This window comes from Chelmon rostratus, chromosome 18, assembly GCF_017976325.1.
Source record: "Chelmon rostratus isolate fCheRos1 chromosome 18, fCheRos1.pri, whole genome shotgun sequence".
Lineage (NCBI taxonomy): Eukaryota > Metazoa > Chordata > Actinopteri > Chaetodontiformes > Chaetodontidae > Chelmon > Chelmon rostratus.
Window position 1 is genome coordinate 15703564 of NC_055675.1, and position 117431 is coordinate 15820994.

A 117431-nucleotide genomic window follows, 5' to 3' on the forward strand; every position below is an offset into this window, starting at 1 on the left:
GGCTGCTGCAGCAAGAGCTACATGGCTTCCCATCAGGAGATCTCATCAGTCATAAAAATAAATAAAAGGCAAAGCAGCTCAGTCACATCATGTTACCCTAATTATAGGCTGGTGAAGTAATTAAATGAAAACAAATCACACTTGTCTCATGCAAATGATATAATCTGCAAGCAGAATAGATGTTCTCCTTTTTCCATGAGACCGAAGGGAGAGGGGTGAGAAGAGGGGCCTGTGGCTGTGTGATCATGATTCAGCATGAAACCAGGCAACAAACAGCACTGTCATTATGATCACAGCTCCCAGGGGAAAGAGGACACGCTGGAAATTGGGTGCTTTGTCTATGCTGGCTCATTACAGTGGGTCTGTCTAATGAATTAAAGCCCTGGCTGCTGCTCAAAAAAACTTCAATCCTGTGTGACTGAGAGTAGACGTGTCATTTTTAAGGCGGCACCCTAACAAAAATAACCTGAATATTTCTTGCTGGCCAGCTAGCAAAGACAAGATTGGGTCAGACTATGAGAGCAGCATCTGTCTTAAATTGGTGTTTTTCAGGAGGGTCATTCTTGCAGAAACACCATGTGTTGCTTTTCTAGGCCTCCCTTCCATCCTGGGACCTGTGGCCCAAATCACATGGTTGCTCCAAAAAAATATATAGCTTTGATCTAATTTCATTCAGTGGTCCTGTAGAAAAGGCTGTCGATATCAGACTCAGACTGTAGCCCTTCCTCAGGTGCACTTCTGCTGTCTATATGTCTTTTTTGTATTTGCATCTTCCTCACCTGTTTTTCCACGCATCCGTGAGTCTTTTTCTCTCACCAATCACCTTTTTCCTTCTAAGCTCTTCCCAGAGTCAAACAAGCAATTAGCAGATAGCAGTCTCCAGATACTTGGCGCACCGCAGCTGAACAGCGAGCCTGCGGTGATGCTGGGCATGAATGGCCACTCGCTGCTTGGATAATGATCACACAAGCCTTGTTTATTAATATGCAGCTTCTTCTTCTGTGCCACGGCGGACAGAAAGAAAGGAGGGCTGTGCACCACCACCTCTCTCCAGCTGGGCTCTGAGATTATATTTTTAGAATGAACGATTGGTTTCTCTCTCTGGAAACTGCCCCATTTTTTTCTTGAATAGGTCAGATGCAAGTACAGTGGATACTGACCGTGATGTAGAGAAATCTAAAGGAAAGGCTCCTTTACATGTGTCATCCCTCTTGGTTTTACATGGATCTAAATGGTGTCAAATTAACTGACTTTTCATTCCCTGCTTTTGAGAAAAAACTCATCCTTGCGTGTTAGCAGAAGAATATGTGTTAAATGAGTGAGACCTCCACTACTGTGGCCATATTATGTGGAGTGTTACTGGATTTGCTTCTTGGCATATCCCTTTGATGAACATCAGTAAACATGCATTCACAGAGGGGAGTCAGACAACAAACAGGACCAAAACACCTGGAGCAAACCGGCTCATTATCACTCTATAGAAAACGGATGAATATACAAGTTCAAGTATACTCGTACATAATTTATCATATGAGTTTGAAAGCTTGAGTGATTTATTTTATTATGTATTTGTATGATCTCATATCTTAAAATGTACTTGGACCCTAACTAATAGCCGAGGCTGTTTTTATTTACCAGTACATGGAGCTCTCAACTAATGTACCTGAAGGGTTTGAAAGTAATGGAAGGTAAAGTCTCATGCAAATACTTGTACAAGAGAATATGCACACCCTTACATTTTAAAACATTGTAATACCTATTTCATACTTAAATTCAATTTAAGTTTGAACCCTTTGGGGCTCCATACATTATCATGAGTTTCCCAATAAAACAAAAGCATGATTTAATGTATATCAGTGTCATACTGCTCTATTCATTGGGTGCCTTCACACACCATGGCCAGTCCAGCACAGTGACACAGGAAACACAGTGTGCTCTGCCGTTCATCTCACAGATAGCATCTTATCTACAGGCTTCCTCCACACTGGACGGACAGCAGTGGAAATATAATGCACTACTGAGTCTCTGTTTATTCTGGGGATTAGGGGATACTGTACATGCTGACATCAGAGCTATTGCTGTCAGTTTAAACTTCGGCTTAAACACTGCTGTCCGACTACACTCACAATGGACGTTTTATCTAAAAGAAGATATAAACAACCTGAGAGAGTCACGGAAGGATTGGCAGACAAACATAGCAATGAGTATGTCCATATTTTCCAATGTTTTTTCATGTCCTCATGTCATGGACACTATAAATCACTTTTCTCTAGTATTTAGCCTCTTTGTTTCTTTTATTTTACATTCATATCAGATTTAGTTGCAAATACTCAGATGATGTTATAGCAGCAGTGAAGGGTAGGAGAGCTGCAGCTCACTTTAAATTAGATATTTAAATAAAGGGTAGGCTATTTAATGAGGTCTTTCTGATGGTTTCAAAAATCCACTTGAGCATGACTTTATATTTATGCAAACTTCATTTGGTTTTTCAGCAATGTGCATAAATATGTTGATATGTTGAATTTAAAAAACAAGAACATAAACACCTGCCAAAAACAGTATTTTCTGAACATGTGTATGAAATTTTAACCCAAGTCTGTTTAAATTAAAAATATATATAATGATATAAAGCTGCTGAATGGATGAGCACAATGCATTGTATTTATGTAAGTGTATGTAAACGTACTTCTAACTCACAAAGTACATCTTACATCTAGGTTTTATTTATCCTTTACTGCTAAGCTAATGTGCTGCTAGAAGTAGCTTAATATTTAACAAACAGTGTGGTGCAGATCTTCTCATCTAACTCTCCACCAGAAGTCAAGCCATTCCCCAAAATGTCGAACTGTTCTATTAAGATTTAATTTCAAAATAATGCCAGGGTGAATGGGACAGAAAGCAAATACGAATGTTGTTATTTAAACACATAAAAATCTCATCCTTTTTGCTTGTGAATCACAGCGGGGAATGTCTTTATCAAACAATACCGCTGCTTTTTTTACATTACAAAAATTCTATAAAGCAACTGCTTGCACCACATTTAATATACATTACACCTGCAGAGATTAAACGTAATCCACGCAGCTCTTTTGCCCTTTCACAAATACAACTAAACTTTCTCCATGGTCCACAGTGTCTCACAAGTAATTGGGCAGCCGTCTGATAAATGAACCGCATTCATTATACAAATGTCAGTGCCTGCTGGTGGAGTGTAGGACGAAGAGAGGGCTGGGAGGACGAGCGGAGGGGCTGTAAGTCGAGCTGACAGGCTGCTAATGAGGTATCGTCAAGGAAAAACTCTACTCAGTCCATTTAAGAGCCACAATTTCTACCATAGTAGTTGGGTGTATGATATAATGAGGCACACTGAGGAATAACGGTGTGTAACTTTGTAGTTTTTTATAACCAAAAACCTTTTCCATCTCCATCATTATATGTCCTCGACAGCTATTCATACTGAACAGGATCAGTCTCTGTCCCGCGTTTCCCTTAAACACTCTGAATATGTTTAAAGGTTTTTTTGCTCCTTGCATGACATCCCTTTTTGCTATTCAAATTCACTCATCGTGTTCGCTGTTTACACAGCAGCGGTGGGTGTGATGTGTCGCCGGGAACAGAAAAAGGTCATATCTGATATCCATTTCAGTCGGTTATCGTAAGGGAAGAATAGATCATTTAGACAAAGTTTTACCTTTGGCCAAAAAGCACAGCAGAGGATATCTTTACATAAATATGATGTGTAACTCAATAGCGACAGGTAAAGTGAGTAGAGGAACATTTGCAAAAAGCAGATGGCATTGGCTGCGTTTCACACTGTGCATTAAGTCCTTAAGCATAGATACAAAGACAGAATAGACCCAAATTAACACCAAGCATTCACACCATCACTCCTCTGAAACATTTAAAGGAGTAGTTTAATATTTTTGGAAATATGCTTACTCACCTGTCTGCTAAAAGTAAGGCTATAACCAGCAGTCGATTAGATTAGCTTATCTTAGCATAGAGAGCATAAACAGGGGGAAACAGCTAGCCTGGCTCTGTCCAAAGGTAACAAAATCCAACTAACACCACCTCTAAAGCTCACTAATTAACAAATGATATCCTATTTGTTTAATCCATACAAAAAAGTGTAAAAATTACAGTTTGTGGTTATATAGATGGTTATGTGCCAGACCTCCTGGAATGACCACTGGTTGCCTGGCAACCTCTCTGTGACAAGAAGACTAAACAATGAGATATAATGTGTGGTAGATGGATTATATTACATTTGGACAGAACCAGGCTAGTTGTTTACCCTATGTCTAGTCTTTATGCTAAGCTAAGCTAACTAGAGGTGTTAAATGCATGTATGGAAAAGAGTTTAACAACAAATCTTTAATCTTAACTGACCATGATGAATCAACATTATCAGTGAATGAATTGGTAGCTTTTATCAGTGCAGCTCCCCTCACTGGTGACTATGAGTGCTGTTCTCACTGCTCCTAATACTGAGGATGGGTTAAATGCAGAGAATGGATTTCCTTGGAGATGTGCTTTCACAGCAAAGCCTCAATCAGCTCAACCAGTTGTGGAAATTGATCCACTAAAGTTTACACTCTCTGTGCCTACACACGCCACTAGAGACGGGGGTGAAACCTGGTTTGGGGCCGTGGGACAGTTCCAAATTTTCAGTGCAAATCTGTGGCTGACCTTGTAAACGTTATACAAAAGAGTTTATAGAAGTTCACCATTACACACAAGGATTGTGGGAAGTGGGAGTCATCACTTCATCCACTGGCAGCAGCGTCAGCAGCTCTTTTGCCAAAGTTTCCTGTCGGCCTCTGCTTTGGACACTGTGGTCGATTCCTGTCGCTTCCTGCACAAGCCATGTGACTCTCACAACACAGTGGTGCAGCACCGGGAGAAGGCGATAATAACTGATGAGGTTGAAACACACATATTCAACATTTAGAATATGTAACAAATAACATGTCAGAAGATCTTGTAAGCAACTTTTTCCACAAACACTCATCCATTAGTGTGACTTGCAGGGAACACTTGGTGGCTTTTTAAAGTAGCTTCATATTTTTTGAGATTTTGCCAAATTCTGGGACAAAATGGTAAACAACACAATACTTAAGGCAGATGTGACCTCCATGTTTTTCTCAGCTGCACAAAGCTGAAATTCAAATAACTTTTTACTAAATTTCACAAATAGCATCAAGACAATAAAACGGCAGATTTTCAGCTACTTTTAATGAGATCCCCTCAGAGATTCTTGGCAGGGAAACCAATGTCAAGTGTGTGAAATTTCTGTGTGCAGCTTTCAACTTGTCAGATGTTTCCGACAGGGGAGTGCGGCTTCAGGAAAAGGCATTGATTCTCTGTTGACTCGTAGACCAGATGGTACTGAGACACACTGTCTCTCTCTCACGCATCAGTGTATTCAACAGTCCTTGTGTGCAGGATTAGTTCATGTATGTTGTAGGTTTCTGGCTGGGGCTTCTCATATAGCCTTCTTTCGACACACAGTGGGTGGAAGCTATCCCCGGCAAACAGGTGCCATCATGTGGCATCAGGTGTCCTTCCAAAAGGTTAGACAGAGAGGGGAGGGGGGTCTGTCCCAGATATGCAGTTAGTTAGATCAGAGCCACTCTCGGAGGACTCTCTGGGTTTGGTAGCCACCGACAGCGGGGACAGCGGCGCCGTGCATCTGGGATACAACCTGATTTTGCTTATGAAATCAGGTTAGCTCTGTGGGCTCCCACTCCTGTCATGTTAAACAGGTCGCGCGAGGCTCACAAAGGGATGAGACTTTGCATGACAGCAGTGTGAATATTAATTCACATCATCAGATTGCATGTGAAGTGTGCTCTGTTAAAGCCCCACCTGTCTGATCACGCAGGTGCCCCTGATTGCGTCCAGCATTGATAAAGCAAAGAGAAATCGGTCACAGGATACTCTTAGTGAGGGCACATTTGCCCGACAGGACATATTTCCAGGATTGGTGTCAAACATCTTTCTATTGTTTGGTCTCCATGGCGACCGCAGCCTCTGTACATGAATCACTGAAACTGCAGACAGGAACAGAGGATCCATTTATGCACCTAATTTACGAGCTACATGTGATTAGTGAGAATGAGAGAAACCAAACAGCTTAATAGAGGTCTGCCTCCATAATTGATCCACTTTAGCTGTCTGTTGGTACAGCAAAGGGGAGCCTCATTGTGTCTAAAAAGCAACAAGCTTCCCTAACAGAGGCAGGGCAGAGACTGTACAGCTGACCATCTGGCAGGATGGACCTTTCAGCTGATTTACAGCCTCTTGTCTGCCTTTTCCTTTTTCCTTCCTGTATTTCACCTCATTAAGGACATCATGTTACCGAAATGTTCCTGTTGCCCCTTTTTAAGATTCGTTTACAATTGATTTCATTTCACACATCACAGAAAAGTTGCAGTCAGTGATGTTTTCTTTGTTGTGTGCACAGTGTGGTTTCCAGGCATAATCAGCGCTAATCAAACAATTAACAACCAGCCATCAATCAGTCAACACATAGCAACAAATTTTACATAATCAAAGGCTGCATTTAAACCGGAAGGCACAAATGTCGCAGATGTTATTTCTTTGAAAAATACATTCTTCCACTGTGGTGAAGGGATAACCTTGTTCCATTAGAGTTTAAAAACGAACCAGCTTTGTTCCTCTGTACTTCGGTCTTGTTTGGCAGCTCAATCAGTGAAAAAACAACCGAAGAGCTCGGTGAAATAAGCTTTCTCGTCGCCTGAAGAGGGGAGCAGCAGTTTGTGTCATCCCTGGTCAGCGATGAGTCTGGCCAACGCCCTCTTGGTGCTGCAATAAATGCAATTAAAATCGAGCGTAAAAAGATCCAGGGGCTCATTTATGCCTCAGCACGATCCGCGTGTTTTGCAGTGATGAGATGATTTAAATTACTCTCTCCTGAGCTGTTAAACGCTCGTCTAGCCCATCAGCTAATGCTTGCTTTGGCTGAATGATGTCTTTATTATTGTGGTTTCAATATAACATATTAAGGGGGGTTTGCTGCTTTTTGTGTTTTTTGCAAGTCATTGTTTCTTTCTACTGTTCAGACGCATTAACACCGCAGAGAGAAAATCTCACAAAATGCGATTTATTCAATGAATTGCCGGTTACAGCCTCATTAGCCTAACCTAGTAATCTGAACAGGAACATCCCAAGCAACTAATTTGAACTTGTCGAAACCAGAACAAGAAATTAAAATCATGTAATGTCTACGGTCTCATGAGCTGTAACTTCTGTCTTCTGCCGGCTGCAATCTGCCTGTCAAGACTGAGAAGATGAAGAAAATGTCCCCACGGACAAGAGCGGCAACAGCTTGTTCCAGACGTGAAAGTCAAATGCTGACAGGAACAGATGATTTGCATAAATAGAACAGACGAGTGATAAACTGAGAGAGGATCAGGATAATCTCATCACCACATATCTAACCAAAACAGCCCTGAACCACAGAGCACTTAGATTAAAAGCTTTTTAGACCAAAGGGTATGAACTTCCACGCTACTATGCTATTAATTACTGCGTTAGAGTGCTACATCATTAAACATTACATTTGAATTATGCAGCTTTGTTTTCCATCATCACGTGCATTTCCTTTTGAAGCGTGCTTGACATAAAAGCTCATTGCTGATGAGGATAACACTATTCACTTTCCACCTTATTTTGAATAAATCATTTATATGACAGTGAAAGATTATAAACTTTAATTTATTAAGGATCATCTTCGTGAAAACTTGCAAATCTAAGAGAGAGGGTTTGCAAACAATGTAAATTTGTGTAAATCGTCTTGGTCCTCAGGAGATGCTTGATTTTGCCTGTGACAAATTTGTTTCCTCAGTCATTCAAATCACAGCGAGACCTGTGATTTGAATGACTTCGGCTCTTCTAAAAACACACCTGTTGCCACTTTAAGGACGCTTTCATCTCCTTCCACCTTCATCTTGTCGTGCGTCAGTTTGGGTGCAATTCTTAAACAGAACTCATTTTGCCGGATTCCCAAATTGTTCTTATCTCTGAATGAGACCAGCGTGATTTTGGTTCAGTCTTGATCTGATGGATGCAGAAAAGATTGCTTTTTGTCTGTTGGATTTCTTCTCTTTACAAAAATTTACAAAAACAAAACAAACAACAGCAAAAAACCCCCCCCGCAGATGTTAAAATATTAGTTTGGCAGGCTTCAGTGTTATTTATATATACACCTTTCTCTCAAAGGGTTTATAAGTTGTAACTAATGGCTTTATCAATTGTTGATAAATAATTCAATAACCCTAACCCTAACCCTGTTATAAGCCATTAATAAGAATTACTTTTGGGTTGTCAGGATCATGAAATATTCTTCTGCCGGATCATTATGCACTTTTCTGAGTTCACTAATGGCCCCTTACCGTCTGGAAAAATCTGCAGAGAATCTGGACCAAAATCCATTTTTTTACAACATGTTAACATGTATAACTGCAGGCTCGATGGTTCATTAGTGTGAAAACCACAAGCATTCATAATGGTATTATTACCAAATGGAAAGGGCAAGCACTGTCCAGAGGGATCTTTCACAACCTGGCAACCCACATTTTGTTCTTATTAATGGTTTACTGTATAAATGAGCATTATATTATGAAGTATTATGAAAATATAAATGATCTATCAAGAAAACGATTGGTCAGAATTTAGAATTGCTCTGTAAATGGTTGCAAATGACAAAGTGGTGAGTTTATATAATTGCTTATGTAGACTGAACAGTGTGTCTCCTGTATAGACTCTATAGCTCCTGCATATTTACAGGAGGACTATTTTCTCTTAATGTGTTCCCCAGAATAGGTTGTTTTGAAACAGCTCACTGCAGCTGCTACCTGTTGTCTTTTCTTCTCTCTAATAAGCAAATTAGTTGAGCTGTACAGAACACACTGTGAGGACAGCGTGTGAGCAGCTGCTGTTAGCTTCAGCAGCTGATTTGACCATCTGAGAAGTCAGAGGCCTAATTTTTACCCATTTTTACTTCAGTCTTCTCCCATCCGTGCGTCAGCCAGTGCAGAGGGGGTTTTGGGCACTAGGCAACAAGCACGGTGTTGGACAGGCGTGACACCGAGCCTCACATTTGTCTGAGGTGTGAACTGGATTATTCATGAGCACAAAACAAACCCCTGGACAGAGCGGAAGCTGAAATCTCCAATCCAGAAGAAAAATTTAAAATTTGTGAGTGAAGAAATATAGATTTTACACCACATATATCCGTGAATTATACAGATTAATAGTCTAAAAAGCTGTCGTACTTTATTGTTCCTAAGCAACCCTGCAGTCAGTCGTGTCTTACTACAGTCCTGAAACTTGACACAAGTCAGGGGGTTTAGCACTTAACGACAGAAACATGACTACTGTATATCAGGTACGTTATCACCACGCAAACACACTAAAATGCCCACCTTGACTTATGTCCGCAGAGCAATAGTAAAAATATACACACAAAAACGCCTCTCTCCTATTTCACAACATAACGTATGAATAATGGTCACGTGATCACATCACTTGCTTTTGCACAAAGAAACTCATGAAAGGCCCTCAGGAGAAGGGTGTCCATGTGGGTTGGGAGTCATTGTATGTGTGTGTGTGTGTGTGTGTGACATTGTCCCTGCAACACTGGTGGCCGTGTGAATAATTCATAAAACCAATCAATGATTAAAGGTCTTCTGGGTGTCACACCTTACACCAGAGGAGAGGTGACTGTATTTCACTTGGGGATCTGGAGACAGTATGGATGTTTAGGCAAACTGTCAGTCGAGGTATACTTGAGGAGAATGGAAGTAAAAGTCAGGGAATTAGAAAAAGATTCAGCCGAAGCTCCTTGTCAGGTACATAATCAAAAATGTTCCTTTTCTACTCCTTCTTTTACTCAAATCCAGTTGACGTTTGGCAGACTTATTCCATTTTATGACTTATCATATAGAATTTTTATTGCCAGCTCGGGTAACATAATAGTGACTTCAGCCATACCAACAATCATGAAAGCTTATACGAGTGTTGTCATTGCTAACAGCCTGAGTCTAATGAGTCCTTCCAGGAAAGAAATCTGGCACACGGGAAGTGACGCTCCTGATGTTACTGGAAGCAGCAACTCTGCCTTATTCAGAATAATCAGAGTGGACGAGACACAATGGATGAACACATAAAGACAAGCCCCATGCAGAATTTCATCAGCAGGAAAAAAAAAAACAAAGGCTTTGACAAGTCAATGTGCTCACATGCAAATAGCCATAATAATTCTGGGTTCTACTTGATCAATCAACCATTGTGTAAATGTATTAACAGGAAAATAAGATTTTAAATGTAGTCAGACAGCAAACTTAGGTCATTATAATACTTAATACAGTCTAATCATGTATTACTGTCAATTATGTTGATGTGAACATACAGTATATATTTCAATAGAGGACCATAGGTTGTTGGCTCTTTCATTGAAAAGTGTCTACGTATGCTGATGACACAGCTATCTACTAACATAATGTGCCTTTGCAGCCCTCTTTAAATTTAATGTTTATTGTTTCGGGAGGTGGGTTTCAGCCCCGTACATGTACGATGTAACCTGGTACATTACTATAACACAATACAGCCCTGCAAAATATTAGTACCTCAGTGTTGAGTTTCTGTTTTGTTACAGGTCAGTGGTAGTAGATAATTGTATGGGAGTTCAAGATGTTGACTGATTGAAATGACTCAGAGACTACCACTGTAGCTGTCAGCTTGAAGCAAGTGAACCTCTGAGAAGACATTCACCATTTACACATTTGTTCTGAACACAGAACAAACGTTCTGTGTGGGTACAAGCTGTACGCAGGCGTTTGAGCAAAGCCTTCCCTTCTGTTTGAGATTGTACTGATGTCCACATGCAGCCACCTACACTCTTAAGCCCTCGCCTTGCTTGTTTGGCACAGATAATTAATGCATTACTAAATACCTATTACATTTGCCCATCTATTTTGTACCAGAGAGTAGTGGAGGAATGTAACTGAGTACATTTATTCAAGTACAATACTTATAATATTGAGGTACTTGCACTTAAGTATTTCCATTTTTCTAATGCTTTATATTTCTATTCTACTACATTTTCAAAACCCATATTTTACTTCTCACTTAATTACTCCTATATTGATAAGTTGAGGTATTATTTATTTTGCACATTCAGACTATTAGAACAATATTATTGTATTTAATTTAATATGGATTAAACTTAGTATGGTAAGTAGTTAGAATTAACATTTTCCAGCTGCTGTATGTTCACTCATGCTTACACATTAATGCATCACTAATTAAAACACACACACACACACACACACACACACACACACACACACACACACACATATCATCATCATCATTATTGTAAATGTGGACTCATTTGCATATATGCATATCTATTATTGGATATATATTATTCTAGATTTTTATATATATTGTTAAGTGGGACATTCTGCATAATGAGTACTTTTATTTTTGGTACATTGGGATATTTTGTATTTATCCTGATCCTTTCTATTTATGCAATGATGAAGGTTTTTGATGAGGTAATTACACAAGGAAAGGTTGGATTTTAGTTCAGGTTTCCTTTTGAATGGAATTGAAGTTCTCCAGCGCTCTCTCAGGACTGGCTGGTGCTCCAGATTTGTCAGGTTGGCAGTGAAGCAGGAAAAACTGCTTTTAGGATTGCGGGCTCTACGTACCTGGAGTAAATGGCATCATAACCTGAGGCACTGTCATTTCAGTGCAGTGGGAAAAGCAAACCAACTATTCGGTGAGTTATTATCTCTTATGGGTGAAATCAGGTTTTCAGCAGCACTTAAGAACATAAACCCCTTGAAAACCCACACCCATACAGTCCCTTCAGATCAGACTGGTGGAGGACAGTACATGGATTGATCCGGAAAAGGGATGTTAACAGGGAGGGGAGACGGAGGGGGGCTAGTGGGGAGTTGGCGTGGTGTGAGGAGAGGTTAATAGTGCAGAGAGGATTGAGAGACAATAGGGCGAACTAATGAGTCATGAGGCTGGCTTTGCTGGTGCTGAGGCATTTCCGAGCTGCACGCTACTCACTATGCCATCACAGTGATCACCCAAATCACACATACATCAGTTTGGATACTTTTGCTTGACTGATTAAAAAGTGCTGTTTAAAGTAACCGCAAAAAGAAAGCAGATAAATTAAAGTTTGTTACTGTACTGCCTAAAATCATTCCTTTGAGTTAAACTACATGTAAAAATATTTTCTTTTGTCACAAATTGTACTTTCATACTAGCAAATGACTATATGAAAAGTTTTCCCAGTAATGCATATTCAATTCTAAGGTAAACTCTGTCCATTATGCATATCTCAAAGACATTATTTCATTTAAAATCCAATCCAAATTTAATTGAGTGTGCGTCTATGCAGATATTTTTCCATCCTCTGCAGCTGTTGTGCAATTAGGCACTGGGACACAGACAGGACTAGACAGTGTCGAGTAACAGCCAAAAGCCAAAGTTGTTTGAAAACCTAATCAAAGATGACATTGCATTCCCTTGAGGGCTCTTTAAACTCATCTTTATTCTTCCAGTAATTGAAAGATGTAAATAATGGTATTCAAACTCCTGAGTGAAAAAAAAAAACAGGTTCCTACATGCACGCAGCTTGTACAAGGCTTCTCTCCTCCTCCTAGAGTCAAAATGAAGGATGAAGAATCATATCGATCTAAATGCTACACTCAGGCTTGTTTAGACTTTGTACATCGCTAGAATACCACAGAGGCTGGTACTGTTTCCAGTCAGTGCTGCTCTGGCACTAATCCAGAGGAGATCAGTGGGGGCATCAGGGAATGCTGAGTCCATCTCTGGCCTGTAGCTCAGCAGCTGCCTGTCTAGACTTCCTGGCAGCTCAGTCATGATGAATGCAACATCACCGCACCCTCTAAATCAACCATCGGGGTGATTTTATGGGTAGAGATTCATGCAAATTTGTTGGAAAAACAGAGAAAACGGGAAGCAAAGAAACAATTACAGTGGTCAGTTTTCATAATTTATTGTACATTGTAATTTCTTCCATTATCTTATACCCAAACTAATAAACAGTACATTTCCATTTATACAAAATATAAACTATAAGGGGGAAATATAAATCTAACATTAACCCTTCCCATATGGTTATACATACAGTCATTTCCTGGGTCTAACCCATGGATGAAGGGGGGAAAGGTGTCAATCAAACCCTCATTGTAAAAGACCACAACTCTTTAAAAATCACAAGGCAAAACTGACACAAGTCCTGCGGCAACTGATCTGCTACATACATCTCTTTGACATTTCTAATAAAAAGACCAAAGAGCCAAATTATGAAAAAAAAAACCAACTAAAGATGTCATCTGGCTTTTCTTTGTTTTAAATCTCCTACTGAATGTGCCAAACTTCACTTAACAGACAAAAACCATTCTGATATTGATTGCCAGGTGGATGTGAATCCACAAAAAGAACCTCTGTACACTCAAGTGGTCCACATTTCAATCAAGACATGTGACATGACAACCGCAGCCCTGAGCATCTCCAAAATGTGATGGCGTGACTATGGAAACGCAAGCCAAAAGGGAAGCTGGGTGCACCGCCATTCCTTCTGATTCTGTGCAAGGGGCTGACGGGGTCTTGTTGATGATCTCCAGCTGAAAGTTAGACCCCCTTTATTGAAAGAAATGTCTTGAATTACATTTTTTTTATCATTACTTAAGGAGGACAAAGAAGGTTGTGGAGTCCATCCATGTTAGTCTTGTGGTCTCTGTGCAGTGAAGGGGAGAGGAGTAAGGCTGGACTGAGGGGGATAATTGGATGGGAGGTGAGGAGGAGTGTCGAGGCAGAGAAGAGGTGGGGGTGTGGGGATCCGGGCTTCAACAGTAGCGCTGCAGGAGAGAGGCTGCCACGACGACGGGGATCAGGAAGGAGAAGGTGCCTGGATGCAGCGAGACCCCCGCTCCGGAGGGGCTGGTGGAGTTGGCCGAACTGCTGTAGGTGCCTGTGGCCATGGTGGTGGTGTTGGGGTTGGAGGTGGAGTTTCCCCCCACTGTGGGCTCTGTGCTGTTCTGGGAGAGCACCTGTTGGAGGACGCAGAAGAGAAGCAGGATGGAGGGATGAGGAGGTTTTTGTCAGTGCTGGGCACAGACGTCATTTGAGGAAATACACCGATGATAACGACCCAATCATTTAGATGTAATGCAAATAAACTAATCAAGTATCACAGCAAGGGATCAGCTGGACTAAACTTTATTAAAGAATTCTGAGATCATGAACAATTCCAAAATCAATTAAAAAGTCAATCAGTGTTTGCCAAGTTTATGATCATTACACCACACTGTTAATTCTGACAATTCAGCCAATAAGTTATACTTCCTAACAAAGTGGCCGACTGATGAGCAAAAAAAGATAACAGCGACCTCATTTGCATCGCGTGCGTGTCAGGTTTCGTTGGGCAGACTGCACCGAAGAGAAACTTAAGATTCTCTCCCCACCTTTGCACAGGTAGACAATACGCCGCACCTGAATCATTAATTCTGGCTGGAGTGTGCGCTAATCAAGGGCTGAAGATAAATGTGGAAAAACACACTATGGCTGGGGATGAAGTTTAATTAAAGACACCCACCGACTTCGAAATGGACCGACTAGAATTCAGGATCATGTTAATTTCCCAGGAGAGCATGTCTAGCCTGCTGTAATCCAGACCATCACACCGCCCCATTATTAACGTGTAAACCCTGTCTCCAAACATCATTAAAGTCAAATAACGCACCACCACGCAGTTCATTTCCTTCCGCAGTAAATTAAAATAATCCCCCCGCTTGTACTCAATGAATTCCAACCGCCACCTAATGAATAAAATTAATTTTACAGGTAAAAACATCGGCTAAACGGAATAAACGTCAGCTTACCTGTGTTGATAAACATATGGCGAACATAAGCACTCCGAGTTGAACGATCGTCATTTTGGACATTTTTTTTCCCAAAAAAATTTGGCCAGACGAAGGAGGCTGCCCACAAACGTTGCTTCTCTCTAATGTGGACGCTGCATCAGACGGTGGTTTTTATACCAGCTGCGGGTCTGTGACGTAGGCTATAGGGTCCGGACAGAGTCCCGGACATGGTGGAAATAAAAAATTACACAGAAATGCGATATTGCTGTGAAACTTAGTTTGACCACATGAGCATTAATTAGGGAAATATTGGCACACTTTAGGATAAGTGTATGCATTAGTAGTAGGCTATTACAATATTTGGGAAGTCATCCGAGCGCGCATGCTCCATCCCAGCCCTACATTCTCCACCTTCCTGCCTTAACCTGTGTTGAAATGCCTTGCTCAACGGCACGACTCCTTGTTGAGCAGTATCCACTTTCACCAACACCCAGGACGACGAGCCGGTTGCCATCTATGAACATCTGCTCCCGCCGATATGTTGCCATGGTGATAATGCTGCCTTGGTCAGGCTATAACAGGACGTATGATAATTGAGATGTTTGTTACAACTGATGAACGCTTCACTTCATGTTGTGTTGGCAATAGAGTGATATAAATCGCATAAAAGATGTACAAAAGGCAAACTTAAAAGTTAACTTGTTGAAAGTCCCTCGTGTCCGGCTGTAGCTATAATCGTGGCAACAGCGACACCTAGTGTTTGGGGTTGGGTTGCACCGTGTTCATAAAGTCATTCATTATTCCTTATAAAGTATTAGCCATTTTCAAACCAGTCATTTACTAAAAGTGAACTACAGACTGCATCATTAAAGTTAAATTAAAGTATCTTGGCTTTAAAGACTTTTCACGGTTGTTAAGAGACAGCTATGGCAGATGCCCAATCAGAAGCAACCAACTATGTAAACAGGAAGTCACTGTAGCATCACAAGCTAGCTTAACTTTCACAAATGACAGTTTTAGGGGCACAAAATATATATGTTTGCAAGTGCCGGTGTTGCTTTGTTTTATTTATATTTGAATGTACGCGGAATGTGTTTCAGAGTGAGTATCTACCGTTATTATTCACACAGTTTGGAATAAGTGGGCAATATCCGATTTATGCTAATTTAAGTGACGTTATTTACTCATTAAGTCAAATGCTATTGGCTAATGATGATGTGACGTCTTGTATTATTTGTGTGTAATTTGCAATCTTCAAGTTTACAGATTTACATTAGGCCCATAATGAAACAGCATTTGTCAAGTTTCGTGTTGACGTGTTCCACATTTGACCTCTCCTACGGTTGACTCAGCGGTCCTAGTGAGCTATAGTGCACTCAGATCCTTAGAATTCTTAAAGCACTTTTTCATTTTCATTTTCCAATCCACCAACACATGAGCTTACCTTAAATAAGTTGTTAATCATTAACTTTAGTGGTCTTTAATTTTAATCAGTGCTTGAAAAAAACGTTTATTGTGGTAGCATTTGTAATTTGACTATATGATTTAGTATGTTGGCATGAGCAGACACCTAGGCTAAAATTGCATCCTGCACTTGCACATACATGCATACTCTTAATCATACACAACATACACATACATCATATGTGGTACTTGGAGGTGTGCACGTTTATGCATACATACATACATATGCATGCATAACATGACAATACTGTATGTGTGTATGAGTGTGAGAGTATGTGAGTGTCAGTGTGTATGTATGGGTCATATGTTGGTTTTCAGCTGAGGAAGATGTCAAATCATTGTTGTGAAATGTAAACCCAAATTGAAGGTAAAATTGTTTTATATGCTACATCTCAATTTATTTGATCACTGGGCCAGAAACAGATGGCCTCAACATGACTGTATACGCATGTAATTTGATGCAGGGAAAACACTGGGCTATACTGGTACAACTAGGCTATTCAAAACCAATGGATAGACATCGCCCCCTAATGGTCAAAGCGCATTACTGTAAACCACAGGAGCTTACACTGTGCGCTTCTCTGTTAACGCTGAAGACTAGACTACAACATTTTCAATCATCTTCCAAATTGACAGGGTATGTTCACAGTAATCATGTATCCATGGACAGTAATGCAAATAATGATAGGCCTACACAAAGTGGCCAATTTTTTTTGATTCTGTCCAGATGTTGGGGATTGTAACTTTAGACCTATAAATAGCGTCTATCATTTGTTTAAGTGGATTTCTGAGGGAATTGTGAGACGGTCTTATCCCCGCTTTCACCCCCCCAGAGGAACCTAAAGGGACAGCGCTCCCTGCAGAGGCACCAGATGTGCGGCTGTTATGGAGAGCCGGAGAGAGGGGCCTTTTGTGAGGCATCAGATAAGCCCTGTTCCCAAAGCCGGGCCAGATCGGGTGTCATCAGCGGGTGTACGAGGGGGCGAAACCCAAGCCCTGCACACTGGATCGGGTTTCTGTTTACACGAGCCTGGTCCCTGGATTCCTCCAACCAGAGTAGTCTGAGGACGGCTGGAGACAGGGAGGAGAAAGGTTCTGAAGCAGCCCTCCTGGCCTGCCTGTCTGTCTACCTGCCTGTCTCTCTGCATGGGGTTTAGTGACCAAGTGAAAGTTCTGCAAAAGAGACATTTAAGGGGGCAGCAGAGCCATCTGAGCCCAGTTTGCCTACATATTTGGTAATGACATGACCGACTTTATCACCTAAATGCACCATAATAAGTAGGATTGATAACCTGGTGCTAATTAGAAATGTGAGTTAAAAATAAAAAGAATAAAATAAAGCAGTAAATAGTAAAATAGTGGTAAAATGAAGTTGTCCGGCTTCTCTGAAATAGCCTTTATGTTTGTTTATGTAGCTGAATGCAACTTGATCATCGCCACCTTTTCCTCACCGGCCAGGAAACATGATATTGTAATAAAGCCTCTGGCCTTTACCATCAGGAATAACCATGGGACAAATATTTATGTTCAAAGCTCTTGTTTGCGTGCAGGCACAGGGACACACATCTCCCTCATGTGTGTGAAAGTAAACCCTGCCCTCAGGCATGTGGTACTTTTCCTAAGGCGAGGGTAGCTCAGGGCCAAAATGTGGCAATTTCAGGTGTGTTTTTGTGCAGACACACACACACACACACACACACTGATCAAACAGATGCCATGCAAGAAAGCCCCATACATTCTGCCATGGTATCACTTAACTCACCCCGCTCTTTTCATCTCTTTATTTTAAGACAAGAGTATTCGTACAGTGTTTGTACTGTGTCCCCTCAGATAAAACACAGTCTTTGCATTCCTTATGAAATGTATCTGTTGAGATTTGGGAGGGGTGGGCGCCAGGTGTTGGGTTACATCGACTCCCTTCCCTATCCGGAGAGGACACGGTCAAGCTGCACATACAGAGCACGAATTAGACAGGAAGACAGGCCACTCTGCTTTCATAATAAAAGCTGAAAATATGTTGCGTCAAAAGGACATCGCAGAGTAGCAAACTTTATATATGCACAAATAATGTAGCTTAATGGACCCCTTTTATTTCGAAGTGTGCTTTCACTAATTTGTTTTAATACTCAAAAACAAAAGAGAGCGTTAAGCATTTAATTGTAAGCAACTCTCAGAATATTCACACAATATGAAAATGAGTAAATTCAGTTCTGATCAGAGACGTTTTACTAAGTTTTTACTTAAGTTTTTGTTGACAGGGAGCGATGTTTACATTTAATTAGGATTCAATTGAGATTGCTATTTGACATAAGTGGCTCACACCAGCAAAGTTTTGTTTCTAAAGCCTAGAGACCTAAATTGTAATGCATGCTGATCAAATAATTCTTCAAATCGTTAAAGCATTTTAATTTTTCTTCCACAATTAAGTTGTTGATTGTTAACCTCTTCTGTTCTAAATGTGTTTTCTGAGATCGCATTACTTCGAGTTGTCATTTAGAATTTACTTTGAAAGTCTTAACCGGAAGCCGTATCTTTGCTACCGGCAGACGCTTGACGGTGTTGGAGAGGAGAGAGTGGTGATTGTTCGGCGGCGGAGCCTCCAGCCTGGAGCGCACGCATGTTCAGTGGACTCGAATGGTGTGAAGCCCCAGATGAGGGACTCGGGCGCCCGGGAATGACAGCCGCTGTCACCGGGAGTGACAGCTTTCACTCTAAGCTACACCGCTAAAAAACCTCCAGCTGACACTCAACACTGATCCGGATCGGATCCAGCCAGAACCACGACTATGCCAGAGATGGAGAAAGGGAGACCGCCGGAAAATAAACGCAGCAGGAAACCTGCGCACCCCGTAAAGAGGGAGATCAACCAGGAGATGAAGGTGAGAGTGAGTCTGTGTGTGTTTCTGTTGGATGAGTTTTTACCCAGTGAGACGTGTTATTGATCGAGCGATAACTTCTGTGCGCGCACAGCGTCTTCCTACTCTGAGCCAACTGCGCACAAATCAAAGCTGGGAATAATCAGGCGCATACTGTGCGCGTTGTCAGTGAATGCTCTCCTTGTGTCTTTTATGTAAACAAGCACACTTTTTGACCTCACTTTTGTTGCAGTAAGAGAAAAAAAAACTTTTGTTTGCGCTCCTTGAAAGGCAATTAAATAATCTGAGTTTTTAAAAAATGTATAAATATAAAGTCAAAATGCCACACATAGAGACACACGACTCTTTAATTATAGCTGGTCGCAGTGAAGAAGACTCGGCTGGCCTTCGCCTTTCAGTGACGACATGTCAGGCCAGCTGTGGCCGGACGCAAATGTCCAGCGGAGATCCAGATGTGCGTCACTTCTTCCCCGCTCTTGCAGTGCGCACACTTGCTGTACCACAGTGGCTTGCCCTCATGCCATCCAAAAGAGAGAGGGTATTTATATCCTTTAAATAGCCTACCTCAGCCTTAGACTGGGGAAAAACGCTACCGCACACATTTAAAGGATGCAAACATCACAGCAAAACTGAAGTTCCCATTCAAAAGATAAGGCACGTCTTCTAAGAGTCTCTCCTCTGCTGCTTGGTGTAAAGGACAGTCACAGCACAGGCAGTAATAAGTTAAATCACAGTAACAGACATGATTCCCTCCCACCACTATGAGCCTATTATGGCACGGAAAATAATCCATGGATTGTGTGCTTTGTTTGGGTTTGGACACTGGCTATCTGTTGACTGTGGCGGTAAGGGATATCTGAAGCTCCTTCGAGCAGGAGCTCAGAAATCTAAAAAGACAAACGCTTTTTTTTTTTTTTTTCCGGGGGAGGAGATTCTGGCCTTTTCGTGAGAGAGGAAATGTGGTCTTTCTGTGTAAGTGGTTTGGATTGTAGCGTCTGATATCCAGGGGAGGTGTAGTGTTACAACTTAACTAATTTTAATCAAAACATGTGAAACGCTATCCTCGCTTGATGTGAGCCTGCCTGGGCTGAATCTCAGGGTCGGCCCCGGTTTGTTGCCTTTGGCTGCAGCTCTCTCTGTGGTTTGGGATATGGCTTGTCACTCTCACAAAGCAGATGTTTGTCTGAACTGCCAAAAAGAAACAAAAACAACATTGTGGGAAGTGGAGTGGTGGGTGAAAAAAAAAATTGCCCGTCTTTCGTTAACAAGAAAACAGACTAAATGAGACTGTTCGTGCAGCTCTCCTAGCTGCCATCTGTGTAGTCCTCCTGCAGACAATGCCCAAGTTAGACGTGATGTGAAGCACACATGATTTAATCCTAGAGATGTGCACCTTTAAAACGAGTCAAATGATGAAAGGATAAATGGAAGGCAGTGCGGAAAAAGAAGGCAGGCAGGCAGGCAAACTGATTTCTAGCTTAGCTGAGGTCCAGCCTAGTGTTGTCTCTGTAATACATCTGTTTCAACACCACATTCGGACCTACTCCCTCCACGTCAGCCCCGAGCGCAGCACCAGACACCGGATACTTAACTTTAATCATCGTTAGGCATATTTAGCTGGATATGATACTGCTGCTTGCACTCACCCACACACTCTCCCAGACACACACACACAGCAGAAAGTGAGCAAGCGAGGGAGAGATCCATTTCTTTGAGGCCCTAGTACAGAGCAGAGGTCGGAGTGAGGAAAGCAGGGGAAAGAATGTGCAGCCAGTACTACAGCGCTACAACACCGCCACAGCAGGCTGGCTGTGCTGGAAAAGGGTGAAACCTGAGAGGCAGCGCTGTGTCGGGTGTCAGGGCTGGAAGGTGCTGGGGTGGAGGGGAGGATGGTGAAGATGGGAGGTGAGGGGGGGGGGGGCAGAGGAGAGGAAGAGAGGCAAGGGTAGGGACAGGGAAAGCTGGGGAAAGAGAGAGAGAGAGAGAGAGTGGTGGACATCGGAGGGAGAAGAAGGGAGAGGAGTGGGGCATTTCCGAGAACCGTGGGACCTTGCTGCGGTGTAGGGTGTCCCGCTCTGATTTCTGCCCGTTCCGGATCAGGTTTCTCCTCCAATCCGGTTCTCCCAAAGCCACAGAGAGAGGTGGGTGGATAAAGAGAGAGACCTTTGTTTTTTTTTTTTTTTTTCATCTGGTCGTAATAAAAAAAAAAGGGACCACACATCCCATCTGCGGAGAACAGTTTTCTCTTCTCCCTCTTTTTTTCCAATTAAAAGAGATAAACAAAGGATGATTCATAGATTTCACACTGGTGTTAGGTTTTAAACCTTTCCGTCTCAGATTTAGCAAGGGTAAACAGCTTGAATACATCATGGAAAAAGCGTCATACTGTACTCCACTGTGCCCGTATTCATTTCTCCGACTGGGCTGGGGCTGAGAAAGAATCCCTTGCATTGATTCAGAGTAGGAAGGTCTGATTATGTTTAACCTAGGATAAAAAGTTCCACTAACAACCCTAAGATGTACGGTCACAATTTCCCATTTTTGCAGGCAGGCCATGGCTCAGTTGCCATATCCCTTTACATAGAACGTTAATCAGTGATTTCTTTCCTTTCCTCATGCAGACGTTTGCAGAAAGCACCATGAACGAGCTGCTGGGATGGTACGGCTACGACAAGGTAGATCTCAGAGACTCCGAGGCCAATGAGATCAGAAACTACAGAGAAAGGCGTCAGCATGTGTCTGTGCTAAAAGGTGAGGGGCAGGTGCCGACGGTTCACCGCTCGAGCAGAGTCTTCTTGAATTTACACCAACAGGTTCTGCAGGTTTCCGTGCAGACATTGAGTCACTGTTCAAATGTGCTAGACACACTCTCCTGTAGCTGCAACTTCTCACGTTTCATTCATTCAGATACATCCATTGTTTTCTCAACAGGTCTGTACCAAAAATCAACATGGGGCATTGTTACGGGTGCAAAAGTTATTACAGTATCATGTGAGGCATGCCGTGGATTTATGCTATTGTGTTGCATGAAAACTCTGAGTCATTCACTTTATGTTGTGTTTATGGCTTTCAGAAAACTCATTGCCAAAACCCAAGAGCCTGGACACCAAAGTCAGTCACTCGGTCCTCACCACGAAGAGCGGAGAGAGAGAGTCCTCCAGTGTCCCCTCCTCTTCACCCTCCTCTTCCTCAACAAGTTCATCCCTGACCACCCCCAAAGAGCACAAGAGTGCCCCTGTCATTGTCCCCCTTATAAAGCCATCAGCAGGTAGTGGGCTATGGGATTACATGCAATTCATGTTGATGCTCTATAGCCTTTCTTTGATACACTATGCAGCCCATTAGTATTTGTTCAGTGACATATTTTCTGTTGTTCTGACTTTGTGCTCCAGCTGAGTGGGCGCTGCTGCACTGTTTAGACAATGCACGCAGTACTCAATCTTGATGTGAAAGCCTTCAAACTTAAAGTGAAAGTCAGCAGTGCACAAAGTCAAACAGTTCAAAATGTGTCAGGGTCTGTATACCTACAGACTGCAGTGTACGTGCACAGAGCAGTGGAGCAGATAATAAGAAGCAGCAGGATCTATGGGCTCCCTGAAAGAATATTTCCCCAAGACTGGTTTAATTCATTCAGACAACCCCGATTCCAAAAAAGTTGGACGATGCATAAAACATAAATAAAACAATGTGATACTTAGATAATCCTTTTTGAGACATACTCAATTGAAGACAGCACAAACAGTATAGTTAAAGTTGTACCTCATCGTCATTGATTTTCGTAAATATCTGCTTTTTCTGAATTTGATGGCAGCAACATGTTTCAAATAAGTTGGGAGAGGAGCAACAAAAGACTGGGAAAGTTGTGGAATGCTCCAAAAACACCTGTTTGGATCATTCCACAGGTAAACGGGTTGATTGGTGACAGTGATAGTATCATGATTGGGTATGAAAGGGGCATCCTGGAAAGGCTCAGTCGTTCACAAGTGAGGATGGAGCGAGGTTCACCACTTTGTGAACACATGAGTGTATAAAGGATGTTACTACATGGACTCAGGGACAGTTCTTATGCAAATGATTGCATTCTGTTTGTATTTACATTATACACACTTTTTTGGAATTGGGGTAGTAGTAGCGTATATCCCACTGGACATTTTTGGGCCCCTCCAGCAGCTGTGGTCCCTACGATTCTCTAACATACTGACATTATTCAAATATATACTTGATTAGCTAATCGGCTAATGGATCAGTTCCTTGTCAAAAAGAGCAGAGCTCACTGATGTCTCTTGAGTAAGAGGGAGTTCAGTTGAGTTAAATAATTACAGTTAGTCCACTGAAAAGCACTTAGCTTCAGCTGTTCACAGATACTGAGAGGTAATAACTGTCCTCTATAACCAACAACAGTCTTTTTTTTTTGGGTGGTTGTGCCTTTTCAAATCACACTCATTAATTGCCCTCAAACTTTCTTTGTGCTCTTTCCCTGCAGTGGAAGATGTGCAGAATGTGCAGATAGTGTGTGTTTGGTGCCAGAAGGAAGGGGTCAAACGCTACTCTCTATGTATGGGTTCAGAGCTCAAGAGCTTCTGCAGCGAGAAGTGTTTTGCCGCCTGCAGACGGGCCTACTTCAAACGCAATAAGGTGAGTGTATACAATTCACATCAGCATCACTGTGGGCAGCCATAAACATTTAGTTGCAGCTTGTCCCTTATTTGGTGAGATGTTGTGCAGAAATCCTGATATCATGGTGATGACTCATCTGTAGATGTGTTTAGGCCAGTGGATTGCACACACACATACAGGTACTGTACATGGACAGTTTGTGCCAGCTGTGTCGCTTTTTATACACAGGAGACCCAAACATCAAGTGATTTCTGGCAGGTAAACAGACCTTCAGAAACAGATGCTCCCGGTCCTGCAAGGTCATAACTGATGGGTTAATTTACAGGAATTTAGAGAGGGGGGGGGGTCTCTAAGAACACACTTTCTTGTTATTATGGAGGAGCTAGTTTAGGAATGGTGGGAGGGAGGTCAAAGTTTGTAGAGGACACTTAGTATCAGTTTCACGTTAATGGAGGAGGGGCCGGCCATTAAGTGGCTTTGGTCTGGAGGACAGGCAAGCTGCAACTATGGTGAACCGCTCTGATGCACATTGCCATAGTTATTCACCTTCCATTACGACATGGATATACCCTCTTTGGAGGTGCGGTGTGACAAGCAGCTATATCCCCTTTCAACTTCACTGTTGTTTATACTGTGGTAGGTTGATTCACAAGACGACAGAGACAAAAAGGAGGGCAGAACTGACTGTGTGCAACAAGCCCTCTAGTTTTTCGTAGGCGGGGAGGAAGCCATTGCCGCTGGCTTGTCGCTGCTTGTCTGAGAGGAAAGCCGGGAGGGCCTGGGGCGAGGTGTCCACTTTCAGTGCATACCTTACCTTCAGCTGCCTCATGTTTCGTAACTCAACACGACTCAATGGGTCACAGAGATGGGGGAGCACTCAGATCCACAGCAGATCGGCTTACATGAATCAAAAGGAATTTCCTATATTAATACTGGCAAGACCATTAATAAATATGACAATACATCACTTGAATTATCTCTCTACTTGGTTGTAGGATTGTATCCATTTCACAACACAGTGATTTCCCTTTGTTGTGCTGACCTTTAGGGTTTGATCATGCATGAAGTTCAAACCTCAGCCTCTAACCTTGATGACAAGGCAATTCATTTGAAGCTATTTTTTGCACTTGTTATGTAAGAAGCTCAAATTTGGTTTAATGACTGCAGAGTGATTCCAGTATAGCGCTTTGATTTAAAGCAAGTGCAGCTACGTCATCACGAATCGGAGAGTGAATCCATCAAAAGCAGTGTGAACTCAGGTCGGACAAACTGCTGCTCAGTGGTTTATGTCATGTGTGTCATGTGGTTTTCCCCTGTCAGGCCAGAGATGAAGACCTCCACGCAGAGAGATCCCCTCAGCACCCTCACACAGAGGACTCGCCCAGGCTGGTGATGAAGATAAACAGCAATGTCAGAGTAAGACGACACTATCAATGTATCTTTTGTTTTCCAATGCAAACCATTATTATGAATATGCTATAAAATGACAAGATTAAAACTGCTTTATACACATGTAGCTCTCACTGTATATCTGTACAAAGGTCTTAAAGTTTTCAGCTAGGATCCATCACTTCAATAACCCCCCACAGTCTCTCTCCCCTGTGCCACAGGTGTGTGATTGGTGCAAGCATGTCCGCCACACTAAAGAATACCTGGACTTTGGATCTGGTGAAGAACGACTCCAGTTCTGCAGCACCAAGTGTCTGAATCAGTACAAGATGGATGTTTTCTACCGAGAAGCCCGTGCAGCGCTCACCAGCTCCAGCCCCAGCAGATCAAGCCAGGAGGGGAGAGCGGACAGCATTGTAGCCGGACAAAAGCTGCTCACTCCTGAGTCTTGGAACAGCAGCAGTTCAGGAGAGGCTCGTCATAGAAACCTTTCCCCTAAAGGGCCTACGCCAATCCATGGATCAGCAGAATCCACCTCCCCCTCAGAGGCATCCTCTTCTAATTCCAAGGTCCCTCTCTCTGGGCTGAGGACACTGGAGAGACCCATCCAGCCTCCTCCACATCCCCCTGCTATGGAGGGGTCACCCCACCCTGTTCCCCTTCATCCTCCACCCCCTCCTCGTCCCACTCTGGAACATCAGCCGGTACCACAAATCCCCATGCCCTTCATCAGACCTCCTCTACATGCTCAGGGCTTGAAAAGCCCCCTTGCCAACCCCACCAGACACCCAGGCCCCCCTTCCAGCCCTATCCACAGACCTCCTCACTCTCCTCACCTGCAGCCCCCAACCTCCTCATCCATGAATCCCCCTGGACTGGTGCACCCCTTCCCAGGAGCCTACTTTCCTGGCTTGCACTCCCCTCCTCTGAACATGATGCCAAGAGGTCCTGTCCCAATGCCTCCCATAATGAACTTTGGTATTCCTTCTTTTACCCCTCTTCTGCCCCAACCCACTGTCCTGGTGCCTTATCCCATCATTGTTCCACTACCTGTCCCCATACCCATTCCTATCCCCATTCCAGTCCCTTCTAAGGCAACCCCCGAAACTCCAAGTCACAGTGGTGTTATCCAGCCTGTGCCAGAGGGGGCAGACAGGGGTAGATCCAGGGCTACCAGGCCACCGTCTCCAGGGATCCCTGAAGGGGACAGCAGATTTGTAGCCAAAAAATTATGTGGAACCTTGACTCAAGGTCTCCCGTCACCAAGTGACCCCAACACCAGGGACACAGATTGGGTTAAATCAGAGAGGTCATTCCCTTCCCCAACATCCACACCCCACAGTGGAGCATCCTCCCCCAGAGCACAGTACAGTGAATCCCCCTGCTCAGCCCCAGAGTTGGAGGGGCTGACAGACTATAAGCAGCAGCAGTCGGAGCGACAAGTCATCCAAAGGGTTCTTCAAAGGACCCAAGTGAAGTTGGGGCCCAGTGCCAATGGAGTGGTGGACCTATCAGGGCTCGGGGAGTCAGGAACAGGGCAGGGTACCAGGTCAGGGCTCCACGACATCATCAGACCCACCCCTCCTCTCCCACAGTCCCCTTCACATGACACTGTCTACCACCACCAGGACACTCACACTGCATCTTCACACACCCCACCCAGCCCCACAGGGAGCAGCCATCCATATGATGCCACATCCTCTGCCCTGACATCTCAGGACCACAATCCAAATGGGATGTCCTCCTCATCCACACCCGCCAGTCCGGACTCCTCCCTACTCCAGAGAATACCAGCGCCACCCCCTGACCCTGCACTCAGTGAGCTGGAGGCTATCAAAGAGAACAAGTGCTCTGCTGTAGGCCCAGTGCGGCTTGAGGGCCCAGTCAGTCAGCCAGAAGAGCCCTTAGCAGTAGTCGGGGAGGTAGGAGAGGACCCCCATGTTCCCGATGAGGACCATGCCTATGCTCTGCCCACAGCGCCAAAGACAGGTGGGACCACCACCCCGCTGCTCTTGCCCAAACTCAGGGACAAGGGCAGCATGCGGAGCCCTGCTAATATGCCCAGTGCTGGAGACATGGAGCCAGTCCTGAAGAGGCGATGCCTACGAATCCGCGATCAGAATAAATAGAGGATGGAGGTGAGAGATTATATTACAAGGCGAGGCAAAGTATAGATAGCATTGCTTTCACTAGCTGTTCTATCTGATATGACTGAGTTGCACTTTGGAAGAAGGGAGAGAAGTACTGTCCCTCCTGATTTTACTCATACAACCACAGAAGACACACCACAAGCAGCCCATCGGTGGGATCTGCTGCATTAGAGATTGTTAAGTGAATTTAAGAGGACACCAAGTTAACTGTATTTGCAGAACCTTTCTAAATCCCATGTGGTATTCAGTGTTGGTTAAATTAAAAACCAGCAATTATTTGTCTTTTGACTAGGGATTGGAAAATGCGGACATTCACACATACACAGGGCAAGCTTAATCACAGGTCTCACAGTATGCGCGTGGTCACTAAACAGCATGGCGCCAAAGAGAGAGAATCCCAGTAACCTGGCACTCCTCGGGGCTCTAAGGTTACAACAGGGGAAAGAGGTGGAGGGCACAGGCAGTGAGAGTCACTTTGAAAGGCGATCGCTTCACCACAACCTGACAGTCGCAATGCATTGTTTGCATGGCGGCCTGTTTTATCAGCTCACTTTCGCCAAGATATGTGAGTGCACGTCTGCTTAAGAGGGAGAGTTTTCTGTATTTTAACCAATTAGCTGATGCTTTTATCTGTAGCAGTTTGCAGTGTGTGAGAAGGTAAACGGTTCATTGTCTTGACAAGAACAAATGGCTGCTGCTAAATCAAAGCCGTGACCTTGAGGTTATGTGATGGTCTGTCCAACGAGACTCACAGACGGAGACAGATCAAGTGAGGCTGACTGAGTGCGACCCCTAAGTCAAACTCTTGCTTGTTGTAGTACGAATAGGGAGGCAGCGCTGATATCTGAGTTCACTGCTGAGACGGAGGCGGTTGTCAGTCAGACTACAAGGCGCTGTGAATATGAGAGCCAGCCCTCAGCTGAGATGGAGCTCTGGGGCTTCACTAGAAAACACAGGACCAGAACCAGAGTGCTCCAATTACGCACATCATGGCTTCAGTGCGAAAGTGAATCCTGCTTTGTGTGAGCCTCCGTTGAGAATCCGTTTTTCCTATTGTTGTGGCCTCCTGTTGGCACACAAATGAGTACGTGCTTCAGCCTGCAGAGGACGTCAGATGAGTAGAAGTCCTTCAATGTGGCCATATTCGCGTATACACTGCTAAAAAAAATGTGGTCATATGTGACCCAGACCACCTCTGAATGTGGTATGAGCTATCGGATTTCAGTGCGTCCTCAGTGCATTCACACCTGTACTTGGAGCTGCACACCGGCTCACCCAAGACGCGTGTTAATGCCAGGTGTAAACAGGGCCATAATGGCACCCTGTTCTGGCCTCGGCTCGTCTCCCACGTATGAGTTTAGCGCTCTCCTCTCTCCTTTCAGTCCTTTTCCTTCTCTTCACTCACCACCGCTGTCCGCTGCCAACCAGATGTTGCTGTTACAGTGCAACAGAAAATCCCTCCTTACTTTGGACCAATCAAAGGGCCTCTTGATTTCACTTGCCTGATTGGTAGCCCAAACGGCTGTAACACCACCCGCCGTCCTCACCCGCCGGTATCTCACCACCATCTCACGTTACCATTTTACTGTATGTCCTGAGATTAACCGCTGATATTACAGAGATGGTTTAGATTTCACCTGGACTGCTTTCCTCTCCAAAGGTCGTGGGTCACCTTGATGATTATGCTTAAAAATGATGTTGATAGAGAAATCACAAACCTTTATCTTACCCTACATGTTTTATGTATGAGTTAAATGATTCCCTTTCACTAGAGGAGTTCCCACTGTACTCTTTGTCGTTTGTTGTGGTTTCATGCGTCCCCTTAGTAACCAATACATATGAAATCACAGCATGCTGCTTGTGTCGTGCAGACGGATTTATAGGCCCTGCGTTGTATGTAATGGGAGCTGGCTGCCGTGTGTGACTGACTTTAGCTTGCCACCTCTCTACTGTGAGAAGAACATTGCTGTCCTGCTCTATTGTCTCTAACTGCTAAAAAGTCTTTAAAAAAATCTGACAGAATCAGCAGCCAACTGGAGGATTTCACCTCAGGAAACGGCCCGTCTCAGTTTTCTTTGCCTTTATTTGGGATATTTTATAGCCCCGTGTAATCCGATCCCACCACATGGGTATTCGCTGAGCGTTTGAAACTAAAACGCAATGGGACAGAGGGAGTACAGAACCCTGGTTTGGCCCTTACATGTCAGTGTGTGTGTGTGCGTCTGTTTACGTTTAATATGCGTGTTTGAATGAAAGTCTGTGTGAGTGTGTGAGAGAGAGAAAGAAGCCAGATGTCCTTAGTTTGATTGTGCCCTCTGCGACAGTTATCTGAGTGTTGACATGACTAAAAGCCTCATTCTCAGTGTTTATGTAGAACGGGCGGATTAAGGAATGAGTGTCCAGGACAGGAGGGGGTGATATAAGATATGCTAGAAATGTAAATTACACAGCCCAGAATCTATAACATCTCACTACCCTTTCTCCTTCCTCCTCTCTCTCTCCCTCCACCTAATGAACAGGCTCCCTGTTTAACACTGTACGGCAGTGCCAGATTCTGTGCCACGCCCTCTTGTGGACAACGCCAGTGCGAACACCCTCCAGCCAGTCCCTCAGCCTGTCAGCCCACCAGAGTGCTGCTCTGCCTGTAGACCAGCAGGGCGCCAATCCAGGAAGCAGTCCAGATGGCCATTTTATCACAAGTCACCGTGGGGGAAGAACACAACACAGTCACACATTTTGTCTCGGACCAAAGAGTATTGCTGGCTCGTGTGTCATATTGTGTTCAGCGAGCGCTTCGTTTGGAGCGTCTCAGATCTTCTTCCTGTCTGACATTGCCCTGAAGTGTGTTTGTGTGTGTGTGTGCACGAGTTAGTGAGGCTGCCCAGATGCGCTCCTCCTCCTCCTCCTCCTCCTCCTCCTCCTCCTCCTCTCATTGCTGTACACAGCAGACAGGGCTCTGATCAGCCTTGTGTGGTCTTCTCAGATGGAGCCTGAACATGATCTCTTTCCAGGGGAAACGGTTTGTTTTCTCTGCCGGCTTGCACAAAGAGCCACATTGTTCCTCTCCCCATATCCCACGCTGACTCCCCACTCCAGGTTTTGGGTTACCTGGCCGACGGGGGCTCAGACTTCAGGACTTTTTTTTTTTTTTTTTGACCGACAGCCAGGAATATAGTATACCCTTCTCCCCTCCACCTCGCGCCCAATCTAAATACGGTACACAGTAACATATTAAGTCTGAGGTTTGATGCCTCACAACTGATTGCCTGTGATTCCCGACTCTTCTCACTTCCTTTAAGGGAGGAGAGAAATTCTGCTGAGATTAAGACTTTGGCCTCGGGCAGTTAACACGCTGTGTGGAGAGAGCCTGGCTGGGCTGTAAAGACAGATGACTGAGCAGTAGGAGAAAGGATGCTCCCTCTGCCTCCTCTAAAACTACATAGAATTTATGAGGGAACACCTACTGATATACATTAGCTGATGTGGTCTGTGGACGCTTAAGTCGCCCAGATAACGCTGGTCCATTAATGTTTGATTCGCAGACCCTCCCTCACCTTTCACCTGGCCCACCTGAGCACCAAGTGCTGTGCATGCTCTCTTTAAAATCCTGAACATCACGTTACCCGACAAGTTAACTGATCCTGAGTCTGATTTTATTTTCATGTCTCTGATCAGATGATTCTAAAAATCAGACTTGCAATCTTACCGAACGTGGTATTAAACTCAATCATCAAACGCTGTAGTATGCAGCGATCAGTATTACAGTTCCCACTGTTGGGGGTGAGCTGATGAGATTTGATCCAGCTTGATCACTTAGAGGCTTTCTCAACACTTTTGTCCCATTGTAAGATTTCAGTTTTTCTAGTTGAACTCTGCGCAGATACTATTTGATGTTATATTAACTTATGGATGATGCATCTGTAGATTTTCACAAAAAAAGTGCTTTATTTCTTTTGTTTTCTCTTTGATGATTGTATTTTTGTGAGTGCTGAAGCTCTTAAATGTCCCTTGTCTTTATGTTTATATACTGTATGCCCACTAGAGAGCAGTGTTTGCCTTTGTAGCTTTGCACCTGCCCTTTTCAGACAAGAAAGCAGCAAGAGGCCCATAGGCAGTCTGTTGAAACCCATACGATTACACAGAACACTGCACTCAGTGCCAGCTGACTGATATCCAATGCCAAGTAGATAGCTCTTCCTCCAGATCTTGCTGCCATTATTTTCTCATTACATCCTAATATTGCCTACTGTTACAGCCATGTCATACCAAGAAGACCCAGGGTGCCCTTCAGAGCCTCCTCTGGGATAAGAAGTCATCATGACCCACTCCTAGAATAACTCTAAATGTGACCCACCCCTGCCATCATTCCAAAACTACATGCCTATGAGTTTGTGTGTTTGTTTGTGTGTGTGCGTGTGTGTGTGTGCGCCCACAGCAGCGACACATTTATCCCCACTCATTCCAGCCTGCATCTTCACCACAGGTCATGCCATGATGTTGGTGTCATCCTCGGCTGGCCAGGGGACTTTGTCAACAGCTCCTATGAGTCACTGATGACATCACGGCGTGCATATAGCTGCCGTGTCAACAAGTGGTCCTCTGCTGTGACGCCAGAGGCCTAAAAAAAAGACATTGTTAAGACTGCCATTGTCGGTTTTTATTGCACATTTTAATCATTGCCATTTCTGACCTGATACAGGATGTGTGTTGATCCAATGTTTGGACAAAAAAATACTTTTGTATCAGATGTTTTTTTGCTGTTGTTGCCTGAAATTCATTGGTACTCTCTGACCTCCCCTGTCAAACATTTAGCCCACTGTTTGAGTAGACTAATCACAGATTGTTTGTATTTGAATATAGATTCAGTAACTGAGAGCTTCAGCGGAGACCTCTTTGTAAAGTAAAATAAATAAAAGTTATTCTAAGAGCAAGGAAGCGTCTGGTGTGTTTTCAGTTTTTAACTCCTCTTATGTCACTTCAGATGTTTTCCTTCTCATTTTTACCCAAGAATTGATACTGCGTTGGGCTGTAACACTCTAAATGTCAATGTTATCCATCATTATCCAAATTAATGTGCACACATAAAACAATTATGCAAATTTTGAGCTGTAGGTGTGGGTTGTTAACACACTGCGGTGCTGGAAAAATTCTATTCTTAGTGTCTGCAAGGCAGCGCATCAGCATTCCTAAAATACTGAAAGTTGGTCGAGGCCCTGAGCTGTGACGGTAAAACAGATGAATGAGATAAGAGAGCAGGAATTCCGGCCTGGTGAGGGCTTGCTGGGAACTGTGATTGGAGGCATTAAGGGGGGCAGCGGTTTTCCGGCCCGGGGCAGTTTTCCAGGGTAAGACAGCGACCAAAACTGCAGGACAGGAGTCCTCAAATACTTATCCGCACACAGGGAAAGAGGGAATAGATATGGGAATTCATATTTGTCAAGTCACACACAGTTAGGTAGTATAAAACCGGATGCAAGCTCTGCCTTGAAAATAAAAGCATTTATCGATGAGCCGTTTTATGGCAGTGTGTTTATTATAAATTATATATTATCGCTTTATTATTTGTTTGATTTTAAACCTTTTTTTTACCTCATTAATATGAGAGTGAAAAAGGTTGACAAAGGGGAAATCCAGTCCCAACAATACTTTATTTATAGCTACAACACATTTCATGGAAAAGATGCAGACGGTCAACAATGTGCTACACAAGTGACGTGAAACACACATGAAAGCAGGAAACAGCAGGAAAAACTTTTTAAAAGAGATAACAAAAGTAAGAGATGTCATATTTAAATATTTTTCATTTATATTCCACTTTTTTTTACCATTTACAATTTTATTCAACGTTTTATTGCATAAAATTGAATTTTACTTGAAGTGAACTTTTTACAGAATTTACAACTTAAATGTGATAAATATGTTCTTCATTGATAGATATGTATATACTATCTTAATGCTTATACCTATCATTTCTATTTCTATTCAATTCTGACTTAATTCCTTACTTAAAAAAAAATCTGTTGTTTCCCTCTTTGTTTATATTAGTATATTCAGCAATACTTAACATCTGGCTGTAGCATTTCTTTTGAGGTTTCATTGACTTTTTCTTTTACTTTGATAGTTCTAACCGGAAGTTGTGCTGTTTCCCTCTGCGTACCTTGACAGTTGTCCTTCCTACAGGTTGGACACGTTGTGGTCGGAGCAGAATTTGTTGTATCTACCTGTGTGCGGACGGGACTCACCTGAAAGTGACGCGCGGCTCCGTTCTGGTCTCAGAGTCCGCTCGGGTTTCACTTCTTGTGCGACACAGGTGAAAAAGGAGCCTGTCGGCGTACTTTGGGGTAAATAATTATCCCGACTGCTCCCGCCGCAGTTTACAGAGGAGCTGACATGAGGAGCTGAGCCAAGCGGGAGCGGAGTGCGCCTACCGCCCGCCTCAGTCCCGAGACGAAAAAGCAGGCCTACAGGTGTTTCTGTGTTTTCCCCGTCTGACCTGGAGCCACGGCGCCGTGATCATGCTGGGAGCGGAGAGCAGACAAGAGAGCCGGCTCAAGAAGCTGGAGTCCCTGGTGAGGAACCCGCAGTCGGCGCTGAACTTGGAAACCCTGCTGGTGAGTTTGCGTTTACCTGCGGGGTCTGACACAGGTAGGCGTCATAATGAGTGGCCCGCATTTATTCTGCCAGATCACCTGGAGGGACATGTCAGTTGTCTCAGAGGACAGCTGGAGTCAACAAATGACAAACCCGTCACACATTTAGATAAAGAGAAACACTTCCTGCTGTAGTTGGGTGAATAATTGGAGATAATTATCTTTATAACTAAGATAACTGCACGTGAAAAGCTCAGTTGTTTATCACGAAGTTGGCTCTTAATGAGGGAAACCCCACCCAGACTCAGTGTGTGCCACCTTGTGCTTTATTTCTCACTTTTTACAGATGTGCTGGGAACAAAGCAAACTGAGTTAATATTAACCAAACATGACACGCTTTTGAAAGAAGCACCAAACAGGAAGCGTCCGTCTGTTTGATAGTTGATGTTTTCGTGCCACTCCATCACCGTCGACTCTCTTTGCGGCCTCTAATTGACATGCCCTCACTCTGACCTGTCCTAAGAATGCACTCAGGCCTACTTTGATAAAACTGCTGCCACTGCTAAGCTCTTCTGCCCCAGCCTCTGACAGCAGATGCACATTTCTGAGCAGCTTTTGTCCTCCACCTCTGCGCCGGCAGCATCTCGCACCAGGCCGCAGCCCAAAGAAGTCTGCTTTCTTTGTGGGTTTGCAAGTGCAAACTCTTCTTATGGAAAGCTGCATTTTAAAAGTGTGGTTACCAACGCCTCAGACATCAAGAGTGGATGGTACCATAACAAAAGCAGCCGTGGTTGTCAGTCAGGTTATTTTGGTGACGTTCGGAGAAAAAGAATCCAGACAATCATGCTCAGGGATCATTATTGGGGTCAGTATGTCAGCGTGATGACTTGATGAGACATTTAAAGGAGATTAGGTGTTGGACGCACGGGTTTTCCTGCTGGAGGGAACCGCGTCTATTTCCACCGCTGGTGAGTCACAAGTTAAGCCAAGTGAGGCCGCTCCATCCAAACCTCGCCAGTCGCCGCAGCCCGCTCTGTGGCGGACTCGACAGTGGTCACGCCTGATGCTGGGAGCTGCCACACAGGAAGCTGAGGTCACTTCCTGGAATTGAGATGGAGCTAACCTGCCCCGACCTTACATCACTTACTTCCTGTTTGTCCGCAATCTTTTTTGTTGTGTGCCCACAAAGGATGAACAAAGGGCTTCAATCTGAGTCGACGGAGCTCTGTAGAGGATAAGATGTTGAGTTTTTTTTTTTTATGTCTATGTTGTTTGTATTTCTTTTACAGTGTGCACAGTGCACATAATCATGATAAGGGAATGACTGTTGTTATTCCACCAGGCGCATGCAGTCGCTGAACGCTCGCCAAAGCCTGTTTGCTCAGTCACTCATAAATTCCGTGGACGGGTGACGAGTTTCTGTCGGCGCATTAACAATTGATTTGTTGTTTTTTTTGTGGTTATGTGTTGTGCTGTAATGGCAAGTTAATCAGAAAATGAATCACTCGTACACTCGACAGTTTATTTAGTGTTTGTGCCAAACAGTTGCTCGTTTGGCTTCTCGAGCAGACAAAATAAGCGTTCTGAAGGCATCAGTTTAGGCTCCTGTGATGGGAGTGTCTCTTTATTTTTCAAATTTTATATGCTTAAATTCTAAATCTAATCATTTAAAAAATAATCAATGGGAATAATGGTCAAGTGGTATTCTTTTAGGGTTGCTCCGCCAACCAGAGCCGACCACAAGAACCAGCAGTTTTAAATGATAAATCCTAATAAGCAGTAATAGTTGGCGGTGAAGCATTTGTGGAGTGTCATTTTTCAATTTTTAGCATTATCACAGGATGTACCAGTACCAGTCAGAGACCATTTCTTTTTCTGTCTCTTAGCATAGCAAATACCCTCCAGAGGTATGTCTCTCGTCTTAACCCTTGTTTATCGGTGGAGACGGGGCGCAGTTTAACAGCCCGAGCTACAGGCCCGCGCTCGGATTCGTCCAGATTGCGGAAGCGGAAATCAAACGAGTTTTGATTGTGCGGCTCTGACTGGTCTGAGGCCCCGTCTGGACGCCAGAGATTTAAATCTTGATCCCTTCATGCCACAAGATAACGTGTGATGTCTGTACACTGTAAATAGTGGTGGGAATCTCGGGAGTACACACTCTTTTTTTTTTTTTCTTTTTTGTTGATGTGCACCATCTCTGGTCTTTCTGGCATCCACACTCAACCGTTTTTGTCTTACTGGCTTTATGCTGCAGATCGTTCTCGTGCAAGCAAAAACTCTGCAAGGCTCCACCATGAAAAGGCTGCAAGGGAAGCTCCAGTAGCTCCACATCTGAGTTTTACCAATAACCTGAACTACACTGCGTGTGTACACACATGTACAAAATCCTACCGTATGTTCGTCAGTCAGCAAGGCAGAGCTAAGTAGTCGTTAGAATTAAAGCCGCAGTGAGAAAATTGAGCACATAGAGCCTGGATGACCTGCAGGCGCTGTGATTGGCTAGTTACATGTGTTAACCAACTGTGATTGGTTATTTCAGACTTATAAAACTTAATACAAAGGGACAGGACTCACACATGCTTTTTTTATTTTTTTAAAGGAATGCTTGAATTCAAAATTGTTAATGACGTGCAATCATCAAAATTAGTTATTTCAACCAAAGTTATAATGAAATACTGCTACAGTTAAAACTGCCTGCAGCCCATGTAGTGTATGTGAGATATGGCGTGACTAGTATCGCTTCATAGATGTAGGCCTCACTTATAAAACAATGCTGTGTGGTGCTACTGATGGTATAACTGGCAGAATATCTTTAACTATCTGGCAGAACTTAAGTTTTTGATATGACATGACTGTATTTGATGCTTGATTATTGAGTTTAATAGTCAGATTTGAGACCGGATTCCGATTGGGTTACATTTCCAACTCTTTATACGTTAACTGAATGCACCACGGTTTTGTGTTCCAGGTGATTTCATTAAAAACGGGTGGATTTAGCGATTATGATCAAAACAGGTTTCCAGATAAAAGGGTGTGAGGCAGGATGCAGCGGCTGCCACGCCCACACACTCCAAAGACTTCATTTGAATCTGCTAAAATTAGATTATACTTCCTTATGATTCAAATGTTAACGTGGCTGGCAGACTGGTGAAAACAGGGTTCCCTCTCCGCTGCAGACACACACACACACACACACACACACACACACACTCACACACACACAGAGTGTAAAACGATCACAGATCTGCCTGAATCCAGACCCATAAGCTGTTTGTCCCACAATAGCTTCTGAGCCTTCAGGTCTATTTCCACCCGTCTGCGGTGGGGTGGGGGTTGGGGGGTGATCTCTCCGCACCGCTGCTATTTAAAGGTACAGAATTGTTCCACATGCCCACCCACTCACATGTCCCCAAACCAACAGTCGGATAGACACTAAAGACTCCCCCAACCCCCTCTACACACACACACACACACTGGATGACTCCACTTGACCCTTGTTTGTGGGGAACAGAGGGTCAAACTACACCCTCACCCCCCCACATCCACCCGCCCCACCGCCACCCTGCCAGCCTTTGGATCACAGAGACATTTTGGTTTCCACGTGAAACTCAACACCGCTGATTTAAGCGCTGATGGCACAAGCGAGAGCCCGATGCTGCCGGCGGCCCTGCGCGTTAAGCCAAAGGGAGGGGGGTGTGTTTGTTTGAGGTGGGGGTTGGGGGTACCGGCATCAGGTGTTGTTTGTCTTGTTATGTCTCAGCATCCAGCCTCCATTGTCCTCTTGTCGTTGTTTTCTTTGCGTCGCTCTGCTCTCTCCCCTGAATGTTGCATTTAGGAGCACACGGCTCACAAGAATGTAATTCTTTCCTTCCTTCCTTCCTTGCTTCCTCCCTTCACTCAGTTTTGTTATCTTTTATCAGCCAGCAGAAGGTCAGGGTTGCCCAACTAACGAGACTTGCCCTGACAGATTAACGAGAGAATCAAGAGAAATGTTCCCTCCTTGCTTTCCAACAAAAATGTGACTTGGAATCAGCTTTGAAACACGATTATATTTTCATGTTTCGCAATTTGTTCATGAACACTTCAGCCAAACCCAAGCAATGAAATGCAGGATGATATTTGTTTTTCCAGTGTAGTGGTTAGATTGAGAAGCAATAAGGCTTTTAATGCAGCGGGGGTAAAAGATCATTTTTGATTGAGAATCCATAGTTTGTTTTCAGAGGGTGATTTAACTGATTTTTTTTTTGTCTTCTCTGTCTTTTTTAGGATTCCATGAATGCCTTGGCTCATGACTTGAACTTTCCTGCCCTCCGGAAAAACAAAAACATAGAGGCCTTTCTGAATCGATGTAAGAGCTTCAGTTTGTTTGATGAAGGTCAAAGTCACATTACAGTGCTCGTTGTTTCTGCTAAAGGTCACAAAAGAGACAGATATATATGAAATAAACACCTCTGACATTTTCCAGCCAAACCGTCACTGAAAGTTGAGATATGTATCACTTTTTTGCAGCCTTTCTCTTTTTTATAATCATTTTTTATGTATTTTGTCCTGATTCATGTCTTCTGAATATTTATACCGCCTACCACGCTACCAACCAGTCTTTCTCACCTTAAAGCTACTGTGTCTTCGATAAATAACACCAGATGCGTGTTTGCGTGCTAACGTGTGTGTCCGTCCCGCAGATGAAAAGACGGTGAGTCAGCTGCGGGAGCTGCAGGTGAAGCTTGAGGACTTTGAGAAGGTGAAGCTGATCGGGAGGGGAGCCTACGGAGAGGTGCAGCTGGTGAGAAGCGAGTCCATGAGCTTGTTCCCTCAATATTTTTGCTGCATTGTGCTGTAGCAGCAGTGCAGTTTGACATAAAGTGGGATGCAAAGCTTCTCCAGATGTTCCTGAATTCAGCAATTTGCCGCAAAACACCAGAAATGAGAACCACTAGAGGGAGCAACAATCTGTGAATTGACCAAGATACATGTGTCCTGTGTATATGTGGAACATCTGCAGCTTGTTTTTGGTATTTCAAATATATGGTAATTGGCATCTTTCTCCTCACCCTGACCAACCTGACTGGCTTCGGGTTTTAAAAAAGTATTCAGGCCAGCGGTAATTCCTTTCACACTCCCACATTTCCAGATGTTTGTCTCCTGTGCATGAGGACTCTGAATCTCTGCTGAGTGCATTGTGGTAGAAACAAGTCTGGACAGGCTCGGTGTGTGGGAGAGGAGTGTGAAGTCTGGTGTGGGGGTGTGGAGGAGCAGGAGGAGGGGGGTGCTGCCGAGTGTGTTTGTGCTTGAAATCTTGTGTAAGCATGTCTTTCTATGGGTGTGTGCCTGTAATTATGGGCTGCCCTCTCCGCTCCTCTCCCTGCGTTTCTCATGTTATCTTGGTCATTGTGACATTCTTACTATCTTGTTCTTACTGTCCCCGCACAGCTGTCAATGTTTACACGCTAACGTCTCCTCCGTTTCCTCGCCCGCCTCTGCTGTAGGTCCGCCACAAGGCCTCGCAGAAGGTTTACGCCATGAAGCAGCTCAACAAGTTTGAGATGATCAAGCGGTCAGACTCGGCCTTCTTCTGGGAGGAGAGGCACATCATGGCCTTCTCCAGCAGTCCCTGGGTGGTGCAGGTGTGCAGCACATTCACTGGCTTTATCCTATTCAACAGGCACGATGCATAACGTCGGCTTTTTGTAGATGTTTGCCTCCTTTGCAGGCACACGTCATACAAATTGTGTCATGATAGTGCATCAGATATTATTCTAATCACTCAAATACTAAGTCTGATCCACATATCTGCTTAAATTGTGTTATTCCTTTAAATAACCCCTTTGGGATTGACTGCCTTGGTCCACTTCAAGGGATAAAGAAAATATTATAAATACAACAGAATGGCTAAATATTAATTGTGAAGTGAAGTGGTTTTCCTCATTAAATCAATATAGCTGGAAAACAGTGCTCAAGTTTTTAGACAGTTGAATTGTAGATCTTACAAAGATTTAATGATGATGTTACGGGTGGACTATATGGATAAAATCCTCTATATTGTAATTTTATGTCTCAAAAGCAACATATTGTACAGTACATCTTGATATACGGTAGCACATCTGCTGGAAATTCAATTTATAACCAGCTTATTGAGAAAATAACCAGATGGGAATTAGACAAACTCAAATATGCTTATATTTTTAAGCAATTAACTTCAAAATCAATGCAAAACAATATAATGTGGAGATCACTATTGGTGCTGGATAGCAGTTTAACATCGAATCAGATGATGCAAACACGGCAAAGTGCAGTAAATGTTGAATTCGTGTGCAGAGTAAACATTAAATTAATGCTGTATTGATAGTAACAATGGATGTAACTGATATATAAATAGTTTGGTTATGGTATGTGAAGGATGGACACAACCATAAATAGTCCATAGATTTATGTCCAGTTTTAAACAACAAGCAGGTTTGTAATCATTTGAAGTAACAATTTAACATAATTTAACTTCAGTGCTTCTTTAAAGATGAATCTTATATCATTATATATATATATTAAATTGATTTCTTTAATCTCAGCTCTGTTTGCTGTGCATTGTGGTAATAACCTGCCGTCGTGATGTCGACATCAGGTTGGAGATAATAATCTGTGCTCTGTCGTGTTGAACACAGATGATCCAGAGATAACACAAGCACAGCTGCTAATAAAATCTGTATCAAAGGAGCAGCGTGATTCTCCCACGTGGGGCTTTCAATGACATCAAGTGACTCTTTTTGTTGTCTCCTAGCTGTGCTGCGCTTTCCAGGACGAGCGCCACCTCTACATGGTGATGGAGTTCATGCCCGGGGGCGACCTGGTCACGCTCACCATGAACTACGACATACCTGAGAAGTGGGCTCGCTTCTACACAGCCGAAGTGGTGCTGGCGCTCAACGCCATCCACACCATGGGCTTCATCCACCGTGACGTGAAGCCCGACAACATGCTGCTGGACCAGCACGGACACCTCAAACTGGCGGATTTCGGCACGTGCATGAAGATGGACTCGGTGGGTTTGTAGATGATACCTTTTGTGCTGGGAGAGGAGAGTACACCTCCTGAATCAGTTGAATTCAGTGCCCTAGTGCACCACCAAGTGTTCAGACTGTGAAGTGAAACTCAAGGCAGTGCTGTTGCATCAGGTTGTTTTGAAAGGCCTCAGAAGTTATTGTGCTAAACAACCAATCAAGAGTACAGCAGAGGTCCCGCCTCTGCTGTGGCTCAGGAAGTGTTTTTTTTCCACCTTTTTGGTTTCTACCGCAGCAATTTCTAAATAGCTGCTTCACAAGTGGCTCCACACAATTGAGCTCTCTGAAAAATCTGCTACTATAGCAGCCAGAATCGTCAGATAAACGTGGTCCAAACAGTCTAGCCGAGACTGAACTCTGCCCTAAACTGGCTGTCTGTGTGTGAATCAATTCAGATATGTTTTATGCAAGAAAATGACAAATTCAGTTGCTCAGAATGAAAGGACACACCAGCATTCATGCATTCTCTGCTTCATATGGTGCTGTTGTGTTTTTGGGGTCATGGAATATTTACATTGCAGCCATAGTCCAGACCCTGTACTGCATATTTCTGTGGAAATATGGCTTATTTACTTTCTTCTCTAACTCTGCCACCCTTGTGCTGCCCCTGCTGTTGACTTCTTTCCTTCTCTCTATAGTAAATCCTGTGTATTTTCCTGTGCACAGACAGGCATGGTGCACTGTGACACAGCTGTAGGCACACCGGACTACATCTCCCCCGAGGTGCTCCAGTCTCAGGGTGGCAATGGTTTCTACGGCCGGGAGTGCGACTGGTGGTCTGTAGGAGTCTTTATCTACGAGCTGCTGGTCGGTGAGCGCCCTTCCATACGTACAGCCATGTTTTTTTACACACTAACATGTGAGCAGGATATGATGCAGCACGTCTGTCATGTTAAATCCTGTCTTGGATGTTGGAGTGAAGCTGCAATGGTTGAGTCATTGGTACAATCAGTAGCAGCGTAGCTCCAGCACATACACTACATCCTGTTTATTTTTGTGCCATTGAAACCCTAAATATTTCCATGTGACAAATCAGTTACAGTACACTGTTTTTTGCAGGTGAAACTCCCTTCTATGCCGAGTCCCTGGTTGGAACTTATGGGAAGATCATGAACCACAAGAACTCCCTCATCTTCCCAGACGATGTAGAGATGTCTCAGGATGCCAAAGACCTCATCTGTGCCTTTCTAACTGACAGGTTGGCACATGGAAATCATAAAAGCTAACACTTGTGCGTGATGCATTAACAAGAATTCAGAATATTTCACAATTTCAGGCTGCCTGTCATGTGCAGACAGCTGCACGCACACTTCCATTTTCCTTTTCTACTCTGGATCACAGAGCAGAACAGAAGGCGCCCACGTTCTGACTGCACTTTGAACCTTCTGGCAAAAAAATGATCTAAAGAGACACGTTGATAGAACATGATCAATACACATCTGTTACTTACAAACACTGAACTGTAGACTCCCATTTGAGAAGAGCAACAGCTTAAGTAAACAATGTGAGAACTGTGTCAAAGATTAGACTTGACAAAGATGACAAAAATCGTCTGGATTTAAACACATCGCACAACTCTTCCTCAGTACACGGCGCTTCATTCAGGAGGGGTAAATTCACTCCAGCTCAGCTGATTAAGTGTGTCTTTTTTCTAACTGAAGAACCAGAAGATAACGCTGACCTTATTTTTATAGTCTTGTCAACAAACTCCATGAAAAGACCAAAACCAAAAGTCTTAATGGTTCCTTGAATTTGGCATTATGGCCGTTGCCATCTTGTGTTTTTTGGGACCATATTTGGGTGAGAGGGTGGAGCTGGGGAGGATCTGACTATGAACCCAAAGACAACCTGTAGTAGTGACTGTAGCTTACAGCCTAAAGCAAACCCTGCTTTATTGTCTATTTTACTGTAAATGGGACCATAATTTTCTAAATGAACATCATGCTGTATTGATGAAGACTTGAAATTAGCGATTGAGGCCTTGAACTCATTAGGAAACTGTTTAATGACTTAATGAATCAAGTGAGAAGTAGAGTCAGTTTCTCATAAACTGACATACAATCTGATTTGTTGTTGCAGCCAGTGTTATCGCCTCCTGCTGGCCGTTAGAAAGAGTGCAGGTTTAAGGCACTACTGCATTGGCTTCACTTTTCAGGTCCAGAAGCTCTGTACAATATTTCTACAGTCAGTGGTTCCTACTGAACATGACAGTCCTGTGGATTGATACACAATGGTGTGCTAGTGAGTATTTACAGCATGTGGGACTGACTCAAATTAAACTACAGTGCCAAGTGTTCATCGTAATGAAAGAACATGTCAGCCAAGGCAACAGTGATCTCTTTTTAACATTCTGCGGACATTTTGGACATTTATTTTTTGGTCTTTTCATGGGCTTTGCTGATGAAAAGAAAATTAAAAAATGTCACCAGCTTTTGCTTTAATAAAACTAAAATTCTGTCTTATTATTTTGCTAGAAATTCAATCAGTGACTCCAAATCTCAGCATACAGTAGTGCTGATCCCGGCCCACATCTGAATACAAATAATGCTCTTTTTTAAATGTGTACCAACATATTCTCAGTATGAAAGGTAAACGTGACATGAGTGTGTGGGTGTGGGTCATTTACCTACTCGGTCAGTGGCCCTTCCCCCTGGAAGCAACCACTTCCTGTTTACATTAGTAGCCCCGCCCCCGAGCGGCCTCAAACACGGGCCCTTTCTGCTTCGGCACAGAGCAGCCTTTCATTTGTCCTCGCTCAGTTTATTTATCTTCTCGCTCACTATTCTCCCACCAGCAGCTCTCGTGTGTGTATGTGTGTGTGTGTGTGGCTCACACACACACAAACACACACACGTATCTTGAACACTGACCAATACATTCACTCACCACACATGCTCTGTCACTGCCGCCCTGTCTTGCTGAATCACTCCTGTAAGCACAGCCATCCTCTCTTCTTTTTTTTTTCTTTTTTTTTTTACATCTCCTCTTATTTTCCATGTGTTTTCATCATTCTCCATTTGTAATTTTCTTCTTCTACCTCTTCTTGGTGCCACTTTCCATCTCTCCATCCTTCCCTCTCTGCTGTAACTTTCTCCTTTGTGCTCCTGCAGTTTTCCAGGCATTCAGACACGACTTGTTGTAAGCCTGGCTTGGTTGCACGTCTTTTTTTTTTTTTTGCGGGGCTTTAAAACTCTCTCTTCTCTCTTTCTTCCTCCCCGCCCCTGCCCTCTCTTCCCCTTGGCTGGGCCTGGAATGTCCCACACGTGGCAAGCCCAAACTGCCGCACCCCTCCAGCCCTGTACCCAGCGGTGGAGGAGGGAGGAAAGGGGGGATGAAAAGAGAGCGAAAGTGTGTGTGTGTGGAGTTTTGATGAGAGGGAGGGCAGCAGCAGCTCTAACAGTTGTGTTTGAGTCAGTCAGAGTTGTTGATGCTGCTGCCTTCACTCACTCTCTCCTCCTGAATCTGTATTATCTGTCTGGTTAGAGGAGGTTCCAGTGTCCACCGGCGGTCATGCGGCTCTCCACGCTGGTCAGTGTGGTCAGTGCCTGGTGGTCACTCCGCTAGTGTGTTTGGGGTGACATGCCGATGGTGGGTGGAGGGGACGAGCGGGGGTGTGTTTTGTGTTCAGGCTGAGGAGGCTCAGTTCACAGTCTTGGTCCTGTTGCTGTGTGCAGGACGGTTCGTCTGGGCCGCACCGGCGTGGATGAGATCAAGTGCCACCCGTTCTTCAAGAACAACCAGTGGACCTTTGACAACATCCGAGAGAGTAAGTGTGTGCATGTGTTTGAACCTTGTGTATTGTTTTTAAATCCCCACAATGCAGGTGCAGATTTCCTCTTTTCCATCTCTGCTAATGTGACTTTTTCTACCTCTCCTTGCCGTTCCTCTTTTTTTTTTTTGCTTATGCCTCTTATCATCTCCAGCCCATTCCTCTGCAGATCTGTTTCTCTTCAGCCTTAGTTCATAGTTTATTTCAATCTCCTGAGCCACTAAGCCTGCACATATATGTACACATGCTCGCCATATGCTCCCCGCTCGGATCTTACATTGTATGAGTGGATGCTGAACACATGGTGCACAAAACCTGCAGGATAACCAGCTGCAGATGGGTGCCACTCCACAAGAATATAGCAGAGATCATTAAGAAAATATAAAACGCTGCAACGCTATCTCATACTAAAGAGAATAATAGTGTTTTGTTAATACTAGTAAGCACCTCTTAAATGTGCAAATTAGGAGCAGACAGTTTCATTTGATAGCCCTACATTATCCAATGGGTTAAACAGGCTCTGCATTAATCATATTAGCAATACTAGTGATGAAGCTCTCCACCAATAGGAGCATGTTGTGTTAAATGCTGTGTAGCTGCAAAACTGACATCTAAATAATCTGAAATATATGATCTTTAAGCATCTTACAGCATTTTCTAGATGTTTTCAGTTTGATGCAGCAGAGAAAAAGAAAAAAAACGTTGAATCATCAATGCAAAATAATCATGCACGGACATATTAATCAGTAATCTTGGGCTTGAAAATCAGTGGATATACGTCCTTTTAGAATGAGTGGCACATGAGCGTATTAAAAAAAAACAAAAAGAAAGAAAGCTAGAAGGGGCTAAAAGAACATCAGGGACGATGCACACAGTAACTGATCTGAATGGAATCAAAAACAAATCACCTTGAACGGTGAAAAAGCTTCAGAGCCTTGTGTACATTGCTGCAGCTGCCCTTGAAATGTTTGATCATCGCTCTTGGCGTATCTGTAAAGAGTTATGGTTTAATCTCCCCCTCACACAGTCGTATCGGATTAAGCATCTGTTAGCAAGGAAGGAAGGAAATAAGGAAAGGGGTATATCAGGAATATGAGCAGGGCCTTTGTGGGCTGTATAGGGTTACTTGCGGGCTCTTTCTGCTGGCTTCACCTGGCTCTGATTAAGACAACAGACAGAACTTGTGACTGAACTACAGGCTGCCTGGGAGTCGGGAGCACAAAACCAGTACTGTGCCTGTTTGCATGTCCTGTCACACACACACACACACACACACACACTCCAACACACACTCAAAACCTGACCCTGCTGCCATTGTGGCATCCCGCAGCGCTGCATGCACCTCCCAGCCCTCTGTGTCTGTGTTAGGACGCCTTCGCCCTCTGCCGTGTGTGGCCGTTTCCATGTTCGGGCTCCGCCGACGATTCTCCCTGTTGTCTTTATGTTTGTCAAAGTCATTAAGCGCTGGGATGATTGAGGGAAAAGGAGGACGGATGGATGGACGGGACGGGAGGCGGCGCCCCCCGTAGCGGCGGGCGGGGCAGGCCGTGCGGCCTGTGTGGACTGGCCTAATGAGAGGGGCGCCCCGGCTTGGAGGGCTGCTCCCGCTCTCTCACTCTCACTGTGGCCACGGCTGCCTGTCATTAGCCGCCCGCTATCAGAGAGCATTCTGGGAAGTCGTGCCACAAGGGCCTCCACGGAGCGGCCTGTGTCTCTTTCTGTCTCGCCGCATTTTGGCTTTTTTTTTTTTTTCTTTCTCCCCCTCATTTGTTTCGCTCCTGCGCTTGATCTCTCCCTGTATTTTCTCCACCGTCTTTGAGTCACAGTTGTCACGCTGAGGGTTGTGTCTCGGCCTAACAGTAATGAGCTCTTTGCTCAGTGCCAGAATCGCGCTGGTCTGAGGAACTCGACCCATAACGGCGGCTTTTTTTCCTCCATTAGGAACTATTTTTAGGTTAAAAGACCAGCTTAGTTTTATCTGATTGGCCCTTTGACACATTTTTGTCCGCCTGTTGTGCAGACGTTTAAAGCGCGGCTGCCCCTGCGTGGAGAGAGCGAGCGTCTGCTGGTGAAAGGCACTGTGTGTGGGGCACAAAGCGAGCACTGTGCGGGAAAAGGAGCGGTGTCCGCCTCACGCCAACCTGTGGGGAGCTCACTGCTACGGCGAGCGGTGCCAAAGCTGGCAGAGGGTTTACTCCTGTTAAAAATGTTCTCAAAGATGTGCTTTAAATTCAGATACCTGCAGCGCCGGGGGTTTAATCATTTGATGGCCTCAGTTCATGTAAAAAAAAAAAAGCTTATCATTATCTCACCCCCTCATGGTTTGCACCTCCTCCTCATCCTCACTCTCACTCTCTCTGTTTCTGTCATCCAGCTGTGGCACCAGTTGTTCCAGAGCTGAAAGGTGACATAGACACCAGCAACTTTGATGACATAGAGGATGAGAAAAGAGATGCTGAGACCTTTCCTCCACCCAGAGCCTTTGTGGGCAACCAGCTACCATTTGTCGGCTTCACTTACTTCAAGGAGGACCAGTGAGTGTTTCATTCTGATGTTTTCTTTGAGGATTTTACTTCATCTCGCTCTCATCAGTGTTTGCTACTTCTGTAATAATACTGGTTCATAATTAATGATTCTGTTAATGATTTTATGTAAATTTTCACTACACAAAATGCAGCTCTCATGTGTGGGAGCTTTTAGAAGGGACTCAGGAAGCAGGTTTAAGGACAGAGCTGTGCCTAAACGTAAGAGGCAGAAAAAGACAGCGTCACACCCGCACCTTTTAATACAGCACTAGACCGGTCAGACACTGTAGGCCTGTTTGAGCGCCACACTGCCGCCTTGTTCTGTCAGCCCCTTTAAATGCCCTCTTTGCTTATGCTGAAGTCTACTTTTTTGAAGGCCTGGAGTTCTAAAAACAACACCTGTGTGTTGGATTTCTGATCCTACAGTGCTTTAATCAGCGATGTGTTAGCTTCAATGCGTGTTTTTACTGTTCAGACTTATATTCATGAGGCAGAAGGTTCAAGTACTTCTGTCTCAGCAACTTCTCTTTTACATTAATGTGACAAAACAAAATTAAGGTCATAGCAATTCCATTTAGGTCAGTAGATGACTGTCAGCCCAGTGCACATGTGTATACAGGTGGTGGTAAAGATGGGTAGAAGAGATAGAAAGTACTGCAGTCGCCCTTTGGTTTGAAGACCCTCTGAATTCAGAACTGTGCATCCAGAATAAACCTTTTCTGAAACCACCTCCAATCTTTTAGCAGTGTGTCATTGGTGCATTTCCATTTTTAAAACTTATGAACACCATGAGAGAACAATTAAGGGCATGGCTGGTCTTAAAATGATCGTAAAATGGCTTCAGATTCCTTGGTCATTATGCAGCCATGTGGCAGACTCGCGTAATGATTCCCAGAGACGGCGTTGCCCACCATTCACGGTTAACAGTTGGCAAGAAACAGAGTGGGTTGGAGGCATCCTTTGAGTTTCTCCAAAGGTAAACCCGACCAGATGTGAGAAAGACCTTATTGCTTTTTCCACAGCGGCTGGTTTCGGGTTTTGAGATTGTGGATCTTCAGGTATAAGTGATTTCTGAATGGTGATAAAAATGCAGTAAAAGCTCTGTGTGTCTTGATGAACGTTCAGCACCACACATGCAGACCCACTTGACATTATGGATCTGGTTTGGCTAAAGGACGTCGCTAGGTGTAGAGATTTGGATGTGTTTGTCGTGTTTGATGTGTCAGGACTGGAAAACCAGACGTTCACAGCTCTCCTCCTTTTTCTCTCAGGCTGCTGAAGGTAAATAACAACCGCTCTGTGGAGGATTCAGAGGACAGTAAAAACTCTGACGATAAGGAGCACTGCTCAGATAATAATAAGGAGGTAGGTGTGTGTGCGTGTGTGCGTGCGTGCGTGCGTGCGTGTGTGGGCTTATGGTAACAGAAGAGACCTTTAGACCTGGCCTTTAGATAATCGGATTTTTCTTTTCTGGCCATCTCTCCTTCTGTCTGAGCAGCTGCAGAAGAAGCTCCATCAGCTGGAGGAGCGCTACGACCATGAGATGCAGGCCAGAGATGAGCTGGAGCATAAGTGCAAGTATGGTCAGACACACAACCGAATGTTACCTTTCATTTTAAAGGTCCTACATGCCGCTTTTTTTATATTGATCATTACCACGTTCATTCTGAGACATCGGTATAATTACCATTAACAAAACAGGCAATCGCTAAGAAGACCGGCGTTAAAGTTGTGTGCCGTCGGTTGGATAAGGAGGGAAGTCTGTTTGATTGCTTGACTCAACAGGAAGTGACATCCCATCCTACAAAGCTGAAGTTTCTGATAATGGTAGATGTTAAGAAGAAGTCTCAGAACAATTGATTGGGGATGTGGTGTCTGCATCTTTTAACTGTTGTATGTCAACAATAGTCCATTAGTCATGTTTGGTATTGGAAATTCCAAGTACTTTGTGCTAGAAATGTGCATATAATTAAAAAAATAACGGAATATTTGGAGACATTTACCTATAGTGATTAAACCAGAACAAAAGGCAAGTCCCTTCTAATTCAATGATTTGAAAGAAATCTGTAATAAAACAGTTCTTTTTCCCTAGAAATGCCACCAACCGTTTAGACAAGCTGGTCAAGGAGTTAGACAAGGAGGTAAGGAGCAGACGGACGGATGCTATTCCAGCTACGATGTGATAAAGTAGACTCCACTCACATTGCTTTCGATTTCCTCTCTGATTAGATGAGCAGCCGGCAGAAAGTTGAGGCCTCGCTCAGGCAGCTGGAGAGAGAGCGAGCTCTGCTGCAGCACCAGAGCGCCGAGAACCTGCGCAAGGTGGAGATTGAAAGTGACCGAAAACGCAGCCTGGAGAACGAACGTGAGCACCTGGGAAATATCACACCTCAGTACGAGTGAGATATCAAAATACCGCTTTAACTCTTTTATTTGTTTGTATTTACCCACAAGTGAACAGCCTTAGGGACCAGCTAGAAGATCTTAGAAAGAGGAACCAGAATTCCCAGATCTCCAGTGAGAAGAACATCCAGCTGCAGAGACAAGTGAGGGGGAGATTTGAACTTTTTGCTTTTCTTTGTTGCTTTTCATTTTTCATTCCTATAAGTTAAAAACCTGCTGTTTTCATTAATATCCTCCGTTTCCCTCATTAAATCCCTTTCATTTCGCACTCGCCGCACTGACCCAGTTTAGCCCACAGGTAAAAGTTTCATCCTGTCCCTTTCTCATCTGCAGCTGGAGGAGGCCAACGCCGCGCTGCAGGCGGAGCAGGAGGCGGCAGCGCGGCTGAAGAAGAGTCAGGCGGAGGTGCAGAAACAGGCGCAGAGCCTGGAGGAAAGCCTCAGGGAGATGCAGGAAAAGTGCAGCCAGCTGGAAAACAGCAAGTTGGAGCTGGAGAAGCAGCTGACGGGGCTGCAGGCCGAGCTGGAGGAGGAGAGGAGAGATCGCAACCTCGGGACCGAAACTATTACTGACCTGCAGGGTGAGATGGGCTGTCTGTTGCACTTTGACATTAATAAGTATTGAAATGCACTAAATAAGTAGTTCCAAGTAGCTTAATGTGAGACAGAAGAAGAAATCTTACAAATTAAAGAATTTCTGAGCAATAAAACCCACCCTTATTCAATTCATTACAGTTTTGTTGCTACACCTTTTCCAGTTGTTTATGGTGGCTAATCTCAAACTTTCCAGAAACTTTGCTGTATAACAGACAGTAAAAGAGCTGGTTCGACTGATTCTTCTCCCCTTGCACTACTGTTACAATAGCTTAGCATTTTAGCTAACTGCTACACATTAAACCATAGCTGGCTACAGTGGCTGTTTTTATTGTCTGTGTTTACACACACAGTCTGCACACAGTGGTTGGAAATTAACAATAAGCAGATGAAAAATGCTGTTAAGATACGGTTGTTAATTTTCACTGCAATAATCACCACCTTAGCAGCCAGCCAACCATTATTTACAAGCCTTTTATGTTCCAAACTTTAATGTGTCCATTAAAATGTTATAAGGTTAGCAAATCTACCAGACAAAAAGGTTAATTCACTGCCATAACGGCAGGTAATCAAGCTGCGATGTTCGTGGGCTCATTCCGAGCCCCTGCAGTAAACATCTCCTCAGTAGCAGGAAAAGGGGCACTTCACAGCGGAGAGGCTGGACAGGGTGTTAAATGCGAATCGTTTTCTTGGACCGGGCCTTGGGAAATATCAGATCATAGGTGGAAACATCTGTTCCAAAGGCTGAGAGTGAAGCAAGAGGCTGTGGACGCCAAAGCCGGACCAGAGCCAGCACCTCTTGTGAGGCGCTGTTTGGAAAGTTGATCGTGCTAGGTCCTTGCAGAGAGGCCAGTCACTGAGGTCAGAGGGGACGCGTCGAAACAACGGCGTTGCCTGTTTGCTGTAATGCCTCGTGCTTTTTTTTCCCTTAATAAAATTCACCGTGTGGGTGGAGTTAGCCAAAGGGAAAATAAACATTAAGCGTGTTGTTTTCGTGTATTTCAGGCCAAACATGTGCAGGAGCATTAAGTCATGTCTCACCTGGGATCACGTCTGTTTGAAACTTAGTAGTTCAGGTCTTGTCGTTTTTGCATCCACTGCAGCACAAGTTGTCCTCTTTTCTGTCCATCTTATTTATTTATTTTCCTTTTCCCTCGTCCCATCGCTCCACCTCAGGACGTATCTCTGGCCTGGAGGAGGAAGTGAAAGAGGTGAAGTCTTCCCTCTCCAAGGTCCAGGCTGAAAAGAAGCAGCTGCAGGAGAAGCTCAATGACCTCGAGAAGGTTGGTTGTCTGTTTCTAATCGCTAATTTCCAGCGTGAATTGAAAGTTAACTGATATTCCTCATGCAAACTCCAATTCGACATTTTTAGCCCGTGTTGACATGGTTGTCAGCGTTTAGAAGCCTTACTCCCCCTTTGATTCTATAGGAGAAGAGCAACCAAGAGATCGACTTGACGTTCAGTCTGAGGTCGCTGCAGCAGAGTCTGGAGCAGGAGGAGGCAGAACACAAGGCCACCAAAGCCAAGCTCGCAGATAAAAACAAGATCTACCAGTCCATCGAGGAGGCCAAGTCTGGGGCCTTAAAAGGTGCGCAGGTTGGAGGACAACGGTGTGAAAGATGACCGCAGGGTGGATGAAAACATATGGCCAATATTTTAAACTGTGCTTCACTGAGAGCATTCAATACAGACACTGAAGCCTTTTTCCATCAACATGTTTTTCTGGGCATTTTTAGGTGTCACGTTAGAAAAAGTTGATTTTGCAATAAGATTTTATTGCTTGCTTGAGGTGGTTTTTGCCTTGCCTGAAGAAGGAAGGCTACTAAGACAAAAAAGAAGAGACCTCCTCCTCTGTAATGTCATCATGCTTTTCCGACGGACGAATTGGCGCCACCTACTGCTCATCGAGCCTCCTCCTAATAAACGCATAACTCTAGGGAATGAAAACAAGCATTCCCTTGCATCACCTTTTGCAGATTTTCTCAAAATTCTGTTAAAATTTGCGATACATTTGGAGGATTTGGATGGAAAGCAAAGTGTTATTATAAAAAGCTGTCTTGAGGTGTTCAGGAGAGCTGAAGAACAATGAAACATCATTTGAAAAAGATAGAGGACCGATTGATGGAGTAGCCCGTGGTCAAACAGGCATATTTACAGATAATTCTGGTTTATGTCCAGTGATTTGACAGAAAACCATGCCTTCCAGCACCTCACTTTGCTCTGACTTCTTCTTCAAGGCCATTTATCTGGCGCTCCAAGCAGGTTCGACCAAAGGCAAAAACTGCTTTATCAATACTGTATTTTGTTTGGTCCAGAGATGGAGTGCACCCTGCAGGACGAGCGCAGCTCGAAGCTGCAGGTGGAGGGGAAGCTGCTGCAACTAGAGAAGGACCACTCCATGCTGGACTGTGACTACAAGCAGGCGCAGCACAAACTGAACGAGCTGCAGGCACAAAAGGAGAAACTCTCACAAGAGGTGATGCTGGAACAATCGGTCGATTACACAATGAATCAATGCTCATTGTTTTAGGCAACTCTTATCAAAAGAGGAAGGCATACATTAGGTTTTGTTTCTCCATGGTGATTATTTTTAGCATTTCATTATCACATTTCCTTATATGGTAAGATAAGGTTTTTTAAACAATGGGAAGATGATGTTTATTACTTCCTTATTTTTAGACTAATGAGTAATCCATGATAAAAACAATCATCATTTGCAGCCTTGACCCTTTGTTCTGCAGCTTGAATTGTCCCACATAACTGTCAGCTAGTGCCACCTCTGAAAATGCTTGCATGTGCTTGTTTGTGCAGGTCAAGAACCTGAACTTGCGCCTGGAGCAGGAGATCCACAAGCGGACTCTGAGCCAGAGTGACCTGAAGATGCAGAACCAGCAGGTGTCGGTGCTCCGCTCGTCAGAGAAACAGCTCAAACAGGAGCTGAACCACCTGCTGGACATGAAGCAAGTCCTGGAGAAACAGAACCAGGAGTTGCGCAGGTCAAACACACATTGTGGCATAATGAGCGCAGTGCATACTGAACATAAACACACAGTGCAGCTGAGCTTGTTGTAATACTGTTGGCAAATCGCTGTGGAGAATCTCATTCATCACATCTGATTTGAGGAAAGTGCTTTGGCTCTGTGGGTAGTTGGCCAGGAGCAACGAATGACAGACTGTTGGTGCTGTTCCAGGGAGAAGCAGGAGGCGGGTGGCCAGCTGAAGGAACTGAAGGACCAACTGGAGGCAGAGCAGTATTTCACGGTAATTCTAAACAACAATTTTCCTTCTTTTGTGCACCTTGTTTACAAGTGAACTATTTGAAACTCAGCAGAGCTACCATAACACGGTCAGACTCGCAACAAACCTAAATCGATTCACAATGGCTCAAATGGGAAGATGTGAGCAGAGGAGGAGTTTATTTTCCCGCCTCCGCCCCAGATCTGTGATATGGCATTAATTGAATCTCCATCTGTCCTCCTGCAAGACCCTTTACAAGACGCAGATCCGTGAGCTGAAGGAAGAGTGTGATGAAAAGAATAAGCTGTGCCAAGAGGCGCGGCAGCGACTGGCGGAATATGAGGAGGAGAGGTAACTGTTCGCTGGCTTGCTCTGGGCGCTCCGTTTCCAGCCCGAACACTATAACAAGAGACACTGCAGCGCTAAAACGAGCCGAACCACAGAAGAAACAAAACCAAAACAACATAAGACGAAGAATATTAAATGAAACAAAAGTAAAAAGCATGCCCAGTTAAATGTCAGTGAGGCATACACATAACAACACTACACACTTATTCTTTTTTTTAAGAGTGTAATAGACTTTCCAGATTAGTGTTATTTGCCCTGTGTGAATTCATCTGACAGCCAAAAACAGGGCTTGACCTTTAACTGTATGAGTGACGTTAAACCAGATTAGCAGCGTTCCCAGATGCACTACAACCAAACATTACTGTAGTTAGAATATGATCCAGTGCAACTCTCCAGCTTTGAAATCCTGCACTGACAAAGAAGCCAATCAAATATTCATGTATGTCCAGACTATAGACAGTCTGGCATGATAACACTAGGGATTTATTGTATTGTTCAAAGATTTATCCGGCTCTAGCATTTAATAATACATTAATAACATTTCCTTCCCCTCCTCCCTCCACAGGGACTCCCTGACAGCCCAGCTGGAAGCGAGTTTGACCAAGGCGGACTCTGAGCAGCTGGCCCGCTCCATCGCTGAGGAGCAGTACTCCGACCTAGAGAAGGAGAAGATCATGAAGGAGCTGGAGATAAAAGACATGATGGCGAGACACAAACAGGAGCTCGTCGACAAGGAGGCCACCATCAGCTCGGTGAGGCGATTTGCTGTCTCTCAGATCCAGGACGTAAATTTCTTGAAATTCCAATATAGGAAATATTTAGCCGTAATGAAGGGCTTTTATGTTATGTTTACATTCCTGCAACAAATATGACTTCAGTCAAACTCAATCCTGGTCACAGGTTTGACAACATTTTCTATTCTATCAGCTACTCAAAGCAACAATTTTGCAATTTGGTGCATCTACGGTTTCTTGATGCAAATATATATAAATATGGACATCTGCACACATGCGTTTTTTTATGATCCATATCACCTCTGATCAAAAACTAGGGCGTCACCACCTTTGCTAACACAGATAAATGTCAAGCAAGTGCAACAACATAAGACATGACTTTAGTTACTAGTCCAACAGCAAAAAGGCCAGTTTTGTGTCTGTCCTGCAGCCTTTCATTTCCTGATGAACAGTTGGATTGAAACTAAAGACCAGCATTGATAACCAATGCAGTAAATCACAGTATCTTGGATTATACAGTATAAAACCAGTAAAACACCACTGATTTACTTGTGTTTTCAAATGAGCTATAAATTAAACCTGCTTGTATGTATGGATGAGACTCACCTGTGCCCTCGCCCACCTACAGCTGGAAGAGTCCAATCGCACTCTGACGGTGGACGTGGCCAACCTGGCCAGTGAGAAAGAGGAGCTCAACAACCAGCTGAAAGAAATGCAGCAACGTGAGTGTCATCTTTTTGAGTTAATGAGCACCACATGAAGAGACCAGATTCCTACGCCAATGACATTTCCCTCAGTCCTGGAAAACGTGTTAAAAAGCTGTCTTACATATCCGGAGGATTTATGGGGAGAAGGCTGTAAAAATGTCACGAAAATCAGCCATTAATCTCGCCATCAGGGAGCCATGTGTCTGCAGAGTGGCAAACCGTTGGTCTTGAAACTTGCACAGTAACTTACGGATTACTTCTGTAAAACTTAACTGAATTAATATTCTTCTCTGCTATTTACAGAGCTCCAGAAAGCCAAGGAGGAGGAGAAGCAGATGAACTCAGTCAAAGTGTCCTTTGAAAGGCAGCTGCAGAATGAAAGGACACTAAAAATTCAGGTGTGTGTCTGTGCGCCTACACAGGTCTGCAAAGTCTAGAATATTTTCTATACTTTCATAGTTTTACTTTTTTTTTCTGCAGACGTCTGTTATGTCACATCAGTTGTTGTTAAGAATAATGTTCAGCTGCAGGCTTGTGTTGAACTCTGGGCAAAATCACGGAGATCTGAAACGAGTTTAAGGATCTGTCTTGCAGCAGCGGTGATGTTCCTGCAGACTGTGCGGCGGATTTGCTGAATTCAGATTCATCAGCTGTAGATCTCTGTAAAGCCGTGCCGCCTTGCTTTGCTCCCAGGCTGTCAACAAGCTGGCCGAGGTGATGAACCGGAGGACGACGGCGCGAGGAGGCCACAGAGGCACCGACACCGAGGTGCACAGGAAGGAGAAGGAGAACAGGAAGCTGCAGCTGGAGCTGAGAACAGAGAAGGAGAAACTCAACAGCACCATCATCAAATACCAGAGGGAGATGATGGAGATGCAGGCGGTCAGTATGCCGACAGTGCACACCAGCCTACTGACAAATAATGCCACATTTACCGAAAAACATATGAAAGTCCTGATTAAAAGAGCTGGAGATGCTGCAGGTTGCAAGTGGGCTTTAAATTGCTTTGTTAAACAATAGTCCTGTCCACATGTACACATTTAAAGCCACTCCTGCAGGAGGATAATTCCTGTAGGTTGACTGAAGCCCAGAAAACATGCACCCTTTATCCTTAGAACAATGTATGCACAGCATGAAGATTGTGTCCCTGATTATCGCCAAAGCAATTAAAATACTACAAATTAAAACACTGTTCCAGTAAAGCAACCCAAGAAACGGAAGTAGCGTCCTTCCCTTTCAGATCCAGATTCAGATACTCAGGTGTTTGGGTTTCTCATAATTACAAGGATCTAATGATTATAAAGCTAACTTTCCACCTTCCCAACACAACACATTTGCATCGCTGGAATCACATTCTAACCAGGAGGGAGAATCAATACTGTTAAAATGAATGTTTTACCAAGGTTCATGTGTTTATGTCGCAATATTTACATGCATTTCTTATTAAATCTTTCTTTTCTGAGGTAACAGCATACAAAAACAGGGCAGTTTGTGGTTATCCAATCAGTGTTATTACGTCTGGGCTGTTAATAGTCATAGTCTTTAATTATTAATAATGATTTCCTCGCCGGGCTCTGTGCTGCTCCCATTACCTGAGCCCATATCCAAATGTGCAGCTGGGTAGGAACTTGGTGGAAACAGGGTTTAAAATGTTCAGCACATCAAGTTGTTGAAACTGCAACAATCGAAATGACCTCGAACCGCTATTAAAACCCTGCTTGTGTGTGTTAATCAGCTGATAGCAGAGGAGAACCAGGTGCGCCTGGAGCTCCAGATGGCGTTGGACAGTAAAGACAGCGACATCGAGCAGCTGCGTTGCCAGCTCACCTCCCTCAGCGTTCACTCTCTGGACTCCACCAGCATCAGCAGCGGCAACGACCTGGACGGGGGCGACGGATACCCAGGTAGACAAAGGAGGCTTTCGATTATACTCATCATCACATAAGTCGGCATCGACATACATTCAAATTCTCAAAGCCAGTAAGCAAATCCACTTCTGCATGTACTTCCTGCGTTCCTCTTCCTGCTGTCTCTCTTCCTGAGTTCTCTTCTTTGTTTTCACTTTGAGTCTCTTTGTCTTTTAGGCCAGTTGTTTTTGACCTTTTCCTCTTTATGCTTCTTCCTCCCCCCTTCATTTCACCTCAACCTCACTCCTCGTGGTCCGGCACAGTGCGCATTACTCACTCCCACACATCAGAATCCATGTCTTTCACCTACCAGCGCACACACAAATCTGTCTGCATCGACACCCGACCCAACCTTGGTTCGGCTCGCGCTCTCTTTGACTCTGACTCTGAGGATGAAGAAGAATATGACGGGCGGGTGGAGCAGGGCCGCCGTCCCCTCGCCCTCACCTACGAACAGCCCCCTGAGGATGAGCCTGCAGGTGACCCTGCATGGCGGTTCAAACCTGGGATGGGGATGAAAATGAAAACTGCAATTGGCCAAACAATGAATGAATTAAACTGAATTGAGGAAGAACCCTCAACCCTGGTTCAACCCTGCAGAGTTTCAGCTAATCCCTCTACTCCTTTGACTGCCTCTGCTGTGCTTTAATCCTTTTTAACGTTCACTGGACATGAATACTCACAGCTTGATGCTCGCCTGCTTTGTTCACATGCATTCCACTGCAAAAGATGTTGGGAAACATATTTGTGTGTACTTTTTGCTAAGCTAAACTTCCTGCTGAACTGTCTTTTGTTGAAACCCAGTGGCAAAACCTCCTTCGATCCACTTGCCCTCTGGTTTGAGTGAGGAATCTTTTCCCCTCCGAGTGTGTGTTTAAGGAAAACGCCACCAAAGTTTCATACTGTTGAAGTGGTTCACACCATTAAAGGCTGCTCTCCTCTTTGTGTTAACACCTTCCTGTTTTTTCTCTGCAAACTAGACTCCAGGCTGGAGGGCTGGATCTCACTTCCTACCAAGAACACAAAGCGGTTTGGCTGGGACAAAAAGGTAATGTATCCAGCCTTATTTCTCGGATCTACACATTTGTTTTCTTAGTAATCACCATTACCTCTGAGTCATTTCCCCCTCCAACCCTTTGGCCCTTTCCTTTACAGTATATAGTTGTGAGCAGTAAGAAGATCCTGTTCTACAACAGCGAGGTGGATCGAGAGCAGGCGAACCCTTTCATGACCCTGGACATCGAGTGAGTCGTTTAAAGCAGGGTTTGAACACGTAATACCAAGAATCAATAGTAATGGTAAAATGTGTGTATAGAGCACAGTAGCTGCTACTCTTAGTAGTTACTAAAAGCCTACAGTCATGCTAACAGCTCTGTGAGGCCGTACACGGGAATGCTTTGAGCTACATGCTAATGTAATTACACTAACAAGCTCACAATATCAGCGCTAACATGAAGTTTAGCAGCTATAGTGTTTTTTTTCTTTTTTTCCATTTTATTTACAGGGGACTATTTTCAGTGCGTCATCAAGCTAGCAAGTTTAGCACATTTAATGTTTACTGTTGACGCCATCTTAGTTGAGCAATGTTATGTTAACATGCTAGCATTCGCCTTTATATATATATATATATATATATATATATATATGCGTGGAAAACTAACTTTTTTTCATTTCATTGACTGGGAATATTTTTCAGTATGTCATCATGCTAACAAACTTTATAAGCTTAGTATGGTCACCTTCCTAGCTGATTGTGATAGCATGCTAAAATTTGCTAATTAGCGCTAAACGCAAAGTACAGCTGATGCTGATGGAAATGTCATTAGTGCTGCAGGTGTTTGGTCACAAACCAAAGTGTTGGACACATTTGAATTTTTGATGTGATGATGCCACTAGATGAAAAGCTAAGGGAGACATGAACATGTGTGTCAAATTTCATGGCAGTTCATCCAATAGTTGTCAAAACATTTAAATAAAAACCAAAAATGTGGACCTCACGGTGGCGCTGGAGGAGATACAGTTAGCGTTGGCTCCACGAGGACTCCCCTAGACTTCATTTGCTTATCAGTTACCTTGTGTGTGTTTTGAGTGAGACGTTTCAGTCAATGTAAAACACCTAAATGACTCCTCCTTGTGTTTTAGTCAGATTATTAGGAAAGCAACAAGAATGCTTTATTTTTGTCTTTTTTTTGCATTGACAGCATACCGCCAAAGGGTTTCACTTTCACAATGCACAACTACCTTTCCACATACCAGTAATAGAGTGCCCCCCTGCTATAAGCCTTGTGGCCCCCTTAGATATTTTTGCTCTAGCGCCGACACTGATACAATACTCTGATGTTATCATCCCAAGAGTGATGCTGCTAGTTTGGCTAAAAACAGAACTAAGAGAGAACAAGAGTAATAAGATAAGGACAAAAACAGACTTTAAAACAGCAGTTTAAAACAATGATCGGGAAACTGGTGGTAAAATTAACTCAAATCAGGCTGAACTATGTGACAGAAGTATGATTTGAGCAGTCCTCTAAAATATTTGATGTGAAGCTGCACACTAGTGAGTCTTATTTTGAACCAATGTCTTTCAAGGCATTTGAGTTTAGACACAAAAAGTCAAATCTCTGTATAGCCAGAGCAATAATCACACTTGTTCCTCTGGATCTAGACTTAACTCTTCCATGTCTTCCTCCTACAGTAAGCTGTTTCATGTCCGGCCTGTCACTCATACTGATGTGTACCGTGCAGATCCCAAAGAAATTCCAAGGATATTCCAGGTAACATCTAAGCACCCTCTCTTTCTGCCCCCCCTCCATCCTTTCATAGGCTGTCAGTATAATCAGGTTTCATTGTCATTGCCGTTTCTTTTTCTTTTCTCAGATCCTGTACGCCAATGAAGGCGAGATTAAACGTGAACAGGAGGTTGTAGTGGAGCCCACGCCATACGGGGATCGTCCCTCTTACATCAGTCACAAGGGCCACGAGTTCATCCTCACTCTCTACCACTTCCCCTCCAGCTGCGAGGCCTGCACTCGGCCCCTGTGGCACGTTTTCAAACCCCCGCCGGCCCTCGAGTGCCGCCGCTGCCACACCAAGTGCCACAAAGACCACCTGGACAGAAAGGAGGAAGTCATTGTGCCCTGCAGGGGTCAGTGTGCTCATTCAAGGGTTAATGTAGTTTTTCCAGGATTAAGATGGACTACATATATCTGGGTGCACATGTCCTGTGAGCAGCTGCAACTGAGCTATGCAAAGTTATAAATAATACAAAATGTGATGACCTTTCAGAATAACACCACCACCACCACTGTACTTGTTTGGGCAGGTGCCATTTGCTAAAGATGGCTGACTACAGACACATATTATATTCAATTTATATTGTTTTCAATACATGATTGTTTCAGATGGCTTGTTTTGTCCAACCAAGAGGTGAAAGCTTAAATATATTTAATTTACAATGATAGAAAACAGAGAGAAGAAGAGAGTTATTGCTTGAAAAATTAGAAACTAAAATAACACCGTTGTTCCGTGAAATCAATCCAACTGATGACCAATAATGCTCATTAATAGAGTCTGTCTGTTTATATCATTTATAGTATTTTATTTAGATTTTTTCAAACATTTTATGATTTAATTCTATTTTGTTTTCGATGCTGTGTCAGAGAGGTGTTGAGTCAACTTAAGATATGGTGGCCAAAATATTAGGAACATTTTCCAGTATGCTGTCGTGTTGGACTAACACTACCTCATTGTCCAGCCTGAAATTGCATCATGGAGCGTGCGCTCCATCTATTACTAAGGCTGGTTCCTTACTGCAGCTGCCCTTTGCTGCATGTCGTCTCCTCTCGCTTTCCCCTTTCCGCTCTCTCTTTGTCTGTCGAATAAAGTAAAAAAGGCCAGAAAAATAATATTAAAAAAGAAAGAAAGATATTGTACCACAGAGTTAGGAAATTCAGTAAAATAGAGAATATCAGAGGGTTATTTTATGGCATTATGTTAAACAAGTGTTTCTATTTTTCTCGTTACTTGGTGAATGATGAATTTAATGATTTATTTTTTAAAAAAGCATCTTAAAGTCACAGAGCCCTTTTTAACAGCTCATCAGTATCCTTTCTTCTCTTGACCTTGCTTCTAACCAATTCAAATGTGTTTCTTTGACAGTGAACTACGACATATCCACTGCCAAAGAGCTGCTTCTGCTGACCAACTCTCAGGAGGAGCAGCAGCGCTGGGTCAGCCACCTCCTCAAACGCATCCCGAGGAAACACCCGACAATGAGTCCTCCCTCCGCAGCACAAAGCACCCCTCCTGAAGCGACGTCACGTTCCTCTCCACGAGTCTCTCCGCGACCTTCACCCAGGGGTTCGCCTCATATGTCGCCCCATCGCGGTGCCATCAAGATCCAGCCCAGCAGACAGCAGCAGCCATCGGGCAAGCCCAGGTGAGGACGGATGCAGAGAATATTTGATATGTATTAAAGTTTGTTTCTTGTGGTCAAACTCATCGTGGCTAATATCTAGCACTCGTTATTTTCAGTTTTTATGAAAACCACAAATCAGTGTATTCACGTCCCCGTATTATTTCAGGTATGTTTGCAAAAAGGTAAAAGCATTATCAAGAATAAAATCTGCCTGCACACTGAGAAGATGTTCCCAAGAAAAAGATTTAATGAGTGCAGCTACAAAACCTTTCAAAACCAAGACATAAAGTTGGGAGCATCTACTTAGTGTTCGGATACCTTTTCTCTTGATTTGGTAATACTGTATTTTAAAATGCAAAAACAACAAATGTCTTTGTTTTGATTGTTAAAAAATGGGTGGCAATCAGATACAAATAATCAACAATTTAGGAGTTTGGGTTAAAATCCTACTTTAAAAATGCAATTTACACCACAAGTTGAAATTTTAAAGCTGTGTGTTTAGGGATTATGGTGCTATCAGAAGCTCGTTTGTATTTTTTCCCAGTTTTTCTCTTCCCAGAACAAGGAGAGCCTTTTTTGAGTAATTGTTACAGGAGAACCGAATTTATTGCAAACTGTATTGATCAGTGTCTTGTTTGCAGTAGGAAACATAACTCTCAGGTGAATGGGGCCAAAAATGTGGTTGAAAATCATTAAATTTGATCTACTCTTGCAAAAAATCAATTTATTCTTCATTAATTTGTTGACTCTGTTGATGATTCCGAATCATGTGCAGCCGAAGGGGGCCTAAAGCTGGTGCTCACGCAGGATGTTTCGCTTTAAAACAGGATTCTTGAGTAATTTGCATGTGCATAACGCTGTATGCAGCATTAATGCAGCGTCAGCAGCCACCTAATTGGGTAGAAAATGGCACTGAAGCGTTACAGGAATCACTAACTGTATCTGTGTTGTTTTCTGTAATTGATTAAGACACTCAGTTGTCAAAGTTTGCTCTCTCAGCTGCGACCTAACTGGCTCTCATCCCTCAGCACTGGCCCCATGCTCCGTATCATCCTCCACTGACCTTTGACCTCTGACCTCACCATTCTAACGTCTCTCATGCTGGGAGACTGTAAGTAGCAGAGCTTGTCGCGCCTGTCCGCCCTCCGTAGCGCTGTGCTGCTGTGTCCATTAACCGTCTGCTCATCATAACAAGCAGCTTTGATCTGTTAATTAACTGCTCGCAGCTCTATACTGCCCCCAGGTGAACTTGGCATGTATTGCCCCAACAGTTCATGAAGCACTAAAGGCTTTTGACCCAACAGTGAACCTCATACGTACTGTTTCAGATTGCTTGAGTTTGGCCTGAAAGACTGGAGTTGGTCGTTGGATGATGTCGATAATGATGATGATGATGATTTCTTCTTCTGAAGGAAGTGACAGAGGGGGGACAGAGGGTAACTGGACCTCTGCATGCGTGTTTGCAGTTAGTAGGAGGCCGTAATGTGGCCAGAAGCATGTTTTTGTGTGATATTTGAATTTGGTGGAAAACAAAACTCTGTGTTTGAGCTTCATCGTTGTGACAATAACAGTTTGATGGTTTGAGAAATATGATTGCTGCACATGCACGAAAAGCAGAAGGATTTGGGAATAATCTTGGTCTGCGTGTTTGCATGAAGTAAAATATTAAAGGGATAGTTTGAGAAATACACTTATTCACTTTCTTGACAAGAGTTACGTGAAGGGATAAAAGCCACTCTCATATCTGTACAGTAAATATAAAGCTACAGCCAGCAGGTGATTAGCGTAGCTTAGCATAAAGACTGGAAGCTCACAAATATATTATTAGATTTTTTTAAAAAAAGGTTCAGCCATTTTCTGGAACAGCTGCTCCCTGTAGTGTTTCTCAAACAAGCTGGAGGAGATTTTTGGGGAACTATTTTCAGCGGCGGATTAATCCACGTTTGGAGTTCTAGAAAGTATTTCTAGGTTGGCTCTGTCTGTAGGTAACAAAATCCGCTTTGGCACACAAACCAGAAGTTGTCACCTTTACTTTATAAGTGGTAGGTGGGTTTTGTTACCTTCATACAGAACCAGACTGTTTCCACATATTTCCAGTCTTTATGCTAAACTGAACTAACTGTCTGCTGGCTGTCAATTCATATTCCATACTAATAAGTGTATTTCCCAAAATATGCTTCAATATTTTACTTCTTGCGAACATGCAGACCAAGATTATTCCCATATCTGTCTGCTTTTTATGCATTTCACTCATGTATTGTGTGATTACAGGAAAGCTTCCTTGTGTAATATGTGTGGATTTTGTGTGGGTGTGCCTTTGAAGTCCAGCCATTCTGTTGGTAGCATCCCAGGTTTTCACATCGTCTTCTTTCTCTCTCTCTCTCTCTCTTCGCAGTTAACCCTGGCTGATGAAAGATGTGTATTTTCATCTTTGTGGATTAATGGCCGCAGTCTGGACGCAGTGCCTACATGTGTTATTTTTTTCCTGGGAAGTAGACTGAAAAAAAAAAAGCTAATCAAGGACAGCAACAATCACAGAAACTGGCTGTCGTCGTGAGAACTGGGGCCGTCTTTGTCATTTTAACAAGAGGAAAATGAGCAGTATTCATGTTAGAGCGAGATTTCATCTGAAACCCTCAGCTCGACAGCTGGTGTTTAAAGCTGCCTTATTTTATAATCATCATGACAAAAACATGGACATCAGATGCAGTGACTCACATGGATTTGTGTTTGTGAGGTGTTAGGCATGTGTGTGAACATTTGTACATAGGTTTAAGAGGTCTGTCTGTGTATTGAAACACAGAAGTGTAGCTCATAGTATATGGCTGGTTTATTTTTATGGATACAAGTCAACAGCACATTACTCAGTATATGCTCGTCCTGTAAACGAACAGTTTTACTGAATCATTCTGAGTCTTGGTTTCTTGGACATATTTCATTACACAAAGTAGATCCATTACTACATAAGACAGAAAAATGTGAAATGAACAGAAACGATGTGCTTTCCTCTCGTCATTCTTGACAAATTCAAATAAATTCTGTTACCCTGAAAATGAATAATTCATTTTTTGTTCATTGATGAAAATCCTTTTTGTAGGATTTGTCTCCATATATCTCTGTTGCACGTCACATTATGACTAGCATTCAAAAGAGTTGCCTTAATGACTCATTTTGTGCCTCAATGTCTTTATTTGAAAGCTTTCAGTCTGTATTTCATGCAACATTTCGCCCTCTGGTATAACACTGATAACTGCATCAAAAGCAGAACACAGGCGGTAAATGGAATATGCACAGATAGAATCAAGTTCAAGCTTTTTTTGGTTTTGGAGATTTTTGGGGATAACCTGGGGTTTGAATTTCATTTCTCCACCCACATATTCCCAGGTTGCACTGCAGCTGAATTTTTAGTGCAGTTGTCAGTGAGAGCAAATTTACACTCACATTATGACATTAATTTGTTTGCACTCTTGACGAGAGTTAAGTGAGAAGATTGATACCACTCTCACATCTGTGTGGTAAATATGATGCTATGCTGTATCTTTACATTAGCACTTTGTAATTTTGTTTTTAAAGATTCTCTATGAAGTATTATTATTATTACTATGTAGCAACAGCTGCTTAGCTTAGTTTAGCTTAGCATAAAGACTGATACCGGGTGGAAACAGCTAGGCTTACTCCACCTGCCTACCATCACCACTAAAGCTCTTTAATTAACATGTTATATCAAATGTGTTTGTTTACCGGAAATTATTAGCATGGTATCAGCGAGATCTTCACTCTCTGCATATTAACTCATTATCAGTTATAGCAATTTCTGCGCAGTGTGCACTGTATGGTAATGCTGAAGTGACATCACCATATAAACAATACCAAACAACACAGTGAGATTAATATAGAGCGAGTCCTTACTGCACATATTAAATGCAGACATGTTATGAGGAACACAGTAGGGATCCCTCAGAGGTGTTATATCTGACTACAGCGTATTTTAGGAGACTTTGAACTACACCAGAATAGGCCCGTCTCTATCTTGCAAGTGCATGTGGAGTGAGTGGGCTTGACTGAAATAAATCTTTCAGAACAGCCTAAAGCCAACTGGCACTCATCATACATAATGTAATGGTTCATCATGTTGCCCATCTGCTAAAATCGTATTTCATACTGCAGGTCTAATCCATTCTCGCTATCAGCTGTGCGACTGTATGCTCTGGTTAAATAACCATGAAACCTGCTGTACCTGCCCGCCTGTACCGACCGCTGTGACCCCGAGTGGCACGCAGCCTCCTCCTGCTGTCTCTCCTCCTCACCATGAATAAACATTCTGTTATCTCCAGTCTTTTCATTTACATGTCTAAATATGATTTCTTGCACTGGTGGTAAGTACATTTTCTCAAGTACTGCACTGTATTTAGGTACACACTGGAGCTATTTTTGTTTCATGCTACCCTATAGTTCTACTCACCTTTTTAGATTCATTTCAATAGAAAAATAATGTGCTAATAAATTTGATGCATTATTAAATTACCCAGAATTATATAAAATAGTTAAAATAAGCTCGACCAGCTAAAACAGTAAAATGCTCCTTACACACTGAAGCATCAGTAATGATCATTTAATAATGCAATGTACAGTATAATAGTATAACATTCATAAGGGCCAATTTTCTGCATTATCAGTACTTTTACCTTTGACACCTTATACATTTTGCTAATAAAACTGATATACTTTTACTGAAGTTACATTTTCAATGCAGGACTTTTACTTGTGACTGAACATTTTTATACTGCAGTGTTGCAACTTTCACTGAAGTAAATGAACCGTATACTTGCTCCACCACCGCTTGTGCATTGTGTAACCTCACATGCTGGTGTGATCATACTTGATGTACTAATAGATGTTTTATCAAGAACATTGTGCACTGAGGACTGTTAGGTTGTTTAACCTTTCTTCTACAATCTCTGCTCCTCTTTTTGTCCTTCTGTTGATGTTTATTTTTGTTGATGTTTTTGAGCTTCAATAAATATTAAGTCATTTCTGCAGCCTTACATAACATGGACAAAGGGCCGTAAGTCGTATCTGCTTGCATTGATAAAATCCCTTCGCATTTTGACTTCATTTCTGAGGGAAAGTTTGCTCCACTCTGATAACTCTTGTTACCTTGTTGAGTAAGATTTTTACCTACAAAACAAGATCAGCTTGTAAACATCAATAGATTGTTATAGGTTTATATAGCATTTATATATTGGTACACCCAACAATATAGATAAAATGAGCTCCAACTCAACCAGCAATAGTAAAATGCTACTTGAAAGTGAATGCATTAGTAATACATCACACATACTACCACCATATTTTACCCATCACATGTGTGTTAAAGTAAATTAACTAAAATTCAACATTTAGAATTAAGCCTTTATTGAGTTTGTGTTCAAAGCTTAATTTGCCAGATGGAGCTTACTGCTATCTAACTACAAAAGTTTAACATTTTGCACCTATGCAAATAATTTCTTGCCAAACATTCTGTTGCATGAGCTGGTTAGCTTTTCTGATGATTCATTTAATTTCCAGCAAAATTTATCTCAAATCCACCTGACTGTAAGCTGATGATGAAGCGTTTTTACCTCTCTCGCTTGCTCTCTCCCTCCCACATGCCTCCTGTTTCCCCACATTTAAAAAATCCAAAGTGCAAAATAATGTAAACATGTAAGTTTTTCACTCAGTGGCAAATTCATCAGACAATAAGCTTCATATGCTCACAGTAACACACTCAGCATCATATTTCAGAATCAGACATTTGTAGAAAACTGTATTCTTGTATTCAATAAACCAACATAAACTAAGTTTGCAGGTTTTGTTCTTTCCCTGCAGGTTAGAGTCACGCAGTCTTTTGCAACTGCCTTGTCCTTGACGGATGACTGTGTAGTGACGGGTCTTTGTTTACTCTATGAGTAATGATTAGATTGGGGGATTCTGCTCCCTAAATGACTCGGTAATTTGCAAGTGAACGCTGCGGAATCTGATATAAGGAGCGGTCTGGCTGATACTCCTCCAACTAGAAAACGACAGTAAGTTCTGTTTTGTTACTCATGTTACTGAACATCGTGTGCATGAACTGCAAATGATCTGTGCTTTTATCAGATGTTTTGCAATGGTGAAATACTTCATTCGGATGTTTAAGCCTTTGCAAGTTTTCTGATGCACATCCTCATGTTTAATTCTCTGTGTCCTTTCCTTCTTTTGTCCCAGTAATGAAGTCCTGGTGTGCTCTTACTTTCCTCTGGTTGGCACATTTCTGCCATGGAGCTCTGTCCTGCCCGGCACTCTGCACTTGCTACTACAGAAGAGCTGAGGTGGTCTGTAACGAGGTTCCCCTGACAGAGTACCCCAGCAAGGGTCTCCCGACGAACACAACTATGCTGACCATCCAGTTTACGAACATCACCTCCATCTCCGAGCAGCATTTGAGCGCTACACCCCTGCTGCAGGCGCTTCAGCTGTACAGCAACCACCTGCAGGACCTTTCCCCTGATCTTCTCAGAGGCATTCCTCACCTCCACACTCTGGATCTAACTGAAAACAAACTGTCTGATCTGCCTGCAGGTGTCTTCAGCCATGCCCCGCTCCTCAACTTGGTGCTGAAGAATAATCTGATTGAAAACGCTGATGCTGAGTGGCTTCATGGTAACAGCAGCATCACCTGGGTGGACTTATCTGGGAATCGTTTAACGAAGGTCACAGCTGCCCTGTTTCAGAAGCTGCCTCACCTGGATAATCTGGACCTTTCCAACAACCGCCTGGAGAAGATCTCTGCAAATTCTCTGGATCCACTGACCAAACTTGAGAGGCTAAACCTGCAAAACAACAAGCTAATCACTCTGGATGCATCCTTACTTCAGAGCACACGCAACCTCACCTATCTGTTCCTCTCTCGGAATAAGCTCAACAAGCTCCCCCAGGGGCTTTTTCAGGAGCTCGCTCAGCTCAAACACCTGAGTCTGGATGACAACCAGCTGAGCCACATCCCTGCAGGTTTGCTGGACCCTTTGCACTCCCTGGACGAGGAGGGGCTGGACCTGACTGCTAACCCCTGGTTGTGCGATAGCAAGGTGGAGTACCTCTGGAGGTGGCTTCAGAAGAACAAGAAGAAGGTCTTTCTGCCAGAGACCATCACATGTGCCAGTCCTCAGTCTCTGGTGGGGCGCTCAATAATGTCACTGACAGAAAGTGAACTAAACCTGCAGTCTTAACATTTTCCATCCTCATCCTTCCATCTGGTATGCTTAATGTTCCCAGTACACTCTGCCATCTCACTTTTCAATTACTGAAAAAGTCTCCTTTGTCAGTGTAATGTGAATATATAATTAAATGTGATATGAGTAAAGAGAACATTTAAGAGTTTCTGTCTTTCCTTGAATTTTAATTGCAGATAAAATGTGTCGTGAAAGGAATAATTTGGCATATTGGGAAATATGCTTTGTCGCTCTCCTGCTGAGATTTAGATGCTAGATCACTACCGCTCTCATGTCTGTGCACCAAATATGAAGCTAGAGCCAAGAGATGGTTAGCTTATCTTAGCATAAAGACTACAAAGAGGAAGGCCGCTAGCCTGGCTCTGTCCAAAGCTGATAAAATAATCAACTTGGTAGGTAGGCAGAATTTTGCATCTTTCAATTTTGAATCTTTATGCTAAGCTAAGATGATAAGCTGCCGGTCATAGATTCACATTTAATTGACAGAAATGCGTGCTATCAACCTTTTCATCTAGCACTCAACAAAAAACTAGTTTCCCAAATTCTGACTATACCTTTAAGAGATTGTGCAGAAGGGGAAACCAAACCCAAACATAGAATAGGATAGAATATGATAATAACAACAGATTAAAGGATTAAGTTAAAGTAAATCTTTTTGCAGCAATTAAAAAAATGGAAATATTGATTTGTGTGACGTAACATCTGTACCATTGGAAAGCACAGAAGACAGTAATCGCTCAGCAGTTGATGAGCTGGTTTGTTTGCTTGGCTTTGTTTGCCTCTTGCAACATGTTGTCCTGACTCACTGCTGGGTACAAATATACTCAACATTGTATAAAACCAAGTCTGGAATGAAGCACAGAAGGAGTTCTGCTCTGCCTTTCAGGTAGGATTCTGCATATATGATCAGATTTTCACAGTGTGCTTACATTAGTTGATTTTCTCTATACCCTGTATGTCTCTGTCTCTCATACTTGTATTTGCTTCCTTTGTGCAGTGCTTTAAAGATGAACTTGTGGATACTCCTGACTATCACTTCACTGGCTGAATGCCGTTATCTAAAAAGAGCCGCTCAATCCTGCCCAGATCTGTGCTCCTGCTCCTTTCCACCTTCAGGTGCAGATGTGGTGTGCAGCCGAAGCTCCCTTCAACAATTCCCTGTTGATGGTTTAGACCCCAACACCACTCGACTATCCATCCAATCCTCCAACCTCAGCAGTATTACAGCCAGTCATTTGAGCGCTGTGCCCCTATTAAACAACCTCCAGCTGTATCACAGCAACCTGACAAGCCTTCCCTCAGATCTACTGAAGGACGTTCCTCACTTGAACATGTTGGATCTGACGGGTAACCGGCTGGTCCAACTTCCTCCCAATGTCTTCAGCCATGCCTCACTTCATAGTCTTGTACTGAAGAATAATCTGATTGAAAAAGCAGATGCTGAGTGGTTCAGTGGCAACAGCAGCCTGACCTGGCTGGACTTGTCTGGAAACCGTTTAACAGGCGTGCCTGCATCTCTGCTTCACAAACTGCCCAACCTGGAGACTCTAGACTTGAGTGACAACAATCTGCAAGACCTACAACCGGACGCCCTGAGCAACCTGCACCGCCTGGAGTCACTGAATCTCGCTGGTAACAAATTAAGCTCCCTGACAACTACAATCTTCTCCCACAACCTGAAACTATCCCAACTGTTTCTACAGGAGAATCAGCTCCGAGAGCTACCGGCGACCCTCCTCCAGGGTCTCCATAATCTCGAACTCCTGCTGCTCAATCAGAATCAGCTGCAGCATTTCCCCTCAGGGCTGCTGGATGGCAGAAAGTCCTCCTTCCAGATGGCCTTAACAGGAAATCCCTGGGTGTGCGATGAGGGGATGGAGTATCTGTGGAAGTGGCTCACGGTCCATCCTCAAAATGTCTTCTTTTTGGAGGAGGTGACCTGTGCAGGTCCTGGAGCTCTTAAACATCGACAAGTGGTCTCTTTAACTGACACTGAGCTTGGACTTCAGAAGATTCAGAATTAGTGATGAGATAATGATACAGTGGGGTGGATTTTTGCTTTTAGCCTCTACATTCCACTGAAATCCTATTTGAAGTTGTAAATTCTTATGATATACTCGACTGTATTAAAGTCTGAATAAATCCTTATGATTCTATATGCAGCACTGCTTTCTGATGGTCTCTCCTTGATCTCTTCATTGCTTGGATATTGTCCAGCCCACTGGGTGGCGTAAGATACTCAATAAATTCTCAAGCAATGAGATGAGCAGACAGTGCGGCTCATTTAAGAGCCAATTTACTCATTCAACCTTGATGCTAACATATTTTAATTAATGAAACATTTTTTTCTGCGAGGCACATAATCTCAGTGTAAATTAGTATAATGCAAAGTATGGACAAACTAGATGTTTAATCACACTCTCTTAAATTCTGTTTTCTTGGGAAGAGCATTGAAGAATAGTAGTCCAAAAAGCTGCCATTAAGAAAAGAGATGGACGTCAGCTGGTGTTGCAAGAAATTCAAGTACTCCTCCGTCCGTCCTTGATTTGTTTTTCAAGATTCTTACGGTGAACACTTGCTCCAACAGCTCCGTCTCACTTGTTGTTCGTTGCATCACAGATTGCACCATTGTTTCAGTCGTGCCTTTTTCTTTTTAATGATGTTGAGCATGTGGGAGTGCGTGGGCAGAGCAATGGCTGAGTCTCGCAGATGACCTCTTCTGGATGTGTTTAAATAAAATCTCCCTCTCTCTTTCTTTAAGTCTCTCTCTCTCATAGTGTATATATATATATGTGTGTGTGCATATTTTCTGCGTGCACACACAAGCCTTGATCACATTGAGTGCACCCCAAATGTAAGTTATCACTCTAATAAAATATGAAACGCTGCCTCCTCTAGAGACTGTTACTTATGAAAATTAAACCTTGTTAGTGAATGCCTCCCAAGCAGCGGATGGAGAACTTCAGAGGTTTGATGTATGTCTTTCATTCCGCCTCTCTGAATTGTATCCTGGAGGTTAAAGGTGGAGAAAGTGGATTTTATTAGTCCGAATCCTAATTCCCTTTTATGAGAATTCCCTAGAGATGCAAACATCTGTTGCGGATGAAGTGAACAAAGGCACTCACCTCTACCTAAGCAACTACTGCTACTCTTTGGGCAAATCTCCATCTGCTCCTGTGAACCCCCCAGGCTCTGCTGTTTGTAGGTGTGTAACGGTGAGCTTTCCGTTCCTTCCCACCCGTGATCAGTATGGAGGAATGGAGCCGGATCTCTGGCTCGCTGCCGTACTGTCGGCTAATGAGGACTGACTGACATCTGAAAGCTGAAAGGTCACCGTCAATGTTTCCACGCACTTGAAAATCACTGTAGCCTCTTTGACTTGGTGTTGCAATAATTGAGACATGATCGTCTTTGATAGGTGCTAATTAGCACATAATGGTGAACTAATTGCTTGACATTTTTTCCAGTCTTTACGCTAAAATAAGCTAACTGGCTAATTCTCCGCCAGGGAGTGAATGAACGTATCTCCCAAAATGTCAAACTGCTGCTTTAAAATCAAGATACTGTGTTTATATTGAACTATTTGCTTTTAAGAATGCAAATATTCCTTCCACAACTGAAAATGACTTTTTCTCTTTCTTACCGTGTTTTACAACACATCCTTTTCCTGCCTCCGTCTTCGCTCCAGTGTCACGACAGGACGGTCGAGGCAAAGATTTAAGCTGAAGTACAATTAATCACAAAGAAGTAAAAATCCCAAGACGAAATTTCCCCTCTAACAAGACACACATCCATTAATAGACACATCTGTTCACGGCAGCCGTGCACCTTTGTTCTCAACCTTGATAGTTTGCGGGTCACACTCACCTTCCTACATTATGTGTGTTTGAACTCAGGTTGAAAATAAGAAAACTGGCTTTTAGATTCATTAAAAGCTTGCCTGAAGGTGGGTGAGAGGAGTCACACTGTGGCTGCCATCAGGAGCTTGAGGCCATTACCATGCAAGCACTTAACAACAGTAAAACACTCCCACTGAGCCCTTTATGAACCCTCCCACGCTTTTTACTCAGGATTGACAGTATTTTGTTTATGCCTCAAACCTGTGCATGTTCATAACCGGCATGCATTAGCCCTCATCTAGCATGTGTAATCAATTTTACCACATGTGGTTGAAGGTGTGGAAAAACAGCATAGTCCCACGCATTAACCTGCATCTTCATTTATCATAATCCTGTGTGCATTTTATTAATCTCGCTCTCCTGCTCATAAATCATGGCTCTGCTTGACAATATAAACACGGGGAAACAAATGTGCTGCTGCCTTCGTGCATTATCTCATTATTGGTGAGGAAAACTGAGGCTGCTTCCCCGACGGTATGATTGGTTGTTGTAAATGGCCTCTTGTGCTCTCCAGGGAAATGGGCTATTAGGAGGCTCTTCCTAGATGGACGCCGTGTTTAACACCCTGCCACAAATCGAGGCTATTTTATTGCAGGAATGAAGGTTTTGATGGAGCTTCCATCAATTTCCCCCAACATATAAAGTAACCACATGGAAAACATATTAACCTCTGCTGCAGCAATTGCATATTTATCCATCAAAGCCTCCATTCGCAGGTGAAAATGCAGACAAACGTTGGGGGGAAATGCAAAGGGAATCTTACAAGAAAAGTCAGCCGAAATCATCGAGATGACAGCAACACAAACGTGAGGGCAGCAAGATTAATGGAGGACACAAAGCAGTGGCGATGATGCATTTGTAAGAGAGGAGATGAGGCATCAATTTATGGATGTTGCTCTATTTTCTCAGCCAGCTACAGCTTGTTTTTTGGCTTAAGACTCGGAAAAAACACCCTGATAAGACTGTTTGATGGTGATGGCTGGAGATTCAGAATGAGAAATGACAAGCAAAGGCAACAGATATCTGTTTAAAGGGTTGGTTCACTCAAATTGCTAAATACCTATTTTTTTAACTTACTGTATTTCTCATGGTATATGGCCATGCTAGTAGTTCTTTATCAATTCAGCTACTGTGCATTGCAAAGTACTTACGAGTTACTTTGCAATGCAATGCAAAATATAATGCCCAACCAGCTGCAACATTCACATGAATGCATCTACCAAACTACTAAATGAACTAGTCTGTGCAACATATTGTCCAAGCTCATCTGAGGGAAAATGTGTTTTGGCTGTTTTGAAAAGCCTGGGTGAAAAGCCTGCCGTCAAACACAGCGGTAAGATGCAATCATCGTCCTAATGCTGATAACAGCACACGATTTTAAAAGGTTATTTTCCGGCATTTGGCCTTTATTTGACAGTCAGTGAAGAGATAGACAGGAAACGTGGGGAGGGAGAGGTATGACTTACAACAGAGGTCCCTTCTGGGGCACCCCACAGCGAGGGGGACTCATACACTGTTGAAGCACTTTGTTTGTGACCCTTTTAGTGCCCCTCTGCTGCTCTGGATAATCCACAGAACTCTAATGGCTGGAACTACTTTCTTCTGACGAAACAGTCCCTTTGAAAGTGGTTGGCAGTGTGCTTGGTGTATTTTCTTCAGCAATGGTCACGCAGTTTTTGGAAGAGAAATTGCTGGTGAGTTTTTGAACGTAATTTTTTAAAAGCAAATAAAATTCTATGTGCTTATATTGTTTTAGAGTTGAGGCAGAAGTGTCATGAACAGATAAAGCTTGGGTTAACCAAACCAAATTTCACTAGCATCAATATACATGTTTTGCAGCCAACCTAGCCACAAGTGATAATTATGGGATGACTAAAAATGCTTAAATGTAGTGTAACGGTGGCAGAAGTATAAAAAAGTCTGCGATCCGATTCAATGAGTATTGAGATACAGCAATATCGATCTAAAGTTAGGTAACATTAGCTGCTATAAGCTACCAGACCAAATCAGACTGCAGGAATGAAACCCTGAGTGTATTGCCTCAAACACATTTTATTGCTTATTCACTTTCAGGAAACTCAGGAAACACAACAGCTCTGATCTCCCACTGACATGCTTTTAGCCCTCAAAAAACATTACTGACAGATCGTTCACTCCTCCCACATCTTCCGCCATTCTCGTCTGATTGCACACATGCACTCTCTTTAATTACTATGTAAATATTCCACTGCAGTGATGCACCGTGCACAACGTTGATCCCAGGCTGCTGTAAGAGGAACAACCTTTCTCACAGACGCTCACCACAATTCCTTTTGTGTCGTGGTGTGTAATCTTTCTCTCAGATTGATCTCCACTTCGCCACCCGTCTGTAATCACCCGCAGTGACCCACGCAGGGGACAAACGAGGCCGAGGGAGTTTAATTACCTACGAGCACAAAAGGCAAGGACAGAGCATTTCATCACTGTTTGATGTCTGAATCTCCTCAATGACTCCTCATATCCTTTGCCATAAGTTTTTATGTCGGCTGGCTGACATCCTTTCACATTGAGCTCATGTGGATTATCATCTGGCTCCGTCTGCCCAGAGGGGCTTTATGCTGTCCCTATAACAGACCTTTCACCTGTTGTCGGGTGGGGGTCGGCGTGGAGCCATGCAGAAACTTGTTTGCAGCATGTAGATACACAGTCAAGGCTACTGAGGGGGAGCTCATGTGTCACCGATGAAGAGAGGGGGTCGGGCCAGCTGTTTGTGGGGGTCGACTGAGATGAAGTAGCAAGAAAAACAATTGGCATGAGCTGAGGCAGTCATTTAACCGCTTATTGATTCATGCATCTAACAAGCTCCTGCAAAGACCTCTGTATTAGCAATCAATTATTCGGGAATGTCTGTACATTAACAATGGAGCTGGTGCCACGGTTAGCCTATTTTAGCCTAGCTTAACATAAAGACTGGAGGATGCCAGCACTTGTAGAGCTCGCTGAGTTGCTAAAATGCTGAAATGTTGCATCACAGTTGTTTAACCTGTAGACAAACAAAAATGTAAACATTACAATTTGCAGTGAGTTATGGGCTCTCTTACTTGGCAAATCATATGCTAAGCTAGGCTAACTGCCTCTTGCCTCTAACTCCATACTTGAATGAATTGTCATCATTTTGGGCTTCAGTTCACTTCCTGGCAGAGAGTTAGGTGAGATACTCATGTTCATGTCTGTATGTTAAATATAAAGCTAGAGCCAGCAGCTGATTAGCTTAGCTTAAAGGTCCAGTGTGAAGGATTTAGTGGCATCTAGTGGTTACATTCCAGATTGCAACCAACTGATACAGTGGGTCCTTAATACACAAGAAAGTGTTTGATTTGTCTGTTCTGATCTTCTGTAAAAAACATGGTGGTGCAACATGGTGGACTTCATGGAAGAGGATAAAAAGCTGATTCTAAGGTAAGAAAAACACAACGTTTCTTATTTTCAGGTGTTTGTACACAGATGAAATCATGTTAATGAAGGTTGGTAGGCAGATTTTGATACCTTACCTTGTTAATTTTCTAATCTGACTATTTAACCATACCCGATTCCAAAAAAGTTAGGATGCTGTGTAAAACAGAATGTGATAACTTGCTAATTCTATATGACATAAATTCAATTGAAAACAGGGCAAACACAATATATTTAATGTTTGACCTCATCAGCATCATTGATTTTTGTAAATATCTGCCTATACTGAATTTGATGCAAGTTGGGACAGGAGCAACAAAACACTGAGAAAGTTGTGAAATGCTCCAAAAACACCAGTTTGGAACATTCCACAGGTAAACAGGTTGATTGGTGACAGGTGATAGTATCATGATTGGGTATGAAAGGAGCATCCTGGAAAGGCTCAGTTGCTCACAAGCGAGGATGGAGCGAGGTTCACCACTTTGTGAACACATGATTGGATAAAGGATGTTACTACATGGGCTGAGGAACACTTGATTTGTTGTCGATAAACACACTTTGTCAGCGACTGATTGCATTTTTCCGTTTCACTGCGTCCCAACTTTTTGGGAGTCGGGGTTGTACCTTGAATGCAGACACATCACAGCCGCCCCCTCGTCTAACTCTCAGCAAGAAAGCAAATAATTGTATTTACCAAAAAATCATGCATCAAAGTTCCTACAAACATCTCTGTTTTAGTAAATAATCATATAGGTAATCTGCATTTGTCAGTATTTAACTGGTATTTCTGCAGCGTTTCCATTTATTTCAAAAAGTTTGTCAGCACTTCGTCTTCAATGCACATAATCACATCTCTTATGTGCTGCTGTTTTGACAGCCAGCGCCTCGATATGGAGCTCATGACTCAGACGTTAGTTTTACACTGATGGCAGCAATCAGTCTTCTGGGTGTGGTTGTTCCCATCTTTCATAAGATGGATGTCGCATTTTTGAATGAGACTTCACTTGGAGTGTCACATTAACCGGGGGCCACAAGAACCATTACAATAATGCAAAGCTGTCACAGTTTGACGCATGGAAGACGCATGTTTGAGTAGTTCAGAGACAGAGATAAATCTCGTGTCCCAGAGGAGGTATGATGACACCCTCACTAAATATTGTTTTTACGACCTGCAGCCCTAAATTAATTGTAGTTATTGTAGCACGCCACAAGGGGACAAGGATGTTCCACTCCATAAAACATCATTGTCTCTGGATGAGATAATCAGCAGTGGCAAGTGCTCCAGCGACCAGGTCAGATCTATCAGTGACGCTTTCGTCTCTCAAGGCCAATTTCCTTAATTAGATGTCCATACATTTATCATCAGAGGTGACAAACGGCCACCAGCACATGGCTGATACAGTGAAATTTGTCCTTTGTAAGCCATTTTTGAAGTGGGGACCGTCAGCGAATAGCATGAACAAAGTGACTCAGAAGAAAGAACAAACAACTTGTACCAGACACTGAGCAGACCTCGTCATAGCTCTGCATTATGCAGGCAGCGGCACACAGGAGAGTCGTTTATTTCTTTCATGTGCTGCTGTTTATAACCTTCTAATTAAATTCTTTCGCTAAAAAAGCAAGGGATGGATTGATTTTTAAATAAACCGAGGCAGCTTTTCGCAAGCTTTGGCTTTGAACAAGTTATTTGAAGCTGTCAGTGGACGAGTTCATCTGGAGACTGTGCTTGGCAGAAATGTGAGGGTTGTTATTTCAGACTGCCGGGGCCTGATCAAAGCAGTCAGTGCAGCAGTAATGTGTGAAGCAGGGCGACGCAGAACGATGACAATTCAAAGAACACAACACAGTGCATTAGAAGGTAACAACGTGAATGAACACACCAGGATTCATACTTTTAATTTGCATGTGCATAATTGCTGAATGAGTGTTCTCTTTATACTGGGGGACTCGTTAGCCTGAAAGCCTAACAGTGGAATATAAAGCAGGGATTTCCCATTATTTTCTTGCCCTCGGTGAAGCTGGTTCAAACAAAGCCTGGGGGAAACAGCGCTGCCTCACACGTTTGACCTTCACAACCAGCTGAATCCATAAGTTTCTCTTGTTCATATTTTCAATTTAAATTTCAGACAAATGTTTCAAAGTTTGCTGAGAGTTAAATGGAAGATTGTTAAAACTCTCGGGTCTTTATATGAAGCACAGAGCAGGAGCAGGGAGGTGAGTAGCGTATCTTCGGATACAGACAGGCATTACAGGGAACAGGTTCTCTGACTCTGTGCAGAGTTCCCCTCAGAAGCCAACTAATCAACATGTTGTATCTCGTTTCTTTGGACTGTGCCCTCAAAAACATGGAAGCATGACTATTTGTGACTTTAGAGGAAGTAGTGTAGGAGCCAGGCTAGCATGCTAAGCTAAGCTAATAGCTATTTTGAAGTTCTAACTAACTTCTGACCTTCAGTTTTAGTCAGTTCATACAGATGAAGGATTGACAGTATCTGATACTATCATAGCTTTTTATTATTTATTGCAGGACTCCTGCATTGACAGCATTAATTTCAGCTAGGTGCACCTAATAAACATGCAACTGACCATAAAAACATTTGTATCTGAAAGGTCCAAGTGTTTCACTTTTAAGTCTGTTTTTCTGTTCATCTGTGTCAAAAAAGCCACATTAAACCCTCTTCATTCCATTTTGTAAGATAAAAAAACATAATAGCTAAGTATTGCTGTATGCAACTTCATTCCAAAGTGGTATAATTAAGAGGAACAGATCAAACATGTTCACAAGCAATGAGCTGTAATATACCGAGCTTTTTAATTACTTGTTGTACTTGGGTCTACTGTGAAGGCTAATGACTCACTAATGCTTCCACATCAGGCTCCTGAAGCAGTCGTTAACTAAACCAATAATATATAATGAGTTCATAAACAATTTGTTGCTCCCCTTGGTTTTACTGTATAACAGATAAATATAATCAGACAGGTATTTTCCTGGTTGAGGGCAGGTGTGTCAGTGAGTCTGTTGCACAGGAGCCATCCCAGATGTTTTTAGTGAGTTCAGGCCGCATCACCTCCTTGAAGCTCAGCATTAAACTGCGATGGCCCAGAATCACCCGGTCTCTATTTCACATAAAAGGCATGGTGAAAAAAAAAACCCTTCCCCTCAGATAACAACCTGAAAGAATGAGGCCATAACTTGCCTGCCAAATCTCAAGATACTGCGCTTACACTTACACTACAGGCAGCGCTGAACTCCCAAACACACACTCTGTTTCTTCTATATTGCTCTCAGGTGATGGTTTTTCTGCAAATAGATGAACATCCATCACAGTTTGATTTTGCACTCAAAAGAGAGGTAATAAAACTATGACTGTAATCCACTGGGATACTCATTGCTGATTTATATTAAATGGTGAGTTCACACACGCATACGCCCGCACACACACACCAGACACACACAGACTTGCATTTGGCATAATGGATCCTAACCTAAATCTGTTCTAACCTAACCCTTAAAACCAAGTCTAAACCCTCAATTTGCCCTTTCCAGTTGTGAGGGCTGGTCAAAATGCCTCATTCTGATGGTTAAAAACTTGTTCCTTGTTTCATAGCAAGTAGAAGTATATATATATACACACACAACAACTCCTCACTTAGTATTCTACTGCTGTTGTCTTCGAGCAGAAACTCAGTGTTTGCAAACCCTCGTTCGACTCTCTGCTGAAGAAGAAGCTTTGCATCAGACCACATCTCTATTAGTCCATCTGACGAAAAAGAAACTGGCTCACCGGTGAGAACTACTTTCCAGGCAAATCACTTTTCTCACATTGCATTTGCAGCTATATTTTCCTCTCCATCTTTACGAGTCCAGGCTAATGTACCAGCATGCAGCAGAAGGCCGCACTTCATCTTCACTGGTCAGTGTTTAGGTTGCAGAGGCACGGCTGTATTGATTCCATTGTTTAACGCTTACGGTGACATCTCGAAAGGTTTTGGCATCGTCAGCTGCGAGGCCACTTAGTAAGGCATCTGAAACAATGCACCGACTGGGCACGAGCTATGTGATTTTTCAAAGGGGAGTGTATTATACCCTGCAGGTTCCATAAATTTTCCCAGCTCCTCCTGATCCGTGTCCTTATAAACCCACAAGAGCGGACGTGACGATTTTGCCGGAGAACATTCTGCGAGCTCAGAGAAGTGGAAGGAGGCAGCAGAAGATCATTTTTGCAGACGGGTTGAGTGGGTTAAGTGCATCATCCTACTCTGCTATTTCGTAAAAGGTCACATTTAATCTATGTAATTATTGTCTTGCAATTTTATGCAGCTCTCTGCCTGAATCAAAGCGCCCCAGGGTGCACCTACGCAGTGTTTTAAACATTCCTGTTAAAAAAAACTAAAAGTAATTCGCCACACAATAATGCTCCAGGAGCATGGTTTTCCTCTCCTTCTGAATTTGACATCAGGGAGATTACCTTTTCCCTCTCCTGCAGCTGAAAATATCCTTCAAAAAGAGATAGCGCTCGGGGTGGGGGGTGGGCTGTAAAGCCGTAACATTATGCACACACATTCTTGTTCAAATGAACGTGTTTGACCATAATCTGCAGGATACGAATCCATTAAAATACCCCTACCTGCCGTTGAGAGGTAGCTCTGCTGTAAGTGTAGTCTTGAGAACAATATCTTATTCGTGATGTGTTTGAATGCCTCTTTTGTGCCTTTTTTTGTGTCTATGTCTTTGGCCTTTCCACTATATCTTATATCTCAGTCTGACGTTTGCTTAACAATCATAGGCTACCAAATTTTGTGAAAGGCGAGTGGACATGTCCCTTTTCCTCTCACACACACTTTTTAACAGTTTAGAATACAGCGATGAAGAAACAACTGTTTGGGGACACACATGCACGACATAATTAGCTTGAGTTTTGTCTTGAACTTCTATTCGTCTGTACCAGACCACCAAGAGGGATTTCCCTATTTTTAGACAGGAGAAGCGAGGAGAAGAAGATCCCCGTCCTAAAGGTCAAGGGAGAGGCGAGCGGGGTCTCTGCGCGTCCGTGCTGTCATCAGAATGGTCGCGTGTAACTCAACACCAACATGCCCGTATGTCACCAGTAAACAATCAGAGCTAGGAGGCAGCTGGATGGGTCACATGAGTGCCGGGAATCAAAACACGTGCAAACTCAGTAGTCGTGCAGAAGTTGTACAAAGTATGTGAGGGTTCAGGTAGAATGCCACACTGTGTTTTATTTACAGCATCCTGATTTCATGAAATACTGGCATGCACACACACACACACACACAAAGCAGCGTGGCATGCATAGACGTCCTCTAGCTGATTTTTCTTCTCCACCTGTACTGCTTTTTCACTTAGTCATGGCATGAAATGCCAGCAAGGTAATGTACACGGCATTAGAAATAAAACAGAGAAGTATTTTGATCGCCAGCTGGAGGATTTGAGGAACTTTCCTCAGGCGCACACCTACGCAGACTGTGATCCCTTTAGTCTGATAGAGGATTTAGAAAAATCGGTGTTGCACGTACACACGCACCAGACAAATTTCTATTCAAAGTCATATGAGTCAGGTAAACATTTTAAGCATGGCGGCTTGCCCACCATATCTCAATTGTTAAAAGATAGACAGAATAGATCGATTATATAGTCTTCACTCAAAAGCCCCATTTCTGGATTTTAATGAGTATGAACATCTAGAAAAAAAATATTGATTTAGTAGCAGCGACCATTAGCGAGCTGGAAATTCTCACAATATTTCTGACAATTTATGTGAAGGGATAATGAGCACAATTTTGAGTAAATGCTCAGGAATGCCTCCTATCTTAAACACCCACTGAATGCCACAGATGACCAACATGTGGGTGTAAAAATTGATGATTAGCCAGTGGATCACAGCAGGTCACTGTAGAGTGGATCGCACATGGCTGCGGGTATATGGGTGGGTATGAGGAGTGCCTGTGTGTGTGTGTGTCTGTGTAATTATTTGTGTGCACTAGTAGGTAGGCGGTGGAGAGGATGGGAAATGTTTGTATAGGCCAGCGTGTGTGTGTGTGTGCTTGTAAATCTAATTTTGACCGTGAATGTGTGTGTATTTGCATGTGCATCTGCTGGGGGAACATTGTTCCATTGCACAATGCACGCCTTTGACATTCCAGCTCCACCTGTCAGTGTATACAAAGCCCTTTCTCCAGGCTTTGACATGTGTGAATCTGCCGCTGGCCAGCAGAGATAGCAGAGTCCTGTATAGGACATGTGTGGGCGGGCAGCCTGCAGAGTCCTGCCTGACCTCCTCCGTGAACTTTCTCTCAGGCTGCATAACTTAGACTGGAGCTCAGCGGAAAAACATAACGGAAGAGGCGGCTGATACTGAATCAGCGGCCTCTTACTAATCAAACACACTGACATCTTGTCCCGGCAATTGATGCAGACACCCTGTCAGGAAGGCAGCAGTAAGATGCACCGCCCTTCTTCTCTCCATTAGAAGTGACAGGTGACATAGTGATCGCAGAACTTCAGATTTACATTCTGATTTTTACATTCAGGTCCTCCATCAGGCCAAACAGTGATTGTTTTTTAACCATACCAGCACAACATCTGCGTCTTCAAGTCCCACATGAAATATTGCTTCCTTACAATTGTATTATGGACCATTTTAACCTTTCCATTTGCAAATTTTTCTTTTATGAGGTTGGAATGAAGGTTGCCGTCACAATTAACTTTTACTGTACAGCAACAATTCCCAGCCGGGGGTGCTTGCACTTCTGCATCTGCCAGAGGCTACATGGAAAGATTTCAGAGTGGCTCAACTAACAGAAAAAAACTGAACATTAGCATTTCATTAAAAAAATATATTAATACATGCAAATCAAACCCTGAACACTGCTGGAAATGAGAGCGCATGAAAACTTGGTAATAAGCAAGACTCAACAGCTAACTCATTTTTAGCTGAATTGAAGCATAAATTCAATTTGTTTGAAATCGGAAGCTGAAAGTATATCTTTTAACTATTTCATACATTTAAGTAATGGATAAACAAATAGCTAAAAGTCGGCTAACAGTTGAAATATTTAGCTAAAAATAATGGATAAACAAATAGTTTGTTAAAAGTAATAGATAAACAAATAATAAGCTAAACATAATGAATAGACAAATAATTAGCTAATGCTAAAGCTAATGATAAACAGTTGAAATGGTGAATTTTAATTAATGCATGAACAATTAGCTACAAATTGGCGTAATGGATAAATGGTTGAAATGTTCAGCCTCTGCAGCTCTAAGTGCTTGTCTGGTCACATTGAATGCACTTCTCCAAACCCATCTACTGAACTGACTCAGTTTTCTAAAAAAAAAAAAAATGACAATGTCCACTTTTGTACTGTAGAATCAATACCTTTAAATAACATCCAGTTTCAAATCTATTTAAATGAACACATTTGGAACATGATGAGCGATTTCTGAAGAGCAGATTTGGAGTTTGGAGGTTATCAGGTAGAAAAAGGGATGTAAACCACCACTATGCAGTTTTCCTCAGGTGAGGGGAAATATTCAGGTTGATTCAGTTGAAAGTTGAACTCACATCCTGTAGCTGAGGGCAAATACATCCAACCTTCTTCCAATGCACCATTTCACTTTCAGCTTGCCTGCTAGGTTGTCAGAAGGATCAATACTGGATCAATACTTCCATACTTTTTCAATAGCACACGTTTAAAATAATACGATCTCTCATTATCATATATTCAATAGTATCAAAAGTAAAGTTACATATATAACCTATGATTTTTATTTCTTTTTGTTATGGAAAGAGGTATCGAGTATCATTTTTTACACCAGTATTGGATCGAGGTTTTAAATTCTGATATCGTGACAATGTAACGTCCTTCTCTTCTTCCTCATTTGCAGAGTTCTGGTGGGAAAACCCTTTTGCAAGGCATGTATATTTACATCCAACACATCATGCTCATTTCGTAAAATTTCACTCAATAACACTGGGCACAGAAGCACAATCCTGACATAAATCATCCCCCCAGGTTGCAACAGAATCAAACCACTGACATCTGAGAGGCTACGTTTGAATTAAACATGTCAAATATTAATTATAGCTACCCTACTGCGCCAGCTTCTAAGGATTGTTCTATTTGTGCAGCAAGTTTCATGTCACTCAGACTGATGGTGTAGGAGGTGAGGCCTTTCAAACTGTGAAAATGCAACCTTTAAATACAGCGTCCACTAAGCCCATTTAGAGTGGAAAAAAAGTACCATCCTTTCATGATAAGTTCAGCAATGCATTGGGACACATGTTTTACAGGCAGACATCATATTTTTTATCTGTATTGTAATCACAGTTCCATTTTTTCTGCTCAGAAGTTAAATAACTCAACCAGTGGGGTTATTTTTCGCTTAACCTCCAGCGTATTTACACCATAACTGGGTGTTCAAGTTATTCCACTGAACCTCCAGGGAGGAGCAGAGCAGTGATGGCTGCTGCAAAATTTAAGCCCGTCACAGGAACTGTGTCCTGCAGCCAAGGAGGCCTCAGAGGTGCCGGTGTCGGTAACACGACCCCGTCCGGTCACGGTGGCTGCTTTTGCCATTCCTGCACAATGGAGGGTTTTTTATATCTGATACATCACCTCACAATCATACAGTGTCGGTTACACAAAATTACACTGATGCCAAGATCACACACAGAAACAAGAAAGAGCAGCACTGATGATATGTTGCTTTTATATTCCCTACCATCACCTGTCTCTAGAGTACATTTAAAGTCTGTAGACTTTATTGTGATCTCATAGAGAAATTTATGCCATTAAATAGCAACATTTTTCCTTCACTTTTGTTTGTGATGCCTGTACACCATTTATAAACACATCATGGCTCTATTTTCTCCTAAAGGAGCAACCAATCTTTGTTATTTTTTTTAAAAAAAAACACCCATTGTGATATATATTTCTGTACAGGGGAATAAGCTACAGTGCTACAGTATGAGTGTGGGGAGGATTGGGGATGGAGGGGGAGTTACATAAGAAGTCTACATGTGTACTGGTTGTTCAAACAGTACCCCGGAGCCTGTGGGGAGTCACTGCGCAGAGGCACAGCTCATCAGGACCATATCTCACACACAAGTCACTTTAACAGGCGCGATTCCTCAAATGCATCAGAGGTCCTCGGAGAGCATCCCCGGTCCCATTATTTCTACGCGGCTATTTACAAGCATGTCTCCTTCATGGGTTAACCCTGAAGTGTGCGGGTTGAGTTTGAATAAGTCAGAAATGAATAATGAATTTGATGTTTTGTTGTTGTTTATCTTTTTTTTTTTTAATGATGTAGAGTCTTCGGTGTTCATGAGATGAAATATTCAGTGGCCTCGGCTGTGCTTTCAAAGCTCGTGTCCACGCTTGGGGTCTGGATCCCTGCCCCTCCCCTGGGATCCTTCAGTAAGGGGATGTATGTGTCGCTGTGACAGGAGCGCATGGCGTTGTCCCACGCCCCTGCGCCGCAGACGTGTTTGTGGGCGCCGGGCGCAGCCTCCTGCTCTCCGTCGCTGGAGCGCAGCGCCATCAGTTCGATCTCATGCTTGGCCGCAGTCTCCAGCACCTGTTGCTTGTTGTAGAACAGGACAAAATTGTTGATGATGGGGTGTATAGGCAGCGCTATGGCGATCACTCCGCACAGGAAGCTGATGGCCGCGTTGCACCGACCTAAAGTGGTCTTGGGGTAGACGTCTCCATAGCCCACCGTGGTCATGGTGATGACAGCCCACCAGAACGACTGTGGTATGCTGGTAAACAGGGTGTCCGGGTGGTTCTGCTCCATGGTGTAGCCCAATGCGGAGAAAAGGAAGACCCCCACGCCCATATACATGAGGAGCAGTCCCAGCTCTTTGAAGCTGCTCTTCAGGGCAGATGTGAGGGTCTGGAGTCCGGATGAGTGTCGTGCCAGCTTGAAAATGCGCGCAATGCGCATTATGCGTAAAGCCTGCACCGCTTGCTGCACGTTAGCCAGCTCCATCACTCCTGCGCCGAAGGAGGTCAGAATCAGCACCACGAAGAAGGGCATGATCGCCAGGAAGTCGATAATGTTCATGAAGGACAGGACGAATTTTATTTTATTTGGGGAGGAGATCAGACGAAGTAGATATTCAATAGTGAACCAGCCGATGCACACCGTCTCGATGACCTCCAGAGTTGGGTGCTCCGACAGGTTACCCTCCGCGTCCTCCACCTGCAGGTCGGGGATGGTCCCGACACACATCACCACGGAGGAGACGAGGATGAAGATGAAAGAAACTATAGCGATTATGTGCGCAGGCAGCGAGGAGTCCGGCTTCTCCATCAGCCTCCAGAGGCACATCTGGAAGCGCTGCCAGCCCCCTGCAGACGGATCTCCTTCTCGGTCCACCAGGATAGTTCTCACTTTCTCTGCGATCTCCGCGAGTTCGTCCTCGACCTCCTTCAGGTGGCATTTACAACATTCATCCAGAAAATCGGAGTCGATTTTCCAGAACTCCATCTCCTTCATGAAACAAATCGGACAGATGCCTCGTTTCATGTGAATCTCTCCATAATAATACAGCTCAATTATGCATTTAAATGCTTCGGGGTCTCTGTCAAAATAAAATTCTCCTGTGTCGGGGTCGTAGTCGTCACAGAGTAAAGATATTTCTTCAGAGGACTTCAGTGAACAGTCCACGAGCTCTGCCAGCCGGGTGTCCGGGTAGCGATTCAACACGTCCCCATACAACACCTGTTTCACCCCACCGATGTTAACAACGATCTCTGCCTCCTCACTGGCCTCAGAGCCGTTGCAGTCTGCATACCGCGTCCTCTGGATCCCCCACATTCTGCTGACAACAAGTCCGCCACTAAACAGTCCAACTCGTCGAGATTTTTACAGAAGTGTGTGCTGTAAGCGAGCGCAAGTCACCAGACGCTCTGGCGCTGTGCGTAAAACCTCCCAAAAATCTTCTAATCTCTGTGTTTTGGTAGAAGAAAACCCGAAAAGGCCTAAATGTTTGCTCAGGGGTGACTGCAGCGCGAAGTCTTCTCCGTTCAACACGACCGTGTTTGGCAGTGAACAGTGCGCCTGTGCGCTTCGAGAAAGTTGGCATTGAAGTGCGCGTAATGTCAAGTAAACCACAATGAAATCACAGGACTTCCGGCAGGCGCTTTCAAACAAAAGGTGTTGTTTATTTATTTTTTTTGCTAGACCACCACAGTTGCTTTAGAAGTGTTGTCCTAGCTCCAGATGATCCAGCAGTTAATAATCAGTTCAAATCTAGCCCCTGTAAATACTAAGAAAATCTATTATATGTCTGCTTGAATCACTGTCCAGTGCTAACCTTCCCTACTTTTATTCCAGTTTTTGTCATTTACTCTTTGCCGCATGCACACTAACACAGCTGCCTCACCAGCCTTGTAATTAATCACCTTACATGAAAATGTTAAGAAGAACCTTAAGAACATGGAGTTGTTTGAGTTTTACTCCAATCAACCTATTTTACCAATTTAATATCAATAGAATTAATGATATCAAAGGGGAAACATTTTTGTAGGATAATTGAATCTACCCACCAAATGACCCGAAGAACAAAATATATCACTCAAAATAACCGAGGAACGCACTGAAAATTGAAACAAATGTTAAAACTCAGAAGTAAAATTCTGCAGGCCCTGTGAATCCCAATGTTTCAAGTAACAATGCTGCCTCACAGCCTGTGCTTTTATTTTTAAGGCTGTCTCGGCGTTTTCCGGCCGCGCTCCGCCTGCGCGTCGCTGTCTTGACGCAGCGCAGTGCAGCCAGGCGCAGCACATCATAAATCTCGGCGGCGTGTAATGAAATGTGAAGCACAAACAGAGAAATCAGAGACAAGCGCTCCGCCGGGTTTTGGTGTCGGGTCGAAGAAGCAACAATTAGTTAAAGGTCACCGATTAACAGGTGACACAACACTAAATCAACCCTTTTTACACAACAGCCGAGGAAATGTTTCCCATACACCCCAGACGCATTATCCATCATCCATTTTGAATGCATTATAGACTATCAGGACTACGGCAATAACGGAGTAATAATCACTTAATCTGATAGGAAACAGGCTCTATAAACATTCGGCTGCTGTAAAAACCTGTTAATGTATGCTCTTTGTGGCAGGTGAGGGTGATGGTTGAGAGTTACACACGCGACTTCCATCAATGGGAGCATTGCATGGATTTATTTGGTTTTCTACTTTCTAGTATAAATTTGCAGATATCTCCCACAACTTGTGCTCTGAGCTGAACTGAATGGTTCCGCAGTAACAAGCTCTGAATTATTGATTGGCAGACATGCTGACCAGACGGCACCTCAGCAGCGCTTTGCCTTGTTGTTTGTCTCCATCTCGTGGCAACTCCCTCACATTACAGCAGCCACGGCTTTCATTTTTCTGCTACCAGGCAATGGTGCAAACCGCTGAGGATAGGAATCCATTAATAAGTAATTAAAGCAACGTACAGTACAATAAAGCTTGTGGTACAGACTATTGTAAACAACATGTGAAGTATAACCTGCAATGCAGTGGAGTCAATTTTTGTTTATAGTTTATAGTGCCTTTTTATTGTTTTAAGTTTCCTAACGTTAATATGAGCTGTCACTGGGGGGGTTAAGAAAATAAATCATTTTGGGACATGGACTTTACTGACATGAGATAACAGTGACTTTTTCAAACTTGAGAAATTGAGAGTTTGTTTACAAAAGCATTCTTTTAAGGAAATATGTATATTTTGCTGTGTTGTATGTGTAAATGTGTCAGCTTGTGATTAAATTCATTTTCAAGTGCAAGTATGATTTTACTCTACATGAGTTTTCCCATTGTTTGCTACATCATACTTACTACACTATGTTTCAGAGGAAAATATTGCACATTTTCCACCACTGGAGCTATTTGATTGCTGAAGTTGCTTTGCAAATTTATAAAATATGATACATTATTGAAGGTTGAACTATCCAAAAGTCATCTTCAACTGGCTAAAACATTCAGGTAGTTGTTGCCAGTTATTGCATCAGTTATAATGATCCAGTATTATACAATGCAGCACTGCCAAGGGCCATTCTGTTACCTATTTGCATAATTACATTGCTCTTATTTGCACCTTATACTATTTGACCCCCACCATTGTGTGTACTAAAGAGCTTCTGTAACAGTAAATTTCTCCATTGTGAGTTTAATAAAGTCTTATCTAGTTATCTCCTCTGACTACCTTTACTTCTGATACTTTACAAACACTTTAATGATAATACTTCCTACTTTTAGTTTGTTTGTTTCCTGCATCTGGTCTCTGTTCTCAGGTATCATTTCATTCTAGTTTGCTATTGTTATTGTATCTGATTCTACTTTTGATTTGTATTTTTGTATGTTACATGAATGCAATTTCCATTTGGATAAACACAGTTATCTATCCATCTACATCCAGGAACTGAAGTTTATACTCACACTACTTACAGTTATACTACTTTCAGTACTTTCACTCTAGTAAAAATCTGCCGAGTTTTACTTTTGGTGGAGTACTTTTATGTTGTAGTACAGATGCTTTTACTTCAGTGAAGGGTCTGAATACTTTCAGAAGCCTGCTTTATATTTTCCTTCATCAGAGAGATGTATGACTCTGTGTTGAATATAAGTCAACAGTCTGTTGGCTGTGTGTAAATATGTATATGAACATGAAACCCTTCACAGTATCATCAGCCTTGTCATAGACTGAGTCAGCCTTGTCACATATGTTGCATCTCCTCTTGGCGGAGCCGTTGCCTCCTGTCTCCTCCGGCCCCGCCTCCACAATATACACGGCGCGCGCTGATTGGTCGAGGCGCGGCGTCGCCACCGGCAGACCAATCAGCGTGGGCCACGGTGGGATTTTTCGATCTACTTTTGTGGGAGACGCAGCGGCTGCGGACCGTGTGTGTTGCTAACGGAGGAGACGAGCAGACAGCTACTAAAACCATGAGGCCGCTTTTACTCGGTGAGTGACAACAGCGACAGCTGTTTTTACGTCTTTGAAATGTTTTGTTCAGATAATTTGTTAATGTTTGGCGTGTTTGACTGCGGTTTCGCTACTGTGGTTAGCTTAAATCGCTAAGTTAAGGTTCACAGGCCTCCGTTATCGTTCAGTCAATGAATTAACAGACGCCAGTTTCCCTTGTTGTTTCATAAATTAGAGATATTTCTGCCTATAAACCTTACTGAAGTAGTCTTCCAGTGTATTGTCACCGCTAACTTTAGCCGGTCTGTTTGTTTAATTGAACACACTGAAGCAGAGAGTCAAGCTTTTGTGTCTTCGTCTTCTCCTTCAGGAGTGCTGGGCTGCTCCCTGGTCCTGTCCGTCCAAGCCTTTTACTCCGCCAGTGATGATGTTATTGAGCTCACCCCCTCCAACTTCAACAGGGAGGTGATCCAGAGCGACAGTCTGTGGCTGATTGAGTTTTACGCTCCCTGGTGAGTCCATGTAACTTTGGTGGCCATCATTCAGTGGTAACAAGTGTCCTCCGATCAGCCAAGCAGTGCCAAAGTGTTGCTCCTCCTCATCGACACATTACCATCTGAAGAGACTGCATGCAAAACTGGGGGCTCCTCCTCGGGTTGGACTGCAGTTTGCACAGTTTATTTGTAGAGCATAATCGCCTCTAAGAGCTTTACAGATGGTTAAAAACAGTAGTTTGTTTTAGCATAGGTGCAAACAGGTAACATGCGTGTACACACAAGACACAACAAATCAAAAACCGGAAATGACTTGAGCCCTGTCCTAAAAGTGACCAGATTTTGAATGAGGTCTGGTAATTCAGAGTGATCGGCTACGCTGTGAGTGGAGGGATCTGACAGATCAGTGAACTAGAAGCATGTCAGATAAACGTTCAGGGTTTTATATACCAGGATCAAATGCAGTTCTGTAATAAACAAGTCGCCAGTGGAGATGTGCACTGTGCATCTAAAGTCTGTGTAAATGAAGGTGTTAAATATTCACTGGATGTGTTGATATTGTATTTGGATCTGTGATTAACAGGAGTGACAAATACTGAACACATTCAGCAGCTCTGTGCTGAAGGGCTGTCGGAAATTCTCTCTCTAACATCATAGTTTGTGTATTGTGATATTAGATTACTATCAATAAAGCATTTTCACCTCCTGTCCCCCCCTCTTCTCCTCTCCTCTCTTTATGACCACAGGTGTGGCCACTGTCAAAATCTGACTCCGGATTGGAAGAAGGCAGCCACTGCCCTCAAGGTAAACAAAACTGGTCTCTGGTCATCTTGTCTTTTATTGCCGGCCGGGCTGCTGGTTTTATTGTCCCAGCTGACGATATTCTCAGTGAAAAAGCTTCCCATCGTTCATCAGTTGTAGAGAAACATTTCCTAGTCCTATCACTGGTATCAGCAGCGCATGCTTCTGTTGGCAATGGGATTATGATGATGAGGTTTCACTAGATATGTACAGACATAAAAATTAATTAATCAGGCTGATATGGCAATGTGTGATAATGAAATGTGTTTCCTTTGCACCATTAAAGACCAGGACCAAAAAGACAACACTGACGCTGTATCATGATTTCTAAGCTCACAGCTTTGTTCCACCTACCAGTGTTTAGAAGTTTATAACTCATAAGTGAGAATAACTGTAAACAGAGGCGTGAGACGTGGGCAGATATGGGACTGCAGTCAAACATTAATGAATAATATTGACTTTGTTCCATATAGAAACAAGACTCGCTGCTTATTTTGTGGAATGTGTTTTTTCTGTCACCTCTGTTATCAAATCCTGCGCACAAACGCGACTTGCACTGATTTGTCGGCTCACAAATGTCACATGATTAACAGGCCCGTCGTATTCTGCTGTAATTAAAAGCTGAGGCTGCGCACTCCAACCTGTCTGTTCTGCAACCCTTCAGGGTATCGTCAAGATCGGTGCCGTAGATGCAGACCAGCACAAATCCCTGGGCGGTCAGTATGGCGTCAGAGGTTTCCCCACCATCAAGATCTTCGGCGCCAATAAGAACAAGCCAGAGGAGTACCAAGGTACCGATGAAACCACTGCACCGAACATATGGCCTCTGCTGCTGAATATGCAGCTTTGTGATGTGGGAGTTAGAAATCTCTCTCTGCAGTGACCTCCATGAGCCCTGCTTCAAAAGCTTTTCTGTAGAGATGAATCTTAAAAAGTTAGATGTAATAATTTCAGAACTGTAGAGAGAGAGAGAGAGGAAAGGGAACATAGGGGTCAGAAGGGCAACACAATTACACTTTCTCAGTAAATCACTAAATTACTTTCAAGGAAACTTTCCTAAATGTCCTTGGTTGAAGTTGTTGTGAGGCAGATTTAAAGGTTTTATGGTCAAAGGTGTTTTTGGCTGCAATGACTGAACTCTGCATGTCTCCACCCTTCAGGCGGTCGCAGTAGCCAGGCCATCGTGGACGGAGCCATGAACGCTTTGCGCGCTCTGGTGAAGGAGAGGCTGAGCGGCAAGTCTGGCGGCTCCGGCTACAGCAAACAGGTAGACCCAGTAGTGAAACTAGCTCGTTGCAGCTGTTTGAAATGTGAAAAAAATCGAACCCTTCACCCAACGTGGTTAAGTAACGCTCCACTGCCCCCCAGCAGCAGAGCAGTGGGGGCGGCGGCGGCAGCAAGAAGGATGTGGTCGAGCTCACTGATGACAACTTTGACAAGATGGTGCTGGAGAGTGATGACGTGTGGATGGTGGAGTTCTTCGCGCCCTGGTGTGGACACTGCAAAAAGTGAGTTCAGTAGCTGACACAGTCCACCCCCTGCTGTAAGCATTAGTGAAACCCCCCACTCGCTTTGACTAGAGAGACGTCTGTGAGATTTCTGCCGCCTCCAGTACAACAGAGACTAATGGAACTTTGTTTATGCTGCTCAAAGCACTGAAAAACCAAAAAACAGCGTTTCTGTCTGGAAAGTCTGGATAATCCACAGACCTGACTGAAAACACATAATTAGAACTATTACTTCAGTAGAAAGTAATCCCTATTAAAGCTATTCAGTGAGATCAGCTTATTTTTTAGCTGCAGCTCTGTACCCTGTTGGTTGGTCAGTTTTGGTCCAGTTTTCAACAATGCACACATGTAATATTAAGGTTATGAATTCTCCGCTGTGGATTTACTTCTTTATAGTAAGTTTTCCTGAACGTCGCTCTCTTGTGTTGTCAATAGCCTGGAGCCTGAGTGGGCAGCTGCAGCCACAGCTGTCAAGGAGCAGACCAAGGGCAAAGTTCGCCTCGGAGCCATGGACGCTACCGTGCACCAGGCTGTGTCCAGCCGCTACGGGGTGAGCAAGAATCGATAAGTTTATGTTGTGCACTGATGCACAGTTCTAATGCATACTAGTGTGCAAGAACCAGCAGTGCTCAGTGTGAACACCACCACACAATCAGACACGAGGTGGTCAGTTTTATCTATCCTGGGTTTTTAACAGCCGTCTAAATTTAAATTAGTTGGCGAACATGAGCCGCGAAACCCCTGGAACAGAGAGGCGTTTCTGCTTTGCATGTGGCTTTGACCTTATAAACACGATTGCTTGTTCAGTTTGAAATGCTAAGTCTCAAACATGAAATAATTGTGGCCTGTATGAAGTTAAAGTCGCTGCACGTGCTCTTCTCTCAGGCACTGACATTGAAAACTAAGTTGTTGGTACGGAGTCGGTCAGATCCCACTAATTAAATCAGGCTGACTTTGCCTGAGGAAACCCGACTTCAAAGTCAAAGTGGCAAATCTTGATTTCTTGATTAGTGTTTCTTCTTTCTTTTTATTTCCCGCTCCGCATCACAGTTAACATGCTTAGTAAAGTTACATTAACTGCATACATTTCAGTTCAAGCAGGCATTGAAGGATCAGCTAACAATCTATCACATTATATAGAATAATCAAAAGATGTCTTCCGTGTGCTGAATCCCTAATTAAACATCAGCTGAGTCTAAGGCAGTAAAGGCAGTATGTGTGTTTGTGTGCAGATCCGAGGATTTCCCACCATCAAGATTTTCCGCAAAGGCGAGGAGCCCGAAGACTACCAAGGAGGTCGCTCCCGTGGCGACATCATCGAGAAGGGTTTGGATCTGTTCTCTGACAACGCCCCTCCTCCTGAGCTGCTGGAGGTCAGTACATTAAAGTTTCGGTCCTGGTTTTTGTTTAAATGCACAAAATTATTGCTGGTTGGGTGCAAATTTATTATTATTATTATTATTATTAAATGTCAGTGTACTGTAAATGTTTTTCTCAGATCCTCAATGAAGACATCTTGAAGAAGACCTGTGAGGACAGTCAGTTGTGTGTAATTGCTGTCCTGCCACACATCCTGGACACAGGTGAGACCACACACACACACACACACACACTTCTGACTGAGTTTTATATTTTGTGTTTAAAGCTCAGACTATTTAACACTTGAGTCACTCCCCATTCACTATCATTGTATGTCAACAGGTGCTGCAGGTAGAAACAGCTACCTGGAGGTGATGATGAAGTTGTCTGAGAAGTACAAGAAGAAGATGTGGGGGTAAGGACGAGAGACCATTCATGGATTATTATTCAAATGACTAATTGTGACTGTGACTAACAGCCCGCCTTCTCGTTGTCAGCTGGCTGTGGACTGAGGCTGGAGCTCAGATGGAGCTGGAGGCCTCTCTGGGTATTGGCGGATTCGGCTACCCTGCCATGGCCGCCATCAACACCCGCAAGATGAAATTTGCTCTGCTCAGGGGCTCCTTCAGTGAGACCGGCATTCATGAGTTCCTCAGGTGAGGGGGTGACTGTTGTCTGATCTTTTTTTACCAAAATCAAAATGAAAATATGCCTCTGAGTGACGATGCTCACGTGGTTCATCTTCTCTTCAGGGAGCTTTCCGTGGGCCGTGGCTCAACTGCCACGTTGGGAGGAGGGGCCATGCCCAAGATTCACACTGTTGAGGCCTGGGACGGCAAAGATGGGCAGGTGAGTGGGGACATTACAGTGGTGTCCTGGGAAGGTGCAGACAATGTAGTCCGTCTGTTCTGCAGCAAAGTTCAGTTGCAGCACAATTTTCAGTCAAGACTTTAAACCAGAGCATATAAAATACTTCTCCTGTAATATTTAAAGAAGCTTACTTGAAGGACGTTAGACCATCGAACTACAACTCCGATTCCAAAAAAGTTGGGACACTGTAAAATGCAGTCACTTGCAAACAAACTGTTTCACTGATGATTGATATAGCAATAATTCAGCCTGTTTTTTATACACACAGAAGAGTGTCAAGAAACACTTATGAATTATGGCAGCTGAAGTGCTTCAAAAAATCCAGATAATGTGAAAGTCCATCTGTAATCATTTGTCTCTATTTAAGAAGAGACCAGAGTTTTATGTCTTACAGGCAAATTAAATTTTTACTGATTCTACTGATGATAATTTGTCATCGTCTTTGCTAATAGTCTTTATTTTACCCTCCCTTTCAACCGTAGCTTCCTGAGGAGGAGGACTACGACCTCAGTGATATAGACCTGGATGATGACTTTGACAAGGACGAGTTATGAGCCAAGCGGGGCGGGATTTGATCCAGACTGTCTGGTTGGATCTGGTCTAGTCTGGTCCTGCGCGGCCCGCCTCCCCTCTCCTGTGGACGAATGGGAGGCCCGGTCGCCCAGTTACTGAAATACTCCAGAAAAGACACATGAGGGACACCTGCAGTTTCTCACGTCATCTTTGTCAGTCTCACGGGGACAGGGGCATTTGTCGTGTCCCCGGAGTGAACTGTGCCTCACATACGTACCTGCTGAACGTTAGAAGCTGCATATTTATACAGCCACCGCCAGCTGAGGAGAGGAGGGAGGAGGATCTGAATGTGGCATTTCAGTTGTTCGTTCAAGTCTTTTTCAAACATCCTTCCCCTCTTCAGCTACCCTCAAGCACCTATTTTAAGATGTGGACTAGTCAAAGTAACACTTCAATGTCCAACCTGACGTGACCTTTTTTCTCTTTTTAAATCAATAAGTGTGGATCTTGGTGTGTCCAGGACAGGGGATACTGTGGGACTTCCTGTGTAGATTTTTCTTACACGACTTTATTTCAATTGTGTGAAAACAAAATGACATTTTTGTTACAAAAATAAAAAGGAATAAAAACAATCACGACCTCCTTATTCACATGAACTGTTACAATATCAGTAAACGCGTATCACCGAGCGCATGCAAGACCAAAGGCATATAGAACTTGTTAAGAACAGCAACTTGTTAAGCTACAGTCCTGAACAACAACAAGCCACTTTTCAACACAGTTAAGTCCAATCAATTTATGTGAATTGATATAATTAGTTTCATCTTAGTGTAACATAATGGGAGTCATAATACTTGCGAGCACATGATCCAGTCAGTTATAAATATATGATATGGCACTTATGCAGGAGGAGTTAGAACCATTTCAAGGCAGGAGAGCTTTGGAGAAGCATATGCACAACTGAAAGCATGTCATAGGCCACAGAAAAGGAGCCACGTTGACAGAGAAGTATCCATTAATGTAAACATTAAAACATGGAGTGTTGTTAAAATGAAAGACTGTCTGTTGGGGGAGGTGTGATGATGGCAGAGCCTTAGTCAGGTGAGCAGCATGAAGCTGGAAGGATGTGGGTTTGTGACTTTAGAGAGTGTGCATCTGCCATTGTCTCTGCCCTCAGAACTGACGAGAGGCTCCCTGATCCGACTGCAGCAGTCTGACAATGGACGGGTCGCTCTTGGCACCTTTGATGAACTCCTCCAAAGACAATCTACCTGTGAAGCAGTGACCGGAGAGAGATTCAGTCAGCAGCAGTCGCACACGACACTAAAATCAACCGGAAAGCTTCTGATGTTCCTTTTCATCTTAAAACATAATCAGTGGTGTCCCAGATTACAGAGTGCAGTCAAAGTAACATTCTAAATAAATTACAATGAACTTGAATTCATCATTTTAAGAATGAATAATTGTGTCAAACGTTGCTGTGATGTCACATCAACCAGCAGGTGATGCTGTTGTGCTGTTTTCATGTTATTCAGGAATTTTCCAGCTGTGTTGATTAGCACTTAAACTAGAAGGAGGAATGGGGCACTACAATTTCTGAACTGGATGCCAAAACAAGTGTTTCATGTATCAATATTTATTACTGATGCCAAAGCAGAATATTGTTTAGCTGATTAATAAAATAACTATAGCTGTAATATATTTAGAAATTCCTTTTAATCAGACATTGAAATTGGACAGAAAACAAGCTGGCCATAATAACAACTCTATAAACATGAATGATATTAATTATATTAAAATTAAAAATAAAACAAAACAGAATCATAATATTAAAAAACATGAATAAATATCTAAATATTAGAATCTAATTCGTACTTATCAATATTTATGTGTGTATTTATGTCCGTTTCTGGGATCAAAAATTGTGCAAAAGAATTTCAAAATGATGAAATATTATATTATATTATATTATATTATATTATATTATATTATATTATATTATATATCAAAGCCAAATGAGCCGTACTTGAGTAGTGACATATTGATGACTTTGATCAATTAGCCCTAACAGAATGCATCCTTGCACTATCTTAATGGACACTGCAAGTAAAATTTCTAAGCAACCAACTTTAAAAAACGCTAAATAACACTGGACATTGAAAATATTAAATAGGTTTTCTGGCACAAAGATAATGCAAAAGTAAACCAGAATGTGTTTATGAATAACTAAAACTTTCTGTCTTACAGCATTGTGTAAATTACATTCGAAAGGAGGGTTAGCTGAGTTAGGGTGGATTTACCCTCCTGCTGGTCTGTGGTACCACACAATGAAATAAAACTAGAGCCTGAGACACACAGTTTGACCTTCTGTATCGAAACAAGCTGAGTGTCCCACTGCCTTATGAATAGCTCTAAATATCTTACAGAGATGTGGCAAAAACATTCAGAGCAGCGAGGCAGTGGAAATACGTAGGCACGCATTCACATGGGTGCAGCGTCACCTTTTCACACTAAATGTCAAACCACTGGCATGGAGGTGGCACAGCAGGCGCGGATGCAAAAGACTGTTAATGATCTTGTGAGTTGTGTTATGTCATGTTGTTATGTGACATCCTATTTCTCCCCCTCACTCTGTCTCCCTCGGTCGTCCATCTTCCTTATTTCCTCTCCAAATTGCCCTGTGGTGGTGAGTGTACAATGTCAAAGACTATTACATAACTAACCTCTCATGATACGTCCAGATTTATTGTTGTCTTGATGTGGCAGTTTCTTTCTTTGGTTTAATCCTTCGTCTAGTCGAGCTGTTAGTTTACTTTTGTTTTTCAAAAAGTTTCATTCTGAGGCTTGGTATATTTCATATAAAATGTACAATGTGGTATTTCCAAGCAGTATACAACGTGTATTAAAGGGTTCATAAGGCAAGATAATGAAGCTGTACGCACATAATTACAAACTCTCCAATGAAGACATATTTGATATTATTCCTACTGTAATTTAACTGTATTATCACCAGTATCTGTTTATACTGCAGCCTCTGCTTATGGGTGCACACAGGAGGAGTTATATTTATTGACAAATGCATTGATTAACACTTACATCATCTTGCAGCTACACCAATCATTAAAACATTTAAAGTTTTTAACAATATATTCAGTATCAATATATGTTTTCTAAATGCTAAACCGGCTAACTTAAACTACATCGTTGGCAAGAACTTTTGGTCTGCAACAAACTAACTGCAGTCTTACCATCATTGTCAATGTCCATCTGTCTGAAGATCTTATCTGTCCTTTTCTCTGGCGTTGACTCATCCTCAGGCATCTTCATCACTGATGACACCATCTTGTAAATTGCCTGCAAAGGACGGTAAGAACGAGGTCAAGGTCAAGGTATCTGCACTCGGAGTTGGACGTTTGTTGTACAGCCAAAAACTCAGATGAATGATTAAAAATAAATACATGCAAAATAAAATCACACTGAGTTATTTAAAAGGCCAACGGCAGCAGGGACAAATGAGTTCTTAAGTGTACTGGTCCTGCATTTTAGCAGATTGTATCAGCGGCCAGACGGAAGCAAACCCCTTGAACGGGGGATGGCCAGGATCAGCCAGGATTGACCAGGCCTTCTTCACAGTCCTAACCTCATACAGACGAGGAAGGTCGATTGCTGTTATGTGTATATTAATTCGGTTGGTCGTCTGTGTGAAGCTTTTAGGCTATAAAGATGAAAAATAACTGCTCCCACCTGACATACTTGTTACATGGTTATTCTGAATGCTTTGACCTGTTTTCTGCTGCTACCTGGTATTGATGGTGTTCTGGCAACTAAAGCTCATCCCGCTGTTACTCACAGTGAGTCCTTCTGAACAGGCTATAATGTGCCTGCATCTTCTAAAAGTATACACAGTTCATGTAAAGGTCTGTGGCTTTGATGAGAGAAAGAGCTTTTTCTGAAAAACAGAAAGTATTTTACTGTAATAAAAGCACTGAGGCTTTTGAGTGCTTTTTTTTCAACATTCATTTGTATCCACAAACACAAGGGACTAAGCCAATATTGATATGGCCCTGCAGGCTGCTCAGCTCACCATATTGGAAGAGTAAATATAGCCACAGTGATAAGAAAAAACAGAAAGCTGATGTGAGGTGAAAATCTCCTGACTACTAAGCCTAAAAACAGATGAAATCATACAACACAAGGAATTAGTACTCATAAAATAAGTGGATTAATCCATAATTGGAACCTTTTTTTGATAACATGACTGTCAGCAATTTATCGAACAGTCCTCAATTCAACTTGCTTAACTGTGAGGATTTGCCGCTTTCCTTTGTCTTTATGTGATTGTATATTGAATATCTTATTTAAGATTAAGGATTTTTTTTACTATTTTCATAGACCACGCTGTTAATCAGTTAATCTACACAATAAACAGCAGAGGCAATAACGAAAGTAATTATCAGTTGCAGCCCTCCTAGGAATTAAAATCTGGAGAACAAGCAATAACTGAGTTTAAGCTTTAATTTTAAATAAATTATGTTAATTATTTTGTTATGTATGTACACAGATTTGTTTTAAAATGTGCTAACCCCAAAGAAATCTGATTAGATATCTTTTATCTTTCATTTCCCGGTTCAGATTTTTACTCCATCAGAGGTAAAGCTGTTAAGAATCAAGGTTTTAAATTTAAATTTCTCCTACTTGAATTATCAGTGTATAATATCAGCTAAATGTTAAGGAATGTATGAAACACAGGTGCACTGCTAGAACCTCATCAGGTCACATTTATATCTCAGATGAAACAAAGTAAAGCTGAAGAGGCTGGTATATACAGCATACAGCATCCATGACAAAACCCTATTCTGTAGTATGATTACACAGCGTGTCCTCACCTGAACTATCTCCAGCATCTCTGCCCGGCTGATATAGCCATTCCCGTCCAGGTCGTACATGCTGAAGGCCCAGCGCAGCTTCTGCTCCAGCCCGCCGCGAGACGTCACGCTCAGGGCGATGATGAACTCCCTGAAGTCGATGGTGGCATCGCCGTTGGTGTCAAAGGTGCGGAAGACGTGCTCAGCAAACTTTGAGGCGTCTCCGTAGGGGAAGAAGTTGGCATAGATCTTCTTGAACTCCTCCACAGTCAGGTGGCCGGTGGGACAGTCCTTGAGGAAGCCGCGGTACCACTCCTGCAGCTCGTGGTCGGTGAACTCCGTGTTTTCTCTCAGGTCGTTGAGGACCTCGGGCCGCAGCTTGCTGTTTTGTTTCCCCATGGCACGGCACTCCTGGGCAGGCTGGCGGCTGGGCTGATGTTTCTACCTTCTCCTTTCACTTCTCCGCTGTCCTCGTGCTTTTACTCCCCCACGTTGCTGGATGCTCAGCTTTCTCTGCTCCTGCAAGAGACCAACAACCCTCATTAATATCCTTGTATGAAAATCATAAATGATTCATCGGTTCAATAATTTCTCTCAGCTTGCAGCAGTGTTTTATCATAAAACGTGTTGTGAAGACAACCAAGCAGACGGATAAATCTGGACAGTTAAGAGTCCATACACAGGAGTAAAACAGATAAGATTACAACTCATATTTCATGAGGTTATAATACATGTGTCTATGCGTGTGCATGGTGGGGGCGGCCTGGTCTCCGTGGATACAGTATGAATCCTCTGGCACGGTGATAATTTATCGACCCTTTACTGCATGGTGGAAGGACAAGTGTCCTGGGGCATTGTAATTCTCAATAAAGCCACTTTCCAAAAGGTCAGGCGGATACTGACTGTTGTTACTGAGAAGGCCAGACATTCACCCCACCATTGTGTGACAATGAATATTCTAATTGATTTTAATCAGGCAGCGTTCGGACACTGATTAAAGGGAAACACAAATGATGGCTAAAAAATACCAATGCAAACAAAGACACTGAAACATTTGACCACCTGGGCCTATTCACCCAGAGGTTTGGTGGTTTGTCTAAATTCTGTTTCCATGGCTATATTCTGCAAAATCTGCTTATTCATGTATGCAGCGGTATTCATGACTGGGGATATGAGGATGCATAAAAACAACACATCCAGGATAAAACCATAACAGCATAACAGGTACTAGATGGGACACTTTGGTGCATGCAACCCACTGATGAAGCAGAGGCAAACAGGGGTGTGCAGGCAAGAAAAAAGGTTATGACACTTAACATTTTGCACACAGTTTTTACAAAGAGTGCTGTGGACAGACTATTTTACTAAATAAGAGGATAAAATATCTGTTTCATATATTCTGAAATCCATCTCTCCTAAGTATCTTTCAATATTTTCAATATTAATGATTATTGAAAATTATTTCATAAGAGCTTAGAGAGCAGGGTCACCATAGTGGGTGTGCCTCTCTAAGAAAGAAAGGAAAAAGAGAGAAAGTAAAAAACAACGTGGTAAGAAGGTAAAAAGCAAAAACACGTGATGCTGAGCTAATATTTTACAACACGTATCTGGTAAAGTGTGTGTGTGGGAGGGATAGAAAAGGAGATGTGCGGGGGCAGGGGGGAAGAAAGAATGGAAAAACCATGACACATAGAAAGAAAAACTATTTCCAGCTATACTATGTGAGTCGGTTTGCTAATGCCTGCCGTTCAATAGCATAATAATCCCTTTGAATAACACCTCCTCTAGTATGAGTTACCTATAATGAATTTATCTGAGTGAGAGAGATGTATTATCACGATGTTCTCTCTCTTTCAATTGTGTTATTGGCGCCAGAACGATTCTATCCGCCGTAGAGCAAATGAGAGCAGTGTGAATCTGGATGAGGTCTTCTCTACGCACGGACGCCCTCTTTTCTCATAATTGTCACACGGGTGTAATTTCCTGCCGTTTGATGAATGGAAGTCACAGAGTAACATGAGAGGCAGGTTTGAGAAACAGCCAGTGACACAAACGCTGATCAATGTCACACGTGCTTATGGGTGGAAAAGACATTGGTGAAACCAGATGCACAACACATGAATGCAGTTTATTTCTTAAATGACAATGCTTTAATATTCAATGGCTATAATACTTAATTCCGGATATAGATCAGCTTTGTTGGAAATGAAAGAAACAGAACTAGACACTAGACACAGTGGTGCTTTGAGCTAAATACTAACATCAACATGCTAACATGTTCCCAAAGCAAACCCTGTAAAACAATTTGTGCCAATCCATTGAGCCAGTAAAAGTGAAAATCTTTGAGCAGCTGGTGGCACTAGAGGAAAGGTTATGGTATTGCCAAAGTTATCAGGATTCATCCTCTGGGCACAATCAATGTCTGGGCAAAATGTCATGGCAATCCTTCAAATAACAGTTGAGTATATTTCAGTCTGGAGCAAAGTGGTGGAAAAAACCAACATTGCCATCTCCGGAGCTGCTAAAATGGTTATATACAGTATAATCTGATACAAACGTTATTGGTTTATAACCACACACTATCATATCAAAGAAGTTTGTGGTTGCCTTTTTCCAAGCCTGCGAACATCACGGTGGAGGATTGACCCACTAGAATAAAAGTGATTCTCAAATCGAGGATATAGTATCACTGTCAGCTGACTGTGTTTTAATGTGGCTGTGGTACGAATGTCACACTGGCCTGCGGGCCTGAACGCGGTCCTTCCGCTCTTAACATACAACAGGATGAGGAAGCGGCGGCACCTCCTCAGCTCTGGGTCACATGGACTTTTCCAGGACAGCTCAGTGTGCAGGCTGAGCCGGAGCAGACATAAATATGGGCGTCGCTATTTATTCCCTCAAACACGCAAAGCCACATGAAACCCAGAAGATTCCAGGCTGAAAAGACTGGAACTGAAAAGTGCTGCTGTGAGGTTTCAAGAAGCTCTGAGGCTAAATTAAGAGTTTACTTCCGAGTGCTATAATTTAGGGAGAAGGCAGCAAAGCAGCGTGTGCTCTGGTAAAATAATACAAACACACTTATTAAAGATTGCGGGTTGCAAAACAGTTTTACAGATACCACTGACCTCTGGATGATGCTCATTAATCTGACAAAGAAACTAGAATTCCTCAGATAACGTAAGGGGTTGCAATTAAGGCTTATTCCATATCATTTTAGCTACTGCAGAGACTGCTGCTTGCCTCAATATACTGGCCAATTAGCTGTATGTTATTCCACTTGTGCTTATAAAATGTAAGAGACGCCACAGGATGCTATTTACTGTACGTTTTCGCAGCTGGGAACTGGGCTATTCTGGTGCCTTTTCTTAAAGCTGCTACTTGGGGCAGTGGAAAATGTTTTGAAATGTGGTCAGAAATAACTTCTTGATATTGCTCCACGCCGGCATCTACATTAGGGGTGCACCAGATCATATCGTTCTCAATAATGCTGGCATAATTTCTAATATGATAAAAAAAAAGTCATATCTTAATCATTTTCCGACTTGTTGACGTAATGATGTCACATCATACAACAACAACAACCATCACTGAAAGTAAAAGTACACCGCTACCGGCTCCATTGTGAAGGAGTTAGTTCCACAAAGGGGGGCGACTACAGCAGCGTGGAAGTGGTATGGTTACAAAAAAATAAGATGTACAATAAATCAAGAAGTTAAGACTGTATCAACAAAAGAGGTCAACAAACTTATTCCACCAGTTCAAGCAGAGGCACCCAGTTAAGTACGAGGGGAGCCAAAAACTCAACAGCTATTGTGAGATATAAATCAAAAATATTGGTCAATATTTTGTCACATCGTCATGAATGTAATTATTGCAGAAATACTCTGAAATATAACTACTGCAGAATAAGTTCATAAGCAATGTGAGCATTGGTTAACACACAACAGCCCCATGAGAGTGCCATTCCACATTCAGTGTTTGCAATTGCCCTCAATTACGCAGCAACAGTCTCTCTCCTCGTCCCCAACCCCCATAGCCATCCCTGCTCTGTATGGTCCACTTTTTCCAGTGGGTTCCCTGCCTAATGAGACTGTTTCACACAGGCTCCAGTGCAGCAAGTATCCCCCTCCCCAAGGCTACGGTGGGGATCCTGTAAACCTCTGACCAGGCCAGTGTCACTGCTGTTTGCCATTCCTAGGCCCACCTCATTTCCTGGGTAATGGCTTGTCACAACAAAGAAAGCTCTTATTCTTTTTCCAGATGCTCATAGCGATGAAGACAGTCAGAAAAGGAGAGACGAAGGGTGACTATAAAGATACAGTAGTGGATCCATAATGCATGACATGCAGCTGATGGCGCTCATTATGCCGCTGACGGTGCATCAGTTAGTGTAGCAAACAAGGGGCAACGGGTGTCAAAGTTTACTTCAGGATGCAAAAGAAAAAAAAAACACTGGCAAAGAAATTAAAAAGATAAAGTCAATGAGCAGAATTAACCGGCAACTATTTTGATAATGGATTAATTCTATTAGTAATTTTTTTGCTGCTTCAAAATTGTTAATATTGACTGGTTTTCTAAGTCTTCTATGATTGTCATTTCATATCCAGTTTTCGAACATTTAAAGACGTCACTGTGTGCTCTGGGAAATTGTATCATTTTGTCATTTTTCTGTTCTCTGACATTTCATAGATTAAACAACTAATTGATTCAGTAAGGAAAAAACATAATAATTCGCCCTAAAACAAAGTTTGTTAATCAACAGGACAATTCCCTTTTTTTTATCCCCGAAACAGCACTGACATTTGACAGAGCATTTTCCATCCTCAACTCCGCATAAACACGACGGAGGAAGCATTTTTCATGCCGTCTGTATCGTGCCTCTTGAATGGAATGTAAATCAAACAAACTGATTCAGTTTGGTGCACAGAAAGAAAGCAGACTTCCCATTTTAGTGGTGCGTGCAGCCTGCTGTGCAATGGATGAGCAGAGCGCCTGAAGTACTGCGGACTGGTAAATACTACTGCTTCAGGTGGATGAGGAATTGGTCCAGTGGAAGAGGAAGAAAAAGACAAAATGAGCTCTCTAGTTATTCTCGCTTTCAGCGCTGCTTCGCACAAGTCTCTTTGAACTAGTGTCAGAGAAAATCACGCAGTGGATCAGGATGAAGTCCCCTGACACACCAGTAGTCAAGGCAACAGGATAGTAGTGCTAGGGCTTATGAGAGGGAGGCGGTGTAACTATCAATCTGGGGCACACGCAGGGCAGGAGATATATCGAGACTCGAGAGAAAAAAGAACATTTTTTTTGTGTGCATATGGATTTCAAATGTTTGCTGTTGGTTTCAAAAAAGCAGTTTAATCTAATACGGCAGACTGATTTATTCAGCGACAGTGATTTCTGCACCACACTCGTTGCTTGATACTGTCCACTCTACAAACTGTTTCACTGCATATTCTGTTTTGTGGGCAAAAGTTAGCAACTGCAAAATCATTATGGTACTTTTTTATTTTTGTTGTGACTTTGTACAAATGTTTTTCAACTTGTCAGCTGCCTTATATAATCTTGTATTCATGCTCAACACGTCTGCTTCAACCTTTTTGTCATGATTAAGCGAGAGAAAACAGCAACGTCAGTCGAGCAGTGGAAAGGTTGAATAGGCCTAGTAGTTTAAATTAATGGGCTGGCAAGCAGAATTATGACACACAATCACACTGCAGGAAACAAAGTTTTAAGGGATGTATAGTCCCGGGGTATGCAAAGGAGCTTAACACACCTTTGGCTATAGTTCTTTGTCCATCAATACTGACTCTTCATACTATACAATAACTCAATATTATCATTTGTAGAGTTCCAGCAGAACCATATAATGATTACAGGAGCTTGTCATATTATCCTGCTTCAGATTTCTGTTGTCCAAAGGCATTTTTTCAAGGAAGCTGCACTATAAAATTACGTGAAAAAAATTGCAAGCTAGTTGGTTAATCTTAATTTATTCATGGAATCTCATTATGATCAAGATCTTTTCCAGCAAGAACAGCCTGAGAACAAATTACATGTAGGCTATACAAGAAAACAATAACATATAAAGAAAAACACAGGCCAGACAAAACAATCACCACACTCACTGCTACACTATAATGAGTAATTGGAGTATTTGTTTTGGACATATAAATGCCTGCTCCAGCAGTGGAGCACAGATCATTGCTCTGATCCACTTTGTTTATTGATCTTATGTGCGTACATTTGTCAGATTGTTGATATATAGCATATTGAATTGGGAAAAATGCCCTCTTGTCACACTGCCCAGCCCTACTTTGTCTTCAGCTAAATAAATACATGATTATCAATAACATTTGAAGATTTGTTTACAGCCTCTTACAAGCCGTTTGCAAACCTGCCATTGATTATAACATACATTTTTCAGCCTGCCAAAGGCTGGGTAACACTTTAAAACAGTTTCAACATGCTCTGGAGTGTAGGTGAGATGTAGGCGAGTCTGCTATGGGTGTAGCCCCTGTGACACCCTCCCCTGTCTGGGGGAAACTGGCACAGCAGTCCAGCACAGACTAACCGCTGGAGCAGACTGGACATTACAGTCACCACCAAGAGTTTTTTGCCCCCATAAAGTGATGAAACCTTACCTCTTTCAGGAGTAACGGTTGTTTCTGAGGCTTCCGGCTGAAAAGTCCACCCTGGTCAGACCAACTTTTCCGCCTCCAACAGCCAAACTTAACCGTTAACTTAAAGTAACGTTAGTCTAACCTAACACCTCCTCCTGTTGATAAAACTCCACAAAATACAACCCGAGAAGGATTTAAGATGCTTTTACGGCCGTCTGACACTTTCCGGGGGGGAAAACGATAGAAAGTTTGACCGGAATATCTTAAATGTCGTTATTTATCTAAGCTAGGTTCTTATTTAGTCGCTCCTGCCTCCACTTCCAGAGTTAGCGGCTTTATCATTTGGTGGAAGATGTGGCACAGAGCTCGGTTTTCATCCGACGTGCCCACGTTACTACTACAGGGGTTTCTTTTCTGTTTGAACGGAGTTAAACACACTTCGACTGGGTGCTGGAGAAGTAAGCACACTTTGTAATGACACGGAATTTGGAACGTATATGTAGCCGTTTTTTAAAAGACATTTTATGATGATTATCTGACTTCTAGCTTGTGTAGTACTTCAAATCACCCCCCCACGCACCGAATGGACCCGTCCACATTCGCTGCTTCCATCGTAGAAACAGTCGCAGCAGCGTCCTGTGGAAAATTATCACTGGAGACTATTCTTAGAACAATATCTAAAATAAACTGTTCACATTTGAGGGAAAATCTTGATACTAAGGGACGCAAACAGCCACCGCACCAAATATAGAAATTACAATTCAGAATTCCATTAAAAAACAGTCGTTCTTCATTTTGGTTAGTTAAAGCAATAGAATAGGCTACAGTATGATATGACATACTACAGCCAAGAATTTAATTTGCATGCTTGTTGTTGTTAAGTTTAACCCCAAGAGAAATGCACAGAAAGAGTTGTGTTGGTGGAGCATCACTAGTGTTGTCATCATACCTCCTTGGTTTACAGTCTCTTTAATTACAGCCTACAACACCAGCATCATTATGAGGTCTGATGAATAAAAAATAAATGGCTTTAATCCATCTCAAGCACCTCTGTGTTGTGGCACAAGCTGCGCTAGAAAGCAGCGGTGTTACATAATCAAGTTATGACCTAATTTCATCTTCTCCCAGAATGACTTCTCCTTCAGCCTCTCTGAAGATGTACGCTCGTCCATCAGTGCCTATGACAGTAACCTCTCTTGTGTAGGCTAAAGTGACACTGCGGGCAGGGTGGTGTGTATGTCAGCATTTCAGTGAGTGAATGAATAATTAACTCTGTGTGTATGTCTGTGTGTTTGTGTGTGTGTGTGTGTGTGTGTCTTCCTGAAGCCTGACACCTGTTTCTATAAGCACATGGAGTGTTTATCTCCACCTAAGAGTGAGTACAATACAGACTGCGGGGGTTCGAGGCAGTGATAAAGTAGTCTGAGGTTGCTTTTGTTGCTATTGCCAGTTTGTAACTTAATACTGTCACAATCCTGTGGGTGCTGGAGTAAAGAGGATGAAAAACATTGCCATGACTCTCTTAATTAAGACGGATTGCTTGAATAAATTATTTCGGGGCAATTTACCATATACTGTAAAAATAAAACATTTCTTATCTTGCTTGGAGCCACTACAGATCAAACCATTTTTAATAAAAAACACCATGTTGAGGCCACTGTGAGGTAAATTATAAACCTGTATGAGAGTGTTGTTATTTTCCTTAATTAAAAGATGAAGAGCGTGCAGCAATAATAGATAGTAGACCTCAAATATCATGTAAAATCAACATTTACTATTTACTCCACTGCTTGTACTTGACAACTTTAGTTACTGGTTGCTTTACAAATTAAGATTTCTTTATAAAAAACATACAAAGAGCTAATAAAATATGATGCTTTGTTATAAAATAAACTGACCAACAGTTAATAACAATAAAACTAATGGTCAATTGATCAATAACGTGTCAGTTTGGGCTCTTAGCTTCTCTGCTACCAAGTACAACAGTAAAATCCTGCTTTTACATTAATGCATGAGCATATAATAATAATAATAATGAAATAATACATATTAGTATAACAGTCACAGGAACAATTTTCTGCATTGAGTACTTTTAATACTTTAAGTGCATTTTCCTGATTCTACTTAAATACTTTCATTTAAGTAAAATTTTCTATGCACAATCATTACTTGTAACAGAGTATTTTTTTCATTGTGGTATCAGTACTTTTACTTCAGCAGAGGATCTGAATACTTACCACTGGTGTAGGTATACTGTATGGAGAGGGACAACTTCTGTCTTGTTCTGCAGAAACATGCTGATCCACTAGAGGGCGCTAACAGCCCTCCCCTCTGCTGCTACTGTCGTGTGACTGTTTGCTTATTAAGTGGACAGGCCGGTTCTAAAGCTTGAATTCAGCTGAAGGGTCGGCTTTATAGGAGAAAACAGGTCTGTTTATTTGTGTTAGTTGTGTTCAGGGGCACAGTCCCCTTCTGGCCAATTACTAAAGAGTATTCTGCATTTGAATGTAGTGGTGCCATGATGTGTCATTCCTCTTTACTGCTTGTTTTGGTGGTATATTACAGTTAATTTTTTGTCTTTTATCCACACAGATATATGTTCATGATGTAATAAAGGCTCAGTCTGTGTCTCAGATGTGCCTAAGTTATGTTTTATAGCTGTGAAGTCTAAGGAGCAGGATTGTATTCATATTTGTTTGACATTGTTTGACATGTATGGAGGTGTACGATATTTGTTCTTTTGTTATGTTATTGCTCCTGTTTGTTATGTTTGTAGTGTCTTGTAAGTCCATCGGGCCTGGGCATATTTTAACGTATGAGACTTTTAAAAATAAATTACTTCACAAAGTAAAATATGATGCATGTTTCCTCGCAGAGCATTGGATTCGCTTCAGTCTAAACACAACATAAATCAGTTTGACTCTGTTTACATGCCAACAAGACTACATAAAATGTCACCAGCTAAACAAAATGTTTGCTACCACAAAATCAGTTGCACTTTTAGTCATAATTCAAAAAGACCTCCACAAATAGATTTTATACCAAGACTTGAAAAAAAACATCATGGGACAAGCAATGAGATTATCCTTCTAGCTTTTCTAAAGTTTTCTTGCTTTCAGGTGGTGTAAAAGCATATTATTCCTTTGCGTATAATGTGTTCTTGCAAACAAAATTATAATAATTTCATAAACAATTCTTACTTCAAGTATTATATTCTGGTTCCATGCCAACAATACACACAGCTGCACCTTACTACATCGTAATAGATGACTGAGAAGGGTTTCATACTGTCCTGATGTGAAAAGATGAGGGTTAGATTAACTTTTAAATTCAGGTTTATGCATGTTGCAGAGTAGTGCTACATTTCTCCGTAAAAACTTGTTGACCCTCTGTTCTTCCTCCATGGCACACATGTCCATTTAATCTTCCAAATGACTGGTGAAAAGCAGTCACTGCAACTGGAAAAGCAGAGAACACTCCTAAAATATTGATCTGTCTGTCTTTACATTACACAGAGTGAGGGGCAATGCTCCCCTTATTGTCCCCTGTCAATATTTATGGAACACATGGCACTGAAAACAAGGTTTTATTTGATTGAGGTACAACAACATGCGCTTTAAATTCTTTGTAATGTGTGGCATGTGCATTTTCAGTGTCTTTCACTCAGTCTATAAGGTACACCACACAGTGTCCATACTACTTTCTGCAGAGTCCAGGGTACATGAATGTAAGACATGAGCAATAAACCATGTCACGTGTGATGTTTTCCACACTTGGATTTATCGTCTAGTTCATTGATCTGCAGATGTGTTTGGTTGATTCCAGATGGCACCACAGTAATGTAGACCTACAGTGCCTTGAGCAGCATTGCATTTATGGTGCTATAAAATATATTTAAACATATGTGTATTCTTGATCAACTGACATATTTTGATGCAATTACCACAAAGGTAATACCACAAATACAATGATTGACTACTATTTAACACCAGTGCTCCTGACACAGTTTTTTTCATTATGATTATTTAGATTTTATTTATCATAAACACTGTGGCTTCCTGTTGTAAAGCAAATGTTTTCTTCCTTATCTGATTAACCATTTCAGATCAAAACAAGGACTTGGAATAAATTCATGTTTGTCAGCACTGTGAATGGATTAATGGTGGATTAATGGATTAAGTAATTGGATAGAAATAAGTAGATATTGCTGGTGCCTTATATCCCATTTCACTGCTATTAATGGTGCTATAATCTTCATTTCTATATTAACAATACAATACGTGAAAAGTGTTATTCATAGAATCCAAATACCCATTTCCCACCAACACGAAACAGGTTCCATTGTGGCTGGCGTGCCTTATTGTAAACTGGTCAGAGCATTTTCAACAAAAAAGACAGAAAAAAGAAAAAAGGTTCGGAACTCGAGAAGTTGGTTCCCGGCTGCAACCAAAAAAAAAACATGTTTTTCTTGACTTGAAGTGCAAACCGTGACGACAACAGTGACTGTCATATTCTACAGGTGGGAAAAAAGGATGGCCATTCATCTCGCATGTTAATTGTCTTCTACGTGTCCTTATCATTAAAAGTTGGTCTATGCTTGCAGAGCTCGCAGGTAATCAATGCGATCAGCCATACGGTTTACTTCCATTGTGCACTGTGCAGCACCCTCCGTTGATGACACATCCTTGATTACACAAACAAAAGTGGTGGATCGTTACATAGCACCAAGGTTCCAAGAGTACTGAGCTGAACCACTTCAAGGACCGGAGCTAATTTGTTGGAAAAGGGTAACAGATCGATCATTAAATGACATGCAGTTCCCTTCACCTCTACTCAGCCTTTAAGTGGTTATTTTAGTTTAATAGCAACTTTACTGTTTTGGTTTACTCTCAACAATCTCATCAACCGTGATTCCAGCAGCACCAGGTAGCACTGATAAACCCACTACAAACTACCTGTTTAGCAAAAAACGACGACAACAAAGTTGGCAACTAGCTGGTGAAGCCAGTGGAATATTAAGCAGGTAAATAGCCAGATATTTCTGAGTGAATGAAGATCAAACAGAGCTGAAAGAACAGTGAATGTTGGACTTAATCAGTAGCATGTAGCTTCACATCTGCTGGATCTGTAACCACGCAACCGTTAGCTAACAAGTTTTCCATATCCATTTAAAAATCGATAATATGTGATTATTAAGTCTACAGCTTGTTTCTGCTGCCCCCAAGTGGCCAAAAAAACATCTTATTAAAATAACTCCACCAACTTTAAAAAAGATGATCTTGTGTTAATGACCATGACCTTGTATATTTTTAGCTGTGACCAACAGTCCGGCATAAATGCATCAAACTTAGATTCTATGTGCGGTCTGATTATGATGCATCATTAACAGGGTTTGTGTAATCAAAGTGATTTCCATCTTCCGTTTGTTTATGACAATTACAGCAACGACTCAAAATCACTGATTTCAAACTTCTATACATGAGCAGGTTTGCTGGATGTGCTGCAATTGAAAGAACATGATTAGGGTGCAGACAGTAGGACAAACTGATATACTGATAAGATGTAATAAACCTGATATGATGATAAACCTGCCGCTCACTTATCATATTTGCACTCCTTCACTCTTTATTGTGCTGCGCTGATAGTGGCAATGCTGAGCAGACTTTCCTAGAAGTTTCTAGACGTAGATTGTAAGTGAATGACTATATGACATGAACACACTGACACTGTAATGTGATATTTGGTGTGTGTGAATATGTTTTGGTAAAGCTTCTGCCTTATGGTAACTACGGTAACTGGCATTTAAATCCATTTATTTCAGATTGCATGTTTTGTTTAAGGGGCTGGCCAGAAAATAGCACTGACTCGTATTATGAGCATGCAGGGTTGAACAGTAAATGCAGGTCTGAATATGATGATCCTTCCATTTGATCCTATGAGTCTATAATCAGTAGATCATTTGTTAAGCAAGCTACAGTTATTACAGATCTGTTCATTTGATGGCCTCTTAGACTTCATTAAACATTCAAAATGCATTCTTTTGTATCATGATTACTATTCTGATGGTCATATGAATAATATGTATACCATATACTATAAATACTATATAATACAAAATCACTTTAAAAAGTACTATAATGCCAAACTGTGAGTCATTCCTTTTTGTGTGTGTGTGAAACACGTAAATGTCTGAGTCCTAATGGCACGCTTCATGTTTACCCAAAAGTCACATCATCCTAGCCCAAAGTCCTCTGGTCAGCCCCAGTGCTGCCCTGGTTCCCGACTTCATATCTCAAACTCTGTTGTCACCCTTGGCCCTTACGAAAGCCTGAACACACTGCTGCTGATTATACGCACAGAAAATGTACTAATTCAAGGATCCTCTACTAGCGGCTGGTCTTACGGTTGTAAGTTAAATTTTTAAAGAAGTAAATGGAGTTGTGGTGCAGCTGTAAAGCTTTAAAGATGCCATGACAACAATCATTTTCAGTCATTCTGTCCACAGCTTATTTGAATACAAATATTAAATGTAATATCATTGCCATGATATTATGTGCAGACATTCATGGTCCCCACAAGATGAACCCTACTGACTTTGATGATCCCCTGACCTTTCCTCTAGCACCACCATGAGATTGACATTTGTGATTCAAATATCTTGACAACTGCTGCATGGTGTTTTATACTGACTAGCATAAATGGTGAACATTGTAAACATTATAGCTGCTAAACATCAGCATGTTTGCACTGTCATTGTGAGCATGCTTGCATACTGATCTTAGCACTTAGCTCAGGAAACACAGGGTGGGGGTGTCTGGTGAGAGAAGCTATGACACCCCATTTCTGTGGGGTCTCACTTTCTTTGCTGCAGTGATGAATTATGCTTTCCAAACAAACTACAGCTTTCATGTGTAGTTTGTTTGTGATCATGATTGTCATTTAAGCTTCATATCATAGCTTAAAACGATTACACCCATAACTTTTCCTGTTATTATATTTAAGTCATTCACTCATCGGCAGTGATTTACTGCTTTCACACCTTCACAGTTTTTGTGTCAGCATACATTCAGTCAGGTCTTCAGAAGTAGAGTAAAGGTTGAATCCTTTCAATCTGTTTACACAGTCACATTGTGGGGACTCACCTTCCTTGTGGGGACAAAACACAAGTCCCCATTACATAAATCATTACATGTAGGGGTGAAGATTTGGGTTAAGGCTAGGGTAAGGTTAAGGTTAGGGTTAGGCAAGTAGTGGTTATGATTAGGGTAAGTCACCAGGAGATTAATGTCAGTCCTCTGAAGTGGAAACACGACTGTGTGAGTGTGTTCTGCAATTGCAAGCAACTTATCTACACTTTCTGAACTTTTCAACAAAAGTATAATTCACTGAACTCCTCATTTGAAACTGTGAAGTTTATGTTTGCATGCTGTAAACAATTCAGCCAGCGATGGTATCGACGCAACACATGAGAGGGATGAAATCTGAGAAGACATCAACACATCTGTCATCTTTTATCACCTTTGTCTTGTGCCCCTTTTTTAAATAGTTGTTTGGGCTCCTGGTGCACAAGCACCTTTGAGACAAAATCATGACAAAACAAGGCCAGAAAGTTTCACAATGCAATGGTTCTGTCACAATTTATTTTAATGTATTGACCTTTTGGTAATTTGGACTTAATGCTCACTCTTGTAACCTCAATGATAGAGGCTACATAAATGCCTCTGTTTGTTTTTCTATATGTGATCATCTCAAAAAGTAATGGGCAGATTAGAGCAGCATTATGTATAGTGACCCCTTTCGCCTATCGATCAAGGTGAGGATGTTTCGATGCATGTAAATGACATGTCCACTCCACTGGCTTGATCTAAAATAATCATGGTGCTGTTTATTGTTCACATTCTTCAGTTCCACAGTTTTGCCATTCCAATAGCCACACCAGTGTGGCACACTTCACAACAGGGATGCCCCAAGCGGTGGGAAGCTCACAGCAAAAATAAATAAACAAAAATAAAAATGAAACACATGCACAGAAATGGCTCATACGTTATGCATCAAACACACTTCTAAAATACAGATACTGTAGCCATCAGTTTTGGTGACCATGCAGTCTTTTCTCTTGATAGACAGTGACCCCTCAGCTTTGATTCACTGACAAAGTCCACTGTGCACACTCATGCACAGTGTGCACTCTACTCTAGTTTGAGTCTATCTTTCTTAACATACAGTACATTGGGTGTAAGGGGTGAGAGCATTAAAAATAATAGCTGTGCATCTAATGCACTAACTCTACAAGTAATACTAAGAATTACAACAGCAGTTAAATTTCTTCATATTTTGAATAAAAATGTGGCAACCTGGTCAGCTGAATGTCAGTTACATAAGAGTGAAAAAACATAATTTCTCTGACTTGCTAGTCCTGACACACTCTTAGTATTTGTACACAGGGATCTTTATGTCAGTATACAGAAATTTAGGGATTCCTGCACATCTTTTAATGTATATACACACATATATTTTCTATGTTATAGGTGATAGACTTTGATCAGTCTTCATAGAATGGTTCTACCACTGAGGTTTTTTATCATATTTGGTTGTGAGTGCTATCTGCTGGCTCCAGATAAAGCTGACGAACAATATAGCTTCGAGGGAACATGGTGGTTTATGACACAGCGATACCCTGTGCATGACTTCATTGTGTCTGGACTTTCAGCCAATGTTTGCTCAATCACATTGGCTCATCGGTCAGTAAACTGTAGGAGTCTGTATTGCAAACTGTATTATGCAGTTAAAAGTGCTGCAAGTTAATACATTTTTTGTGCTAAAAAGATAAAATCTGTATTTCCCGAGTACAAAATCCAGGCCTGCATGTTAGGCATATTAACCAGTGCGTGTTCAAAATACACAAACATGTTGGATACGAATATGACCAATGTTATGTATGCTACTGGAAACACCTAATTAGTTACAGTTACTAGTTACTTCTCTCAAAAAGTAAATGAGTTGTTTTACCTATTACTGCACTAATTAGTAACTGGGAAAAGTAACTTTTGCAATTCTTTTAAATGTTCAGTTCTCTTATCAATGCACACATGGCCGTTTTATTTTAGTGTTCCTGTCGCACAGTGTGGGACAAGACAACTGTCAAATTGTAGCTATCACTGTGACTATCACTGCAGCGACAGGACTTATTAAAACTGTCAACCACCAGAGGGCAGCAACCACTAGTGTTCGTATTAGACCCTATCGTCTAAGGTACATAGTAGGATTTGGTAGAAAACACCTGCTCGATGCTGGATGTACGTGTTAGCCAAGCTTTGCTACAGTAGTTAATTTAGAACTCGATTTGATGAACCCAAGTTTCTTCAGTTTATGCTAGAAACAAAACAATCACAGTGACGAAAAGCAAGCTCACATTACCTGAACTGTCTTCTGCAACTGTAAGGTCGGGTGACGTTAGCTCATAAACTGGAAAATCTGGGAAATAGGTTGCGTTTGTCTGTTATACTCTGCAGTTGTCCACTGTTTTCACATAAGACAAGAGCAACTAAGAATGAGTCAATTTAAGTTGAGGTAACTGTAACTGTTAGTTTGAAAAAGTAATTAGTTACATTGCTAGCAATCACCAAAGCTAGTGCAATTACAGTAACGCATTACTTTGTAACCTTTACTTTCTGATGCGTTGCTTTGTAACACGATACTCCAAACACTGACTACGGCACATAGAAGTAGACAATAACGCTGATTTTTGGAGGATATTTAAATCAGCGTGTGATCAAGGCCAGATGGACGAAAACATTTTGTGCGTAGCCAGGCAGATGACTGAGTGAACTTATTATACAATGCATTGCTGAGTGCAACACATGATCTTTGCCTCATTTAATCATTTTGAAATCTTGTTTAAAGTTAGCAGCGCTCAAAGATTGTGCGGTGATAAAGCTGATGGTTGCAGATTTGGTGAACTACTCAGCGCAACAATTCCTAGTGGAGGGTTGGAAAATGAGATTTAGAAGTCCACAGATAACCAGTGATTACACAGAGCAAAGCACACAGCCAGCAGCAATTGCACTGTTGTACCTCTTTGAAATTGTGATGTGGTGTGTTATCATGCTGCTTGATCATGCACCTTCAGGAAGCTATGCA

General features: G+C 42.6%; 7 protein-coding genes across 9 annotated transcripts; 5 read left to right on the forward strand and 2 right to left on the reverse strand.

Annotated features, from left to right (window-relative positions):
- The first annotated feature begins 19040 nt into the window (after nucleotides 1-19040).
- LOC121621875 (sine oculis-binding protein homolog) lies at nucleotides 19041-32358 on the forward strand. Of its 2 annotated transcripts, none has more exons than XM_041958566.1 (7): nucleotides 19041-19285; nucleotides 21904-22033; nucleotides 22356-22550; nucleotides 23766-23917; nucleotides 25220-25315; nucleotides 25489-27426; nucleotides 29958-32358. In XM_041958566.1, exons 1-6 carry the CDS (start codon nucleotides 19193-19195, stop codon nucleotides 27415-27417), a joined length of 2595 nt encoding a protein of 864 aa, XP_041814500.1. In that variant the 5' UTR covers nucleotides 19041-19192; the 3' UTR covers nucleotides 27418-27426; nucleotides 29958-32358. The 2 variants fall into 2 exon arrangements, with proteins under 2 accessions (XP_041814500.1, XP_041814501.1); XM_041958567.1 differs by having other exon boundaries at nucleotides 25510-27426.
- Nucleotides 32359-33626: 1268 nt separating this feature from the next.
- On the forward strand, nucleotides 33627-64272 carry LOC121621596 (rho-associated protein kinase 2-like). The gene is made up of 32 exons (XM_041958085.1): nucleotides 33627-34049; nucleotides 38295-38376; nucleotides 38711-38811; nucleotides 39515-39652; nucleotides 40801-41061; nucleotides 41747-41891; nucleotides 42140-42278; nucleotides 44755-44846; nucleotides 47224-47383; nucleotides 48646-48739; nucleotides 48873-48952; nucleotides 49467-49515; nucleotides 49604-49739; nucleotides 49829-49920; nucleotides 50111-50357; nucleotides 51547-51653; nucleotides 51800-51959; nucleotides 52687-52847; nucleotides 53183-53367; nucleotides 53563-53632; nucleotides 53856-53959; nucleotides 54522-54708; nucleotides 55319-55412; nucleotides 55701-55795; nucleotides 56091-56279; nucleotides 57133-57301; nucleotides 58285-58352; nucleotides 58460-58548; nucleotides 59997-60075; nucleotides 60179-60446; nucleotides 61460-61739; nucleotides 64114-64272. Exons 1-32 carry the CDS (start codon nucleotides 33954-33956, stop codon nucleotides 64115-64117), a joined length of 4221 nt encoding a protein of 1406 aa, XP_041814019.1. The 5' UTR covers nucleotides 33627-33953; the 3' UTR covers nucleotides 64118-64272.
- Nucleotides 64273-66933: 2661 nt separating this feature from the next.
- On the forward strand, nucleotides 66934-69023 carry LOC121622259 (leucine-rich alpha-2-glycoprotein-like). Its single transcript, XM_041959174.1, has 2 exons — nucleotides 66934-67783; nucleotides 67965-69023. Exon 2 carries the CDS (start codon nucleotides 67967-67969, stop codon nucleotides 68963-68965), a length of 999 nt encoding a protein of 332 aa, XP_041815108.1. The 5' UTR covers nucleotides 66934-67783; nucleotides 67965-67966; the 3' UTR covers nucleotides 68966-69023.
- A 748-nt stretch (nucleotides 69024-69771) lies between these two features.
- LOC121622431 (leucine-rich alpha-2-glycoprotein-like) lies at nucleotides 69772-70992 on the forward strand. Its single transcript, XM_041959388.1, has 2 exons — nucleotides 69772-69854; nucleotides 69966-70992. Exons 1-2 carry the CDS (start codon nucleotides 69820-69822, stop codon nucleotides 70990-70992), a joined length of 1062 nt encoding a protein of 353 aa, XP_041815322.1. The 5' UTR covers nucleotides 69772-69819.
- Nucleotides 70993-83299: 12307 nt separating this feature from the next.
- On the reverse strand, nucleotides 83300-87363 carry LOC121622050 (potassium voltage-gated channel subfamily F member 1-like). Its single transcript, XM_041958863.1, has one exon. The coding sequence runs from the start codon at nucleotides 87146-87148 to the stop codon at nucleotides 85649-85651; it is 1500 nt and encodes a 499-aa protein (XP_041814797.1). The 5' UTR covers nucleotides 87149-87363; the 3' UTR covers nucleotides 83300-85648.
- A 2844-nt stretch (nucleotides 87364-90207) lies between these two features.
- pdia6 (protein disulfide isomerase family A, member 6) lies at nucleotides 90208-96438 on the forward strand. 2 transcript variants are annotated; one of them, XM_041958377.1, is made up of 13 exons: nucleotides 90208-90300; nucleotides 90632-90773; nucleotides 91502-91559; nucleotides 92221-92347; nucleotides 92717-92823; nucleotides 92925-93064; nucleotides 93500-93614; nucleotides 94297-94437; nucleotides 94563-94647; nucleotides 94766-94838; nucleotides 94921-95079; nucleotides 95176-95272; nucleotides 95776-96438. In XM_041958377.1, the coding sequence occupies exons 1-13, from the start codon at nucleotides 90282-90284 to the stop codon at nucleotides 95845-95847; spliced, it is 1335 nt and encodes a 444-aa protein (XP_041814311.1). In that variant the 5' UTR covers nucleotides 90208-90281; the 3' UTR covers nucleotides 95848-96438. The 2 variants fall into 2 exon arrangements, with proteins under 2 accessions (XP_041814311.1, XP_041814312.1); XM_041958378.1 differs by having other exon boundaries at nucleotides 92928-93064.
- On the reverse strand, nucleotides 96355-107610 carry hpcal1 (hippocalcin-like 1). The gene is made up of 4 exons (XM_041958379.1): nucleotides 107313-107610; nucleotides 100693-101190; nucleotides 99055-99160; nucleotides 96355-97077 (listed from the first exon to the last, which is right to left on the reverse strand). Exons 2-4 carry the CDS (start codon nucleotides 101068-101070, stop codon nucleotides 96980-96982), a joined length of 582 nt encoding a protein of 193 aa, XP_041814313.1. The 5' UTR covers nucleotides 101071-101190; nucleotides 107313-107610; the 3' UTR covers nucleotides 96355-96979.
- Between the last annotated feature and the right edge of the window lie 9821 nt (nucleotides 107611-117431).

Excerpts from the sequence above, each read along its gene's own strand:
- LOC121621875 (XM_041958566.1), top strand. The coding sequence starts at position 19,193 with ATGCCAGAGATGGAGAAAGGGAGACCGCCGGAAAATAAACGCAGCAGG. Across the intron at positions 22,551-23,765 it reads CCTTATAAAGCCATCAGCAG|TGGAAGATGTGCAGAATGTG; the intron begins GTAGTGGGCTAT and ends CTTTCCCTGCAG. Across the intron at positions 23,918-25,219 it reads CCTACTTCAAACGCAATAAG|GCCAGAGATGAAGACCTCCA; the intron begins GTGAGTGTATAC and ends TTCCCCTGTCAG.
- LOC121621596 (XM_041958085.1), top strand. The coding sequence starts at position 33,954 with ATGCTGGGAGCGGAGAGCAGACAAGAGAGCCGGCTCAAGAAGCTGGAG. Across the intron at positions 38,812-39,514 it reads CCTACGGAGAGGTGCAGCTG|GTCCGCCACAAGGCCTCGCA; the intron begins GTGAGAAGCGAG and ends CCTCTGCTGTAG. Across the intron at positions 42,279-44,754 it reads TGTGCCTTTCTAACTGACAG|GACGGTTCGTCTGGGCCGCA; the intron begins GTTGGCACATGG and ends TGCTGTGTGCAG.
- LOC121622259 (XM_041959174.1), top strand. The coding sequence starts at position 67,967 with ATGAAGTCCTGGTGTGCTCTTACTTTCCTCTGGTTGGCACATTTCTGC.
- LOC121622431 (XM_041959388.1), top strand. The coding sequence starts at position 69,820 with ATGAAGCACAGAAGGAGTTCTGCTCTGCCTTTCAG. Across the intron at positions 69,855-69,965 it reads AGTTCTGCTCTGCCTTTCAG|TGCTTTAAAGATGAACTTGT; the intron begins GTAGGATTCTGC and ends TCCTTTGTGCAG.
- LOC121622050 (XM_041958863.1), bottom strand. The coding sequence starts at position 87,148 with ATGTGGGGGATCCAGAGGACGCGGTATGCAGACTGCAACGGCTCTGAG.
- pdia6 (XM_041958377.1), top strand. Across the intron at positions 92,348-92,716 it reads CAAGCCAGAGGAGTACCAAG|GCGGTCGCAGTAGCCAGGCC; the intron begins GTACCGATGAAA and ends TCCACCCTTCAG. Across the intron at positions 92,824-92,924 it reads GCTCCGGCTACAGCAAACAG|CAGCAGAGCAGTGGGGGCGG; the intron begins GTAGACCCAGTA and ends ACTGCCCCCCAG.
- hpcal1 (XM_041958379.1), bottom strand. The coding sequence starts at position 101,070 with ATGGGGAAACAAAACAGCAAGCTGCGGCCCGAGGTCCTCAACGACCTG. Across the intron at positions 99,161-100,692 it reads AGATGCTGGAGATAGTTCAG|GCAATTTACAAGATGGTGTC; the intron begins GTGAGGACACGC and ends CGTCCTTTGCAG. Across the intron at positions 97,078-99,054 it reads GATGGACATTGACAATGATG|GTAGATTGTCTTTGGAGGAG; the intron begins GTAAGACTGCAG and ends ACTGCTTCACAG.